We start from the raw sequence: 117,798 nt of genomic DNA, 5'->3' as shown, positions 1-117,798 counted from the left end.
TCTGGGGCAAATTTAGTCACTGATCCACCACCATGGAAAGGACAGCTTGCATAAGTGAAAGTTTTGAAATGTCACCAATGTGACCTAAAGCAGGAACGGTTAGAACTGATATGGTTGTAAAATGTGTAAAGATGACACAAAACCCCACATCATTTTAAAATATACAGAGTACTGCATCATTATTATGATACTACTACAATATTTATTTTAAAACCTGTAATGAGTAAAAAAAAAATAAAGGTAGACAACTCGTTTTATTTGTGGGCCAATTTCATTTCAAGTGGGCTTCGGTTCAGTTATATTAATGTATCACTTCACAACAGCAGTGTAACATTAGAGAGAGAACCCCAAAAATTTCACTGTTATCAGCAAGCACTTGGTGATGGTGGGGAGGACGAATGTACATTCTGAAAAGATTCACATGTAATGAACTATCTACATACATGACTGATAGCCTAATAAAAAGGAAAAAAAGATCTTAGGTCTCAAGAAAAACAAGTGTCCTTTCAAGATTTGTGACTTTGGTCCACAGCCCTGAAACAGAGATGTGTTGAACAAAGTTTCTAAGCTCACCTGTGGAGTTCCGCAAGGCTCCATCTTTGGGCCTCTTTTATGTAACACTAACCCGCATTAGAAGAAGCCAAACTGCTCTAATAGGCTATTATAAGTGATCTGAAATGTACATTTATATCAGATAACCTTTTTGGTCTCTTGTCAGTACACAGACCTGCCAGTTCAACAAAGTTAAAATGTTAAGAAATAATGTTTAATGGTTCTGCTTTCCTCCTGTCATTCTGAAGGTAGTGTACAGCAGGCTTGTTGTTGAAGGCAGCAGCTGCTGTTTATAAGTGTTGCAACACAGAAAGGAAACATAAAGCTGTAGCTCCTCAACACCAAAACAATAAACTCAAAGCTGCTATTGTACTAACAGGATTACACTAGTTTTTCCAGTTTAAACTACACTCACTTTGAAGGCATTTTTTCTAATTATAAGGGTTAACTGCACTGTTTTGCTACTGTTATTAGTTTTTGTTAGTTTTTGGAACGCTATGTACTACAGAAATACCAATACTCTTTAAGAAAAAAACAAAAAACAAAACAAGTGCTTGTACAGTATGTGTGGATGTGTGTTTATGTTATCTGCCTCCTCCTGATGTTCCTGTAGAACAACATCTCTAATAATGTCCCCGGAGAAGCAGCAGCTTTGTTGTGCTGTTTGCCTGCTGCTTTACAGCAGGAGTTCAGCTCAGCAGCACCAGGATCACCCAGCAGGCAAAAGCTGCAATCCATCCACACCCTGCCCCTCCGAGCTGAGCCTGTTTGCACACAGCAGAAACATCCAGTGGATGTGTACTTACGCAGGCTTGCAGGTGAACAGGAAGCTGCACTTTCACTCTGCGGTCAGATTACTCATGCTACAATTTGGCAATTACAATTTTATTCATTCATGCATACTGATTGCATATTGTTTTCCATGAGCGTCAGGATGTGCGATTAGTTTTGGACTTAGTGGACAAATACATGAGCGACATTAGTCTTACAGCTCTTGCAGGAATTCTTTCTTAAACTTAAAGATGTTATTAAGATTTTATTAAGTCATTTGTTGTTGCTTTGTTTTAATTTTGTCCGTAAAAGGCCAGATGTTGTCACCTTTCATGGCTCAAAGCTGAATTTAACCTTGTTTACATGAATGAGTGTTTGCTTTCATTCTGGATATGAAAGATAAAAAACTGACTGAAATTACTGAGCATTATCTTAAGAAGTCTAAAGGCGGGGTGGGGGTGTTTCCAGGAAGCAAATCAGTGCAACCAGGAACAGCTCTGTGATCTAGATATGAGGGGTTTTCAGATAACTTGGCAGAGCGGCTTCCTGGAACAGATCACGTTTTACAATTTGCACCACAATATTGTGACCGTGTGAATAAGGCAGCTGCAGAAATTGCATTTAAGCACAATTCACATTACTATTTTCTGCATTTTTCATCTATTCATTGCTAGTGCTTTAATGTGTACATGCAACATACACACTGACATTTTTTGATGTCTCTGCTATGACTGGTGCACGTGTTGCAATCTGCGTTGTAGGTGGACCCACTCCTCTGTTGTTCTTACTGAGTTTTTCCAGCATTTATGTTTTTATCTGAAATTAACTTAAACTTAAAGGTGTTAGTTTCAGTTTACATGAATTCCATGGAGAATACAGTTTATTGTAGAGAAGCACATTAATGCTGTAACCTCCACTTCTGTGTAGGCACCATTAATGCTGACTGGTTTTGGAGCGATGTACGCTGCCATCCTGAGGAGGTTGGGGTTTTTTTTATGGGAAGGCCAGTCCATGAAAATACTGCAGTTACTCAGTAGATTTCATAAAACTGGAAGGTCCTTCACGATCATTTCCCTCAATTACCAATATTATACACCATCGCCATTGTCGACAATCTGGTGATGAAAACAGGATGACAGAATGATGAAAATTAATATGTCAAAGAATTCTTTTGACATACAGGACCTTTCATATGCTTCTGGTCACGGTTTCACAAAAATGCTCCTTTTTTTCTCCTCAGAATCATCAGAAAACAGATAAGACAACAAATGTCCCAGTTCTTGTTTCTGTTATATTAACCAAGCGCAGTTTTACTGAGGCCGATGCTCAGTGTTTGTCATAGGAAAATAAATAAATACATAAATAAATATATATATATATATATATATATATATATATATATATATCTGTATACATATAGATAGATAGATAGATAGATAGATAGATAGATAGATAGATAGATAGATAGATAGATAGATAGATAGATAGATAGATAGATAGATAGATAGTCCATGTCTTCATACTGCTGCATCATCACCATCTCTGTTGCAGTGAAATGTATCTGTCCCTGCTTAACCCTGGAGAACCCATGGGGTCAGATCTGACCCCATGGGTTCTCCAGGGTTAAAAGCTGAATGATAATAGGTACTAAAGAGTCCTTGACCATCAGTAGTGATTCATACACAGTTAATGGGATACAGCAGAAACAGCTGCACCCATAATGATACAGAGATGCTGAGGATGGCTCTGCAGAAGATGCTTATTCACTGCTTACTCCACATGCACACACAAGCATCGTGATCAGATTTCGAAGATCAAATTCTGCTCACACACAAACATAGATACACACAATGTAGACATGACCCAGTCTAAAATTGGCACATTGTACTAAAACGAGACTTGCTGCTTGTTTGGAACAGTCATTCCTCTCTGCGCTTTTTCAACATTAGCTCAGTCAAAGTGATTGCTCTGGCAAAGCAGCAGAGACACATTGATTGGTAGTTATTAGGCTGAAATAGGGCCTCAGGTACAGGGAGGAATAACAGTACACGACATGCACGACATAGATTAAAAGAAGAATCACTCCAATTTGAAGCAGTGGCAGCAGAGAAAGGTGAACATAGACTATTCTAATAAATCTGTGCTTACAGTCAGTTTCTGTCATTAGCACTGTTATTTGAGCTGAATGAAAACATTTCCTGCTATTTAATAAAAACCACCATCATTAGCTAGTAAGTGTTATTCCTTGTTATGTTTGTACAAGTCCGGCCACCAGTTGATGGCTTTGTGTCTATTTTTTGTAGTTTCTGTTTCTGCAGATCCTCTTCAGTCACCACGACCATGTAAACATTTCTATACTGCAGCAATAAATTGCAGCAGCTCTGTGGGGGGACCCTCTAGTCTGTGGCTCATATTTGATGTGAGCACAAGGTTTCCAGACCTGTTGCATAATTTATGGAAACAACTTTATTTGCGCAGTACAGAAAAGTCCCTGTTGTGGGTATGTGTGTGTGTGTGTGTGTGTGTGTGTGTGTGTGTGTGTGTGTGTGTGTGTGTGTGTGTGTGTGTGTGTGTGTGTGTGTGTGTGTGTGTGTGTTTCTCAGAAGATGGTAGTGGGCATGAGAGCAGTGAAGTCAAAGCTGAATGAGGTTATGTTAATTGTCATTACAACCTTGTCATCCTGTATAACGCTACATTCTTTCTTTTATCAGCAGTGAAATTTTATTAATTTCCACTGTGTCATTTCCAGTGCTGTCGTTTTTTGGGACTTCAGCTTAGTTTGCCACTTGGTATTCTGGTCCTGCAAACCATACATCACCTTATCAGCTAGCAAGTGATAATTAGCTAGGTTAGCAAGCTTCTTGGTTAGCAAGCGCATGTGTCAGTCAGTGTAATGTTATTAGGAATGTAAAATCCCCCCTCAAAACAAAATTTTAAAACAGGAATAATCATCTGGAGCAGGTACAAACATGACAATGACTAATGCTGTCCTCCAGCCTTTCATCAACTGCTGTTATGTCATTTTGTTGAATTAATAAATGCTAAACATAAAAACTGCCAAACAAATCAGTTTTATGTAAAAAAAAAAATGCAGAAGCTTTAAATCTCTGCAAAGCGATGAAAAAACTGGCACGGTCGCTTAAGAAGAGGAAGGACTTGCGTTCCACAGATCTTCTGACCGGACATGAACTATTTTTGTCAGCGATTTCCAGTTTTCTGTCTCTCCGTGATGTGATTTCTGTTTTCTTTAATGTGTGCACCAAGTGCTGCCTGCAGGAGGTTACTCTTTACACACCCATAAGTCCACACATGTTCACAGGACCGGACAGCTAATGGGTATGGCTGTTTGTTACTGTCTGTTCTTCAACTTATAGCAAGTCTTGTTGTTGTTCAGATTTTGTCTGTCTAAATTTTTAATCATTGCACTGCTTCTTTTAACACTGGTTTCATCCTGCACTTCTCTGCTGGATCAATCATTCGAATGTTCGGAACTCATTTACTACAAGAGTTGGTGATCATACATCAAGACACACGCTTTCCCTTTACACTTTGATCCCCAATTAATCCAAGAAAAGTCAAATCAAGCCTTTACATTCAGCTGAATGACAACAGCTTTGTTGATCCCATTAAATGTGTGTGTGATGTTTCAGTGGGCCATACCTTTTTCAGTTTTATCATTGTGTTGATAAGTTTTCTCTCATGTGATGAACAGGATCACATAGCTAAACATCAGTCGTTATCCAGAGGAAGGTTCAAAGATGAACCTGGTACGATATACCATGAAGCAAGTTCAGCATAGCCAGGCTTTCTTTGCATTAATTTCCCTGACAAACCCTAAAACCCCTGAGATACTGATTTATTACTGATTTATTACTTATTATGACAGTCGTTATAAACTTTCCTAACTCATTATTTCTGCTCCAGGCTCTGTGTTCATATGCATGAAAGGTGTTATTTGACATGCCTTTTGACTCTTCTTCTACACAAAATGGATTAACTGAGTACTGCCTACTCCAGTCAGAGACTTTATTAGTAGAACAGGTGACAGAGATCCATAAAGAATACAAAAAATATAACAATAATTGCAAAACTCTTGCTGCAAATATAAGTCAATATTTCTCCAAATGATCGCTAATTTGGTAACTTCATCACCACAAGCACACAGAGCAGTAAAAAAAAAATCATATATTTATTTTACTGCTCCGCACACTCTCCATCCTTCTGTTTATATCCAAAGTGAGAACTGCGTCGAAAAGTTGTGACTTGATAGATTTAAAGCTGGTCTCCTCCCCAGCTGGACCAATAGTGACCCATGTTCTCCTTAAACTGCTGTCTTTCTGAGTGTCCAATAATGGGCTTGACAGATAAGTGGAATATTTTATGGGAAAAACCAGATGTTATAAGGACAGATGGCATCCATCTCCCTTTAAGCAGAAGATCTTAGAACATCTCACATTTCCAAAACCTGCCCACATTTATTAAAAACCACAAAGGTATCTTCAGAATCACATCTCTCCCTTTTGCAGATGATTTGATTTTGTTCGCTTCATCAGGTGGTGGCTTCCAGCACGCACTGGAGAGGTTTGCAGCTGACTGTGAAGCTGTGGGAATGAGAATTAGCACCTCAAAATCTGAGGCCATGGTCCTCATCCAGAAAAGGCTGGATCAGGGATGAGTTGCTGCCCCTACAGGAGGAGTTTAAACATCTCAGGTTCTTGTCCATGAGTAAGTGGAGAAGGGTGGGAAGATTGACAGACAGTTTGGAGTGGCATCTGCAGTGATTCGGGGACTATATTGGTCTGTCATGGTGAAAAGAGAGCTGATCACAAAAGCGAAGCTCTCGATTTTCTGGCCGCTCTACGTCCCTACCCTCACCTATGGTCACAGACTCGGGGTAGTGACCAAAAAGGGACAGAACAACTAAGCGACTGGACCCAGATAAGCAAAAGAAAATCAATGGAAGGATGGGTCTTACTTGGGTTGGCTGTAACTCAGGAGGTAGCATAGCTCATCTATTAGGTGGAAGGTTGGTGTTAAAATTCCTGGTTGTTCCGGTCTGCGTACCAAGATTTCTTGGGCAAAATATTAACTCCAAGTTGCTCTGATGCATCCATTGGATAGAAAGTACCCAAGCCCACTAATCCTGTGAAGTAATTTGTATTGGCAATATTTATTTTACAAATATAAGAGATCCGTTTTATAACTAATCCAGATTTGTGTGTTGATAACCTAAATATGTGCATTTCTCACACGTTCTGTCATCTTTTAGGGCATCTAGTTTTACTCCAGATGCCAGAAATGAACTTTCTGAGTGCAGTGTTACTATTACAAAGAGGGATAACGATGAAAACCTAAAAATGAGTCACAAGTAGTGACTGTGTCCTTCAGGAGAAATACTTTGATGGAATGAAATGATTGGATGATGGTAGAGATAGAGCCCTCACCATTGGATGTAGTGAGGAGAAGAAGGCAGCACTCCAACTGAAGCCTGCCACAGTTTTCTGCTTCTCCCCTCAGAGTAGAGGAGGAAGGTTGAAGGGGATGGGAGAGAGTGCGGGGGACAGCCATTCATCCTGAGCTGAGGGAAGCTTTCCAAATCTCCCCCCTGACATTCTTCTGGGCTCAAAGAAGCCCAGGGACAGAAGTGGGCTAAAACTGGCACAGACCGCCTTGGTGTTGCCAAGGGCAGCCACTTTGCCGAGACGTTGCTGGGGCCCAGTGCTGTTTTGTCTTCCCTTCTCACCTCACTTCCTGGTTTGGAAGTAGGCTGAGGATCATTAACCGCCAGAAGCACCACATACTATACTGTATGTCCAGACCAACACAACTTCATTCTGTTAGCTCTTTATTCTTCACTGGCAAACAGCGGTGTGGCTTTTCTTATTTCACTAGAGACAAAATCTATTCAGGTTTGTTCTCAGGTTGTAACCTGAAGCAAAGAATGTTCATAGCTGACGTAGTTACACACACCCGTCAGTTAATAAACAGGGTCACACTGTTCCATGTGTGCGCTCCATCGCTACAGTTTACAGAATACCTTTGCGATTAAAATTGTTACATTCTAACTAGTCACTGAATCAGTGGTGTGTTTTTATGAATGAAAGGTGCAAAGTGCAAAAAGTGTCACCCATCAGATTTTATATACAGTTATTGGGAGACCTGTGTAAAAAGCAAAAAATTTATTACCGTAGAATCAAAGTTTTACCGTAATCCTCGGTCTATCTCTGCATAATGCTTCCAAGATCAAGTAAACTAACACCTTTTAAGACTTTTTGACTTTTTTAGTTATCGTCAACTGTCTATACCACGAGTAGGCATTTGCAGAATGAATTATTCAATTATACTGATATTTGAAACTTTTTAAAGTACAGGGTATGAAGGATCAACAGAGCTGGAAGAAAAGAATCAGACACTATCACAGCCAACTGTCTAACATACCACTGGGATCAGTTTGTCAAAGACGATTGGCTCAAATGTGTTGCTAATTGAGTCTGATATTGAGATTATAAAGATAGTGTCTGTGTGGATGTTTAAAATGTGAGCCTAGATCTTATTCATTCATACAAAGTTTTCACAGTTGACCACCATGCACCATTCATTTTACACTTACACATTACACAAAGGCATCTTATTCATAGTATAAGTTATATATTTACACGGTTCTTACACCTTACAGTTTCAGTTGCTTTCCTGAGAACATGGATATAGCACATCTAAACACGTGCTGTGGTTTCCTGTATTGGGACTTTAGCAGAGGTGCCTTTGGGTCCTCTCTTCAGGTTCCCGTCACAGTGTAGTAAGGTTTGGTACCAAAACTACAGGGTATGGTTTAAGAAAAGTTTATCCTCCATTCTACAACATTAACCATATCTCAGTACGTGTCTTTGATTGACTGAGAGATAGATCAATAAAGTCATCTACAGCTAAACTAAGAACTACAGGAAAAATGAAAAGAAGGCAGTAACAAGCGTCAGAAAATAACAAAACTCACAGGCACAAAGATACAAAATAACACCTCAAAGAAAACTATAAAATAATACAGAACATGAATCTTAATCACTTCTCAAAACCTAAAAAGAGTTGATGAGCTAAGAGAAAACCAGAAAACCAAGGGCCCCAGACTCAGGGACCATGACAGTTGCTCTGTGTAAATCTATGCATATTTTAGGTGGAGATAATCAGTGACGGTCAACACAAGTTTCTGAAATCTGCTTTTCCCTCACAGAAACATCTGAAGCTGCTGCACCAACACAAATGAACTTTAATGCCTCATTTTGTTCTTAGACTGCACTATGGTAACACTGACAATATAAAGTACACAGTTACTACAGTTTAACAGATAATAGGCTGCATAGCACGTTCTATTAGGATACATTTATGTTTGTTTTTGTTTTTCAGATTTGTAGACATTTGTTCTGACAAATCTCTGTCTGAGCAATTTCAGGTGTTGAATAACTACTGTCACATGATTCTTTGTCAGTTTCTCTTCAAATACCAACGCAGAGTCATCGAACATGACTCAATGTGTTGGCCTACACATCTTCACTGTAATCACATAAATATGCAGTCTGCCATTCTTTAGAAAACATCTTTGGATTCACTGTTCATCATGTGAACTAAATTTAAGAATGAATCCTCTTAGCTCCAGAATCCTCTTAAGAAGTTTCCATTCTCTCTGCACTGCCTGAGCAGGCACCAGACCATTGCAGTGTCAACTCCACTATAAGCGATAAGAGTTCAGTATCAATTTCAGGAACCTTCAGGAGGTTAATAGGAAAGGAATTAAGGAATCAATTTAACAGAAAACCAAATTTACCATTAAGAAACATTTCCCAGTACCACAGTCTGAACTGTCAGTCCTACAAGAATAACTGCCTTCTGTATGGATCCAACTTGAATTGGTTTGTTTCTAGTATGAAATTATTTTTCAGATTGTTGCTGTGTTAAAATGCCTGTGATAATGCCTTCTGAAGTCTCCTATAGTTCAATTCCGTTTTATTTATATAGTGCCAAATCACAACAACAGTTGCCTCAAGGTGTTTTACATTGTAAAGTAATAATACAGAGAAAACCTTAACATTCAAACGATGCCCTGTGAGCAAGCTCTTGGTGAAGTGGAGGGATTTAAACAGGAAGAAATGTCTAAAAGTCATCAGAGCATTTTGTAAAAGGAAACAAACGAAGCCTAAGCTCTGATTTTCAACTCTCACACGGTGAATCAAAACTGAATTCTAATAGAAAATAGCTGATTTTCTACTTTTTGTTGGGCACCAAACACAAAGGTTACATGTATTTCACTAGTGTCACTTCAATGAGACACATTAGTTCAACAACTTATTGTGTCAGAAACGAAAAAATATCACTTTCTTTAATCACGAACTGGAATATTTTAATATGCCTCTCTAAAATAAAAAAGTGTCACTTGCTGCATCAGTAGAGTTTCAAAATGTAAAAACCGATGGGCTCCATCAGTCAGCCTGTGACCCTGACTGATGGAGTGATAGAATTTAAAACACAGCAATGAAGCATGACATTGAACCACTAAAGGTAAAATGTCTGTAATTTGAAATAAAATAACTGTAATTGTAAGATTCTTGGTTAACAACAATAATTAAATTTTACCATTAAAAATATAATTTTGTTTCCTTGTGTAAGGAAGCTTGTGCTTATTGATGGATTAGCCATTACAGAAACATAGCAAACTATTTTAGTAATTATCAATGCTGTGCACTAAACCTTATATTAAGCAGCGGTCGGATACATTTTTTAAGCACTCTAATGTGCCACTTTTTAAAATGCAATACTCGTCAGTGCAAAAAGCTGACTGACTTTATTAACCTCTTAGTGCAACTGCAGTGCTGAGTGATCATTCTGTGAGGTCTGATTATTGTTAAATTTAAAAAAAATTATGCAAGAAATGTGTCAGTAGTTAGACACAGCCTGTCTGTTTTAGTGTTGTATTAATTTAACAGTGTGTTAAAGAAAACGGAAATATATCCATCCATCTTCATCCGCTTTATCCGGGGCCGGGTCGCGGGGGCAGCAGCCTAAGCAAAGAGGCCCAGACCTCCCTCTCCCCAGCCACCTCCTCCAGCTCATCCGGGGGAACACCAAGGCGTTCCCAGGCCAGCCGAGAGATATAATCTCTCCAGCGTGTCCTGGGTCTGCCCCGGGGCCTCCTCCCGGTGGGACATGCCTGGAACACCTCACCCAGGAGGCGCCCAGGGGGCATCCTTACCAGATGCCCAAACCACCTCAGCTGGCTCCTTTCGATGTGGAGAAGCAGCGGCTCTACTCTGAGCCCCTCCCGGATGGCCGAACTTCTCACCCTATCTCTAAGGGGGATGCCAGCCACCCTTCGGAGGAAGCTCATTTCCGCCGCTTGTATCCGCGATCTCGTCCTTTCGGTCACTACCCACAGCTCGTGGCCATAGGTGAGGGTAGGGACGTAGATCGACCGGTAAATTGAGAGCTTCGCTTTTACACTCAGCTCCCTCTTCACCACGACGGACCGGTGCAGCGTCTGCATTACTGCAGCTGCAGCCCCAATCCGTCTGTCGATCTCCGGCTCCCTTCTCCCATCACTCGCGAACAAGACCCCGAGATACTTGAACTCCTCCACTTGGGGCAGGACCTCATCCCCGACCCGGAGTGGGCACTCCACCCTTTTCCGGCTGAGAACCATGGCCTCAGATTTGGAGGTGCTGATCCTCATTCCCGCTGCTTCACACTCGGCTGCGAACCGCTCCAGTGCGAGCTGGAGGCCCTCACCCGATGAAGCCAACAGAACCACATCATCCGCAAAAATCAGAGATGAGATCCTGAGGCCACCAAAGCGAAAGCCCTCCGCCACTTGGCTGCGCCTAGAAATCCTGTCCATAAAAATTATGAACAGAACCGGTGACAAAGGGCAGCCCTGGCGGAGCCCATCACCCACCGGGAACGAGTCCGACTTATTGCCGGCAATGCGAACCAAGCTCTTGCAACGGTTGTATAGGGATCGAATGGCCCGTAGCAATGGGCCAGACACCCCATACTCCCGCAACACCTCCCACAGGACACCCCGAGGGACACGGTCGAATGCCTTCTCCAAGTCCACAAAACACATGTAGACTGGTTGGGCAAACTCCCATGCCCCCTCAAGTATCCTCGAGAGGATGAAGAGCTGGTCCAGTGTTCCGCCACCAGGACGAAAACCGCATTGTTCCTCCTGCATCAGAGGTTCGACTAGCGGACGAACTCTCCTTTCCAGCACCCTGGCATAGACTTTCCCGGGGAGGCTGAGGAGTGTGATCCCCCTGTAGTTGGAACACACCCTCCGGTCCCCCTTCTTAAAGATGGGGACCACCACCCCGGTCTGCCAATCCACAGGTACTGCCCCTGATCTCCACGCAACATTGCAGAGGCGTGTCAGCCAGGACAGCCCTACAACGTCCAGAGCCTTCAGGAACTCGGGGCGGACCTCATCAACACCAGGGGCTCTGCCACCAAGGAGTTGTTTAACTGCCTCAGTGACCTCGCCCCCAGAAATTGGCGGGTCATTCCCCTCATCCCCAGACTCTGCTTCCTCCTTGGAAGACGCGTCAGTGGGATTAAGGAGGTCCTTGAAGTATTCCTTCCACCGCCTGACAATTTTCTCAGTCGACGTCAGCAGCACTCCGCCAGCACTATACACAGTGCAGGTAGAGCACCGCTTTCCCCTCCTGAGACGCCTGACGGTTTGCCAGAACCTCTTCGAGGCAGTCCGAAAGTCTTTTTCCATGGCCTCTCCGAACTCCTCCCACACCTGAGTTTTTGCTTCAGCCACTGCCCGAGCCGCATTCCGCTTGGCCTGTCGATACCTGTCGGCTGCCTCCGGAGTCCCACAGGCTAACCAAGCCCGATAGGACTCCTTCTTCAGCCTGGTGGCTCCCTTCACCTCTGGTGTCCACCATTTGGTTCGGGGATTACCACCACGGCAGGCACCAACCACCTTGCGGCCGCAGCTCAATGCAGCAGCTTCGGCAATGGAGGCGCTGAACATGGTCCATTCGGACTCAATGTCCCCCGCCTCCCTCGGAATGCTGTTGAAGCTCTGCCGGAGGTGTGCGTTGAAGATCTCGCGGACTGGGGCCTCTGCTAGTCGTTCCCAGCACACCCTCACTACGCGTTTAGGTGCACCAGGTCTGTCCAGCGTCCTCCCCCGCCACCTGATCCAACTCACCACCAGGTGGTGATCAGTTGACAGCTCAGCCCCTCTCTTTACCCGAGTGTCCAGAACATATGGTTGCAGTTCTGGTGATACGATTACAAAATCGATCATCGACCTACGGCCTAGAGCGTCCTGGTGCCACGTGCACTTATGGACACTCTTATGTTCGAACAAGGTGTTCGTTATGGCCAAACTGTGATTAGCACAGAAGTCCAATAACAAAGCACCGCTCGGGTTCAGATCAGGGAGGCCGTTCCTCCCAATCACGCCCCTCCAGGTCTCGCTGTCGTTACCCACGTGAGCATTGAAGTCTCCCAGCAGGACAACAGAGTCTCCAGGTGGAGCACCTTCCAGCACCCCCCCCAGGGACTCTAAGAAGGCTGGGTACTCCGAACTGCCACTCGGCGCATAAGTGCAGATGACAGTCAGGACCCGTTCCCCGACCCTAAGGCGCAGGGAACAAACCCTCTCGTCCACCGGGAAAAACCCCAACGTACCGGCAGCAAGCCGAGGGGATATTAGAATACCCACCCCAGCCCGCCGCCTCTCACCAGGGGCAACTCCAGACTGAGACAGAGTCCAGCCCCTCTCCAGGAGACTGGTTCCAGAGCCCAAGCCGTGCGTAGAGGTGAGCCCGACTATATCTAGCCGGTACCTCTCAACCTCACGCACTAACTCAGGCTCCTTCCCCACCAGAGAGGTGACATTCCATGTCCCTATTGCCAGTCTTGGCAGCCGGGGGTCAGTCCGCCAGGGCCTCCGCTCCTGGCCGCCACCCGGCACACAATGCACCCGACCCCTATGGCGCCTCCTGCGGGTGGTGGGCCTGCGGGAGGATGGGCCCATGTCTCCTCTTCGGGCTGTGCCCGGCCGGGCCCCATGGACTAAGGCCCGGCCACCAGACGCTCGCCCTCGGGCACCCTCCCCGGGCCTGGCTCCAGGGCGGGGCCCCGGTAACCCTATCCCGGGCAGGGTAAACTGTTCCCTCTGTGTTTTTTTCATAGGGGTCTTCTGAATCGCTCTTTGTCTGAAAACGGAAATATAGTTAAACTTTAAATCACTTTTTTTGTAAAACAACAAATTTTCATTGGTAGCCTGCCACCACAACATCCTGTTTGATCATTGAATAGATAGATGCTCAGCAAAAACTTGGCTTGACAGAGAGAACGTGTGTGTGTGTGTGTGTGTGTGTGTGTGTGTCCAGTCTTGAAATGGTAAATCTGGTGATTTGTATTGTTTTCACTATAAATAACGTAGTGGCCAGAATCAGATACAGATGATTCTATAGAGCGCTGCTGTTGTCTGACTATTAAAAGCACACTAGTGAGTTACACAGTTGTACAGAGTAACATGTGCATTCATTAAAAGTGTAAGTGCATTCCCAGGCCTTAGCCTGATTCCACCCACTGCAAAGTCCTGTGAAACGAGCACCAGTGTGGTGGTAGGTCATGGTAGAAGTATGGATTTCAGCTGTTTGCTCCATTTCATTGGCTAAAAAGGATGGGAACATTAAAGCAGCATTAGTTAAAAGGTTCATGTTAGGGTGTTCAAACTACCTTTTATTATGAACATATTAGAACATGTGAAACGGAAATTATCCAAGTCTATTTCTATTCTTTATAAAACAAGAGATTTTTTGAATAAGAACTGCCTTTATTTATTGTATACTTCCCTTTGTTTGCCTTATATGACCTACTGTGTAGAAATTTCGGGGAACACATACAAAACATATTTGGATTCAATATTAAAATTGCAAAAAAGAGCTATTAGAATAATAAATAAAGTTGGATATAGGGAGTCCACCAACCAGTTTTTTGTAGGATCATCGATGTTAAAATTCATGGACATTATATATTCTAAAACCTTAGAAATGATATATCGTGTGATGAAAAAGAATGATCCAATTTGTATTTTAAGTTGTTTTAACTAAGAGATGGAAAATATGATTTGAGGGGGTCTTATAAGTTTGAAATGCCTAAAGTGAGACCCAATGTTAAGTATAGATGTGTGTCAGTTTTGGGAGTGAAATTATGGAATGGACTTAATGATGAACTGAAGATGTGTTTTTCTTTGTCATTCTTTGGGAAGATTTTAAAAATTAGTATTATACAAGGTTATAGAAATTTGGTTTGTTAAAAATTTTTTGTGTTGATTTAATTTCTTGATTTATCATTGATTTATTTTCAAACTGTTATACAACTTATTTATCAATGCTATTTATTTTCTTGGTTAAGGATTTGATTATTTCTATGGGGGTAAGGGATAGGATAAGTATAAGCCATAAGGCTTCAGCCTGTTCCTTTTTCGGTTACTGTTTGAGTACTTTTATGTAAAATTATAATCTGTTGTTGTTGTTGACTGAAATAAAAAATTTCAATTCAATATTATTAAAGTATTAGATATTAAATTCATGACATAGTTCCAGTAAATCCCAAGGAGACCAGGTGAACCGATAGTAGGAAGTAGCTTAGGCTTCATGGTGTAAACTGCTGAGTAGCTGTAGCTTAGGAGGTGGAGCAAGTCATCTACTGATTGGAAGGTTGGCGATCCAGTTCCTGGGTGCTCCTGGGTCTCCATTCAAGATACTAACGCCATATTGGTCTCAGATGCATCTGTTGCGATGTGAATGTTACATAAAAAATACTCATGTAGAAAAAGTATAGAAAAAATATCTAATAATAATAGAATATAAAAGTCCTATTTACTGTTATTTTATGATATTCTATTGGAAAACCACATGTAATACCCAAATCATATGTTACAGAACAAAAACATGGTAAGGACACCCCCAGCAGGAGTGGTCTCCCCAAGCAGGACAATACTGCTCATGACAGTGTACGAAGGCAACTGCTCAAGAACATCTTGGACGCACAACAAAGAAGCTGAGGCACTATGCTGACATTCAGACTTGTAATATTCTGCTGTGACTTTGCATCTGCTGGATGATTAGGAACATGTCTGATTCGCAGAGGCCCGGCCCCAAACCTAAACAAACAAAAGGTTCCACAAAGTCATGGTGTCGAATAACACCGGATACCTATCAAATCTTTTTCCATGCCCCCATGGGTCTGAGCTGCTGACGTGTATATAAAGCAAGGGTGTAATTTAATAGTGTGGCTAAACAGTGTGTCTTTATAATGCATACCTATACTATAAGTAATATATCATTTGTTAAAGAGCTTTCTACAACATGTTTAACAGTGTAAATCAGTACAATGACTCTTTGGAACTATTAGTCTGCATCCTTAATAGTTACTCACAATCACTCAAGCTTCTCTTATGAAATCAAATTGTTTTTAACACAAATTCAACTCAACCAAATGATGTGTGAGGATTTGAAGGTAATGGCTACAATTAAAAAAAAGTGTCCTTCATGGGATAAATGCTATAAACCAACAGCTGCTTCACGAAAATGGAAATTATTATTTAGTATTCGTCATTGCTGACAGAGGGACAAACACAGGGTTGAGATTTCATTTTTCAGATTTTTTAACATCTGAAAAATGAAATCAGATCTGAGTTCTGGACTTTTGGTAGAGGGAAATTGTCCCATTTATGTTTTGATCCAGGCTACAGTTTAACACTTCTGCATCTTGTTTGTCATATTTTTCTTTTTATGAGGCTCCAAATGTTTTCAGTTGGTGAAAGACGTGAACTACAGGCAGAAGCTCGACTCTTACCTACAAAGCCATACTGTTGTAACCAGTGTTGGTCAAGTTACTTGAAAAAAGTAATCAGTAACTAATTACTGATTACTTCCCCCCAAAAGTAATCCTGTTACTTTACTGATTACTTATTTTCAAAAGTAATTAATTACTTAGTTACTTAGTAACTTTTTAAAAACACGATTTACAACCTGAATAGGTGATAAAGCGATAGATCTTTCAGCCCAATTCTACTTTTTCTGCATAATCCATCATACAAAATGTAATCAAATGGAAAAGTCTCTTTTTAAAACTTGTTTTATTAGTTTTAATCTTTTAACTTTATGCATCAAGCAAAAATTTAATTATATGCAACATTCTCTGACTGGAAGAAATTTGTTTAACATTTAAACCTATTTTCTGCACATTCCAGCACATAAAATAAATTTTTCTTGTGTGTTTACACTCAGTCTTTCAAATAGATGCAAGTAAAACACAGCAGAAAATAAATAAAGTCAAAGACTCAGCGGTCCTTTTGCTCTATTTTCACCTGTAAAGCAGGAGTAGGGTAGGCGGAGGTTTACCCTGGTGCAGGTGTGCCGCAGCGGTCAGTGGAAGAATCCGCGAGTTTCTCTGTGAGTTTCCCATTAGCGCACTCGGTGCTTGTTTAGGGGTTTTTTTCGCTGTAAAAAGAAGTTTTCTTCCCAAGCACAACGGACACTAATGTTTTTGTCACTTTTTATGGAATCAAACTCAAAGTAAGGTCAGTACTTCCACGCTTTAAACGCTGCACGCTCATACTCTCTCCCGCACTCGATATATTATCCATTGTTGATCTGCACACAGCTGTTGTCACGAACGTGGCACTCGCTTACGTCACTGTCATGAGACATTCTCGCAAAAAAATCACAGTTTTAGTAACGCAGTAACGCAGCGTTCCTACGGGAAAGTAACGGTAATCTAATTACCGTTTTTGCAATAGTAATCCCTTACTTTACTCGTTACTTGAAAAAAGTAATCGGATTACAGCGTTACTGCCCATCTCTGGCTGTAACAGATGCAGTATGCAGTTTAGGATTGTCTTGCTGGAATATACAAGGCCTTACCTGAAAAAGCATCATCTGGATGGATCATATGTTGCTGTCAATTCTATAGACATTAATGGATTCTATCAGAGATAGAAGATTTAGAACTGAGCGCTGATAACAAGCTGGATGATCTCTCTGGTCTCTATCATATTGAGAATATCTCTGCAGTCTGTTACATTTTCATATGTATGGGGAATGACCCCCCCCAAGGTCATGTCGCATGGATATTTCTCCTCCTGGGACATGACGTCCACATATGGGGACATCACATTTTGAATTGTCAAGATAACAATACTCAGTTTTGCTCTTGCAAATATCTTTCAATTGAGCCATATTGCTCAAAGGGACACAATTGTTGTTTCTCATTTTGTTTTTGTACTCAGGAAAAATGCTGCTGTGTTCAGACACCAAATAAAAAGTTTTCCACATGATTACTCCACCGAAATAGCAAAGAGAAATTAAAAATGCATGAAAGAGTTTGGGTCTTAGGAGGCTAAGACACTTGATCTCCACTTGTTCCAGTGAGTGTTTGTGTACTTTGTGCGGTACAGGGTTTGGTACAGTATGTGGTTTAGTGTGGGGTGACAGTGTGTGTGGGGAGCCTGTTTCAACAGTCTCGCAGATTCTGGAGACCCCAGCCATATAGGCAATCTGCAGCTGCCTCCACTCACCTGGCTTCCTTCACGAAGGAGCCTGCTATCGCTACAGGTAGCGCCTTGGCCTCTTTGTGGGTGTTGCGGTGCCATCTTTGGCTCTCCGTCCCAGCTCCAGCTGGACGACCAGGACTTTCTGATGAGACTGTCTGTCGACTCTGCAGTCATGTTTGGCCCAGGGACAGCCCAACTCCTGCAACAGGCTCGAGACAGCCACGGTGTTGCACAAGAGATAACAAGTGGCCTGCTCAGGTGCTCTGCAATTAGAAGGGAGCCCAGGTCTTCCACACACCAGGTGGCTTATAAGGTTCCAGCATAGGGCTCTGGGGACCTCAAAGGTGGAGACCTTTTACAGACATAGTTCCTGCATGCACCAGAAACGGGGAGGCATGTGCAGCTGAGGCTCGGCTTTCCTCTGGCTGTTCCCTCTCTGCCAGGCAGCACAGGGTGGCTTGGTCTGCTCTGGGGATGTATCTCGCGCCGTGCTCATGACTCAGGGCATCCACCTGCAGTTTCCCTCTGCTGGGAGGCCAGGCCTATCCTCCAGCGCCCCCTACCTTGCCCCTGTCCTTGGGCAGGAGACAGTAGGGTGGATATCAGGAGGAGGATGCTGACTCTGGTCTCCACTTCCCTGACATGCCTAGGGCAAAGATGGGGAAAGTGGGTGTCTCACAGGCAATGGTGGATCAGAGGGTTGGCTGTAGGACCCTATCTATCCAGTGGCCCCCCTCTGGCTCCACATACTCTGGTTCGGCGTTCTGATGCTTTTGGCCGGGACATTGTGGGAGCTCCCAGTTCGGAAGGACATATTTGTCCCAGGCGAGCGGATCTTTGTCCTATCCCTTCCCCACAGGGCTCTGGCAGCTGCCTAGCCCCTGAGAGGATGAAATTCCATACCCAGGGCTGCCAGCCCATGTGCTGAAGCTGCAGGAGCCCCGTGCAGATCCTCCAGGGCTGCCTACTCCCTTCCTCAGGAGTGTTATATTCAGGTGCGTGGTCCACAAGTGGACGAAGAGACTACAGCGGATGCCATCCTGCAGTTCCTGCAGTCCCAGCCAGAGGCGGGCCGTGGCCTCGGTTTCCCCGTGGGACGTAGGCTAGGTCCTTGACGCCCTTCAGCACCCTCCTTTGAGCTGCTGGGGGGCACTGACCTGAAGTCGCTGTCCCTGGTAACAACCTTCTGCTGGCCATACTGTCTACCAGATGGATTAGGATCGCTGCAGGTGGTTTCCAGGCACCTGGTCTCCCTGCTGTCCCCTCCCACCTGTCCCAGTCAGTGAGCTTTGCTCGGCTCCCTTCACCAGGGGATAGCTCGGTGCCAGGCTTATGTCAGGCATCATACAGTGTTTATTTAGTCACATTGTCCCCAAACTAAGATAAGAGTTTTTTGTTGCTTTTTTTGTTTCTTGTGAACAGTCAAGATATCAGGTTTACCTTTTACTTTAACCTGAGTTCTAAATCTAAAACCTAACTGTATTTGAAGACAGGCAAAACAGACTCAACCAGACTTAATCTTGTTTGTCTGTGAGTTTTTAATTAGACTGATTATTTCCTTTGTTCCCTGATTGCCAAGACTTGGGAGAAATATTGGCAATCAACCAAAATGACATCCTCTGATTGGTCGGGGATAAAGCTAGGGTCGACACCTTACACTTCATATGCTAAAGATCTTCTTCACCACGAATCACCGTATCAGACTGTCTACTTCTTGACTGCTGCTGTCATTGTTAGTCCAGTGGTGCAAAAAACTTGACCTGAGTCTCATTAAATATAGTAAACAATATAATATATAACTGTATTTCATTATTTTAGTTACATAATCACAATTACCTATTTTATTACTTTTCACACAAACACATGGAAATATTCAAAGAGGCTCAACAGTAATTGGAATCATCATACAATAATAATAATAAAAAAACGCAGCTCCACCAAAACACAATAAATTTCAAGGCATTTCAATAGGGGTTATGGATATCTGCACTGTGGCTGTGCAGCAAACATATGCACGTCCACGTTATCAACAGTGTTTCTGGTCATTTTAACTGAACAAAAGTGAACTAGATTTCTTAACAGCAATTAAATATTTTTTTTAAATGTCAAGAGGCTATTAACATGTCTCTATGAACAAATGTTCCTCCGCTTGTGATGCAGCGGTAATGTGTTGTGTAGGCTCAGAATGATGTGTCACCACTGCCATCTTGTGGGGAAAAAGGTGTAATACAAACTTTTATTTCACTGAATATAACAATATGACATGTTTACACTATGGTGCGGCATGATCGGATGACAGATCATGATCACGGTGCAGACTGAGATAACATTTTGCAAAGGCTGAACTGTCATCACAATTAATATAAAAACTCCACAGATTAATCATCTGTCACAGAACATAAACCAAAGAGATGATTTTGTTGTGAGCTACAAGAACAGACAAACAAAAGTCAACCTAGAACATAACCTGAGTGAGACGACTACAATACTACTGCACTACACAACATTATAAAACGCAGAGAAAGTGTATTGCTGCAGGAATAAAACGTCTACAATCATCCCGTAAGTCCCACAGGATTCCTTCCTTTGCTTATAACAGCAATTCAGTAACTAGTTTAACCACAAAAAACACGGTTATTTAACACAAGTCTCATTTCATGGATGCAAAGTGTTACATTTGGCCACAAATGTGCACTATTACAGCACAGAGGAGTTTTATTACAGCATTCTAAGTGTAATTACTACAACACATTACACTAGAAATAATTGAAGGCAAAGCTCCCACTCAGTGTTGACTGATTCAGTGCAAATGTTGTTACTGAATATTTTATTAACCAAACACTCAACTGTTTCTAGATCATATTAAATTAGAGATAAGGATTGCAGTTGTGTCATTTAGCTAAATTAAAATCTACCCTTGCTCAATAGTCGGCAAGCTACACGTAAATCAAATGAATGCAGATATGAAACCGCTATATATGCAATATAAATACATCTTCCACGTATCTTCTGTCCACAGGAATAGACACGATAGCTACAAAATAGTTCCTTCCTCAAGTATGCACTACAGTGTACAATGTAGAAGTGTTGCATACATAAAGGTATCAAGAATCAGCTCGGTAAAAAGAAAGAGCCAGCTCCTCCATTGTGCATCTGTGTGCTGACATGTGGGGCTCAGTGCCAGTTACGCCCAGCAGGGGGCAGTCTTATCCGATACATTACACCAACAGCCAGACTTGCACACATTTCTCAGTGTTTGTGATGGTTCTTAAATATTGCACTACAGTCACAACGGGTGTTCGGGAAGGAGGAAGTGGAATCACGGCTCATCTGCGATCATCTGGGCGTCAGTCACTACAGGCTACAGATACTCTTCTTCTTTAATGTAGAGGATCTCGTGTGCCGAGCTGGGAACCTGAAAGAAAAGACTGGCCGTCAAAGGCTGAAGAGATGTCTCCATAGAAACTAAATCCAGATATATGAAATAAATTAAAATACACATTTGGTCCCTGACTTCAATGTAATAATTTACTTTTCTTCCCATTCTTAGTAAATATGTGAAGCATTTTGATGTAATATGATCTTTTTGGATGTGTCCAATATTGTCTGTCATGTGGATGAACCATTTGCACTCTCAGGTAATTGGTAGCTAAACAGAAACAATGTTTAGCTAAGGCTCAGCTTGCACTTACAAAACTGGGAAAAGAGACATTTTATACACAAAACCTCTCCAACAGTTTTACACAGTGCTCCATTTTTCTATGTACAGGCTGACTGTCTTAAACCACTCGAATCTGTCATCAATGACTGACAGCGTCTGGAAATGTGTGAATGAATTAATCTCTAGACTGGTCCAAAATTTCAACACAGCAATAAAACCCTCAGTGTTTAGTGCTAGTAGCTAAAAACAAAACACTATTAATGAAGAACAATAAACAAAAACTAGCTAAGATATGTGCTGCTGTTTTAGTTTTAGTGAGCTGAGTCAGCCAGTCTAAGGAGTATTTATTGCTTATTTCTGTGACTGTGTATGAAGCACTTGTGCTGTTGTGTTGTTTCATTGTCAATCTCTTCAACTATTAACTGAATTGGAAGCATACATTTAAATCTAAACCTTCAGTACGTAGAAGAGGACAGGACTTTACATGGACTTTACATAAATAAAGTCTTTTTGACTTTGACTGAAGCTCCTCATCAGATTTGGTGATACGTGGACTGTTGAAACAGTTGAAAGCATATATGATGCTGGCCTGAACTTTGTGTATGTGCTGCTACTGAAGCATCGCTCGTTCTTGCCAGCAGATGGTGCAGCTTGGACTGCAGGTATGAAACTGCTGATGATGTTGCTCTGCTGTTGTCGGCCTGCCTTCACTGACATAATGTGCCCCTTTTTCCATTTAGTGATGCTATGTTTATTAAATGTACTCTTCCCAGATCCTATCTCCTCCATCCAGGATTTAATCAAATGGTCAAAACTGATCAATGTCTTTAACTACCATGCCATTCTGAGTTTAACCTTTTCCGAGCGTAACCTGGAAACTGGGCATACATAGAAATAGATACGACTGTGTTGACTATAAATTTGTTATTGACTGCTACCTGACCCTCCTCCTCCTCCCTCACCTGAAATAAACTTACTACCTTCAGCGGACATGTCCGCTCCTCCTAGCCTGCTGGTAGCACGGTCCACTTCAGTGTTGACAGGCTATCACTCGTGAACTGGAGCTGCTTTTACAGAGCAGGTTACTGCTCAGGACCACAGACTGGTGACAAAGCAAGAGATGGACTTATTTTAAAGGTAAATAGTTAGAAGTAATACTCTGGCCTTTTTCCAGATCGGACTCAGCCTTCCGATGGGGCTGGCGGGAGCGTGACTGCGCATGCATGTCAGTCATTTTGCGTCGATCAGTGAGTGTATTACTTTATTTAACAGTTCTATGTGTCTCGCTGTCTTTTATACTTGGATACATCAAGAGTACAATTAAAAAACCTGGTTATTAAAAAGACTGTGTTGGTGGTTTTTGTTCTGCTAAAACATCTTTTAGTTCTTTCTCTACGCAGGAAAAACACTGCACTGCTGTTTAATTGGAAATAATTGGAAAAATGCTGAATACGGAATCTCACAATCTGCTCCACTGACAAATGGTTCCCATTAATGTGCAGTGTACATTTGCTTATTATCAGCTAATACAGTTTTCTTACTCATATTAACAGAGGTTGAATGATTTGGAGTCTACATATATTCTCAGAGAGATTATTTAAAACTGAAATAAACACTAGTGGAGTACGTGATGTAATATAACGCCTCTAAACTAAAACTACATTTAAATGCATGCTGCGCTTAATAGATTTGTGGTGTTTGAAAACGAAACCTTTTCCTTGTTAAATACAGAGTTAGGCCCCAGTCACACAGGCCTAGAGGTGGGTCAACCTTTTCACTACCGAGGATCCCGACCCCAAATGTGGACAAATCCTCCAATACCTCTGAGATGGTGACATCAGAGAAGAGGGGGAGGGAGGATGGAGCAGTGAAACAAAAATAAATGGACGTTAATTAATAGATGCATCATTCGAAGTAGAGTGTTTGGAGGGCAGCCCAGCTCCTGAAATTCAGATAAATGATCTGCAGTGAAAAATGTTGGTTTTGCTTTGTTACTTTTACAGTGAAGTTCAACATGCTCTGTTTCCATCGTGTGTCAAACATCTTCAAGTTCCAAAACAGCTTGAAGAGTAAAAGGTGAGTCCGGTCTGCATCTTTCATGCAAACTACAAGTTAACACTGCAGTCTTATAACAACCAAAGCAATCAGATGAGGGATTGTATTTGGCTGGTCTCCAGGCCTCTAAGGCAGTGAGCTCGTTCACTATGAACCTGATATTAAATAGTATAATTCTGCTTTCACTATTTAAGCAGTGGAGTTCCTGCCAGGGGAGCTTTTGCTGCTGTTTGTGGATTTGAATTCAGAACCTGACACACAACAGAGACCTGCTTGTTTTTCTGTTCACATTACTTCAAAAAAGGCTTTTTATAAAGTGCGCTCGAAGGGAAACTCCAGAGCTTTTACACATCAAAGTCTGTTTACAGGTAACAAGGAGTACTACTGCATGTGTGGAAAAACTTTGTAAAAAGTCATTTGAGGTCCCAGAGGGAGCTGCGTGAAGTCTGACAAATGTCCTCAGGTGATGCCACTGGAGAAGGAAAAGCAAAAAAATATGGCTGCATTGTGGGTAATGTAGTCACCAAGTTTTGACAAGAAGAAGAATGCATGGATGTGCAAATAAAGATCTTTTTAACTGGATAGTTAAGTATGTTATTTTCAGCCCACTTACAGCTACTTTGTGTAAAGCAGGCTCAGATCAGCAGAGGCTCTATCTCAATGGGACAGATGTGCAGTGAGCAGGTAGTCAGACTGTTAAGGTCCTTTTCAGAACGTATTACTCCTCACTAGTCCTTCACCACAGAGTGCCGCTCGGCATGAAATCACAGCTGCTCGCTGAGGTTTAGAAACAAATAAACAGGTGAACTGTGGGTTGCTTATGAGAGACAGCATCTGTCACTATGGATACCAACAGCTGTCCTGATTGTTCAGCAGTGAGGTAATGCAACTATTCTCTGGTTTACTCTACAGACTATACATAACCCTTCCACTTATACTAAGTGTACCTGGTTGACTCCTCCCACTACCAGGAGGCGGTCTCTGATGACGATAGAAGAAGCGGAACATCTGGGGAAGTTCATCGGAGCCAACCTTTCCCACTTCTTCTTCTGAGCATGAAAGGCCTCCACAGTGTCTAGTGCTGAAGGCTCATGACCTAAAGAATGGAGAAGAACAGCTCAGCGAATAATCTCTATGCTTTATTCTAGTCCTGACATCCAGTTTACAAAGCTAAGACTAAAATGTATTTAGTCTGCAACCCACGTCCATCCCAACATGTCCTTTCATTCTGTTTCTGACTGAATGTCTTATCTGTGTCACTGATGGCTGCTCTGTACTGTGTTGTTCTTACTGCTGTCCTGGTATTTGGCCCACAAGAGAGCCATGCTAGTGTAAATTACAGTATACATTACTGCAAATGCTAATACTAATACTAATCTTCTCTTGATTGTTACAGTAAAATGTATCAAATGTTTGAACTTGCTTGTGAGGCCTTGTCATACTTGCTGGTGTGCAGGAGATTTCTCAGGGGGAAACTCATGTTTACAGAGAAGTTTCAGGATTTTGCTTAGTTAACAAAACTGCCACTGATAATTTATTCAGACTATCTAAAGCCCAGCAATCCAAAGTGTTCAGGCAGTAAAAAGTGATTACAAATCATCAAGTCCTTGTGTGTAGCTTTTTCAATCAAGCTGATCAGCAGAAATTAGTTTGCAGTTCATCTCTCTTACCAAGTCCTCCTGCAACCACCATCCGTCCACGCAGGAAGGCAGCAGCAAAGTCAGCTCTCTTTGTTTTCATCGCCACGGTCTCCTCTGACTTCAGCCAGGTGCCTGAAAAAAGGGAAAGGATAACAAGCGACAGCTGGGGTGAGCATGTTTGTGTGTGTGCACAAGCTTATAAAGTAGATGAGGTGAAGTCTGGTGGCACCGTAATCCACCTTCAGCGAGATAGGATGCTGCTGAGTTTTCAGAGGATGACCTACCCAAACGGGTCACCCACAAGGCAGCTGCAGCCAGGACAAGGATCACACACACACAGGCAAGGACAGAAAAAGGTTATAACAAATTCAAAGTACAGGAAGGGAGAAAAGGAGGGTCAAAATAATGTTGGGAGGGAGTCTAGTTGAATGTGTGTTAGGACACTGAAAAAGTCAAAAAGAAAAAACATTTATCATTTGGGCTGACGCTGCCGGAAACATTGTCTCAGATTTTGAGAATACTCCTTTAGGGAACCACATGCAGTAATTCAAAGCTCCAACATCCACTCGACAGCAACCTGTCATATCATCATATTTCACTGCAGAGTTTGTAAGGTATGTTGCCAAGCTTTCAAATTGCTGGGAGACTTTGTTCTGCTTCAGTCCTCAGTGCATCTAGGAGGCCTTATCGGGCTGTAGCTCAGGAGGTTGGTGGAGCAGGTCATCTGCTGATTGGAACATTGGTGGGTCCATCCCTAGCTCCCTGCCTGTATGCCAAATATCCTTGGGCAAGAAACTAACTCCAAGTTGCTCTCCAATGCTTCCATCGGAGTATGAATGTTAGTCGGAAAGCACTGAAAACAGTGATATGGCATGCAGTGAGTAGAAAAGCGCTATATAAGAATCAGTCCATTTACCATCTACACATATTTATAATTGTGGTTGGTATGGTCTGAATTAGGGATGGGTATCATTTAGGTTATCCGATACCGGTGCCAAACCGGTACTTTTGAAACGGTGCCGGTGCTTAAACGGTGCTCGAACCGGTGCTTAAAGAATGGAGAACACAAAATTGGTCCAAAAACCTCTCATGTTCAGCTGTTTTTTTGTAAAAAGATAACAATGTTAGCCTTTTCTGCAGCTATGGGGCATATATGGTATCACTTTTGGCTGGAAGCAGTGCTTAAACAATGGAAAAAACATAAACTTTGTCCAAAAACCTCTCATGTTTAGCTGTTTTCCACTTTTTCTTTGGTCATTTTAGTCTTTTTGTCCAGGGTTGTCACGGTTTGGCGTGGCAAACCGTGGGGGGTGTGGGGAAGGAGGACCCAGGCGCGGTGCTCTATGTACAAGCAGTGCGTTTATTTACAGTGAAAACTGTACACACAACAATACATCCCCGTGTGCTCCCGACTTCCACTCCGTGTCTTCTCCCAGTGTTTGTGCTCGTGTGTCCGCTCCCTCGTGCCAGTGCACTCTGTGTCTGCTGCCCTCTCGTCCAGCAATCCTTCCTGGGAAAATAGAGGCAGTAGTTAGTACCCTCAGTTCACGTGGTAAGCTCACACTCACAAACAGACCAACTGGAGAACTGACGGGAAGTCTCACGAAATGATCCCGCGTCGGTGGGAGCTCCAAGACTCTCTTAAGTAGCTCCCCCGACGAGGCCTGATCAGGAGCAGGTGTGTGGCTTCGGGTGTGGCCAGTCCACCAGCAGGGCCACACCCACCCGGCCTGAAGTGGAAACACACACATCCGCAAACAGGAAGAAGAGAGACAGCAACACCAAATATACATATAATACAACCAGTCCATAACTGCTCAGGGACCCTGGGTTGCTCAGACCCAGAACCCTGACAGTACCCCCCCTCTAAGGGTCGGCACCCGACGACCCCAAAACAAAAACAAAACCACAGCCCAACCAACCCAGGGCGGGTGGCGGGGGGTCCAGGACGGAGGGCCCCAAAACCTCTCCGCCAAATAGCCACCACAAAGCAACAAAAGAAAAACACAGTTCAGTCCAATCCCCCGGTCCAGTGGCAGCAAACATAGTTCTGGCGGCCGACCCGCAGGACGGCAAAACAAGCGGGACCTGCTGTGGGTTAGGCAGTGGCGGCAAAACAGTTCAGGTGGCCTACCTCTAACCCCTTGATGGAAACGCAGCAGCTCCGGCGGCCTGCCACGGGTCCGGTGGCGGCGGCGAAACGGTTCTGGTGGCCTGCCACGGATCTGGCGGCGGCGGCGCTGCAACTCCGGCGGGCGGCCACGGGTCCGGCGGTGGCGTTGCTGCTGCGGCAGGCGGATATGCGTCCGGCAGCCGCTGCGAAACGGTCCCGGCAGGCGGCCACGGGTCCGGTGACGACAGCGTGGCAGCAGCGACGGGCTTCCACGGGTCCGGTGGCAGCGGCGTGGCAGCTGCGGTGGGCGGCCACGGGTCCGGTGGCGGCGGCGTGGCAGCTGCGGTGGGCGGCCACGGGTCCGGTGGCGGCGGCGTGGCTCCGACGAGCAACCGCGAGGTGTGGCACCTGATCTACGACGTGCTGGTTGCGGTCGTGCGGGTCGCGGACGTGCTGACCCCTCCGGCTCTCCAAGGTCTTGCGTGGGCAGCACGGGTTCCTCCTGCCCGCTGAGCTCCTCAGGCTTGCTGAGCTCCAGCTCAGGCTGCGGCGCGGGTTGCTCCGGCTCGTCCCACTCCCTCCGCTCACTGAGCTCCAGCTCGGCCCCCTCCGGCTTGCCGCGCTCCTCAGCTAGCGGCGCTGGCACCACCGGCTCGCTGAGCTGCTCCTCCGGCGGCTTGCCCCGGGTCCGGTGGCGCTGCTCCGGTGAGCAACAGCGAGATGTGGTACATGGCCGGTGGCGCGCTGGTCGCTGACGTGGACGCGCTGGATGTGGACGGCGTGGAGGGCGCGCTAGACGTGGAGGTCCCTCCGGCAGCGGCGCTGGCTCCTCCCGCTCGCTGAGCTCCACCGGCTGCGGCGCGGGCTCCTCCCGCTCGCTGAGCTCCACCGGCTGCGGCGCGGGCTCCTCCCGCTCGCTGAGCTCCACCGGCTGCGGCGCGGGCTCCTCCCGCTCGCTGAGCTCCACCGGCTGCGGCGCGGGCTCCTCCCGCTCGCTGAGCTCCACCGGCTGCGGCGCGGGCTCCTCCCGCTCGCTGAGCTCCACCGGCTGCGGCGCGGGCTCCTCCCGCTCGCTGAGCTCCACCGGCTGCGGCGCGGGCTCCTCCCGCTCGCTGAGCTCCACCGGCTGCGGCGCGGGCTCCTCCCGCTCGCTGAGCTCCACCGGCTGCGGCGCGGGCTCCTCCCGCTCGCTGAGCTCCACCGGCTGCGGCGCGGGCTCCTCCCGCTCGCTGAGCTCCACCGGCTGCGGCGCGGGCTCCTCCCGCTCGCTGAGCTCCACCGGCTGCGGCGCGGGCTCCTCCCGCTCGCTGAGCTCCACCGGCTGCGGCGCGGGCTCCTCCCGCTCGCTGAGCTCCACCGGCTGCGGCGCGGGCTCCTCCCGCTCGCTGAGCTCCACCGGCTGCGGCGTCGTAGCAGGTGGCACTGTTACAGATGGTGAAGAGCTGAGTGGTGTGGAGATCGCTGAACGAGGAGACGCTAGCTGCACTGTTGGCTGGCTTACAGCAGCGTCGGCGGTGTCACCATCCACTAAAAACAAAGAAGCAAATGGGGTGAGAAATGAAAAAGTGTCCTTATTACTCACCACAGCCGGCTCTTGAGATGTCCGGGAAGTCGGCTGCGGTGAGGAACGCCGGCGGCGCGCACGTCGTTTCCGGGTAGACGTCGGGGCCGGCGTGTCAGGCTGTGCATCCACCAGCTGACCGGGCTGGCGAGCAGCCTGAGTAGGAGAGTGAAGGTGGAGAGTTGAGAGCAGGAAGTCCAGGACTACTGAATTGAGGGAGTCCACCAGCCAGGGGAATTTGAACAGCGTCTCTTGCAGCCGCCTCTCCACGGCGTGACGCAAACCTTCCGCGGGCTTCTCCCCCCACAACTCGCATAGGCGGTAAACCTTGTCCATCACCTCCCTCCTGAGCCTCTCCTCAGAGACCGCTGGGTCCATGCCTGGCGGGATCATTCTGTCACGGTTTGGCGTGGCAAACCGTGGGGGGTGTGGGGAAGGAGGACCCAGGCGCGGTGCTCTATGTACAAGCAGTGCGTTTATTTACAGTGAAAACTGTACACACAACAATACATCCCCGTGTGCTCCCGACTTCCACTCCGTGTCTTCTCCCAGTGTTTGTGCTCGTGTGTCCGCTCCCTCGTGCCAGTGCACTCTGTGTCTGCTGCCCTCTCGTCCAGCAATCCTTCCTGGGAAAATAGAGGCAGTAGTTAGTACCCTCAGTTCACGTGGTAAGCTCACACTCACAAACAGACCAACTGGAGAACTGACGGGAAGTCTCACGAAATGATCCCGCGTCGGTGGGAGCTCCAAGACTCTCTTAAGTAGCTCCCCCGACGAGGCCTGATCAGGAGCAGGTGTGTGGCTTCGGGTGTGGCCAGTCCACCAGCAGGGCCACACCCACCCGGCCTGAAGTGGAAACACACACATCCGCAAACAGGAAGAAGAGAGACAGCAACACCAAATATACATATAATACAACCAGTCCATAACTGCTCAGGGACCCTGGGTTGCTCAGACCCAGAACCCTGACAGTACCCCCCCTCTAAGGGTCGGCACCCGACGACCCCAAAACAAAAACAAAACCACAGCCCAACCAACCCAGGGCGGGTGGCGGGGGGTCCAGGACGGAGGGCCCCAAAACCTCTCCGCCAAATAGCCACCACAAAGCAACAAAAGAAAAACACAGTTCAGTCCAATCCCCCGGTCCAGTGGCAGCAAACATAGTTCTGGCGGCCGACCCGCAGGACGGCAAAACAAGCGGGACCTGCTGTGGGTTAGGCAGTGGCGGCAAAACAGTTCAGGTGGCCTACCTCTAACCCCTTGATGGAAACGCAGCAGCTCCGGCGGCCTGCCACGGGTCCGGTGGCGGCGGCGAAACGGTTCTGGTGGCCTGCCACGGATCTGGCGGCGGCGGCGCTGCAACTCCGGCGGGCGGCCACGGGTCCGGCGGTGGCGTTGCTGCTGCGGCAGGCGGATATGCGTCCGGCAGCCGCTGCGAAACGGTCCCGGCAGGCGGCCACGGGTCCGGTGACGACAGCGTGGCAGCAGCGACGGGCTTCCACGGGTCCGGTGGCAGCGGCGTGGCAGCTGCGGTGGGCGGCCACGGGTCCGGTGGCGGCGGCGTGGCAGCTGCGGTGGGCGGCCACGGGTCCGGTGGCGGCGGCGTGGCAGCTGCGGTGGGCGGCCACGGGTCCGGTGGCGGCGGCGTGGCTCCGACGAGCAACCGCGAGGTGTGGCACCTGATCTACGACGTGCTGGTTGCGGTCGTGCGGGTCGCGGACGTGCTGACCCCTCCGGCTCTCCAAGGTCTTGCGTGGGCAGCACGGGTTCCTCCTGCCCGCTGAGCTCCTCAGGCTTGCTGAGCTCCAGCTCAGGCTGCGGCGCGGGTTGCTCCGGCTCGTCCCACTCCCTCCGCTCACTGAGCTCCAGCTCGGCCCCCTCCGGCTTGCCGCGCTCCTCAGCTAGCGGCGCTGGCACCACCGGCTCGCTGAGCTGCTCCTCCGGCGGCTTGCCCCGGGTCCGGTGGCGCTGCTCCGGTGAGCAACAGCGAGATGTGGTACATGGCCGGTGGCGCGCTGGTCGCTGACGTGGACGCGCTGGATGTGGACGGCGTGGAGGGCGCGCTAGACGTGGAGGTCCCTCCGGCAGCGGCGCTGGCTCCTCCCGCTCGCTGAGCTCCACCGGCTGCGGCGCGGGCTCCTCCCGCTCGCTGAGCTCCACCGGCTGCGGCGCGGGCTCCTCCCGCTCGCTGAGCTCCACCGGCTGCGGCGCGGGCTCCTCCCGCTCGCTGAGCTCCACCGGCTGCGGCGCGGGCTCCTCCCGCTCGCTGAGCTCCACCGGCTGCGGCGCGGGCTCCTCCCGCTCGCTGAGCTCCACCGGCTGCGGCGCGGGCTCCTCCCGCTCGCTGAGCTCCACCGGCTGCGGCGCGGGCTCCTCCCGCTCGCTGAGCTCCACCGGCTGCGGCGCGGGCTCCTCCCGCTCGCTGAGCTCCACCGGCTGCGGCGCGGGCTCCTCCCGCTCGCTGAGCTCCACCGGCTGCGGCGTCGTAGCAGGTGGCACTGTTACAGATGGTGAAGAGCTGAGTGGTGTGGAGATCGCTGAACGAGGAGACGCTAGCTGCACTGTTGGCTGGCTTACAGCAGCGTCGGCGGTGTCACCATCCACTAAAAACAAAGAAGCAAATGGGGTGAGAAATGAAAAAGTGTCCTTATTACTCACCACAGCCGGCTCTTGAGATGTCCGGGAAGTCGGCTGCGGTGAGGAACGCCGGCGGCGCGCACGTCGTTTCCGGGTAGACGTCGGGGCCGGCGTGTCAGGCTGTGCATCCACCAGCTGACCGGGCTGGCGAGCAGCCTGAGTAGGAGAGTGAAGGTGGAGAGTTGAGAGCAGGAAGTCCAGGACTACTGAATTGAGGGAGTCCACCAGCCAGGGGAATTTGAACAGCGTCTCTTGCAGCCGCCTCTCCACGGCGTGACGCAAACCTTCCGCGGGCTTCTCCCCCCACAACTCGCATAGGCGGTAAACCTTGTCCATCACCTCCCTCCTGAGCCTCTCCTCAGAGACCGCTGGGTCCATGCCTGGCGGGATCATTCTGTCACGGTTTGGCGTGGCAAACCGTGGGGGGTGTGGGGAAGGAGGACCCAGGCGCGGTGCTCTATGTACAAGCAGTGCGTTTATTTACAGTGAAAACTGTACACACAACAATACATCCCCGTGTGCTCCCGACTTCCACTCCGTGTCTTCTCCCAGTGTTTGTGCTCGTGTGTCCGCTCCCTCGTGCCAGTGCACTCTGTGTCTGCTGCCCTCTCGTCCAGCAATCCTTCCTGGGAAAATAGAGGCAGTAGTTAGTACCCTCAGTTCACGTGGTAAGCTCACACTCACAAACAGACCAACTGGAGAACTGACGGGAAGTCTCACGAAATGATCCCGCGTCGGTGGGAGCTCCAAGACTCTCTTAAGTAGCTCCCCCGACGAGGCCTGATCAGGAGCAGGTGTGTGGCTTCGGGTGTGGCCAGTCCACCAGCAGGGCCACACCCACCCGGCCTGAAGTGGAAACACACACATCCGCAAACAGGAAGAAGAGAGACAGCAACACCAAATATACATATAATACAACCAGTCCATAACTGCTCAGGGACCCTGGGTTGCTCAGACCCAGAACCCTGACAAGGGTGAAGGGAGTATCTGCCATCAAACAAGAAGACAGCCGCATGTAGCTATGATGATGTTTGCTAGTTCACCTTACATGCATTAATGTAATAACGTGGTTAAACTACTCAACGTAAATTACACACGAACAACATTAAGCTACTCACGCAGAGAAGAACGGCTGCTGCTGCATCATCATCCTCATCATTTCTGCTACACTGGCAGGGCTAGGGGCCAGGACTCTCCTCTTCGGGTTTTTGGGGGATGTTGCAAACTCTGGGTCCGATAACAGGCACCACACCCGCAGTAGATGTGCTTGATGTGAGGTCTGGCAGCAAGCTATCAAATACGGTGCATTTCTCAGCTTTAAAAAAAAAACGCTATGCGTCGCCAGGTGTTTCATCGGATTCGAGGTGTTACCTCCTTTGACAGTATCACAGTATCACCTTAAAGCACTTGTTGCAGCTGCTGAGTTTGCATCTTTTGCTGTGAAGTACAGCCAGACTTTTGACCGCTTCGCCTTGGGCATTTTTAATCTGTAGCTCTGCTCTAAAAGAGCGTACGTACCTGGACCCGCCTACTATCCTCGGAAACGTAAAATGATTGGCTAGAATCTAAAGTCATCACAGCTCAGGAAAATAAAGCACCGAAATGTGCGCTGCTTTTCGGTCTGGTTACTACCGTTTATGTCAGAACCGGTGCCATCATGGCACCGGATACCGGTACCCATCCCTAGTCTGAATGTATACAAACCATTCAGACCATTTAACCAGATGCTTTTTAGATTTGACACTTATTACTTATGTAACAAAATTACATGTAATCAAATGACTTAAAGTCAGCATTCTGGACACATTTCTTTTGTGTGTCAATAACACCACTGCATTCAAAACTGAAGCCTCACTGCTGGGAATTGAACGCAGGTGCAGGGTTAATTGAGCGCTACTTCTTATCCACCATCAAACAGCTATTGGCAGCTTTAATCCTAAAATATTGGTAACAACATTAAAATCATCAGACAAGTCACAGGTGGGAAAGACTTTATAATTTAATCTCCTTAATCACCAAAACTCAAGACGGACAGTGTTTTCTTCAGTGCTGTCTGATGTGGTTGGCACGTGGAAGTGACATCTGCGGCACTCACGATGATAAAATGTGTAGTTGATAGTAACAGGAAATGGAAATTCAGCCATGAAAACAATCTTTCTCTTTCCCCAACAGATTCTGCAAAAACTTCTCATTTTACTTTCAGGCTTTGTTGCTGCCAAGCTTTGTTTATCTGAAGAAAACCCAGACAGGAGAAAACCGTGACAGAGGAAGACAGATAACTTCATTAGGGAGTGAAGGAAAGCGAGGGAGAATTAAAAAGATAAAGACAGAACAGGAGAGAAAAGGAATGTCTTACACTTTATCTTTGTCTATCTCACCTTTCTTCTCTCTCTGCTTTTTCTTTGCACTTGTTTTTTTTCCCATTCTCCTTCTTTACCTTCTCTCCCGCATTGCCTTGTTCCTACATTTTTCTTTCTCCTTTCTCTCTCTCTCCCTTTCTTCCTACTCAATCTTTTTAAGAGGTAGAGACAAGGTCGAGAGCGACAAACAGAGGTAGAGAATGAAAACGAGATAAGAAGCCAGATGGCGAGTCTTGCTGTGTGTTGCAGCAGTGTGTAATGAAGAGCCGTGCTTCTCTTTCCAACCTGGTTAAGTTAAACTAAAGGGAACAGAGCAGAGATCACAGCTGGCCGTCCACTCTGTTCTGTTTTCTCCATAGCAAAAAAATCCTGTCTTGGTGTTGAGCATCATCTGTGCAATTCAAAAAATCCCAGAAGTTATTTATAGTCAGGAATCAGGTTAGACCACCAAAACATGGCTGTAATGTTGAATAATGTGATGCATAATAAGCAGACAAGCAATGTTACTTTAGCTTCTTTATACCGCTTATTATCAAATTGCTTGTTAAAAAATGTTCACACACAATCACAGCTTTAAGGTTGTATGTGAGTCATTTCATAACACTAATGTCCAACAGACTTGGATCAGATGTTAATGGAGCTTTAGTGTTCCAGCTCTACAGTACAAAGTCAGTGCAAATTTCAATAGCCTGACTGAGCTTTCTTGCTGAAACCATTGATACTCAGGTACTAATCACGACTAAAAACAGCTACTGGATTAAATACTTATTTGCAACAGTATTGATATCAAGAGTGGCGCCTCTGCCTCCTCCAGCTGACATACAAACACATAAACAGTAGGCAGTAATTACTGACAGTCACACTAGCAATCTATTATTATTAAAGTAGTACGATTAATAGACAGTGTTCATCAAACAGGATAATACAGTTATATGTGTCTACAGTGTGATTGAGGCAGGAAAAGCTCTCCCAGCCACTAACGACAGCCTTACCAACTCTACTTGATCAGCAATGAGACATGACGAGCGCGGGACAACCTCTGACAACCTCACAATATTGTTTTTTCAATTTGTTGTTATTTTATTTTATTCTTTTGGGCTGTACTTATGTTACTGTATTTTTTGGCACTATGGCAGACAACTTAAGTACAGTCCTGTGACTGACATTCTTGTTATTGGTGGTTTGGCTGTATTCAGGAGGTCGAGCAGGTCATCCAGTGATTGGAAAGTTGGTGGTTTGATTCCTGGCTGCTCTGTGGCAGCATGCCAGAGAATCCTCAGGCAAGAATCTAACCCAAAGTTGCTCTTCGATCACTGAAGTGTGAACGTTAGATCGACAACACTTAAATAAAAAAGTGCTTGTATGATTGGGTGAACGAGGCATGGTGTAAAAAGAGTCCTCCGCGAAAGTAGAAAAATGCCATATAACATCCAGACCAGTTACTATTTTTATCTTTGTATTAAGAAAAAACATTCTTCCCCTGTGGTGTCAAAATGGCATCAAGTAGTCTAAGTGTTGGTACTGGGTTTGATATTCTAGTATTGTACCAACCCTCCCAGTGCAAAGACATCTGAAGCAGATTATTTCCTGCTGTTTGCTGCATGTGAGAAAGGACAGTTGTGGAAAATATCCTGACCTGATTCCCCAGAAGTTGTCCAAAGCAATATCTAAAAACTGCTTGATTTTTGCATTGTGAAAGATTCTGGATGTATGCTCTGAATCATCGACGTTTAAGCTGCAGCAACAGAGTCTTTTGATTAAACTAAACCTTAAGAAGATTAGTTATTTTGGTAATTGATGGTAATTTAGTCCAGTAATACTGGGTCATTTCTGTAGGATGTATTTTGAAATATTATATAACAAAAGTGCTGTATGACAGCAAAACAATCTCATGTAGTGATATGTGAATCGTCTTTACAAAACTTGGGCTAATTTCAATTAATGGCCAAAGGAAAAGAAAACGAGCCACTACAGAGCACAGTGCATTTCCTGTGTCTGCTTTTTATTTTTTAGCGGTTGAATAAAAATATCTCTCGTCACTGCACTACATCGTCTGTTAAAGACTTCATCACAAAAGGGCAGTTCTATAACCTCGTCTTTGATGTTTTCTTCTATATTTGTATTCATAAAAACAGACATCAATCTAGAAAGAATTCAGACAGTAATAGCTGATTTTCAAAGAGCGCTTACAGTGTTGCAGGCTGGGTTTTTGTCTTTAAATTACAGCTGTGTCAACACATCCTTCTACAGACTTGCGGTTCAATCCTTTGAGACTGAGCTGCAACTGCAGGCCTCGTTCCTATTTGCTTTGGAGGGATTACACAAGTCTTCACGCCAAGATTTTCTTTGTAGGATGCGGGGAAAACACCAGCATGCATTATTCTCCTCTGGTGGGAGACTGCAGAGGAGAATAAAGAGGCGAGAACGAGAGAGAAAACACAGAGAGAGGATTTCAGATAGAGAGAGAGCGAGACAATGGAACGAAGGAGATGAAGCGATTCTCTGAAGACTGGGCTTTGTAGTCTGTGTGGTGGTAATTTCGTCTGTGGCTCTCCTCTGTAATTGTCCCTCATGATTAAAACTAGAAAGGGATGGTGATTGGTTCTCACTCTTTGATAGCTTGCGTGTGTCACGTTTGAAATCTTACAGACTGCTGACCGCAGAGATGATCCTTTTGGACAGAATGTATCTCACTATGATGTTCTGTCATTTCTAATAATTACAAGCTGGTCTAAGAAGCCAGTCCACTTTTGCTCTATTCTCATTTCTGCTTCATTCCATCTGCTTTGTTATGTTTTAGTCCCTTCTGTTTTTTTAAATTATCTCAAGCGGGACATAAATCACAGTCACAACATGGGAGTTCGTTTGTTATAAGTAGGTCTCGGGGGGACTGCATCATTTGTGGTTATTGTTCATGTTGCCTGAGCTGTACGAGCTTTAGCAGAACAAAGGAAAGTGTTGCTTTGTTAGATGCAGTAAAAGCAGCAGAATTCATTATTGCAGCTGAAGGTTTGTAACAGAAAAGCAACTGAATTTGAAATTTTCAGTCGCACTGAAACACCAGCTGAGGTTTATCTGTAGCTCACAGCTCTTGTGCTTAATGAAGATTTAAACTTTTACCATTGGTGAAGACTCAAGCACAAATCTCGACTTATTATTTGGTTAATTTAGGAAGAATCAAGAGGTTTAATGTCATGTATGCCGCACAGCAGTGGTGCTTAGCAATGACATTTTTACTTTATGAGTTCCCCACACACAAATAAATGAAAATAAATAACTAAACTAAACAAAAAATAAAATAAAATTCAATACAAAATACTATAGACACAAGGCTAGAGTGTAGTCAGAATATAAACTGCAATTAGTATGCAAACTACTTTAATTCAAAGACATTCAGAATGTTTTAGCGTTGTTATATAAACTGTACTATTTAATAACATTTTATAAGTGACAGTAGAAATCAAACAAACATAGAAAAAGGTGTAGGCCACACCTACTACTACTAGAAATATTAATCTCATTTCAGTGCTCTTTTTATGTCCTCTTTTCTGTCTCCTTCCACCGTCTCTCCTCACCGTTCTAACTGACCCACGGCAGATGGCTGAGCCTCCCTGACCTTGGTTCAGTTCCTTTCAAATGAGAGTTCTTCCTCCCCACCATTGCCAAGTGAACAGGCACCTTACAAAGTTGTTGTCAACTGATGTGATATAAATAAAGCTGAAGCTGAAAAGCTGATTGGATGGTTCATATGCAAGCTGAGAAGCCCACAGATGTTGTTTTTCCACCCAAAGTAACTTTTTCCCTTCAGTGAAGATCGGTAAAGATTAGACAAATTAGTCAACTGACGTAGTGACAACTGTGTTTACTAGCAGGATTATAAAAACATAACAACCACATTAAATCTGTCTGCATCTCTTTTTCTGTTCTCCGATTTCATCACTTTGTTTTTGTTAACATCACTCTCTCTCTCTGTTCACTTTCTAGCTTGCTTAACCACCGACACTCATCTCTCTCTTTTATTTTCACTCACTCTCTTTCTCTAAAGCTAAATCTCTCGGGATTTCACCAAAGTCCTATTAAGCAAAAAAAAACAAGAAAGATGACTCGAGTCATCCAGCACAACAACACTATTGATTTACCACCGGGCAACAAATTGTTTTGAAAGCTCAGTCGCTGCGAACCATGTAGTTCTACATCGTCCAAAGTAGGGAGACATGAGATTCAGGTTGGTACTGTTAATGTTTCTTGTGTTGAACTGAAGTCATCCTTTTCCTTTGGAGAGCCACTGTTAATAGGGGACCGACGCTGGAGCTCAATGGGAATGCACAGCAGGAGAAGCACTACCACAACCTGCTGCAGTTCTAGATCGTAACGTTGGGGTCAATCTATAGTATAAAGAACGTACTGGAGAGGCATCTGCTCATCATTCTGTTAAAATGTATTGCTTATTAATAGGTTTTAAAAACATGTTAGCCTCACTGGGTTGCACAGTGGTTAAGACTGTTGCCTCACAGCAAGAGAGCCCTAAAGGCAAAATGGGGTCCAGGTTCGTATTAGCAGTGTGTAGCTGATGACAGGAGGGTGACTGGAATTCTTTGGGAAATTGTCTTGTTTCTGTAAGGTATCTGGATATTTTTTTAATTGCATCTTGGAATGGATGTTTAACCAATCATCCTCAAGAGTTAGTCTGAGAGTTTGTCACCTTTAGTTTAGCGTATCGTTGCACAAATCATTTATTTGAACAATTCTGTTTCATAGAGCTGCAGTTAAACGATCTCCGATAGCTCGCCATCATCAGCTGCACCTCACCTCAGCACATCTCTGCTGAAGTTCAAACACCAGCAGCACTGCAGCCAAGTATCGCCTCACAAGCAGGGATTGTAAGAATGCTACATAAACTTAAGTTAGAGGATATTTTTCAAGTTGAATTCCATGAAAAATTGCTCCAGTAGCTCCAGGACCCTTGCAAAATATTTAAACAGCTTTTTGTCCAGTTTCTAAGACATGAGCCTGGGCCTTTACCCTTAGCAACACTGTTAAAGTGACATGAACGGAATTTTCTTTTTGTGGTGCACAGCACTGAAATCAACTACTTTGGAAACTAAACAAAAAAACATGAAAAACCTAAACTTTGAAAAATAAACTGCCCATATCAGGAGTTACCACTTGAAGAAAGTGGGAAAAATATTTCCTGAGTAATTTGGGTGCAACATTACTCAGGCAGCATGGTTGCCTCACAGCAAGAGGGTCTTGAGTTCAACTCCACCATCAGAACGGGGTGTTTTTGTGTGCCGTTTGCATGTTTGCATGGATTCTCTCCAGGTGCTCCAGCTTCCTCCCACAGTCCAAAGACATGCAGTTAGTGGGGATAGGTTCATTGGAAACTCTAAATTGCCCATAGGTGTGAATGTGAGTGCGAATGGTCGTCTATGTGTCAGACTGGTGACCTGTCCAGGGTGTACCCTCCCTCTCGCCCCAAGACAGCTGGGATAGGCTCCAGCCACCCCCGCGACTGAAAAGGATAAGTGGAAGAGAACGCATGGGTGGAATTTGGGTGAACTGACACCTTAAATATTTTTTCTAAAACCAAAATGTGTCATTTTCAGGCAATTTTCTTGCCACAGCTTCGTTCTTTGCATTTCCTTTGTACTTGTTGCGTCTTGCCCACATTGCGACATTCGCTAACAGGCGTGTGTCTTAATACTGGCAATATGAAATGGAACAGTAATACAATATCACTGTGTGACAGCAGATTGCATGGTGTGTGTGTGTATGTGTGGAGAGATACTGCTGCAGATGGATGATAAAGCAATCTGTTTCTGGATCTTGTAATTTAAAGTGCTTCTCATCCCCAACCCTCCCTCAGCAGCTCATCTCCCATCTCATCTCCACCAAAATTAGATTGGAGAAACGGGGTATGGCTGTGTGTGTGTGTGTGTGTGTGTGTGTGTGTGTGCGTGTGTGTGTGCGTGTGTGTGCGTGCCTGTATCAGTATCAAGTGTTTGTGTGTGTTGGAAGTTATTTTATTTTCATCTTTCCTCTTCTATCTGTCACACATAAGGCAAACTTTCTCCCCATTATCATACATTAACATTATCACGCCCATGTTCTGCTTTATTCGGCTTTCATTCGACCGATCCCAAAGTGTGACCGCTTTTCCAGCTGTCTAAAATGACTTATTGATTTTTCTTCTCCCTTTTCTCCTTCCGGTCTCTTCTCAATTTGTTCACCTGTTACTCTGGGGTGCCTTTGCTGGATAGAGGGATAAGTCATGTCACTGTGTTTAGGGACATGGAGTGTGCACAGAATTAAGCAAGGAAAGAAACCAGCTATCTGCACGGTGAGGTTGATGTTAATCACTGCTTTGTAAGAGAGCAGGGTCTAATTGAAGAGGGACGCAATTGCAAAAACGAGATAATGATTTTTATTTTTGGGTAGAAGGCTTGATGAAACCTCTGAGTGCTATGAAAACAAGCGATGCTCAGTCCTCCAGTCTTCATTCTGCTCTGTAGGAATTAGCATTTCTTTTCTCTTTTGAAAAGTAAAATAAAGACAGGAAATGAGAGGAGAAGGATGGATGGAAGGTAATGTTTGAATGCATTACATTTTTCGGTAATGCAGTAATGTAACAAGTTACTGTATCGAAGTAACTGAATTACATTACAGCTACCATTATTTTAATTGTGACACAGAGGTCCTCCAGAAATTAGCTGCAATCAGCTGATTTCAGTTTGTGTGCAGGGAGGACAAACAGCATGATAACACAAAGCTAACAAAGATCCCAGAAGAATGTTAAAGCTGAGCGAATACTAAATTGAGCCTGGGAGCCGGAGCCTTCAAAGCCTGTGTGTTCTGCCTTCAACGGCTTTTAATGGTTTTCTGTAGACACTATAAAATATATGTATATCACATATAAAAATGTGTCCTCATTAGGATAGGGATTTGTGTTAGCGTTTGGGATTGTAGTGTTGGGTTTATATTATTAACTCTTCATTATATGAGAGTGCATTGCAGAGCATGTTATGGAGTAATGTGGAAATAAGTGAGTAGTGTATTGAATTACTTTAATAGACAGATACCGCCTGACTGTTAGTTGTCAGCTAGCAGTCAGCCACTGGGAGTCTGTCCTCTTATCTCCTTTCCACTTTAAATATGTCGTTTCACTCAGAGTGTCACCAAGACATGGCGCTTTCTTCTTCAAAAACATTTTTAGCTATAGATGATTTACTCAGTATAATTCTAGAATCTTTACCTAATATATATATAAAGCGCATTAAGGCCACTGTTTTGATTTGGAGCGATATAAATAAAACTGAATTGAATTTCATATTCTTTTGCTAGGTTTTGTTGTAAACCTCTTCACCAATTAAAATATAAAAACTTTGATTCAAGTTTTGAATTTTGGATAAAACTTTTCAACAATTTGGGCATCATCATTTGCAGATCATCAAAACTATTTCCAGTAAACAGTTCTTCATTCATCCATTTCAATATAATCTAATAAATAGATGCAATTTAAAAGAAAATTAAATACATAGATGTGGAGACGTGGAGGTTAATTAATTCTGAGACAGGCTTTGTGAAGGTGTTTCTTTGGACATTGGCTGCTTTGTAAAGGATTTTCAGTCCCGTCCTTGTATCTAAGGGGAATGTTTTTTTCAAGCTCTGTTTTAACCAACCATACAAATTAAAGTGTTATTGTGATAGATATGCGTAGGACAGCTTTTTGGGCAGAGTTTGATTGAGCAAATAGAAACAACCTCATGGTGCCTTTGTGAAAACGGGACATTAGAAGACTACCAAAAAACGCCATCCATACTACTATGTGAATTCTATAAATTTATGGTTTTCCTGATATTCAGTTTTTGTTGTTTCAGCTGAAACCGTCAATTTCTTTCAAGGAGGAGATTACATGCTCTCACAGTTACCACAAGATAAAAGAAAAAGAATGATATTCTTTTCAGCTGTGCGCTAAAAAGGGTTTCTCTGACTGAGGGACCTAAATAAACTAACCAGGCATGTTCTGGTTTGTCAGATCATCGCACCAAGTAAAAATTACTTCTATATATTTTTAAGTTAAACTCTGTTAGAAATTCAAAATGATGTCACAAAGTTTGCAGATGTATTACCACAGTGTTAGTACATACTCCGGACTGTATACTTTTAAAAACAATAATGTAAAAATCGAAAATCTTTTGTGATTAATTTTTATTAACGGACAAAACACATCAATGGCATTCACTAAGAAAGTTTCACAGACAGGCAGAGATGGGTTTTGCTGCTTGTCTGTAGAAGGCGATCATTAAGAGGTGCCAATAATTCCAGTGCAAATGAAGAGCGGCAGCTGAACAACAAGCAGTATAATAAGAAAAGCAACAATCCCTCATTTAAAGTTTGTATAAAAAGTTTGTGAACATACATTGAAAATTCAATTCAATTCAATTCAATTCAATTTTATTTATATAGCGCCAAATCACAACAAAAGTCGCCTCAAGGCGCTTCATAAAACGATGTAACTTTCTGTCAGTGATTCCTGGAATACCGCTTCCATGTGTTAAAATCACGGCTGGCACAGAGAGGGTTATTTGGTCTGGAGGTCGTTGTCCTTCTGTGGGGAGAGCTGTTTGAGCGATCACCTAACGCGTGACAAAGGAATCCGCTGTAACGCTAATGACGGTCTGCACTCTCTTACCTGTCTGTAAAAGTTGGTTTGGGCATTAAAATCACTGCAGTGACTTATGAGAGATGTGCAGAGCACGAAAGGAGAGTTAAGAAAAAATCCAAAGAAATTATATAGAAACTGTATATAAAAGGATCAGCTGTGGAGTTTTTCCACCTATAACTAAATAAATAAATAAATACTGCAGGTTGGATCTATTTGCTGGACATGTACTCGTTGTTGGATTTGAAGTGTCCCTTTCACAGCGCAGTATTTTTGAACCAGAGCATGCAGGCATTTAAAGGCAGCATGCATGCGTTTAAATTTCGATTTCGCATTTTATATAAGTACATTAGCAGTGCAATGAAATCATTGTTTTATGCTTTCATGTTCAAAACACAAGCCATCAATAATCATAGAATGCAAGAAATGACAGTGTGAAGATGAGAGTGCACGCAGGGTCATGTAAATGGAGACGAGTGTGGTCAAAAATATGAATTATGATACGTTCATATTTTCCAAGAGGAGATGGACCGTCCAGCTTTTCCAGCTCTGTTCAAAAGTCCAGCAGATACTCTCCTCAGGTCGCTGACATTCACAGACTGATGTTACTTTTGTGTGTGATATATATAAGTCTGGTGACAGTTTGGCAGTCAGAGTAACTGACGGAATAATTTATAGCATTGGGATAAAACAAAGCAAAAATGACTGATTGACAGAACTTTATTTCTATACTTTGTGTTTTAATAGAACAACAACAATTTGTTAAGCTAACAAAAGAAACTAATCAAAACCTAAATGGATTTGCAGATTTCATGGAGTAGTCTTGTGTGTGTGTGTGTGTGTGTGCGTGTGTGTACATATGATCTATATCCTGCATGTTATTAAAGTGCATGCAGCTGACTTTGTGTAGGTTCACCATTAAAAACAGTTGTGTTTTGTGAGCTGTCCATGGTGCTGAAATTGAATAGTTTGAAATAGTTTGAGTGCAATAAAAGTTTATGAAGGAAAAATGTGTTATTTCACGCTCCTGCCTGGACTTTTACGTGGCTTGAAATTGATGTAAGTCTGTGTGTGTGCATGCGTGTGTGTGTGTGTGTTTGGGTCTTTTTTAGAACCAGAAATTGGAATGGCACTATACTTAGGGGGCCCAACAGTCACTTGTGGGGATCAAATGCCAGTTCTAATGAATTTGAAGGCATTTTTGAGACCTAAAATATGGTTTTAGGGTTAGGTTACAAATAGGTTACGGTTAGGCATTCGTTTCTGATGGTTAGGGTTAGGCTATGGAGCTGAGGAAAGCGTTTTGTCAATTCTTTGTCCTCACTAAGACATGAAAACGAGTGTGTGTGTCATTAAATAATAGAATGATGTGAACATTTTCTATCATCAAGTGATAGAAAAGAGGAAGTTATTTCAATTACAGCATTATGTGATGATCTTGTTTATTTCTTCTTCACTTTTTTCCTGCCGGGTGTCTTTGACAGCGAAAATCTCTGCTGTATGTGGTGAGGTCAGTAAAGAGTGGAGCAGATAAAGAGGAGATACTTTAAACACACACAAAAAGACTGGACGAGTTAGTAGAACTGTGGGTGTGAGCTAAAAGGGTAAAGACCGAAAATGTGTGACTTAACACTGTTTCAACTGTTCAGCTGAGATCCATCCACTTATGCTAACTAATCACAGTTAAGCTAAATCATTCATTTTTTGTGTGTTGCTCCTTCACCTGCACACTACTGAGTCTTTTAGCCTTTGAGCCCAATTGTGTGCAGTATGGAGGGTTGATAGCACTACCCTGGTGGGCGTACATTAACCTCTGGAGCCCTGGTGGCAATTCTATCAGTCAGTCAAAATAGCAGGATGATGGACTATAGTGCAAATCGCCCATTCCTACTGTGTGTGTCTGTGTGTGTGTGTCTGTCTGAGACGCCAGATGCAGCTGACAGAACAGTAGTAAATGATGCTCTGGGATGACAACATATTGGTTTAAACATGACTATAGGAAGTAGCATGCTGGAAGTATTTCTTGGCAAACATTAGCTTGACACAGTGACTGCATGCAGGAGTCTTGCTGTCAAGCTGGAGTTAACAGATTTTTATAATGTTGTTCATTAAGAAATATTCCCCCAGTCATAGTCATTTTGATATTGGGTTCAATCAAACGTGAGATTTCACACATTAAGCTGTCAAATGTTTTTATGTTAGAATATTCTTTTATCCATTCTATGCACGCATAAGGGAAATGATAACAGAGGGAATGAAGGGACTTGAGGACAGATTGGAATTGCTATTTCAACACTGAACTTTTCATCAGGCTCTCAGAAGGAAAGCAAATATGTATAATTTGCAGAATGTTGAATTATTCTTTCACAACCTGATAAATTTTGGATACAGAGCTGCATGTAAAAGAGTATGACGCATACTTGCCTTTGAACGCCTCAGATCTGTTTCATGTTTTGCTCTCTGTTCAGCTCCTAACTGAAGTTGAGCCCTGCTTAAGTTTAGTGAAAGACTCAAACTTGAGCTGGTGTGTTCTGGATGTGCAGTGCTAATACGATTATCTGTCCTGATATGCAATGAATCCTGATATGCATATGGCAAGAATTCTTTCTGCTTTTACTACATGTGAAAAACCAAATTAAAAACTAGCATACAGGTGAAAATCATTAAGCGCTGTACCTTGGTTGGTGTCAAAAATATTGACGTTCTTGGTGAACTTGGAGCTTTGGTGTCCCCCGCCCTGCCGCAGTCCTCCTAACAGGCACAGCCTGCCAGCTGGGTCCCATATCACACCCCCATAGGAACGTTTGCATGGCATCATGGGTAGCGTAGTCCAAGATCGCGTCTCTGTGTCGTACACCTCAAAGGCCTTTAACGGTCGTTTACACTGACGGCCACCTTAAGAGTAAAAAAAAAGTTGTCTACTAGAGTGACAAATAAAGTGCAGACATAATAGCTGTGCTCGTCTGTTAGTACCTGCCACATAGAGCTTATTGCCAAGCAGATGTGTGTTAGCATCGTAGCGTGGGGTCGGCATGGAAGGAAGTAGCGCCCACACGTCTTTTCGAAGGTCATACTGCTGCAGGATACTACGGGGAAGCAGGTCTGCACACATTCCCCCTAGAGCCAGAGCACGGCCATCTAGACACATGCACAGAGACAGGACATTTCAGACATTATATCACGATGATTACAAAAGTGGAGCTACACTTCTCCACCGCATCCTAGCTGATGAAAACAACTTGTGGGCACTTCATGAAGTGCTAAAAAATCTGCTCATCCACTGGCAGACACGGATGAGAAGTTAGCTTGTGACAAGGCAAGAAAATCTGACAGACGAAGGACAGAAAGTACAGCAGTAGAATAAAAATGCAAGAGTCCACGTCTGGCACTTTGGCATGACACCCCGAGCATAAGAATCGAAAGCGAAGGCGAGTGTCGAAGCGTGAGAAAAGCAGCATTAATCGTCAAAATGAAGAGGAAAAGAGCTGCAGGGAAGCAATCTGCATTTTTATTGTGTGTTTACTTTAGTCAAGTGTTTCTTTACAAAGCCACTTGACTTCAGATTGTAACCTCAATGCATCTGCATTAGTGACAAGAGGGGAAGAAAGTTTGCAAAAACACTTTATATTCATTTGGGGAAAAGAATGTCTCATTACCACAAGTTCATTATTAAATATCCAGAAAATAACGATCCACAAACGTCAATAAAAATGGCATCATTTAGTCAATGTGGTGGCTGCCGCTCCATTCAGAAATACCAGATTTGTTTTAATTTGCTATTATTGATTATTTTGTCAGACGATCTGTCTCTTTTTCAGCTGCTCGGGATGAGCTGGGGGATGAAAGTGCGAGCAAAGGGCAGAGGATCGAAAAGTGGTCAGGGAGATAGAAGGAGCACAATGGAGCCCATACACAGCCAATAAGTCTGTGTGTATACAGCATCTATCTGCGTTCCCTCGGACACTGACAGATGCACCGGAGTCATAGAGAAGCTCCCTGAGAAGACCGCTCATACTAGCTGCAAAATGTAGGAATAAATCAGAGCCCCCAAAAATCGCTCCAATGACTTCAGACAGCAAAACAGAGTCGACTTTTTGGTAAAAATTAAAGTGCACCCGAGTGTTGATCTGAAGTTCACAGTGGAGAGCTACTCTGATTATCTTCTTCACACTTTGCACAGTTAATTATTGATGGATGCATCTTGTTTGTTTTTATTGCTCTCATTTTTAGGCACATAAAATTAGCCATAACTCTTTTATATCCTATGAAATTTAGTTTGAACTACACATGGGCACAGAAAATGTATGGTTTTAATTTTAACTAAAGTTAAATTGGGAGATTAACAAGGTGACAGATAGCTATCGTTTAACTGAGCTCAGGGTGGCAATCATACATATAGACCTGGCATATGTGCGACTCACTCAGCACCAGAAATAATACCAAGCAAGCACCACACATTGATGGAAATAGTTTTTCTGTCTTTTATTTACCCCAAATTACTCATTGAAAACTGGGTTGTTTAGTCTGAATAACGCTATAAATAACGGCCTACATTAGAGATCAGTTTAGACCATACATAACCCAAATACAGCCATAAAACTATCACCTCCAGCCAAAACCTATTCAAAGGATAACTTCACCAAACTGTGACTGATTCCCATTCATGCACTTAGCAACTTTGATATGTTTCCTTGATGAGAGGCTGATGATGACGAGTGCACATTACAAAGGCTACAATTGGGTTAAATTTGTCTTAAATGGAACGTTGAGTGGTTATTTTAGCCATTGTTTCAAAAATATAACTGTATCTTTGTTTGTTTTATTTAACATGATTAATTTTTTGCCCACATGTTAATGCATTCATATTTTCTGTGACTGTGAAACAGCTGCGATCACACAGCCAAACACTGATGATATTCATTCAGATCTGCAGTCGACTTAAAATTACCAGTTAACCTAACGTGCATATCTTTGGACATGCATGTGCGAGAGTACCCGCAGAGAACTCATGCAAACTATGAAGCCCCAGCCGGCTTTGCTGTTAAGCAAAATTTCTAATTACTGTGGTGTGCAGCCTGTGGGTAATAAAACTGTACCCACGTGCTACCGGAGTCAGATTTGAGTAGTCTGCAGAGTTTATGGAGGTGTCAATGTGAGTGTGAATGGTTATCTGTCTCTCTCTGTGTACACTCTGAAGGAACAGTCTCATGTCCCCAGGGATTAGCTGGGCTGAAACCCTCCAGCTATCACAAATGTCTTAAACAAACACAGCTGAAAGCAAAACAAATGAGCAGCCCGCTGATCAATGAGGTCCATCAGCAATTTGACCTGTTAATGTATGTTTATATACAAGCTGTTAGAAAAAGTTTTAAATGGCTCTTTGGCACACACACACTTATATACCCCAACTAAGGATGAGGAGTATGTCTATGTCTGTAACAGATCTTATTAATGTTCCCTACTTCACTGTGAATGCTCACTACTTGTTTTTTTCTTTATTTCTTTTACAGTGTAGGGATATACTAAGAAGATCAAAAGAGAATACAGAACAGTGAAAGCAGAGAGAAGAGTAAACAAACCTAAAAGCTCTTTTATATTATATTTCAGATTCTTCAAAGCAGCCAACTTTTGCTTTGAAAACATCTTTGCTCACTCTTCAGTCTCATGAGGTCATCAAGTGGAGCCTTTCCAACAGTCTCCAAGTTTTCTACATATGCTGAGCACTTACTGGTTGCTTTAAACTATTAAACTCATTCTGAAATGTGTCGTTAGGGTTTCGAACACACGCTGGTGTGAAGAAGAGGTAGACCCAGATGCAGACACGGTGGAGACAGAACTAGGTTTCCAAAAATAAAGTGAGCCTTTATTGTGGCTGATGGCATAACAAAAACACTAGAGAACACTGAAACTGGGAAAACTAAGGAGACCAAGAACACTGTTTAACCTAAAAAGACTATGACACTCTGTGAAAGACCTATGAAGAAACTATGAACACAGAGTAACTAGGCAGGCTATGAAGCAGTGACACAATAACGGAAACTATGAAAAGATGAGGTGAGGATAACAGACGATCTGACCCCGACTGAGCAGAAACACACGGATTAAGTGCACATAAGGAATGATCAGGGGAAGCGGAATCACATGGGGAAAACAGCTGACAACAATTAACATAATGACAGGACAGGGGACGTGAAGCTAAATACAATAAACAAAAAACACAAGGATCCTTCAAAATAAAACGGGAAACATAACGAGACCCAGACATGACTTGAACTAGACAAACAAAGAAAACTTGGACATGAAACATGACAGATAAACACACGAAGACTTAACACAGAAAACTTCACACAGAGATGAGACCAATGGGGAGCTTGATAAATCATGAATTAAAACTGTAACCTAGGCATGACAGAATGTAACTAGATAAACTGAAATGAAACTAGACTGAAAGGAATAACAAAAACATCAAGAAACTCAGAATACTGGGTTACATGACCCAGGACCATGACAGTTTGTGGCAGCCAGGTGAGCTAAAGCTGCTGTTCATCACTATCCTACCTGTCCAAATGGCCCTGAGAGTATTTTGGTGATGAGTTTTGGTTATTGTAATGTTAAACCACATTGCTGCCTGGAATGCTGAATAAATCACCAGATGTGTCACCAGTAAAGGACAATAACACTACCTAAGCAGAACATGAACACAGAAATGTTAAGAAGCCTAAACTTCCAGGAGTTACTGTTAGCTTATCTGTCTAATGGTAGTTCCGTAAGATAGCTTACCTGTTAACTGAAAACTATTATGTGATAACCTGATGTAACTGGTAAACATAAGGCCAGCTAGGGCTAAACTGTCATCAAAGCTAACAGTGGCCACTTTGAAAAACAGCAACTGATCAAAAATATAATGCACGTTTTTACTTTCAGTATTTGGTTTGACTCTTTGTGCAGCAAAAGTTACAACTAAATTTTTCCAAGAACGCAGTGTGGCCCGGCAGCTTGGAGGAAATTTAAATGTGTTAAATGTGTTCTGAATTCTGTGTTCAGAACACATTTAACTCCAGGATGGTGTTTGGTGGCATTCTTCACATGTCTGCTCTGCAGCTGAAATCAACAACACTTACAGATTTTCTGAGTGGGATGGTTTAGTATTGAAATGGCATCATTGTGTTATTACAGTTCTACAATATCAACAATTTCCATGGACTGTACATATTCTCACAAAGAGATATAACAGTACAATCCCGACGTATGAATCTTGATTTTAAATAGTTTGTTGTTTTTCCCTCAAAACTGCTGATTTCATTTCATTTCACAATCAGTCCTGATCAATAATACAACCTCTACTGCCAGTATGTAGTCACAACGTAGCTATGAGATGTTTACCACAGAAGAACATGTTGGGTACTACAACAAAAAATGACAAACAAGCAAAGCCAAAGACCTTTACAGAAGTCAAAATCTCTTAAAAGTATATGAAACTGAGGCCAAGTGCAAACTCTGGAGTAAAAGCTAGCATGTTGCAAGTCTACCATAACTATGAATAGTTGTTTGTAAGGGGGCAATTAAGGAGGAATATTCTAATTATTTTCAGTAACCTGTCATGGTCCTGGGTCATGTAACCCAGTATTCTGAGTTTCTTCATGTTTTTGTTATTCCTTTCAGTCTAGTTTCATTTCAGTTTATCTAGTTACATTCTGTCATGCCTAGGTTACAGTTTTAATTCATGATTTATCAAGCTCCCCATTGGTCTCATCCCTGTGTGAAGTTTTCTGTGTTAAGTCTTCGTGTGTTTATCTGTCATGTTTCATGTCCAAGTTTTCTTTGTTTGTCTAGTTCAAGTCATGTCTGGGTCTCGTTATGTTTCCCGTTTTATTTTGAAGGATAGAATAGAATAGCTTTTATTGTCATTGTACAAAGTACAACGAAATTGGAGTGCCACTCCCTTGGTGCAAAATGCAAAATAAATATAAATGTAAAATATAAAAAGTACAATAAAACAACCATAGTACTCAGACAATAATAAGTACAATATATACAGGATAGCAGCATAATATAATGATAGTATGAATAGCAGCATAATATAGTGACAATGGCAAGTATAGTTAAGCAGGTTTAATTGTTTTGTGCTTATTTACTACGGTGATAGCTCTGGGAAAGAAGCTATCCCTGAATCTGTTTGTCCTGGTTTTATGTGACCTGTACCGTCGGCCTGACGGTAATAGTTCAAACAGTTGATTACTGGGGTGAGAGTAGTCCTTAATGATATTGCCAGCTCTGCTGAGGTATCGAGAGTTTGCAATGGCCTCCAGACTGGGCAGAGAGCAGCCAGTGATCTTCTGGGCTGTGTTGATGACCCTCTGCAGTCCTTTCCTGTCTGCAACTGAGCACCCTGCATACCATGTTGTTATGCCGTACGTTAGGATGCTCTCTATGGTGGCTCTATAGAATGTCACCAGCAGCCTCTCCTCCAGGTTGTTCCTCCTGAGCACTCTCAAAAAATGGAGACGCTGCTGGGCCTTTTTTACCACCGCCGTGGTATTTGCAGTCCAGGAGAGATCATCAGAGATCTGCACGCCCAGAAACCTCATGAAGTGTACCCTCTCCACACAGTTCCCGTGAATGTAGAGTGGGGCCGGGTCTGCTCTGCCCTTCCTGAAGTCCAAAATAAGTTCTTTAGTTTTTGTGGTGTTCAGTTGGAGGTTGTTAACTGAACACCACTCAGTCAATCTGTTAACCTCATCTCTGTAGTCTGACTCATCCCCCCTTGAGATGAGTCCAACCACTGTGGTGTCATCCGCGAACTTTATGATGGTGTTTGAGAGATGGGTAGGGGAGCAGTCGGATGTGTAGAGCGTAAACAAGAGGGGACTCAGAACACATCCTTGTGGAGACCCGGTACTGAGTGTGATGGTGCTGGACAGGTGGGGGCCGAGTCTGACAGACTGTGGTCTATTTGTCAGGAAGTCCTTGATCCAGAGACAGATGGAGGTGGAGAGTCCCAGGTGAGACAGTTTCTGGACCAGGATCTCCGGGATGATGTGATTGAATGCTGAGCTGAAGTCCAGGAAGAGCATTCTCACATAGTTTCCTCGGTGCTCCAGGTGACTCAGCGCAGTGTGGAGCGCTATGGTGATGGCGTCCTCGGTGGATCGATTTGTCCTGTAGGCAAATTGGTGGGGGTCCAGAGTGGAAGGCAGACCGGCCCTGATGTGCTGACAGACCAGTCTCTCAAAGCACTTCATCACTACAGGCGTAAGTGCAACAGGCCTGTAGTCATTTGGGCTGTCCACAGCCGTCTTCTTAGCGATGGGGATGATGATTGAGGTTTTGAGGCAGGGTGGGACGGTGTTTGATGACAAGGAAAGGTTGAAGATTTTAGTGAAGACTCCGGTCAGTTCGTCAGCACATGCTCTGAGAACCTTTCCATGTATTCCATCAGGATCTGCCGCCTTCCTGGGATTCACTGACCTTAGAACACACCTCACTTGATGCTCTCCAAATGTTAGTGTGCCGGTGCTGGAGGCAGGTGGAAGTGGTGTAACACCTGAGGGCCTGGTCGTCTCAAAGCGGGCGAAGAAACGGTTTAGATCCTCAGCCAGCGAGGCATCAGTCCTAGATATCGCCTGGTTATTGCTTCTGTAGTTGGTAATGTGATTGATCCCCTGCCACATTTTTCTGGGGTCGTTGTCGACAGCAAAGTGATCTTCAATCCTCCTCCTATAGGCAGCCTTGGCTTTCTTGATGCCTCTACTCAGGTCTGCCCTGGCCACCCTATACGCAGCCCTGTCCCCTGACTTGAAGGCAGTGTTGCGGCTTTTTAGGAGGGATTGCACTTCGCTATTCATCCAGGGTTTTTGATTTGGAAACACCCTGACCCTTTTGTTGACGGTGACATTGTCAACACAGTTCCTGATGTACGAGAGTACAGTGTCCGTGTACTCCTGGAGGTTGAGGCTGGAGAATAAATCCCATACAGTTGTTGAGAAGCAGTCCTGCAGTTGAGAGAGGGCTCCTTCAGGCCAGGTTTTTATTATCTTTGTCTGGGGCTTTGTTTTTCTCAGCAGGGGGGTGTAGGTGTAGGTGAGGGACATGCAGAGGTGGTCAGATCCAGCCAGATGGGGGAGGGGTGTCGCTCTGAAGGCATGCCTGATGTTTGAATAGACATGGTCCAAAGTGTTTTCTCCTCTCGTAGCAAAGTCCACAAACTGGACAAATTTGGGAAGCACAGTCTTTAGGCACGCTTTGTTAAAGTCGCCGGCGACAATAAAAACCCCATCGGGGTGGGCAAGCTGTTGTTTATTTATGGTGTTGAGCAAGAGGCTGAGAGCCGTGCCCACGTTAGCATCCGGCGGTATATAAACAGCTATCACAATAACTACTGTAAACTCCCTCGGGATATAAAAAGGTCTGCACGAGACTGCCAGAACCTCCAAGTCAGGAGAACAGTGTGTGTGAATGATCCTGCTGTTACAACACCATTCGTTATGCACGTAAACACATAGCCCCCCTCCTCTGCTTTTACCTGAGTTGCTGTTTCTGTCATGCCGGTGTAGCGTGCGGCCTGCTAACTCAACTTCAGCGTCGGGAATCAGCGGGTGAAGCCACGACTCCGTGATAAGAATAATGCTGCAGTTACGTGCAAAGCTCGTGGTGGCTATCTGTAGCTCCAGTTCGTCCAATTTGTGGGTGATGGATCTGGCGTTCGATAGGAAGAGGCTCGGAAGTGCTGGCCGGTATGGTTGTTTACGTAGCCTAGCATCTGGGCCCGACCGGCATCCTCTCTTTTGCTTTCTCTCCCTTCGTCGCCTCCTACGCTTGCTGGGCGGGCAGACCATCCACAGTGACCCTGGCGGTCTCGCTATCTCCCCCAGGATGTTGTGTGTTCGTTGATAGTCACCAGAGACAGACAAACTATATTTGAAACCTAGGTCAATTAGGTTCTGGCGACTGTAAGAGATGGCGGCGTTGCAAACATTCAAAAATATACACAGTAAAAGTAAAAACAAGCACCAAACTGGAGAGCTAAGAGCCGCTGCACCCGAGCGCGCCGCCATCTTGCTATAACATAGGATCCTTGTGTTTTTTGTTTATTGTATTTAGCTTCACGTCCCCTGTCCTGTCATTATGTTAATTGTTGTCAGCTGTTTTCCCCATGTGATTCCGCTTCCCCTGATCATTCCTTATGTGTACTTAATCCGTGTGTTTCTGCTCAGTCGGGGTCAGATCGTCTGTTATCCTCACCTCATCTTTTCATAGTTTCCGTTATTGTGTCACTGTTTCATAGCCTGCCTAGTTACTCTGTGTTCATAGTTTCTTCATAGTTCTTTCACAGAGTGTCATAGTCTTTTTAGGTTACACAGTGTTCTTGGTCTCCTTAGTTTTCCCAGTTTCAGTGTTCTCTAGTGTTTTTGTCATGCCATCAGCCACAATAAAGGCTCGCTTTATTTTTGGAAACCTAGTTCTGTCTCCACCGTGTCTGCATCTGGGTCTACCTCTTCTTCACACCGGCGCACCCCGCCGTGACATAACCATTACAAAGTAATTTTGCTTAAAATGCATAATAATAATAATGTTTTGATCAGTCACCTATTTTTAGTCTCATTATTGTCCCCTTGCTATAGAAACAGACGCAGTATGTGGTGCATGTATAATCCATACCTTTAACTGTAATGGATACACCCATCAGTGCCTCCCGTAGAGCACTTCTCTTCCTCCACCTCCCCTCGTCTGTGTTATACACCTCCACCACCTTCAGAGGGCTCTGGTCCTCTCCCACCCCTCCCACCACCAGGATCTGCTTTCCCAAAACTGCCACAGCTGCCCCAGCACGAGGAGTGGGCATAGGGGGCAAGCTTATCCACCGGTCCCCCTGAAAATTGCGAGGAGGAAGACATGTCAGCTGTCAAAGAACTGGGTTGTATTTAACTATTTAAATTAGAGTTCTGTGTTCAGATAAAGTCCATGGCTCCTTTAGTTCAGGGTACATACACATCAAACAGATTCAATGCTTGCGTGTTTCTTATAAATTCATGTCTGTTTTATTTCTAGCTTAAAAAAGTGTATTTGTGTCTCTAACGGACTGAAAGATTTTTATGTTTATTAATTCCTGCTCAGAAAACAGTAAACTATCAGCTCCGCTGTCCACGTTGTTTACCTCTGGGGAGTAGAGCTCCAGGGATGGACATGGCCTTCCTGCAGCGTCACAGCCCCCCAGCATGTACATCTGCCCCCCCACTTCAGACAGAGTGTGATAGACACGGCCGCTGGGCAGTCGAGCCAGGCTCTGCCAGTGAAACTCTTGGGCACTGGGCACCGCCATGACATCGGCACCCCGTCGGAGACTCTCTGGGGAGCTGGGGAACAGGGAGGCGGAGGCCCAGATCCAGAGAAGAGTTAAGGGCAGGATTATTCAGGGAACGCTGAGAAGATGAAAGGTGTGTTTCCTCACCTCTGGATGGTCTTCCACCTCACACTGGGCCCTGGAGCGGAGACAGCATCAGGCAAAAATGGTTTTAGTAATGCAACATAGCATAGCATAAAGATGGGAATCAGTGGCAGTGTTTAATGGTAGTGTACATGTAGTTGAGTTACCAGAATGAATGTTTACAACAACATGTTAATTTTAGCGTCTAACATGTTAGACGCTATAAAAAATAAGTTAAGGTTTTCATGCAATCAGAGTCAGATCTGCTGTCATTGATTCAATTCAATTCAATTCAATTTTATTTATATGGCGCCAAATCACAACAAATGTCGCCTCAAGGCGCCTCATAGATACAGAGAAAAGCCCAACAATCATATGACCCCCTATGAGCAAGCACTTTGGCGACAGTGGGAAGGAAAAACTCCCTTTTAACAGGAAGATGATGAACTGTACTTATCGTGTTTTCATTTTTCTCACCCCAGTGGGGAAGTATGTAATCGATTCAGTTTGTTTGTCTCTCTGTCTCTGTTAGTGTCAGCAGTGCAGTCGTCCACAGTTTTCAAGATGAAATTTTTAAATTTTGTGAGAAAATAGATGCCAATAACAGCTTGAGTTTATTTAATTTTGCTAAAAAACGGGTCAGGTTCAAGGTCACACCAACTGTGAAAATCAATAAAACTTTATATTACCCACAGTTCATTATGGACTGTCATCAAACTTCACAGCAATACACAAGACCTTGGGGGACATGAATACCTCTGTTGGCTAAGCATCTGATCTTGTAATATATCATATGAAAGGGCATTGACAAAGATGTACAACACACTTAATATTTTTTTTAAATGACAACCGTGATGTCATATGATGTCACAACGACACCACAAAGTTTTTTTATTTGATAAAACAAAGTTTAGTGAATGGAAAAAGAAAAAGATTGTTGTTTACATTAGATTAGTGACAAGAAGTTAAAGTCAAGACACACAATTTAAGCGAATGTTATGAGTTAAATTCATTCAGGGATATTTCTTGCAATAGAATTTTGACATTTTTCATAGATTTATTCTTCCTTCTGCGCCTCGGTTTGTGTGCACTGTGTTATACTTAGGCTGCAACAAAGAACGAAGTCACACTGCCAACTGAATAAAGATTTACAAAGATTTATTAAACTTTAATTATGATGTGAGGAAAAATGGATCACTTGTGCAAAGAAGTCCATGGATAAATTGGCAAATGTATTGTATGTGACATATGTGCAAAAATCAAATTAAGATAATTAGATCAGGAAGAACAAAACAGTCGTGCTATCATGTAGAGACGGTGCAAGCACCTTCACAGGGAGGAGTAAAGTTGCAGCAGCAGAAGAGATGGGGCCACAGCCTTAAAAGGAAGAATTTAAATAGCCATGCATCACCTGCATCACACATGAAACTCTTGTAAGACTAAGCGCACACATATAGCAAACCCTGCATTGAGGTCTGAAGCCGTAATAACTGACATAGTTTAGAGCAGGGATGTCAAACTCAAGTCCTCGAGGGCCGGTGTCCTGAAACTTTTCCATGTGTCTCTGCTGCAAGACACCTGAATAAAAGTAGGTCAATTCCAAGTCTCTACAGAACTTGACTGCATGCTGAGGTGGCAACCCCTAACCCTGCTCAAGTACATTTAAATAAATGTAAGTGTTTGAAAAATGTACTTTTATTGCACCATGTTCATTCACTCATGAGCTGCTGTAACATGAATCAAATGGCTGAATCTTGCTAATGACCTAATAATTTTATTCAGCTGTGTTGCAGCAGGGACTCACTTAAAAGTTTCAGGACACCGATTCTCGAGGACTGGAGTTTGACATCTATGCACTAAACAAAGTCCGTTGATGGGAAGCAGAATTTGTGACCTGGAGTCACTTTAATGTGTCTGGCACCCGATTGTTTTTGCTTCAGTGTACTTTTTGCCTTTCAATTATCCTTTCCACTGAGATGGACCCAGCAGTAGGTGGAAGAGTTTGGTTCACCTCAGATGGATTCTAATGGATATAGGCGGTATGCCACTGCCCTGCCAGCTGGACTACATAATGTATATGTATATATGACTGGTTTCAGCAAATGTACTGTTTATAAAGTTGGGAAAACCTGCAGTCAGCTGAGACTGAAGAAGTCACTTGGACTAGTGACGAAACGTTTCTCCCACAAAACGCTACGTCCAGATGGACAGAATCAACTTTTTGGAGATACATAATGTATAGTTTTGTCAATTATGGGAATCCCTCCATTTAATGTTGTGGTCAATATTCAAATAGGAACCTTCATTTAACTTTATTTTTTTAACCTATTAATGCTTTTTAAGGTTTTGCTGTTTTCACTGACACTTCCAAGTGCTTCCAAACACGTTATGATAAATACCTAAAAAGCACACTTTGCTGATAATATGCTGATGAGAGGCTATTGTGAATAGAATTTTGAGTTGAAAAATTAATTTAATCCATTTTGCAACAAGGCTTAACATGACACAATGTGGAACAAGCTGTAAATACCTTCCATATGCACTATAACAAGGTGTTGATAATCAACTTGATTAATTAATGATGACCTCTGAGAGCCTATATAAAAGCACAAGTTTTAATAATTTGCTGATGTATTTCCTTCTTGGCACTGCGCTCACACAGGCCTGAATGCTATGGACTAACAATGAGAAGCAATTGCTGCTGCTCATTACTCTAGGAAGGGTTACAGGGCCATTACCAAACTATCTGAAGTCCATGATTGTATAGTGAAAAGGATTATCTGAGGAAAACAACATTCCAAATAGTTGCCAGTCTGCCCTGGAGCCGATGTTCCAACAAATTCATCCTAAGGTCAGACCACTGAATGCTCAGAGAAACTGTCAAAAACTGAAAGATTGTCAGGTAGTGGTCAGGTGACCACGGGGTTTGCGTTTGAAAGGGAGACTGACCCACCTGTTCTCCGCTCAGACATTGGTTCCCTCATGTCAGGAGCTCTAGAACGCTTGCCACTGTCAACCAGCGCGTGCCTCAGGTGCCATAAGTGTTATCCAGCTTTGTTCATTCTTCCATCCTGGTTCCACTGCTTCCAAAGCCATGATCAGCGCACCAGGAGTTAGCCTAACTTCCCTCTTGTCTGCCTGTGCCCAGGAATGGGCAGCGGCCCTTTACAATGCCAAGTCCCCAGCCTGCAATGATTATGCCCTGTTTGCGGAGGAGTTAAAGAAGACCTTCGATCCCCCTTGTAGTGAAGTGGAGGTGGAGTCGCAACTATATTATTTACGTCAGGGTAAGCAATCCATGTGTCACTTTTTCTCAGAGTTCCATATTCTGGCCACTACATTAAACTGGGGCAATTCTGCTCTCCTTTCAATATTTATGGAGAGTTTGACCAATGACATCTGAGATAAGATGGCAGGACATGAGGCTTCCAAGACTCTTGATGAGCTTTGAAGATAGACCAACCAGTTATGTCACGACCTCGTACTTCTCTGGAACTCTTCCAGTTCCAGAGAGGTACAGCTCAGCCGCTTCATGCCTGGTTGACCATTTCATTCTGGCCACTTCAGTAGACGGCCACCTTCTCCAGTCCTACCCTATCCAGTTCCAGACAGAGCCGATTCGCATGTCCATCAGGGACCACCAGGAGGAGTCAGATCCAGGGCTGGGGTACACAGTGTTTACAGCAAAATGGATTCCACAGAACTCCCGCTTCCGGAGTCCATTGATTTTTCTACCACAATCTCTCTGAGGTCGGGTGTAAAAAGGGACCCTCTAATCTACCCCCACATCGCTCCTACAACATGCCCATCGAGCTCCTCCCTGGAGCGGTGAATCTCCACGTCTCTCTGCTCTTCATTCTCCGTGTCACCTTCGCTCATCATCCCTTGTGTAGCCCCCTTGTGTTTTTCTCTGCGTGTCATTCTGTGAGTTTTGGTTTCAGGTTTTGTTTGTTACTAGTTTTCCCAGTTTAGGTCTATGTTTAGTTCTGTCCTCGCCACTCATACCATCAGCCTTTGCCTGCATTTTGGGTCCTCCTTCACTAACACAACACGGCTTGCCCCGCAAACCGTGACACACATTGGACCAGGAACTATTCCTACACGCCCCCATTGGTTTTCAGCACCTTTTCGCTGGCCCCTGGTGGAATCCATTTGTGCTGCGCTGTCCGCCGAACCAGCACCTCCACACACCTCTGTAGGTTGGCTTTACATTCCCTCCAAGTGTCGTCAGGAAGGCATGGTCTGGGCACACTCCTCCCTGCTTTTGGGCCATCTGGAACCCAACACGACCCTCCAACTTCTTTGATATGCCTTCTGGTGGATCTCTATGGGTTGGGCCATCCGTGAGTTCGTTTCTGCTTGTGACATCCACCCAACATTCTGCTGGTGACCTTCAGCACCTCCCTGTTCCCAGACATCCGCAGTCCCACGTTAATGATTTTGTCACTTCTATCTGACTGTTAACCATCTCAACACTATCCTTACCCTTGTGGATTGATTCTGCAAGGGGGTACATCTCGTCGCGTTATCCGCCCTCCCTTCTACGAAATGGACGGTCAAACTCTTTCTAGAACACGTCGTCTGGCTACATGGGTTCCCCGAGGACATCATCTCTGATATGGGGCCCCAATTCACCGCCAGGTTCTGGAAGGCCTCTTCCAGTCTCACATCCGGCTACCACCCTCAGAATAACAGACAGGCAGAATGGGCCAACCAACAATTGGGACGCTTTTGCGATGCTTCATCTCCACCTAATTGTCTCTTTGGCCCTGTTATATTCTTTCAGTGCTCAATATACCAAACAACATCACTGTCAACATCTCCTGGACCATTCATTTCAACCACAGGACCGGGTCTGGCTCTCCACAAGACACCTGAATAGACATACTGAATCCAAGAAGCTCAATCCAATGTTTATTGGCCCATACGAGATCGCAGCCAGAATCAGTCGGGTCATTTATCGGTTACATTTTTTATGAAGGTCCACCCTGTTTTCCACTTGTCACAGCTTAAACAACACATTACGTCCCCGCTGGCACTACGGTCTCCAGCCCCCAACCTTCCAGAATCATCAATTGGGGTTAAACTGTCCGTGGAATTCTGGACTCTTGTCGCCGGGGCCGGGTGGTTCAGTACTTGGTGGATTGGGCTGGCTATGGCCAGGAGAAATCCTTGTCAGATGCCTGAACCCTCAACTGGCTCCTTTTGATGTGAAGGAGCAGCAGCTATACTCTGAGCCTCTCCCGGATAGCTGAACTCTTCACCCTATCTAAGGGAAAAGCCAGCCTTCAGAGGAAGCCCATTTCCGCCTCTTGTATCCACGATCTCATTCTTTTGGTCACTACACACAGCTTGCGACCATAGGTGGGTAAGGATGTAAATTGAGAGCTTCACTTTTACACTCAGCTGTCTCTTCACCACAACGGACCGGTACAGCATCCACTTCACTGCAGCCACAGTGCCAATCCGTCTATCAATCTCCTGTCACTCATGACCAAGACTCCAAGATACTTAAACTCCTCCACTTGTTCCTAACCCAGAGTGCCCACTACCCTTTTCCACCCTTTTCATCTTAAGTTGTATTTATTAAAAAGAACCATCCACCTGTTCTTATCTTCTTACATAGTAAAAAATATTAATTGCTTGCTTGAGTCATCTTGTCATATAATGTACAAGCCAATGACACAAAATACCTTGCTTCCCGTGACAGACTTTTGCAGAACGGGAATAACTGACTACAAGTCGCACACCTTTCCCTGCATCACTTTGCTCGTGTGTAACTGTGAATTTAAATATCCACCTCTTACAGGTATCCTCAGATGAGCAGCAGCTGTAGTCTGGACTGTAGTGAGTCAGCATCTCTCATGTTTAACTTTCCTTCCTTGTCGTTGTGAAGCCAGGCGCTGCTGTTGTTTTTTCCTATGTCATCCCTCAGGAGCTTTCTCTTTCCTGCGTGTAACCCACTTCTCCTGCCTACACACAGTTTCCAGCGAGGAAAGGGGGAGGAAGTCTGTGACAGACGTGGGAGGAAGCTTTCCAGAATAAGCCCACGATGCACTGCAAGGCTAATTTTGACTACATCACAGAGTACATCACCTTAAATGCACTCTGTCTCACAGACCACAGATGGTTATTGCTCCCAAACTCAGGTGTTTTGAGGTCACACAAAGGCAACTGTTTAATTATCCAGCTGTGATTAAACACACTCTCTAAGCAGTTTATCCTTTAAAGCTTTACATCTCCTTTTAAAAACATGCCCCCTCACCTTGGAAAGGTACACTCTCCGCCTCTCTGTCCATTTTACTGGCAAGCTTTATCTACCTGTCACACCTTTAATCACCTCACAAACAGAGACGATAAAGGACAAAGGGTGAAAATAAAGAGGACCATCCTTCAAAATAAAATCTCCCACATTTTATTGTGCAGGGATGTGTTGCCATAGCAACAGTTAGGCTTTTCTCAAGAGGTGCTGCTTTTGTTTTTTGGGGTTTGTTTTATTAACGTCGTTCGCCTGTGATTGCTTATCGCTTGGTTTGCTGTTAATAATAGCTTATGAAAACAGATGAAAAACAAATAAAAGCAGTTGCATTCATATAGTCTGACCCCAGCGGGGGGCGGGAGGGGATTTGCTAACAAGGCTGGGTAGTTTTCATCCAGCCCAGCTCACAGAGTGCATTAATTGCAATCTGTAACTAATTTGGTTTGCCATATTGTTTTTTTGTTTTTTGTTTTTCAATTAACTGCTTGAACAGCTTGAGATCAACAGTAAGCCTACCAGCATAGTCTGAAGTCATTTACAATCAGCATGCCTCCAACTTGAAACTTTTAATTAGGTTGCCTTCCTACTATCCCTCTGCTGTCACTGTGCAGGGACTCTAATCTGAATGTAAAACTAGTGAAACCTTCATTCGTTAAATGAAACATACTGAAATGCATTTTAATGAAAAATTGTGTCTTACGAGTCATTATTGCCTTATCAACCATCCATCCAAGTTTGAATGACAATGAATATAATTTGTGGCAAACAGGTTGTCATGAAGGAGAAACATCTGAAGTCTCTCCGCTGGTCGTTCTGCTCATAGACCTCAGAAAAATGAATATGCAAATACTGAGATTGCAAAAGCTAACCTGAAGCCAAGGCATGGATCCAACTGCTAATAACATTTGATACAACAAATTAGAATACTTGAGATGACTAAACTGGATCCAACTGTGCCGCCATGCGAGTTAATCCCTTCTTAATCAAACTTGCAAGGAAGAAATCCAGCATTACTTTTCCTCAGGGACTCTGCTCACTTTACTTACACATTTATTTTCACATTATTTATTTATTTCATTTTTGCTTTAAAAGATTATGTAAATCATTGATTTAATTGATGCTCATCTGAACAACAAACTGGACTGGACTCCTAACTCAGAAGCCCTCTACAGGAAAGGGCAGAGCAGGCTGTACCTGCTGCGGAGACCCAGGTTGTTTGGAGTGGAGGGCCCACTCCTGAAGACCTTCTATGATTCTGTGGTGGCCTCAGCCATCTTCTATGGTGTGGTCTGCTGGGGCGGCAGCATCTCTGCTGGGGACAGGAAGAGACTGAACAGGCTGATCAGTCCTGGGATGCCCTCTGGACCCAGTGGAGATGGTGAGTGACAGGAGAATGGTGGCTAAGCTGTCATCCCTGTTGGACAACATCTCCCACCCCATGCATGAGACTCTGACAGCACTGAGCAGCTCCTTCAGTGGGAGACTGCGGCACCCACGGTGTGGGACGGAGAGATTTCGCAGGTCTTTCCTCCCCACTGCTGTCAGACTCCACAATAAAGACTTTTGCAGCTGATCAAACCCTCACACGTGCAATAAGACTGCTATATGTGCAATTCTTGTGCAATTCTTCTTCTGACGAAGTTGTATTTTTGTATTTTCCTACTCAGTTGTATATAGTATTTGTATTTCTATTTTATTCTATTGTATATATTATTCTATTCTATTTTATATAGTATTTTATTTTATTCTATTGTATTTCTGCTACATAACTTTGCACTTTTGCTGTAACAAAACAAATTTCCCACCTGTGGGACTAATAAAGGTCATCTTATCTTATCTTATCTTAATTATGTCCTGTCATTGAACACTGGGGCGAGCTCTTTATTCTCTTGAGGACAGCCAAGGCTATGTGGGACCCTGCCCAAACATGTTCACATGTGTTTTGTAGACTTGGAGAGAGCATTCATGTCCTGTGCGTTAAAGTTATCCTGTGAGGGGTATTCACAGGATATGGGGTATCAGGCCTGTTCATGAAGGCTATTTTTTTCACTGTAAAACTGTAGCAAGAGCTTGGTTTGTATTGCAGGCAGTAAGTTAGATTCATTCAGTATCCAGGGCTTCCTTTTTTGGCAGTTGATGTTTTAACTTTTATAGACAGCTGGTGTCCGTTTTGGAGGTCTCAGGATATTTACAGATGATGTGGTTCTGTTAGCTTCATCAAATGTTGACCTCCAGCCTGCACTGGGGTAGCCTGCAGCTGAGTTTGAAATGGCTGGAGTGAGAATCAACCTCTGATTCAACATTGGCAGCTTGGAGTTGCTGGAATACAAGTGGCAGAAATGAACTTCCTCTGAAAGGTAACACAGTATAGTATGTCTTGAAATTGCCTTGTAAATTCCCCGTGCAGAGTGTCTAGGATGGATGAGAACCTGTGGAGGTGGTCAGAAGGTTGAATGTGTGGCTTCCTTCACCTTCACCAAGCTGTACATTTCAAGCACAAAAAGGCTCCTGCACTGCAGTTTAGTTGATTCATTAGACCAGTCACATCAACAGAAAAACTAAGGTCTGACAACATGGTTAACTTTTTGCACTGACTTACACACTTTCGGAAGTATAATACAACGCAAGAATACCAGTTTCTGTTCAGGACCCATTTTATAACTATATCCTACATTTTCTTCAAAAGTTAATATTTTTCCCCATTTGGACAACCTGTGATTTCCCCCATAATTCTGAAGTCACATACAAAACGCATACAAACATAAGTAGCTGAGCAGGGTCACAGCTCAGTGACAGCTCTCATCCAAAACTAAGAAAACAAAGTTGACCACTTTGGTGCAGCTCAAGTTTCCCGCAATGTCCTCAATTCTTCTTGTTATAGTGAGGTGGGAGAGAGGAACGTTCTCACGTGAGTGACTGAATGCAGGCTGGACAGGAAGGGTCAAGGGGCCAGATGGGGCTGTAAAATGCTCAAGTCTGATGTAGAAGGTGATTTAGCAGGAGGCTATCCACTGTCAGGGGCGTGCAACACTAATGTGATCCCTTACATCTCTGAATAGCAATCTGATTTGGAAGACAACAGAGAAGATACACATATGTAATAAAGGAAGGGATGTGTAGGGCAGCGGTCTCCAACCCCCCGGCCACAGACCGGTACCGGTCCATTAATCGTTTGGCACCGCGCCGCGAGAGTTGAGGCTCGGGTGTGAAATGTATGGTTTTCAGGGTTTTCATCATTAGCTCGGTCTTTTCCCGTGTTGCAGTTGTGTGTCTTCTTTTGAAATAAATATTTACGTGTTACCGTAGCAACCAGAGAGCATTAAGGGGCAGAGAGGAGGATGTTATGCTCAACGTTGTTGGCGCATTTCCGGAGGACACTGCTAATAATGTTACACAATTACACAGTGAATTCGCCTTTATTATTATATTTACAAATAGTTTTTGTCTTGGTCGTATCATTTTATTTTGTTGGATTTATCCGCAACACCCTAAAGGCTGGTCTGTGAAAATATTGTCTGACATTAAACCGGTACGTGGCGCAAAAAAGGCTGGGGACCGCTGGTGTAGAGGGTTGCTGCGACCCATGAAGATTCTAGGAGTAAGGTGAGATGAAAACACAGCATTTGCTGTTTTCATTATTTTCAAAACTAAATAAAAAAACTAACTAAAATCTAAATTCTACCTAAAACAATTTAGTAGAAGTCAATTTAAATGTTTTATCACTTTTAATTCTAGTTTTCAGCTTGGTTTCAGTTAATTGTAATAACCTTGGGTGTTAGCCAAGTAGATATGTATGTATCTATATGTATGTATATGTATCTATATGTATCTATAGTAACAGTTGACCACTGACCCCACCAAGCACTTCCTTCCTGTCTCTCTCTCCATCGCTCTCTCTCTCTAAACTCTCACAGTTTTCAGCTATTTTAGGGCCAATACATCAGGACAGTCATTGGGAGTTTATAGAAGTGTACCTACTTACTTACTTATGTAACATTCTCATTTTAACATTTACACAGACTTTTCAGAGCTTACACTTCACAAACCATTTTTCCTTTAAAGCTTTTGATATTCACTTCTCATGAATCTCCACAGTAAAGACAGTAGTTCATGCAGAACTGATAGAGAGAGCAAAAGAACAGTGTATATGAATGAATGTCAAAAAATAAGGTTTAAATATGTTACAAGCACAACTCTTAGTGATGGAGGAGGTAGTCAGTTGTAGAAGTAGCAATAAAGCAGTCAAGTTTCAAAGATGAAAGTGTCTACTGAGCAGCAAATGTTTCCTTTTATGTTTTTGGATTGCTGTAACTACTGCATTAATATGTGTACTGCATTTGACTGCTGCAGATGTTAAAGGTTCAGTTCAATTTTTTATTCCTCTCACATATCTGTTACGTAATATTTTTAAAAACTGTCTTATCTGTCAAATTACACCTATTAGTATGACTTAGGCAGATGTGAAACATCTGGGTCTAAATCTTACAATGACACGTTTCAGGCATCAGTAAAGGTTTTTTTAGGATTTTGCATTAGACGGACTGATTTCCTCTTATTACTTATGGTGAGTAGTGTGTCAGCTTCTTTAGACTACATATTTGCAGCAGCATCTAGCAAGCAGGAAAAGTGACAGTGGAACAGCAGAAGTAACTACATAAATGTTGTATTTGTCAGGATGGAAAATAATGTTCAAAGTTCTTTTACACATTTGACACATGCTCCACATTTATATGGTGGATGAATCCTGTGCTCCATCTTAGCTGTCAGGATTCATCCACGCTGCCCTCACACACTGACGGGAAACAGGTAGGATAAAAATTTCATCTCAGTGTCTGACTGAAGTTTTTGCTCGTGTATCAGAACATATCACTTCTTTTTGGCTGCCCTCTTCGTCTGAGTGGGAAAACAAAATACCCTTAGTCTGTATGATGTTTGCCAGATTAAGCAACAAGCTCTGTCTGTGTTTGTCGATTATTCGCACTCTGCTTGTTTGCAGCCCACATATTTGTACTGTCTTGGTGGACGGTGTTGGTGATTTCTGATCTAGCTCTGTCTATGTTCATATACTGGTGACCACACACAAAGTCTTTCACACATACACATATTAGTGCTTGGTCTTTTTCTTAGGCTAAACTAACCACATGAGTTTCAAGCTTTGACGGTCTCACTTCTCATTCACTTGATTTGGTGTGACACTTGCTGCCAACCTGAAATCTGCATCTAAAAAGCTTAACCTTTCAATCACCACCACAGGCACCAGCTGATACAATCCACATCAGATCATTTAAATGCTCCAGCTTGGTCGCTTGATGAACAAAACATTCTCTAGGAGAGAGGGTTGCTTCTGTAAGCTGTCATTTGACATCAAAACAAATGACAAGTTGATCAAAAGAGTGATCAGCCTGTTTTATATGGTCAAGGACAGCTACATTAATGTTAGCCGCTAATTGAAGCTTTGTTAGCTTACCTCTGACTCTCCACATGTTGCTGCCATTGTCCGTATCTCCAGCATCTGTGGTACCATTAAAAAAACAAACAAGCGCTGCCACACTTTCAGAACTTCGTCATCAGCTTGGTACCAAAGAAGCAGTTCCCTTATCTCTTATCCGTGTTATCAAAAAATCCCGTGTCCGACCATATGTCTTTCACCCAAGAATCAAACCACACATTTTAACTGAACCTAATGGTTGTAAACACACCCATGGATACGCTGGCATCCAGAATCCAATAAGCTCAGAATAACAACTGCCTGAACACGTCTGTCACAGAGACACTCCTTCACCGTGACAAGGTGCCGCTAGGACAGACTGACAGGACACATTATCACTATAGACAGCGGCATGTTGTTTCATGCTGTGCTGGGAAATCACAGCAGTTAGCATGCACACATACTATCTAGGTTGTTACCACAGTAACCAATGGAAATAGTTGCACGATGCCTGAACAATTGAATCTGACGCGATCGCACGCTGTAATGTGGCACGGCAGCTCCTTTACGTCACCGCCACTTGATCAGACTATGTTCATGCGCAATCACATACAGTACATTCACAGCTAAATGTATGTGGGCGTGACGTGCAAATTAGATCAGAAACTGGTGTTGGGAGTTTGTGTTTACCAGGGAGAAAGGGTCTAATAAAAGAAATGCATTGAAGGAAATACAGGATGCAACAATCTGGTGTTTAAAAGTCAGGGATCTTGTGGATCCTGACGTTACATAAATGCTATGCTGAATTACTGGAGTACCATGTTAAATGTATGTGAAAAAGCCAACTGGATGCCAAAACAAATGCCAACATCAAGCAGCTCCTGTGCCTGATCTGCATCAATATGTTTGCTTCAGCTTGTTTTTACAGGATAATCTCCTGGGGAGAAATCCTGCAAATAGACTAAAACATCTATATTCATCGCCATCATGGTCCTGCAGATTACAAACGGGTTGTACATTTAGAATGAAAGAGACTGTCATCTTGGCTACTGCACCAACGACATTACAAGTGAAATGCAGCAGCAATCTTTGAATGTTCTGAAAAAGCACATCATGTGATTTCTGCTTTAATCCTCCTTTCAAGTCTGTCTTAGAGGTTGGGCTTAAATCTGGGAAAAGGCTTCAGTAACCTCCTACACCAGGTTGTTTTTCAGTGGAGTAACCTATTTTTCATTATTTAGAGGTGAGATCAAACACATGGTGTTTATTCTGCTCTACAACTGACCCCGTGTGTACCCTTCCTCTCTCTCTGTGGGTGCACATAGGCATTTAAGCAAGGCATTGTTTATTGGCCAACAGCTCTCTCCCAGCACAGTCTGAATCAATCAGGGTTTGGCTCAAACAAGCCTTATCTGGTAAAATCCTCTATTGATATGCATGTTTGAGTTCAGAGAAGAAAGGCAAAGAAAAAAAGAGACTTTCTCAGGAGAGCTAACATAACATGGAGGAAGCTAACAGCAAATAGTCAGTAGTTTATAAGTATTTCACCCGTTGCACAAACAGCTTTTTCTTCTATCCTCTCAATACTTTTTGAAAGATGCACAAACTGGACTCAAGTGAGATGATGCAGCTGAAAAGGGTGGATTCAGTCGCTGCCCTCTGGAATGCCCTCATGCTAATGTTAAGTCTAATACTTTCATTACACTTATAGTGCCTTAATTTGCTGTCAGTCAACTCAATTAATAATATTTCATTTCATCTCTCTTGTTAGCTCCGCTGAGTACGAGGACTGCACTCAGAGTGAGACTGAGAACAGGGAAATAGTGTGGCTATGCTCTGAAACCCATTCTTCTATATAACTCAGGCCACACAATAAGAGTTTAGTGCTAGGGGTGGGTTTTAATAATCGATTCATCGATTAAAATCGATTCTGGCTTGGATAACGTGATATCGATTCATTAAAATCCTGAATCGATTTTTTTTTTATATAAATGTATTTTGCCCAAAATTCCAGAATCTCAGGTGAAACGTCACAAAATTTCGACAACCACCAAACAGCTAAAACAGTAAATGAGAGCAGGAACACGGCTTCTGCACAAAGACGTAAACACAAAGCGCGGACCTGCAGATCAGAATCAGTGAGATGTCGCCTTTCTCACCCGACGGCACGGACACGGTCAGGGCTGAAAGCCGACAGCTCGCTGATTCTGATGTTTCGGCGGGTCCGCGCTTTGTGTTTATGCCCTTTTTACGCTGATTCTAAAGCTGTTAGTTTGATGTCTCTCCAAACAATATGACCGAACCAGCAGCAAAAGAAGATCTAAACTAAGCTTCACATAAACATCGTCATGAATTCACTCTGACTTTTGCTGTTTTGCTTCCACCACAATAAAATCACACTTCATGCACATCTTTCTCTCTCTCTGTACTTCAAGAACAGTTTCCCGTCTATCCCCGAAATCTGTTTTCTTCATTATTCGCTTGCTTGTTATGCACAGGTCTACCGTTATTTACAGCACTGTCGGCCGATGTTTTTTTTTCTCTTTTACTTACTTGCGAAAAGAAAACCTAATTTCTGCCGTTCAATACTGAACAAATTTAAACTTTTTAAAATTATACAAAATGCAAAACGCTCAGCTGTGTCTCTAATAAAACCGCTGTAACTTCAGAGGTAATGTTCATGTGTTGATTAATGGTTTTCTTTCGTTTGTGATGTACTGCAGAATATTTTTATAAAATCCCAGGACAGGAAAATCACCTTCATGTTTTTCTGTGTTTTATCTTCAGCTACTTTGACACAAAGGCCTCTGCTGTGATGCTCACACATTTGATAAAGTCTCACAAGTGTCAGCTTCCTTTTTATAGATACAAAAATATGTAAATGTACTGATCTGAATTATAATATTTCTGACTGTCTGAGGCAAAATTTCCCAGATTAAAATCGAATCGAATCGAATCAAATTGAATCGAATTGAATCAAATCATGGATCGAGTCGATTCAGGACCTTGTGAATCAGAATCAAATCGATTCTAGAAATCAGTGACGATACCCAGCCCTCTTTAGTGCAGCGTTGAGCGCAATGCAGTGCAAGCACGATTTTGTGGAGCACTCCTACATACTGTGAACTTAATGTCACCAGTTCACATGCTTATAGGGACAGCAGTACTGGCGAAACATTTTCCAGTAAATTGGGCGGGTTTTGTTTAAACAGAGATGTAGCTTGTTGTATCGTAGGCTAGTATGTGTAGTTTAGGTTTGTGAACTCAACTGACACTTAAATACTTCGGTTGATATTTGAAATAATATAAATGTTACAATGTTATAATAAACACACTTTTTTCAGCTATAATAATATGATTTTAACATACAACATTTTATTATTACAAAAGACACTTATTTAGAGGATGAGCATAAAAGACAATGGGAAATCTCAGGGGCAGCAACATTAAGGAGAAAGAAGGTAGAAGAAGCGTGGTGCAGAAGACAGCAAGGAGATGTAGTAGTTCTTCAAAGCCTCCCACACAGCAATGTTCTCTTGAGTGGAGTTGTTGGTTCCCACTCCACTTGCATGCTGAAGCAGTGGTTTGTCCTCAGGAGCTTCTACTGAAGAGTTGGGCAGAGCTACTGCTGCCTGAACAACAGCATCAGCGTGTTCAGGGCTGGCTCACAGCATCCCAGCATCTCTCCTGGCACTGGGTGAGGCCACGACCGGGTCTAAGCACGTTCTTTGTTGTAATGAAATGATAACAAAACTGAAAAAAACTGAAATAACACAATATAGTAAATGAAATGAAAAAGTTTTGTGACAGTGCTGTGAAAAATATTACAAAAAAATTACATATTTGCATTTTTTATGTGGTACAGGGAAAAAAAGTAGTATTCTTATTTACAGTAAAAGTTTGAGAACCAATTCTAACACTTACCTCAGAGGAAAAGTCTCATCCCGCAAAAAGACATGTCGAGAAGGCCCCAGACATTCAGCATCATTCAGTGGTTCCAAATTCCACCACCAGGAAAAGGTAGCTTGGATTCATAACAGGCAGAAGCACTATCGAGTATATTGCCTTGTAATTAAAATACTGGGAAACCTGGGTTATGTGGTGCTTGGATCACTGCATGTTTCATATCTATTGCCCCATCACAGTTGGGGAGATTACACTTCTCTCAAAGCCCCGAGCAATCTCCTTTCAATCAGGAGCTTTTGGCACAGGCAGACATTCGTCCGCCAGTGTCACAATGTTTGAAACTGACTCAGGCGCAGACGAGAAATCCTTGGAAAAAGAGAGTTTATTTACAGTGAGACACCAGGTGCAAATATATATACAGTGTGGCAGGGAAAGGGATCCGGGGCTCCAGGGTCCAGGGGAAACAGGGATTAATCTTATACAGGCTCCTCTCCTCGGCAGATTCCAAAAACACACACGCTCTCTCGGGTCCAGGGCAGATCTATACACACACAGAAAGACGTCCAGGTTAGAAACTATCTCAAACTCACAGATTCAGATTTACCAGATTGACGCTGATGGCTCAACGATCCAGCGAAGAGTGACACAGGTCCGCCATCATAAATAGTACTTCAATCAGCTGGGATTGGCTGCAGGTGCCGGTGAGCACCGCCCCGGCAGAGGAGAGAGAGAGAGAGCAAAACAAACAAACAAAACATGTTGCCTATCACAGAGTCAGCCAGCGAGGCACGGGGACCATGACAGCCAGGCTTTCCCATATCGCCTTGGTGACATCTGGCACAATGTATATCACAGTGGAGATGCCCACCACGTAACTGGAGCCAACCATGTTGAAGGAGTCACCAGACTAACAACATCATTCAAGTTCAAGTTTAAAAGCTTAGAAAATTGTTACTTTGACCTGGAGTCACCAGTATTATTACCTTAATAGTATCAATGAAACTGACTCCTACTAACCAAAGGCATTTAGTAGTGTTTAAATGGGCTATTTTATTTCGGTCTATAAAAAAAATAAAATCACAAACAAGTGTAACTGCTATTAAAACAGAGCCAGAAAGTCTTGGTAAACAATTTCAATTCATGAATAGCTTCTCAGTCGCCTAATGCTAAATACATTGCTTTATGCTAAACAGACTTAATGGGAGTGTTCGCTTTTCACGTGTTATTTTGACATAAATTACCCACCTCAGACAAATTGCTGAACGTTTCTTTGGAGAAATTGCCTCTCAGAAATTTGACCGATCCCGACAAATCCCAGTCCAACTCTCACCAGCAGAGTGTTTATTGAATTGCTCATTGCTAAGTCGAGAGTACACTCGGAACCTGTCGGAGCTCCTTCACAAACCTGAGTGGCTCATGCAGGAGCTGCAACCTGTTTCTTGTAATTCACCTTCTTCTTTATAGATGACAGGTTCATGTTGAAAGTAGTGGAGTAGGTGCAAGTCTGTGAGCAGGGGGAAAAAACACAGTCAAAGTGCTTTAGGAGGTCCTGCTGCTGAACTTAGTGGCTCGCTGGAATACCTCGCTTAATGCAACTGAGCCATTGCTCAGGTCATTAATTCTACTTGCCTCATTCTTTATGCAAACATCAGCCAAAATTGCACTTCACAAATAAAAAAAAATTTCTCTTCAATACTTCAAACTTCCACTTTATGTCCTGGTAACAGATGTTTTTTTGACTGTACTTAAATACCATCAGTTTATTGCTTTAAGCTTCAAACTGTCGTCCCTCACCGTGAGTGTCAGCATCACAGCTGCTCTCTGTTTCTTATACCTGATGTTGTCATGACTATTATTTCACATTTAGCTCAGCAGCTTGGTATGCCTGCTGATCAACATGCCAGGTATAAGTAACTATCAAACTTCCATTTTTTGTCCATCGTCTGACAACCGAAACGGTAAAATATGTTATGAGAGCAACATCACCGTGAATCGGACTCCATTGAATGATTGCGTAAATGATCACAGAGCTTTGGGACATCTTTCTCCTTCACTTTTCTGTTCTTTCTTATTTATTCTGCTGTGTATGTACAAAGAAATAGTCCCACACTAATGAGTAGAATCATTAAGATCCAAACACTTCCTCAACCATACTTTAATTTTAAGTCCTACAAAAGGGAGACAGCTGTCAAGGCCCAGGTTGTTTCCTGTAGTGCGGATTGAGTCTGCAGATATACACAGTATCCAAGATGTAAATACAGCTGAGCATTTTGCCATATCCATCTTGGTGTTTTGAAACTGGATATCAACATACAAGGTCTGACAAACCCACAGACACTGCACACTCAAATGCTAGCAAGTAGATAGAGTCACCCCAAAGCACAGCCTGCTTTAGCCTCCTTTTTGACTCTAATGGGACCATCAAAAACATTGTGCTGTATTAAATAAGCCTTGCGATTGATACCATTAACTCATCAGAAAAGGCTTCATGTACATAAGGGTTGTGCTCTCACACACTTCTTGACAAAGACTAAAAATAAATAAATACATTCAATGTTTAATTTCAATATCCAGCTAATATTCATTCACTGTTCCTTGATTATGCTAGGCTAATCCTTCACCACTCTCCCTCTCTACATGCAGTAAGAGCTGCACAGGTGGATACAGGTGGATGGTGCTACGTTAGCCTCACAGCAGTGCTGGCTACGACAACTTTTCTGGTGGGAATCCAGCTGATTACAGCTGAACAGTTTTTAAAATATTCAACTTTACAATTGAATTTTGAGTATCAGTCAAAAGCACTATTCACCACACCTAAAGAATAATCTGTGCATAAATCATTTGCTACTGTAGTTTATACATAAGATTCCTTTTTTTCTTGCATTGTACAAATGAATAGCACCTTCCTTAAAATTTCACTAAAATAGTTGTATCAGTAAGTTAAAGTCAAATATCTCATATACAAATTCTGAATAATAGAGAGTTCAACTAAAATTGTAGTTAGTCTCTGCTGCCTTTACAAAGCAAGCAGCATAAACTGTGACAAGATGGATAACTAACCTGTGATTGGGTTTGAAAAGCAAGAAGTGTACCTGATAATGGTTAACAATATGTGACATGTGATGTTTTTGTGTAATGTATGTATGGTCGGAGGGTAAGATGGCGCCGCCATTGCGTGCAATAGGTTGGCAGCCTTAACCTTCTCAAGGCAGGCGTTGCAGATTTGCAACAGTTAAAAACTAACAACCTGATTACCCCACATACATATTTTATGAGTTTTTTTTACTCAGAAGTACCACTGCAGGACTTGGTTGTGCATTAGGCAACAAAAAGTTTAATTTGAGCCTGAGAGGGTTAACATGAAATTTCCCCTTGTGGGACTAATAAAGGTATATCAACTTAAATCAAATCAAACTCTTTCTATCCATTCATAATGCAGCTGGTGACATCCTTCCTGTCTTCTTACACCTATCGTCTAACTCAAAAGCACTCTGTGCGCTCACTGGATGAAACTGAACATTTAAACGCAGCAGTAGGGCTGTGCGATATGACCAAAATCTCATATCCCGATATTAAGACATCTATCGTCCCGATAACAATATAAATCACAAAAACTTTACATTTTCTGAAAGTTCTGTGAATCTCGGGCAGCTCGACTTGCGTGAAGTGTTTCCAGCTGCGCGTTGTGTACCTGGAGTCGAGTGTTTTAACAGATGCATGAAACTATACATTTTTAGACATAAGTTGTAACGGCCGCCGTTTTCTTGAAAAAAAAAAGCCTGTTCTAGCGTTTGATTCTAATGTTTATTTTTTAGCACCTGGCGGCTCTTTTTTGCTTCTCATCCGTAAATAATCTGAATACTCTTTCACGTAATTCAGTTTATTTTGAAAAGACTCAACAGGATCTTGAGCTTTATTGTGAAAGGTTTATGTGGAAAATAAACAAGCGGACACGCGATGGTTTTACGGTCATTGTTTCTAACGACAACGCATAAAAACAAGCGCTTGTCCGTCAGTAGTGTGGTTATATAAAATATAAGAGAAAGAGAGAACTTTAAGAAATTAATATAACCACTACAGTGACCATCAAAACAATGAAAAATATTGCTGTAAACTGTTTATTTTGCGACACCACAAAACAAACGATAGATGTTTTTATATCATCATCCGATGTATATCGTTATATCGAACAGCCCTACGCAGCAACACACAGTTCTCACTGTGACATTTTAATAAAACCAGTGCTGTTCCATATTCAACTGCTAAACATGAGCAGCACACTACCTAAAAGCCTCTTTTAGCACTTCTTTAGCAGGATCTGGTTTCAGAAGCTGATAATGGGTTTTATGTTTGTGGCTCCTTGTGGGATGATTAGAAGGACTGGCTGTAAGAGCTGCCATAGCTGAACTGACACTGACAGAGAAAGCTAAAGAAGCTCAGACTTCACATGAAGAAAACGCTAACACAAAGTGTGAAACACACTGACAGGTAATGTCTGGGGAGAGCCATGCAAAACTGCTATAATGAAGAGAGGTGCACACTTTGGAAGGAGTTAGTTAAAGAAAGTTAAAGAGGAACTTCCTTTGGATAGGAGTTTCCGGACAGCAGGGCCTTTGTCTGCTTTACTTCAAGCCAGCCACAGTATACTCTACCTGACATTTACACAGCCTCTTAGCTGTAATAGCTCGAGGTGCAATAGGTCTTCTCAAGAGAACATGTGGCAAATTCCAGTCTCACTATATTCAGCCTCTCCGGCTGACAGATCCACAGTTCAGCTCCTCACAGCCGGCTGAATCACCTTGTTGTTCCCAGCCGAAACCCTGCCACTGATCAGCCTGAAGATTAGATGAGGCTCTGGCATTCCTGGCTGCCCAGCTCCATCTGATTTAGTGCTCCAGACAACAACAGGCAAATGTGCTTCTGCACAAAGCAGGGAAAAATGAACATGTCTGATGGCTTATGGGTTGCACTCTATTGTGTGAATCTGAGCTGACCTCTAGATCAATAGGCCAGGAGGAGGAGAGACTACATCCCTCAGCCTCCAGAGATGCAAAGGCTGCTCTCTTCACTAATCTCATCTCCACTGTATGCAAACAAACACACCATGAGCTATCATTATTAAAATGCTTTCAGCAGACAGAGACTCTGTGGTAGGAAATCACAATGAGGTGTAATTATCTTGCTGCTGTCACCAGAGCTTCTTTAAACTATGCTGCTGCTTGCCATCATGCTATGCTATATTAGCATTTACATATTTTACACAAGACTGAAATTACAAAATGCTCCAGCCCAGCTGTTCCTGTGTCTGTGCTCGCACCCATGAAGTCAACTGGCAACCTAAATCTGCCAGCACAGGGTCCAGGTCCTGTAATGAGCGAGCAGAGACTAAATCAGTTGTGGCTGATTGTTGGCCGAGGCTGTTGGGGAGCAGTTGGCGTCTCTCTTATCTGTATTTAAAAGGCAAACAGATCGCTGTGTTTCCCTCCCTCTGGCTGTCCTTATGGTTTTTATGTGTCATTTATTCGAGTGTGTTTGGGCGTGCCTGTGTGCTCAGCTGGCAGATGCAGTAAAAGTGAGAACACTGCTGCTTTTAAGGAGAAGAAAATAGAGCACCTATTTCTTTCTCCTGCTCTGGCTTTCACAACACTCCACCGGTCCATTAAACCCAAACACACTGACCACCTACCAAGCAGGAAAAAGCTGCCCCATTGTGATGAAGGGAGAAGTCACCTAACGTCAGGTTGCCTGCCAATTTAACCTGTTTAATTACAAAACTAATCCTTAGTGTCAAAGCTGACGTAAATCCTTATGTGTGGTCGACAACATGACAAGATGCTCTTATATCAGGATGCAGCCATTCACAGCATTTTCCAGTATAGTATAACAGCTGGTTATAGCCAGTATAGTCACAGGATTGCATGAGTTTTGTTATTTCTTCTTATTTTGTGGTCTGCTTCCTTAAGAATTTGGCTAGGTGGTGGTCACCAAAAGGTGGAGGATTTTCTGTTAAGTTGTGTTGAGCAACAGTCAGAGCTGCACACAACCATCTGGACACTGCTCTGACACAGAGCATCATGTATGACTAGCAAGTGTAGCGTCATGTAGATCTAGTATCACAGAAAAAGGACATTCCTGTGTTGGACAACAGGTTGAGCTAACTTAGCTAGCTGACTGTGTTTGCTAGCTCTTTACCAACACCAATACCATCACTTAAACTGACACATTACAGACTGGAAACCGTGCTTATTAGCATATTTTACCGTCACTTTTTGTTCAATTTAAAACAAAACGGACTGTTGGACTGACAGTGGCTGGTTCAAAACTGTGAACATAGTCTCCAGTTTCCAGTCTCATTGCTACAGGTATATAAAATTAAGCACCTAGTGATGCAACAGGTTCTCATCCCAACACGTAAAATAGCTACGATTGTGACAAATCGTCACTATTTTACACATTGGGAATGAGAGTAGGCGGGAATAGGGCTCGTTCACGGTAATATCGGCATAATGTTGCGCAATGATAAGAAAATGAAATATCGCGATAGAATATGGGTAAAACGCGCATGAGCAGTACCTTTGTTTTCATACGCACATGGCGGAAAAAGAGTGGCGGCGACAGAGAATGAGAAGGGCGAAAGCGGATCGTTGAATGAAACGGATGAACCAGAATTGGTTTGTAAAAATGCTGCAACTGCTGCTGGAACTGGTTTAGCTTTCGTCCGTCAGATACACAACAAAGCACTATTTTTGGTAGAGCGTGCTAGCGGGCCGTCGTTATTACCGTGTTTTTTGGAAAATGCGGCACACTTAAATTAAATCCTTTGATTTTTCTGAAAATCGGCAGTGCCCCTTATAATCAGGGCTGCACATAAGTGGTCTGCAGGTGCGCATTCGCTGTCAAAATAAAAAACGCGCACCAGATAAGAAGTTGCAACGTGCGTTTGTGTACATAAGATTTTCTGGAGGAGGACAGACATTTGTTTAGAACTCTTAAAGATGTCGAAGAAGCTCCTTTAAGCAATTACTTTGGTGTTCCTCCACCTCCAAAGAAATGTCAGGAGTCCGAACCGCAAAAGAAGCACGTATTCTCAGAAAAGTGGTTGCAGGAGGTGAGCTGGCTTCAAAAAAATGATGAACGCACAGAGATGTGGTGCAGAATATGCCGTGAAAATCCCACTCTGGTGGACAAAAACAGTGCCTTTTATATGTACACAAACGCGCGTTGAAACTTCTTATCTGGTGCGCGTCTTTTATTTTGACAGCGAATGCGCACGTGCTTATAATCCTGTGTGCCTTATGTATGAACTCTGGTTGTGTTTACTGACCTTGAAATGATTTTATGTACACGGCGCTCGAAAATCTGTCAAATGTTTTAGTACGACTTTGCTAAGCTATGAACCCGCACCGCTTGATGGATTGTCGGAGCATTACGGCTATCGTAGGCAGGAGCCTCGCGGAGTGATACGTACTGTGCTTCAACATAATATTACCGTATTGCGTGTATAACCTCTTTTTAAGTTTTGTGGATATTATACATGGTTATGCTGAGGATATGTCGGCCAGTTTCCACTGGAAATGCTTTTTGGTTAAACTGTCAGCGAGGAATTTGCATTTCCACTGTTAAATTTTTATATAACTTTAATGCACATAAAAACAGCTGCTTGTTTAAGTGAAAATACATTGATAGTTTTTTTTTTTTTGCACTAATAAAGTTATGGAGTTGTAAAGTATTTTGTCAAGTGTCAATTATATCGTCAGTTATATCGTTATCGCAAATTTTCAAATGTATATCGTGATAAATATTTTTGGTCATATCGACCTGCTCTAGGTGGGAATGAATCTATACATGAGAAATAAAAATAATAATAATAACAAAGCACTATCACCTTAATCTGTTCACTTTCAGATCCTGAATCAGCTTGGAATACACTTTGTAACGGCCACAACATGAAGCTATTTTACTGTTGATTTATCAGTGATACTTTCATGTGTTTGTGTTGGAATGGACGGCTTGAGCCTCTGCTATATTGGAGTATAGTGAGAACCCAGAGCACTTTATAAGGACGTGGACGGATACCTTTTGCGTTACTATGAGACGCCTCGGGTGTGACAAATCATCGGTATGTTACACGTTGGGAATGATAATGCCCTGAGTCATGCAGTCTAAAAACTGTGGAAAAAATGAAACTGCTTATGAAATGATTGAGGGTGAAAGACTACTGAATACCAGTAAGTTGCAGTGAAGTAGATATTCAGACAAGGAAAATGTCAGCCAAAGCAAAGTAGAGAGCAAATGAAAAGAATGAAGGGATAATTAAAATGTACATAAAACAAATGAAAACAAGAAAAAAACCAAATGAAAACAAACACAACCCTAGAAATCGGTACACATTTCCTGCTTTTTCCATTTTTAGGGTGTTTTTTTTTTCATTTACAGACATACAGCTACACAGTTCTTAGAAAAGAATACTTTTCATTATCTTCATAGGTCAACTAATAAAGATGTTTGTTTTTAACCGAGCTATCAAGGAACTGTTCAAAAGCCACCAATAAGGAAACAGCGGACTATGGAGTCAACAAAGAACAGGACACAGATCCCAGGGGACGTTCATCACACACAGTCGTGCCTCGATGCGCAGATGCACAAACGTCTTAATGTGTTTTCAGCTGAGAGTTGGAGTACGCTGAAGCTGTGGATCAGCTCATCTGAAGATGCAACTGCATTTTGTATGTGGCTGAGACAGGAGCCATGGAGACAAGACGGAAATAGACGCAGGCACTTAGGAAACAGCAAACATGATCAGAGCTGAGAAAATGAAGCACGATGTATGCTTGGACATGATGTGCCCGCACCGAAAAACGTGGCTGATTACATAAGGCCAATGCATATCGAATTATCTCTGTACTGTATTGTGTCGGTGAAGACGCAACCCCACCCCGAACCCCCACTCCCCGAACTCAAACACGGGTATATTCAGGGCATTGTGGTTCTGCTTCCTTTCACTGCTGTGTAGGAGTTGAATTAGACCAAGCTGATGCAGTGTGGCAGTGTTGTGAAGGCTTGAGTGAAGAAAAGAGCAGCAGGGAGAAGCACAAAAACAAGACAGGAAAGCTGAAGGAGAAGCGAGAGGGGGGAGGGGTTAGTAATGGTGAGGAGTGGGTGAAGTGGGCTAAGTTAATGGTTGGAGGATATTACATACAGCGATAATGAGAGGGAGGGACAGCTTAATTAGGGGGATGATAGACACTGGGAAGCAAAGCTAAAGGGTTATATGGAGCAAGAGCTCTATTACAGAGGGGAGTTGGGGACATCATAATCCCTGTGGCCTTATAAGTAATTACTATGTGATAGTGAGAGAGAATGGTAAAACCTATCTACTGTCAGCAGAATTGGAATTAACTCCCTAACGGTTCCTTTACTGCAGCATGGTTTAATATGTGTGTGTATGTGTGTGTCCGTGCGCGTGTGTTAGCTGCACTTCTAGCCTTTAAAGATTTAAGTGGGTGACTTTCAGAGTGAGCGCATTTGTGCATATTGAGGACATTTTTTTCCAGGCTGCACTTCTATAAAGAGTGAAACGGTTTAGGTGTAGGAGATGCGTTTAAGGGTGCAGGACTGTAACACCCCTCCTCTGGGCGTATGGATATAATATCAGCAGGAGGTAAGGTTAGTGTACTTGAAAATTTTAACCCAGCAAGCAGGCTGGCATGTTTTTTCCTCCTGTCTCATAGACAGATGCGCAGTAACACGCTGCTCACCTGCTGTGGTACAGCAACATTCACCTTGTTAGGCAGAAGAAGACTTAGACTAACATTACAGGTCCCTGAGGATCACTAGCTCCAGTGCTGCACACAGTAATTTAGCACGCTGTTTACTGTGAGTTCAAGCAGACCCTTTTTACTCACCAAAGTAAGTCTCTGACCTGACCTGAAGAAATTCAAATTTCTTCCACTTCGTGTTGCTGTGGCTGAACCAGGTCAGATGTAATTACAGACCTGCTGAGCGGCGAAAGATTCATCAGCCACCAACTAAGTGCAACACCTCCACTGAAACGCTCGGAAAAGAAGTGAGCAACACAAAAATAACGTGAGACTGTGTGTGTGTGTGACCGCTTTATCAGGTGTGTTGGGTGTGGCACCGTACAAAGTGTTGCATTTAAAGTACTATATCCTTTCTCAATGAGCTGTCACGCCGAGATTATGGGTTTCACGCCATAGGGTAAAAGACTCTGAACAAACTACACCACAAAGTACTCTAACAAGTTACCTGTGGTAAAGTAACTACCACTGCTGTGGTTGAATAAATATCAATTTTTGAAAGCAGTAACACAAGCTGAGCACACCAAGCTTACACAGAACTACTGGCATCAGCTGCAGTCCACAACTGTTGATTGCTCTGTAAGTAATCTAAATATTAGGGCTGGGCGATATGACCCAAAATTCATATCTCGATATTTTTTACCTGGACGGCGATATAAGATATATATCTCGATTTTTTTTTTTTTTAAAGCCATAAAGTAAGAACAAAAAGAGAGTTCTTAGTCAAAGCTGTGTCCCAGATGTCACACAGGCACTTTTATTAACATAGAGCATAGATGTACATAAAATTTACTCAAAAATAAATTATGAGCATTTATTAAATAATAATTCTCCATAAATAAAAGAAAACAATGTTGTTTTTGTGCGTAACAAAAAGCTCACAATTGTGCAGTCAAAATGTAAACTAACAGACGATGAGCATAATAACAAAGCAGCCGCTCTGTTCCCAACTTCTACTGCGTGACTGACAGCATTGAGTTTGAAATCCTCTTCGTAATCATGCCTCTTAACAGGTGCCATTTATGGTCCTTATACACAGTAGGGTAATATTACGTTGAAGCACAGTACGTATCACTCCGCGAGGCTCCTCGGTAGCCGTAATGCTCCAACAATCCATCAACCGGTGCAGCACCGTAGCTTAGCAAAGTCGTACTAAAACATTTTTGACAGATTGCTGAGCGCCGTGTACCACATAAAATCGGTTCGCGGCCATCAAGCACAACCAGAATTCATACATAAGGCGCGCTGTCAACTTTTGAGAAAATGAAAGGATTTTAGGCTGTGCAGCGCCTCTGGGCTGCATGGCGTTAGTGTGGTTAGCTCGTTGGCGTGGTTAGCTAGCTAACACGTTGACGGCGTCCACGGGGCGATGCGCAGTAACTCGTTAACGGAGATTTGCCGTGTCCATCTTGTCGCTGCCTGCAGGTGAAGCGATGGGGGAGGAGGGGGAGTTGTGTTCAGTGAAGGAGAAGCGAGGCCGAGTAATGTTGCGTAAAGAGAAAAGTGGACGAAAGAGAGGCAAACTTGCGGCTCCACAAGTATAATTATAACGTAACATAGACTATATCGATATAAAGGATATTGTCACATCTTATATCTCGTATAAAAATATATCAATATTTTTTAAAAACTCGATATATCACCCAGCTCTACTAAATATCTATTATTTTACTTCATAATTCATTAAATAAAGTACGCTGTGTACTTCCTGGGTTATTTCTGGCTTACTACCATGCTCAGTCACCACCAAAACACTCAGAACTTCAATCCAACAGCAATGAGTCTGTGTTGAGTAAACAGACAGAAATTTGCATCGTTCTGCTATTTGTGACTATTGCTGAATAGATTATACACAAACTGCACCTCATTAAACACAGGAAGCTGCAGTACAACTTTGGTAACGATAAAAAAAAGCATCATTGTCAGTCGAATAAACAGCTGTGAAAATGTATTTATAACTAGAAAAGTTACATTTTAGAGTTTTGAACACACTTGTGTCTTTATACTGTACATTGCTGCAGGACCTTCGTTCAGCCTCTGTCTGAAACGCTCCATTTTAAACTGTTACTCAGACAGTTCATGACCGATGTAGAAACCTAAAGAACTGTTGACTACAAATCGTCAGTACAGCCGCTAACAAGACGTTTTATCCTGATAGGACTTCACACTGTGTCTCTGAGTGAAGATTCAACATGTGAATACTGCTGAAATCACAGAATCACCAAGACTTTAAAGTGTGGCTGGAGATTTTGTCAGTGAACCTCTTTTTGTTATAAAATCAGGATTTAGCAGTGAAAAAAAGAAGCCTGGAAAACGGTGTGAAACTAGAGTCTGGTTTACATTAGTCTTCAGTTCATTTACGATGTTACGCTGGTGCTGAAACATGGAGTTTGACATGAGTGAGTGTTGCCCACCTTGTAATAAACTGCTGGGAGAAGCTGAGCGGACTATGGAGTGTTTCCTGAGTGTTTCTAATGAAGCACTCAGGTCACTATCGGTGTAAAAGTGGGACCCTGTCAAAACCAGATCACTACATCTGTGCTTGCTGATCCACCAGCTGTGGGATAAAGAAGAGCTGGCCTCTAAGAAGACCAACACACCAAGTATGTGCTGCTTGTTGAATGATGTAATTAAACACATCCACACACCGCTTGATTTTTGTTTGTTTTTTTCACTCTAAAACGTTATCACTTTGCTGCTTGTGAGTTTTCTTTGGTGCTGATTAAAATGCCTTTGGCAAGCAAAATTATTTCTCTACAAAGAAAAAACCTTGACTTCTTTTTGGGCACACATACTCCACACTCCACACTCCACGCATGGACATGCACCACAACTAAAACCACCAACAGAGCCTAACTGTGGGAAATATAGACTCAACTGTGACCCCAAGACATTATTTTAAGTGAATACAATACTGTTTCCAGCCATGTATTCAACAAACTAGACAACTACCATAGGTGGAGACACTACTTGTTTCCATATCACAGCTAACTCAGCTGCCATGCTACTCAGTATGCAGACAGTGCTGAGAGTACAGTAATCAGATATACTGACTTGTATACTGGCTGACGGGTATACAGTTCGGCCTGAAATGTACTCGGGCACAGATAATGAGGACAGCAACAATGAGCCAAAAACAGAAGCAGCGCAGGTGCATGTGAGGCTGCAGCAGAAAAACAGAGTCATGTAAGCCAGGCTACACTCTGGTTTCAGTAAACTGCATACATAACAGAGCAGAACGAGGCTACAGGCCAATATTACAAAAAGAAAAAAACAAAAACTCAAAAAAGCAACCAATTTGTGTCATCAGCAGGAAAGATCTAACCTGGGGACTTTCGTGCAAACACACACACACACACAGTTCATTACCTAGTGTTTGCTAATCCTACTCCCGATGCTTCGACTGTTTAGTTAAGATAAGAACCTTTTGTTAAAACATGTGCAGCCCTGCAGTTTTTCCCCTGCTTATTTTCTGATTTACTAAAGAGAAGTGAAAGAATCCTGCAGTTTCACTTTATATTTCAGAAAATCATTCACAAGATGAGTGAACGCGACATGAAAATGTTTCTCCCAGACACAGTTTGTGAGGCGTTCAAGGCACTACAGGACGACACTGTAAAAAAAATTGTAATATGAAAGTATTTTATTGTGTATTTTACAGTTTTGTAGTGTTTTTCTAGAATATCATTAAATTTACATAAATAGACTGTGATTTTACATTTCAAATGTAAATTAACATAAAATCATTGTAAATGTAATAAAAGATAATTTTGTTTTTTAAATATATTTGTCTGTACATATGCATATTTAGATTGTTAAAATACATTCACAAATGTATCATAATTTCACAAATATTGTCCGTTATTTGAAAGATTGAACTGTTAAATTCAAATGTAATGCTATGGAAAAATATATAAAATGATTCTTATTAACTTTTTTTACATCAAATAATGTTATTTAGGGCGATCGTGGCTCAAGAGTTGGCAGTTTGCCTTGCCGGTTTGAGCCCCGGCTCGGACACTCTCGGTCGTTGTGTCCTTGGGCAAGACACTTCACCTACCACCTACTGGTGATGGCCAGAGGGGCCGATGGCGCGATATGGCAGCCTCGCCTCTGTCAGTCTGTCCCAGGGCAGCTGTGGCTACAGCTGTAGCTGCCTCCACCAATGTGTGAATGTGAGAGTGAATGAATAGTGGCATTTAAAGCGCTTTGAGGGTCTCGAAAAGCACTATATAAATGCAATCCATTATTATTTAAACCAACTGTTAACTGTATATTTCTGTACATTTAAGTATTATTATTCATATTGCCGCATTCATTGACCTTGTTTATAGGTAATTTCATTGTTTAATCACATTAAAATGTTCCTAATTTAATGTTTAAAAGCACTTGAAAAAGGCAAAATCCCATGTAAAACAAACTGTATTGTCATTACTGAAAATAACCGTATTTTCATGGGAAAGTTATTTTCTGTTATTTTCTGGTATTATTTTGGCGCCCCAGCTGCCAGAATATTACTGGTTTTTTTAGGATTTTTTTTTTTTACAGTGTACAGTGTCCTTACTGTTACTATCAAGTTAAAGAAATGTTACCTGCAAATGAATTTTTGTTTACTTCACAGCAAAAATGACAAAAAAGACTGACTCTGTGCTGAAGTGCATAAAAACTAAACTAATGTGACTATTCACTGTTACATTGATTTTAGGCAAAATGTTATTATCTGTTGTTCATTTGGTGAGTTTCTTCATACAGCTGGTGAACAATGTAAAATAGTTCACTCTGCATAGACATACATGTTTACTGTGTCTTTTGTAACACAACCATATCACCCAAAGCATGTGCTACCAGCTGTCAAACAAAACTGTGACTTTGGAGACCTACTGCCAGATTGATATTTTTAAGTGCCATTTGCCTTGTCAGGAGATGTCTCATCATCCCAACAGCACTCACTGACTGACACACACACTGACGCACACATGTGTGCACACACAGTATTATCAGTTGTAAATTTCTTGCTAACATCAATAGGAAGGAGCTCAGTCCTTAGTTTGCCTTACGAATAATGGGTGTGCTGGTGTTACAGCGAGGCAGGCATTGATTTAACATAATGCACCACTGCGAGCTATGCACAACAATTGGCTGAAATGCGATTTATGTGTGTGTCTGAGCATGTGGGTGTGCGCACACAAGGAACCAATCAATGCATGTGTAGACAGGAAAAGATGCGAGCAGGAAGAAGAGGTGTAGTGAAAGAAAAGCAGAGGTGTTGGAGGTGAAGCCTTCCAACTAGAAGAAAACTAATGGCACTACCTTCAGGTTGGAATCCCACAGAGGAAGCTCTGGGTAATCTCTCAGCCTCACCTGTGAAGTCAAGAAGTTGGCACTTTAAAACTCTGCACCTCACTGTCTTATACATGTGTAGAATCCTCAGATTTCATGACCTGTTCAAAGATTGCACCAACTCAAACTCGTTTGTCTGTTTAGTAGGGACCATGGGGCCATTAAAATAGCATGTTAGGCAAGTGGACTGACCATTTGCAGGCCATTTGGGCATGTGATGGGCTTTCCATTGATTAAGTTCACTGGCCCCTGGCTGGCTACAATGAACACTTACAGATGAGTTGTCAAAAAAATCTATGCTCAAATGTGAATCAATGCTAAGATTCATTTGCAACAATATTGATGCTAACAGTGCCATCTTTGCCTCCTCCAGCTGACACATAACTTTACAGCACTGCTGCACACAGACAGGCACAGAGTAGTTAATATTCATAACACTGAACAACACAGTAGCATTCATTTAAAGAGGTCAATAAAGCTCCGGTTTCAACAACATTGAAGTATTAAACAGTAATCAGAAATGTTAACCTGGCTGATGCACACATTTAAGTTCGTTTTTTAACTATTAGCAATTATCCGATATCAAAATTAGCCATCAGTTATCACTAACATAGTAGCTAGTGGACTGCAGGTCACAAATGGAACATTGAGCCGTGACAGAGCAGATTAAAGACACACGAAGGACTGGTGTGGTTCTGGCTCTGTGGAGCAGCAAGGAAAACATAGCTGAGTGTGGAGAATTGATCTGAGCAAATAAAGAGTAAAATGCAGAGCAGAAAATAGATGGGTTTCAGGCCTGAAGAGCAGAGCTGAGGAAGTGAAGGGCTGCAGATTCAGGGAGAAGCATGACAGGTGGATAAAAAAGAGGCTGCAGGCAGATGATAAACCTTAAATTTTCAGTTTTACAATGCAGTAAACTTGTTTATTTTAGTATAACTAAAACTCAATTTTACTCAAGTTTTTCCATAATGTTCTTCTTCGACAGTATCTTGACGCATGCTCAATCATCCAGGTGAGTTAATCCCAAAAGGTTGATTCTGTTCATCTGGACGTTTTCAGAGGGAGAAACGTTTCGTCACTCATCCAAGTGACTTCTTCAGTCTCAGCTGACTGCAGGTTTTCCCAATCTTATAAACAGTACATTACACAATGACTAAAACCAGATCCCTGAATGAACAATGGGTTGTCATGACCACTGACTAACAAACACTGATCAAATATCACTGATCATGTCCATGGGGAAATCAGGTTTCCCCAAACTGTTTATAAGGTTGATGAAACCAGCAGTCAGCTGAGACTGAAGAAGTCACTTGAATGAGTGATGAAACGTTTCTCCCACAAAACGCTACGTCCAGATGAACAGAATCAGCCTTTTGGGGTTCTTCTACAATAATTAAATAATTAAATGTATTGTGTTGTTTGCTATACTCTTAGTTTATTAGTAGATTCTAAAATATATTTTACCTTAAGGATGTGTAATGAAACGTTCTATTTTCTTTCTTATTTTTTAAAATCTAACTTATTAAAGAAGAATTAGTTGAAAATTATGTTAATTGTGCAAGAAATGATCTCTTTACTATAGTTTCTCTTGTTACAGGATGGGGTCAAAATCTTACTGTGGGATTGAAAATGGTGTTGTAACAAAATAATAAGCTGTAGCTAAGTGAAGGGCAACTGGTTGGCAAGTGGTTGCAGGATGTTGCTGGCAGTTGATAGCTGAAATTGGTCACGAAAAGGTATAAGGTCCTGCAACAAAAACCACCTTGCAATTGCTTTGGTCATTGACTGGAGTGGTTGCGCAAACCGGAAACTGAGAATGCTTCCCTCCAAACTAAAAGTTGTAAGTTGAAATGTGCTGATTTCTTTAGTAAGGCATATTTGTACTTTGACGAGGAACAGTCTCTGTTTCAGGTTTGCAATACAATACACAATACAAGATTCACTACGCCTCTGTGGTTAGTTTTTGAGTGTTTGCAGACAAGTTGGCATCTTCTACGCAAACTATCGGCAACCACTGTAATCTGCTCGCAACCAAAGCAATTACAAGACGGTCTTTGGTGCAGCACCTTTCTTGCAACAGATTTTACCTGGCAGCAACCAGTAAACTCCAGCAACTACTTCCCAACCAGTGGAGGAACACACATTTTTCCCTAGTGTCTGAGTTGGCAGGGTTCGTCAGCTAGTCTCTGGGCCCATGTGACCTGCGTGACCAAGCCTAAACTTGCAGTCTCTTCAATGGCCACCAAGGGGTGATCACTCTTTAAATAAATTGTCTTCTACCAATTGAAATGATAGTTGTTAGACTTGAAACAGTAGTTAACACTGAGCAAAGGGACCAATGTTTCTCCTGGGATTTCTCGACATGTTTTATGTAAGTGTAAGCTGAGCTGAGAATTTCCAACTTTGGAGCAAAGAGTGAAAGCAGAAGAGTGACAATCTCCCTGGGGGAGAAGGGAAGAGAAAGAAATGTCATTCTTCCTCCTTTACATCTGTGCTGAGCCTGAACCTAGACAGACTGAAAACAGACAAGCGTGGTGAATATTGAGTAAGTGACCTTTTGAGATAAGGCCTGGAAGGTCGTTATATTCACTGTCATCACTGTCATGAGGACTGTAACAATGGATCCATCATCATCAATCATTATTTCACAGACTGTGGAAAAAGTTTTGGAAAAGAGAACTAGTGAACTTTGAAAAAACAGGTAAACAGTCCAAGTCAGTTACAACTTTATGGGAACCTAATAACAGCTCAACATTAACCATACCTTGATGGAGGTTTGAGTGTACAGCTTTAGGTTAAAACTAATTAGAGAAGTGCAAGAGAAGTGTACTACTAGTATAGTAACATTTCATCCACTAGTTATAGCCATCTATAAGTATCCCCAGTGCATACCCTCATAACCTTTAGCTTGGCAGGCCTGTGTGTGTACGGCAACTCTGTCCGAGTAGGTATTTGTCTATGGAGAGGGGTTTTCAAATGATGCAAACCTGCTCCTGTACAGTTCTTCAAAATCCCCAAATAACTCCCAGTTTTTTATCTAGCATGTTTATCTTGCACTTGATGCTACTTCATGCATTATGCATATTATTATGTGTCATATGAAAACTGTTTGTTATGTTTACATGTGTTTATTTATTTTACTGCAGCAAATAGGAGCAGAAGTTCAAATTTCATTGTATTCCTAAATACAGGGACAGTAAAGACTTTCTGATTTTTGCACTTTGCTAAACATGGATGATGCTGTGCAGCTGTCGAACGCTGACTGGTTGACAAGTGGGCCACAACAGGGAAGGGAACAGCAGAGTTCACCAGGAATGGGAGAAGCACACAATACAACACATCAAAGATTTTTAAAAAATACAGTTCGAACAGACTGTGACTGCACTGGACACTGTTCATTGTTTTTAACACTTTGTTTCTCTTCACCCCTTTGTAGGTTATAACTTTGCTCTTCTCTCCGACTGGCTGATGGGCCAACAGCAGCACAAGCAACAGTAGCCCACAGACTGCTTGTACCACATATTTTTGACACTGGTCCCATTTGACAACAAGTAAACAGGCTGTTCGTAAATGCTAAAGGAACCAAGCACCACCACCTCTGAACCACCGCTTCTTCTTTAGCCTGCATCAGTTCTACCCAAGTTTATCCAATTAATTAGCAACTTGTTTTATGAACGTGCACCTTACAGCACAGGTTTCCACTAGCCGCCCATGGCTTCACTACATTACTTTTTAAATAATATTGGACTCTCATTCTCATTCATTTACTCTGTGCTATTCTTTAGTGCTATATCACCAATATCTCCCCTTTCTTCAAATCTCTAAACAACCATTAGACAAGTGCTGTCTTTTAGCTTAAGGATGTACAAGAAACTATATTTCAATGTGTAAAGTCAGGGTTTGGAAGAAGTAATAAGTTTGGTATAAGACATAAAAGCACTTCAGTTAACACAACAGTTACTCTCAAGGGACAATGAATGTGTGAGGTTCTCTTAAAATAGTTTTTATGTTAGCCTACCGGACACTATGGAGCCGCTAGCCTACTTATACCAAGTCACAGCCACTAGCTGAAGTTAAGAGCAGGTAACTTTCTCGAGGTTTCCATCGTGTCGCCTGAATAATGGAACGAGTCCTGAAACGGCGCTAGCTAAAGTACCAGCATTACTTCCCAACTGAGCCGGGAGTCACGTCTATCAGGGAGAGCGATAACGCTTCCATTCATTTCCCCCTCCGGAGCTACTTACTTTTCCCGTTTCCGTCGCCCCTTTTCCCGGCGTGTGTCGCCTCAGTTTTTCCCTCCTCTCCTCCCTCTGGTACCGAGATGGAAAGAGGGAGAGAGGAAGAGAGGATGGAAGAGGAGAGTCAGGTCCAGGCGGAGGAAGATGAGAGACGAGGCGCGCCGCTAAAAGCTCCCACCGCACCGGGAGCTCACAGCGGAGGAGCAGGCGGTAACACGGCTCAGATCCGTTTACACAGCCTGATATATCGCCATTATGTGGGTCAGAGATGAAGCATTCATCTCCAGATTTCATCGCACAAGTTCATATTCATTCCGTGTGACGGTATAATCCGAAAGGGGGGGCATGTGTGTTAACCTATATTTGGCACAGGAGAGCCCACTGACACACTTGAAGTGTTTGAAGTGGAAGAGATAGACATTGCGTCTCTTATAGACATGAGCAGAAGATTACTGGTCTTTGAGCTGAGATGAGGAGATGGTCTGAATACTTTATGGCGCTGTTATAAATTAGGTAATGCAGTTTCCAGTTTCACTGATATCTATTTGATCTCCTTAAAGCATACTTAGATCTTATTTTCTAGAGCAGACATAGCCCTGCACACTAACATGGAACATAAGCTGATCTTTTTTCTTATGATATTTTACATCAAAGCAGGAAATGCAGAGCTGGAATCAAAGTAATGAATGATGGCTGCATTCTGTTTAGGTTATGCTTGGCTTCTGCTCAACTCAGATAGGCTTAGAAGCAACGCGCTACACTTTTGTGCTGCTTATTGATGTTATAATGTTATGTTATAAAAGAAATGCAACACAAGATTGTAGGTTAGGTCACAATATCTTATTGCGCCAAATGTATTGACATTTATCACACTAGTACTTAGCTCATACTGAGTTAGTGTGAGTACTTGAGGCGTTTTCACTAGGGCTGGGTATCGTCACTGATTTCTAGAATTGATTCGATTCCGATTCACAAGGTCCTGAATCGATTCGATCCACGATTTGATTCAATTCGATTTAAATCTGGGAAATTTTGCCTCAGACAGTCAGAAATATTATAATTCAGATCAGTACATTTACATATTTTTGTATCTATAAAAAGGAAGCTGACACTTGTGAGACTTTATCAAAGGTGTGAGCATCACAGCAGATGCCTTTGTGTCAAAGTAGCTGAAGATAAAACACAGAAAAACATGAAGGTGGTTTTCCTGGCCTGGGATTTTATAAAAATATTCTGCAGTAGATCAAAAACGAAAGAAAACCATTAATCAACACATGAACATTACCTCTGACGTTACCGCGGTTTTATTACAGACACAGCTAAGCGTTTTGCATTTTGCATAATTTTAAAAAGTTTACATTTGTTTAGTATTGAACGGCAGAAATTAGGTTTTCTTTTCGGAAGAATGTAAAACAAGACTAGACTGGTAGACTGGTGCGCAACAAGCAAGCGAATAATGCAGAAAACAGACAGACAGAGAGAGAGAGAGAGAGCTGTGCATGAAGTGTGATTTTATCCTGGTGGAAGCAAAACAGCAAAACTGAGAGTGAATTCATGACGATGTTTATGTGAAGCTTAGTTTGGATCTTCTTTTGCTGCTGGTTCGGTCAATAATGTTTGGAGAGAGATAAAACTAACTGCTTTAGAATCAGTGTAAAAAGGGCGTAAACACAAAGCGCGGACCCGCCGAAACATCAGAATCAGCGAGCTGTCGGCTTTCAGCCCCGACCGTGTCCGTGCCGTCAGGTGAGAAAGGCGACATTTCACTGATTCTGATCTGCGGGTCCGCGCTTTGTGTTTACGTCTTTGTGCAGAAGCCGTGTACCTGCTCTCATTTACTGTTTTAAATGTTTGGTGGTTGTTGAAATTTTGTGACGTTTCACCTGAGATTCTGGAATTTTGGGCAAAATACATTTATATAAAAAAAAATCGATTCAGGATTTTAATGAATCGATATCACGTTATCCAAGCCAGAATCGATTTTAATCGATGAATCGATTATTAAAACCCACCCCTAGTTTTCACACCTATAGTTCGTTTAGTCTGGTCTGATTCGGTTTTTACTGTGATTTGGTTTCTTTTCACAGCGAGAACTCCAAGCAAACCAAAATGTATCACTTAAAACTACATTAGAGGTTCAGTCTGGTTTTTGGGACAGATGTGTCTGGGGCAGGAGGAGTAAAAGTGAAAACAGGAAAAAGGTGTTATGTTCTGAACTATCAGAGAACATGGAGAGTTTAGGTTCATTTCATGGCTTTTTGCTAGCCCAACAGATCTTTTCATGTATATAGTACCTTACTGCATCCCAGAATACAAAGCATGCACAGCATACGGGAGGTTGAGGTCTGCAACTGTTTGAATCAGTTGCCAACTTCAAAGTTACCTTGCTGCATCGAGATGGCGAAAGAACAGCAATACGAATGACGCCTTTCGGTCTGCGATCAGTTTGTGATTGAATGGGGTCAAGTTGGCAGTTACATTAAATCTGTTTGTGATATTACAGCAATTAACTGATAAATATACCAAAATCACAAATCCATACACAGACATTAATAATAATAATGGATTGGATTTATATAGCGCTTTTCAAGGCACCCAAAGCGCTTTACAATGCCACTATTTATTCACTCTCGCATTCACACACTGGTGGAGGCAGCTACGGTTGTAGCCACATCTGCCCTGGGGCAGACTGACAGAAGCGAGGCTGCCATATCGCACCATCGGCCCCTCTGGCCAACACCAGTAGGCGGTAGGTAAAGTGTCTTGCCCAAGGACACAACGACCAGGACAGAGAACCCGGGGATCAAACCGGCGACCTTCCGGTTACAGATGCGTTTCCCAACCCCATCCCGACATTCACGTTAACTGCTTACATTCAGAGTCCAGCCAGAACCTCAGAGATCTGAAATATAAATTTATTTTTACAAACAGTACAGTCAAAGACCTGATGCTGGTTTCAAAAGATTTTTTTTTTCCTGTAGTCGAATAGAAAAAACGGTTTCTGTCTCTATCTCTATAAAAACACTTTGCTGATGAATTTATGGGCTCCGTAATTTGTTTTGGGTCAAGTTGAATAATAAATAAATAAATAAATGTTTAAATCTTGGTCATATTATGTTTCAAGAATCGTCTGAGATTTGTCTGTGGCATGAAACCACATGCTCTGTGGCTGATGACTTGCCAATCACAAGTCATTAGTCAATAAATATGCAGTTTCACAGTTAGACCCACTGCTCATCGACACGTCTGTGTTATCTGCTACTAAGATGGAGACAGCACATCTGGAGAATTTAATACTGTCTATGGTTGCCTCCCACCAGAGGGTTGACAGTGTTGCATGCTCAACATCTGGCCTCTGTAAATGCTTGTAATTAGTGAAAAAAATGAAAGCAGTCACCAGGCAACCACCAATTTTTCCTAGTCACAAGCAGGTTACCATTCTATTTTTACTCTAGTGTCACAGGAACTAGTGAAGCCCTGTTGAGAAGCCTTGAGCTGAGAGTTTTCACTGTTGCCTTGCATCTCGGTCAAATGGATATTACAGGTGACGTGTTTAGCTGGATGTCCAGGATGTGGTGCGGGGGTTGGTCAGCATCAGTTAGCTATCCACAGATTTCTCTTAGAGCTACAGACAAAACCTTTTCATCAGATGATGGAGGAATCTGAGAGAGTGCAAAAATGAGTTTGTAATTTCTTAAATTAAAAACGGTGACTCTCCAGTCACCATACCCGGAATTAGCCTTCTCCTTGACTATAAACAAGATCTTATATAAAAGAACATCAAATTGTGCTTAATAAGACTTAAAACTACTGACTGAAATCTGTAAGAAAAGTGTTTCTTCAGATTAACTATCCAGGGTGTCGAGGGTCATGTTCTCATGAATTTCTGTACACCCACAGGTCTTTTATAAAATGAACAAGTCATGTGTTGCTGGTGTAATCCGATTACTTTTTTCAAGTAACGAGTAAAATGAGGTATTACTATTGCAAAACAAGTAATTAGATTACTGTTACTTTCCTGTAAGCGTGCTGCGTTACTGTGTTACTAAACCATAATTTTGTTTGTGCGACGTCCGTGGTAACAGACGTGTGCAGATCAACAATGGATAATATGGAGTGCAGGAGAGAGTGCGACCATGCAGCGTTTAAAGCGTGGACGTACTGACATTACTTTGAATTTGACTCTGTAAAAAGTGACAAAAACATTAGCGTCTGCTGTTCACTCTGCGTGGGAAGAAAACTTTTTTCTACAGCAAAAAATTAAACTTCAAATCTGAGCGAGCACCGAGCACGCTGCCACGGGAATGTGACATTCACTGAGAAACCCCCGGATCCTCCCACTGACATGACCGCTGTGGCACCGGGCAAACCTCCACCCGCCCCACTCCTGCTAAACAGGTGACAATAGATTTAAGAGACAGGACTCAGTGCTGCTAAATCTTTGATTTTATTTATTTTTTGCTTTATTTTACTTGCATCTATTTGAAAGAGTGAGTGTAAACACAAAACATTATTTTAGTTTATAATCTGGAATATGCAGAAAATAAGTTTAACAATGTTCAACAATTTATTCAAGTCAGAGAATGTTGCATAAAATTAATTTTTTTACTTAATGCAATGTGCATAAAGTTAAAAGATTCAAACTAATAAAAACAATTTCATATGATGGATTATGCAGAAAAATAGAATTGGGCTGAAAGGTCTGTTGCTTTATTATGTATTCAGGTTGTGTATCATGTTTTAAAAAGTAATAAAGTAAGTAAGTAATTCTCGAAAAGTTGATTCTGTTGATCTGGACGTAGCGTTTTGTGGGAAAAACGTTTGTCACTCATCCAAGTGACTTCTTCAGTCTGAAGTTAATCAGTAATTAGTAACTAATTACTTTTTTCAAGTAACTTGACCAACACTGGTCATCACACAGAAGGAAAGTTTAAGGTTTTGTGGCTTCACTCTCTGGACCCGGATGCTACATGCATCTTTTATATACAGTCTGTTCTGTGAGAGTGTGTTTGTACAGTTGGAGCCAGCGCACACATACCTGCTGATGCTCCCAGGAAAATAAATTATTAAAGTTGTTTGTTTTTATCTGTTGTACAAATATGTACAGTAGCCCTGACCAAACCCATTTCCCTGTAGACATGAGCCAATTTTTGTGATTTTCAACAATATACCTTTTTAAGGTATGTTACAGGAAATCAAATGTTAAAATGAGATGAATTACGAATGTTTGAACTTCCTGTTTTTTCTATAGTTAATATAGTGTCTTCAAAAATTATGTTATCACTAAAAATTGCAGACATGTAACTAGAAAACATTTGTAAAAAGCAGTGAGCTGATGCTGTCCTGATGCATTATGATCAGCAGCTTCACCAAAACAATATGGAGGCTGTGTACATGTGGGCTCACTAAAAATACTTTCACGGAAGAGCGCTATCGCTAATGCTTTATTTATGCTGTGGTACAGCCTGATGTCTAATAAAAAAGCTCTGTTTCTAACTTTTCCTTCTATTTCTTGCTTTTCCTTTTAACATGCTCCTGTTTTAATTTATGTTTGTTTTATTCATATTCATGTGACATAGAAACCTGCTTAGTCCCTTTGAGTCATGCCCAGCTGCGTGAGCAAATGAACCAAGACCACAATGGATCAAAAGATAGGTGAGCAGCCAGCAGTTTCATTTATATGACAATGAGCAGTAGCCCTTAGTACAGAGTGGCCTCACGGGGCCTCACAGCATCAGCTGCACTGTCCAGTACAAGCTGCGGATTTGAAATTGGTCCACACTGTGAAAGACATTTCAAGTAGACAGGAGACTTAAAACTGATTACAAAAACCATCACTGCTTGCTGCTCCTCCACCTGGTGGCCTCTTAAAGGCAGCTGCATAGCTTTCATGGGCTGAAACTCTAAACAACAGCAAGAGCACGATCAGAATATGGAGAAAAGGTTTGAAATGTGCTGTTAGCAAGCAGTTATATCTAAAACATGATAAGTACACAGCATGCATTCACAACAGCCAGAGGAATGAAAGGTTACTGTCTACACTGCTAGAAGTCAAACTAATTATATGATGGCAGTATACCTTTTTGAAAGCTAAAAAGTGTGTATGCATTCCCAAGTGGTAAAAGGGAGATAAATGGACACATTTCTGGTAGTCCGAGTTCAAAGAAATGAGTCTGTAATGAAAAAAATAAATAGCTTTTAATGTATTTTGTCTTGTGTGAGCCACAGTGGTGCAAAGGTTAGCACTGACAGACAAAGATGGTACAAACAAAAAGGAGCCAAGGAAGGAAGGAGGGAAAAAGATAAGACAAAGACCAAAAACGTCACAGTTTATACGAAACAGCTTTTCTGTCTGATTTTAAGATAGCGCCACATCCACCACAGCATTTAAAAAGGATTCTTCTTTTCAAACAACCTCGTTTGTCCTTCAAAACATGTTGTTCTTTGTTTGACATCATGTGCTCTATGCAGTGGCTTATTCAGTGCAAAAACATAAAAAAATTTACTGCTGCTTGTTCTTTACAAACCACACTGAGCAGAAGCAGCTCTGGTTCTGGCTTTTATACATAATCTTCTCACATAGTGTTTGAATGTTTCTAGGCTATTCAATTCAATTCAATTTGATTCAATTCAATTTTATTTATACAGCGCCAAATCACAACAAGAGTCGCCTCAAGGCGCTTTATATTGTAAGGTAGACCCTACAATAATACATACAAAGAAAAAAAACCCAACAATCCTATGATCCCCTATGAGCAAGCACTTTGGCGACAGTGGGAAGGAAAAACTCCCTTTTAACAGGAAGAAACCTCCAGCAGAACCAGGCTCAGGGAGGGGCGGGGCCATCTGCTGCGACCGGTTGGGGTGAGAGAAGGAAGACAGGATAAAGACATGCTGTGGAAGAGAGACAGAGGTTAATAACAGATATGATTCAATGCAGAGAGGTCTGTTAATACATAGTGAGTGAGAAAGGTGACTGGAAAGGAAAAACTCAATGCATCATGGGAATCCCCCAGCAGCCTGCACCTATTGCAGTATAACTAAGGGAGGATTCAGGGTCACCTGGTCCAGCCCTAACTATATGCTTTAGCAAAAAGGAAAGTTTTAAGCCTAATCTTAAAAGTAGAGATAGTGTCTGTCTCCCGAATCCAAACTGGAAGCTGGTTCCACAGAAGAGGGGCCTGAAAACTGAAGGCTCTGCCTCCCATTCTACTTTTAAATACTCTAGGAACAACAAGTAGGCCTGCAGAGTGAGAGCGAAGTGCTCTAATAGGTGAGCACTAACCCTATAACACAATTAAACAGTAATCCTTTAGCCTCTGTGCCTTTAGCAGATTCCCTATATGTACTAAAACACTGGGCTGCACACACAGCACTTCACAGCCGCCATGAAGCTCCTGGTGTGCAGTTTTTCTGCTGATGTTAATCCCAGAGGACGATTGAAACTGTGCACTTACTGCATTTACAACTTATATCTGACACGATGTTATCTCATATTGCTTCCTCACCTTCCATAACCATGTTACTACAAATATGTCCAACAGTTGACAGATGTTATAAAAGCCTTTCATGTGTCCAGAGGCAGAGCTTCTGGTCTAAGTCGTCATAACATACATAGTGGTAACACTAAAAGTCACCCTATATTTTGGGAAGCACCAAAACAGATTTTAGGTTAGGGTTGGTGGTATTCACTAATCACGTATCACTAATGATTCACTAATGATGACTTAAAACTTGGATGGCTAAATAAAAACTCCCACGAGATGATGATGAGATGATGCCTCGTCTGTCTGCCCACACGTGACTACAGAAGCGTCTGTGACTGGTGACTGTTTGGTTTGTGGTTTTGTAGTTGCAGCGTGACAGGGTTGGAACTTGATGTGCATATTAGTCTGTTATTAATAGTTATTAATAAATGTAATTAAAACTTGTGTTTGCATATTTTTAGATCCATGTGTGACCACTGTTTTAAATACTGTGCTCTAAAAAGGCAACAGGCAGCATGCTTGTAGTATGTGTGGCATAATCAGCTGGGATATGATCGTTTCAGACAAACTGCCCATGCGTTGATAATTAACTTAAAAGGTACGACTCTTCCAACTCTTTTTGTGTTACAGTATTTCTTTAGTTGCAGCTCTCTGGGCAGTGAAGGCCACAGTTATCTTCATTCATCAGTCTACAATCTACATTCTGTCCGTCAGGCTGTGACAGAAAGATGGACAGTCCGGCTTTTGTTACTGTCAGTGCCTCTTGAAAATGAAGCACCCCTTATTTTATCTCCTTTGCCTTTTTTTCCTCCTCCCCACCTTTTTTTTTTTTTTAAAGCCAGACAGAAAGACCATGCCCCAGAAATTCAGCATTGAAGATGGGTACCAATTCGCTGTCAGCACTGCTGCCTGTCCTCCAGGGACCTAGCCTGAATACAGCGCCATCATTTTCTTTCTTTTAGGTCTGGACACACACACACACTATGCATACATTCACACACACACAGTTGCAGCTGTGTAGTTTGCAGCTCATTTACGATGCCTTTTCAACTGCATTATTATTATCTAAGAGCCTTGGATTTGTGTGGTCCTCTGTCAGTGCGCTGCATTTTCAGGCTCTCTGAAGCCTCAGTGAGTGAGACAGAGATGACTTTGGAGACGCTGTTGCTGATGACAGCTGGCCAGTCACATAATTGGCTTGTCGACATGTCACTCCCCATCACTGATGTTTCCATTGGAGCAGAACACTGGTCTTGGGGAAAGGAATCCGCTGCTACATCTATAATTCAACTGGGAGTCAAACTGTCTACAGCCAGCAGTTTTTACTTGGCAAAACTTGCAGCTTATAGTATTTGGCACATGTATGAGTTATACTGTTGCTGCGGGGTTTGTTTCATACCAGGTCAGCAGGAGCAGTAATTGGGGGCCTAAATTGCTTTTTTTTTTTTTTTTCAGATGGTGAAAAACAATTGTGTACTTATAAAAGAAAACTCTGTCTTGTAGCAGAATCTCTACTGCACAGTGTAGTGCTCAACTTACTGCTCAAAAGATGAAGCCTCAGTCAGCAAAATGATCCATCTGTCCATTACTGTCAGTGCCCGTCTGCATCACAATTTTCCAGTTTCATCCTATTACTGGATTAAATCTCTTCCCATGAACAAACTGATGGGTTCACCTGGAGAAAAAGAATTCAAATGATACGTTTAGAATAATTTGCTAACACGGGATCCACCAGTATACCTATGTATGCACATGCAACAACATGTACAGCTGTGGTCAGAAATGTATATGCATTCATCATGGCAATGAATATCATAATAATTTTGGGCTAAGTGATTTCTTTGAACTGTTCCTTTTTCCAGAGTGGAATGATTGTACAGCATGCATTGTTAACAAAAAAAAAAGTATACATACAAGCTCAAATATATCGAACCACTCACATAAGTTGTTTAAATAATTGCTGCTCAAAGTTCTCCAGTCTCTTTTAACTTGACAGCACAAAGGCCTGTTTCACTTGGTGACCATGATCGACTACATCTGGTATCACTCCTTAGATTGACCAATGCTCAGAATAATAGGAAAGTCCAAGGAACTCAGTGAAGATCTAAGAAGCAGGACTGTAGATGGGGGTTGATTAGAGAAGGTCAACACACACTTTGGGCAACACACTCCTCTGAACACCTTGGTGCCAGATACCACAGCACACCTTCAGGGTTGGAGTGAAGTAAGTGGTTCATTGGTTCAGGGCTGTTTTGATCTCAACAAGGGCAGGTGGTCATAATGTTATACGTGATTGGTGTATATGTCTGGAACACATTCGAGGGCCGGTGTCCTGCAGGTTTTTAGATGTGTCCTTGATCCAGCACAGCTGATTCAAATGGCTAAATTACCTCCTCAACATGTCTTGAAGTTCTCCAGAAGCCAGAAGTCAAGTGAATCATTTGATTCAGGTGTGATGACCCAGGGTGAGATCTAAAACCTGCAGGACACCGGCTCTTTAGGCCTGGAGTTCCACACCCCTGGTCTAGAACCTACCACAGCATGTTAACATGTCAAAATAATGAATTAAAGATGTAGATTATAAGCCTTTCTGTGTTATTTTATACCCAAACGTGTGTTTCTTATCATTCATATTGTTTTTGATTTGTTTTGTTTTGTTTTTTTAATTTGGTGCTTTATATATTTGCCTAGCAAGTGATGCGGAGATGCTGAACTTCATACTGATGCAACCATCAAACTACAAGAGAATATAATTTCATCACTGGTTCAAATAAACACACAATACCAACGTCACTGACCCACAGCACAGTGTTTCACTAGAAATCCCATTTGTTAATTCTCACAGTGGTTAAGCACACCCTGCTGGTAATACATTGTTATACCACCTGTTGAATCATTAAAAATTATTTTTAAAATAAATTTTTAACAAAATGAAAACATCTTAGTAATGAATTCAGAAAGAGATCATGTGCCAAAAGCTCAGGCTCAGACTGTCCAGTAAGGACCAGTGGCTTAAATATGGATTATTTGGAATTTTGAATGTAGGCTACTCTGTCAGAAAACTGAACAGAAAAAGAAACAGAGACCTGGAAGTGAGAGAAAATGTGTGCTGTGAGCTTTAGGATATGATGTAGTTAACATAACATTGCTGTGAACACTCATGAACACAACATGTTGGCATGCAGAGTGTGCAAAACCAACTGATGGAGTCTGGATAATTAGGCTGATGCTGCAACAAGAGTGCAGACCACTGGCTGCTTAGCACCAGTTTTATCATCTGTCAGGTCCACATTTCTAAAATTGACCAGATCAAACACATGAGATACAAGATGTTGATTACAGTAGCACAACTTTGAAGAGGGCAAAAGTGCTTTCTGTTTTTATACTTACAAAGTCTTATCAGTACAGACGTGAGTAATGCTTGTGAGAGTAAGTTAACAGGTGTATTTTGCAATACTAGCAACCCCCCCCCCCCCCCCCCCTCCCGTTTGAGAGATAGGGACCATACAAACTAGGGCTGGGTATCATCACTGATTTCTAGAATCAATTTGATTCCAATTCACAAGGTCCCGAATCGATTCGATCCACCATTCTATTCGATTCGATTTTAATCGGGGAAATTTTGCCTCAGACAGTCAGAGATATTATAATTCAGATCTTGCATCAGTATATTTCCATATTTTTGTAGCTATAAAAAGAAAGCTGACGCTTGTGAGACTTTATCAAAGGTGTGAGCATCACAGCAGGTGCCTGTGTGTCAAAGTAGCTGAGGATAAAACACAGAGAAACATGAAGATGATTTTCCTGGCCTGGGATTTTATAAAAATATTCTGCAGTAGATCAAAAACGAAAGAAAACCATTAATCAGCATATGAACATTACCTGATGCTGCTGACGTGAAGCAGAGCAAAGTTTTATTAGAGACGCAGCTAAGTGTTTTGCATTCTGCAAAGTTTAAATTTGTTCCATTGAACAGCAGAAATGAGGCTTTCTTTTCGGAAGTAAGTAAAAGGGAAAAAAACAGCGGCTGACTGCACTGTAAACAACGGTAGACTTGTGCGTAATAAGCAAGCGACTAATGCAGAAAACAGATTTTTAGATGGGAAACTGCTTGAAGTACAGAGAGAAAGAGAGACAGCGAGCTCTGCATGAAGTGTGATTTTATCGTGGTGGAAGCAAAACAGCGAAAGTAAGAAGGAATTCATGACGATGTTTATGTGAGGCGTAGTTTGGATCTTCTTTTGCTGCTGGTTCAGTCAATAATGTTTGGAGAGAGATAAAACTATCAGCTTTAGAATCAGTGCAAAAAGGACACTAAACACAAAGCGCGGACCCGCCGACACATCAGAATCAGCGAGCTGTCGGCTTTTCCGTGTCCGTGCCGTCGGGTGAGAAAGGCCACATCTCACTAATTGATGCGTCAGCGGGTCCGCGCTTTGTGTTTATGTCTTTGTGCAGAGTCCGTGTTCCTGCTCTTATTTACTGTTTTAGCTGTTTGATGGTTGTTGAAATTTTGTGAGGTTTAACCTGAGATTCTGGCATTTCGGGCAAAAATAAATTTATATTTAAAAATCGATTCAGGATTTTAATGAATCGATATCACGTTATCTCAGCTAGAATCAATTTTGATCGATAAATCGATCATCCAAACCCACCCCTAATACAAACATACACTACCATCATTATGTTATGCTATAATTTGTTGTATTTTACACACCATTCTAATCTGACATTGCATTCAGTGCTCAATTGAACTGCCAAATGTACAATTATATATAGATGAGGCATTTATATAAAATATTTGTGTATGCCATATAGATGTTGGCCCTTGACCATGTTTGTGCAAAGTTGATCAGATGAAGATTGGTCCACGGCGAACATACCCATATGGAAAAGAAATAGTAAAAACTTATAAAGGACTTGCATATGTGGCCTACTTCATATAGTGACTCATATAAGGCTTGTATGATTTACTCACTTTCTCATTACTTTCATATATTGTTTTAGTAAGTATCCAAAACATACAAGTTTCATTTATATATTTTTTCAAGGGGTCTTATATCTGTTTTCACTCTTGTATGCTTTTCATACAAGTTTCACACAAGACAAATACAAACTTTATAAGATTTATATATATCTTTTCCATATGGGTACATACATACATATAGTCATTATGGATGATACTCTTAATTGTCTCTTATGTCCTAATTCAAGTACTTTAGCATGCAAATTGTGGAAATGTAATGAACTGTGTGTCAGAAGGTTTGGGAAAGTCTCTCTTCTAATTCAACATGATGATACACACATATACAACACCAGGTCATATTGGTGTAAAAGAAGACGACTGGTTGGCTCAGAGACTTTGGGTTAACTCTATCCAAACCCTGTGTGAGAAACTAACACCAAAAGCAAGCCAGGCCTTATTGTACAACACCAGCACTGAATATTATGACTTTAGTCCCGACAGCCCGGATCCAAAAGGTAACAGGCTTTTTGCATGGCTTTTACAGTAATACAGCTACATCGCTTAGTTGGAGTCTAGTGGAGTGTAAGAAAGAAAAGTTTGCAAAGGTCTTGCACTGCTTTAAATAAAAGGCTAAAATGATGTAAAAAGTTACAGAAGCCTTTATCAGGCTATAAAATGCTAAAAGACATTACAGTTATATTTTATGTTTCAGATGGGATCACGGTTGAACTCTTACGACTACTACTTCCTACATTATTCATTGACATTTATTAAATTTATAGAAACATGCACCACATAAGATTAAAATGCTAATAAAAGTTTGGCTGTGCTTAAAACTCCAACTAGTAAAAGTAAGTGGAGACTCCTAAGCCCTGCATGAGCTAGACAATGCTTATTCTGCAGAGCAGACGGTACGAGGCAGAGGAGTGTTTCTCCATGCAAAGACCAGAGTGAGCCCCAGGCAGAGCTTCACTTCTGGGGCCGTCTTGCTAACCGCCTGCCTTCATCCACTTTGATCACGGAAGCGAGCTGAGGAAATTCAGGGGAGCTCGACTTCAATCATCCAGCGGAGCTCTGTCTGTGAAGAGAGTCAGTGTAGTGTAGCATCATGTGCTGGGAGACTTTTGTATGGTAATTTGTTATGGAGGTGGTTGGGGAGGAAGAGGAAGGGTGTTTTTCAAAGAAACCCTTTGAAGTTTGCCTGAAGTGTACATGGATGCAAAGCGAGATTAGAATATACAGGAGTAATTGCTCTGGCCCAGGCAGAGATGAAACAATGAATAAATTCCTCAGTTATGACCTTCAAGTTTGAGTCAAACCGCTTTTGTTCCAATCTGACTTGAAAAAGTAATTTGACAGTTGAGACTCTTTTGCCTTTCCCTGTGAGGACTGACAGACAGCAGCCTGGGATCTGACGTCCTCCATTACACAGCAGCTGCCTGATTGTAGACACTTAGTCCTGACTTTGCGTGGAAAGATTCGTTACAAAGCACCATGAGACCCTAACAGCAACTGTAGCATTACATGTAAACACGTAGTTTGTAGTGTATGTTCAAATGCTAAACGCTGCAACCAATTTTTGTGGCCACTTGCGGAAATTTTGTTAGCTCATATATACTTACTTACAGATCCAGTGGACACTGAGCCAAGCTGTCATTCATGTCAGTTGTGCTTATAAGGCTTATAGAAATCCCTGAGTGATGCATACACATCCTTAGCAGAAAAACGTTCCACTCTGCACAAACAGTTCGCTGCAAACTTTGTTGATCAAAAACCATCATGATCATGTGTTCAGAGTACATCATATCTGGGTAATAGTAAAACAAAATGGGCTACATCCTGAACTGGTCAGAACCAGTGAGCTAGAGCAAATGCAGAGACCAACATTCACTCGGTTATGACTGGCTTGGTTGTATCGTAGCACATCCAGCTCAGCAGCACACATGTATTCTCTTGGATGTAGAGCGAGCCAAACATCAAAAAGCTGAGCACTTACTTCCTCCCTTTTGCATTTCCTATTAGTAGTAGCTCTTAATCATATGGTTACACAATATATCAATCCTGTGAATCATGTGGTGACCACATGAATGTAGCGGATGACTTACAGCAGAAAGGGATGTTACAGAAGAGGGACGTACATCAGAACACAGACGACATAAAATATGAAAGGCACTGTTTGTTCTTCCACTTTTTCACAGTAAGCATTATATTTTTTGAGCCACTTGATGTAGATCTAATGGGAAAAGAAATCGTTTAGAAGCTTAAAAGCTAATAGTCACAATAACTTTGTTGGCTGTGCACCAGAACGATTTAGCATGCCATAGAGAAAACACTTGTGAGTGTGGGGAGAACACCCCAACTCCCCAGAGAAAAGCCCGGCCAGCTGCTGGATTCAAACCCAGAAGCTTCTGTGTACCACCTTATCCACTAAATATAAAACAGCAACAAAATAGCAACAGTGGAACGATCTGTTATATAATGGCTATATCGTTTATTCTGGATTGTACTATTTTTATTCCTTATCATACTGCTGTAACACATCTATCTATCTTATAGGATATGCATTTTCTAGCAAGTTATGGTATTTTATTATGTATGTATGTAACTTTACTGTAATTTGACAGTACAGTTACACAGGTTATGTAATTCACGCCAAACTATTGGGGGCTCTGGTGTTATTGTCTATTGTCATTATAAAATTCAATTCAATTTTATTTTATATTGCAGCATAACTAAGGGAGGACTTACCTGAGCCAACTATATCAAAAAGAAGAGTTAAGTTTAGCGAGAGTTTGTCTCCAAAATCCAAAGCTGGTTCCATAGAAGAGGGACCTGAAAGCTGAAGCTTCCGCCTCCCATTCTTATTTTACATACCCAGTGTTGGGAAGGTTACTTTTAAAATGTATTCCATTACAGAATACAGAATACATGCCCTAAAATGTATTCTGTAACGTATTCCGTTACGTTACTCAATGAGAGTAACGTATTCTAAATACTTTGGATTACTTAATATATTATCATGCTGTTTACAACTACATGAATGTACTATTGCTGTGATTTATTACTGTTACTGAAGGTCCGCGGCTCCGAACCGTAGTAAAGGGACCTCTGGCTAATACGGTGGGTTCTGTGTCGGGCTCGTAGCCGAAAACTAGCTTTACTTTGTTGTCTGGGTCAACTTTGCCAGCGAGAGACAGAGAGAGGCATTGAAAGGCTGCTCCAACGGAACTTATTGTTTTTGGAGGAAAACACGAACACGGTGTACAGTCGAGTCTTAATAGCTTACTTACAACTGGGCTCTTCAGGCTCTCTTCTTGGCTGCAGTGGTTATTATTATATTTACATGCTTCCAGCTCCCGTTTTTGCTCGATGACAGCTCGTACTTTTCCTTTTTCTCCCTCCCTCGCTCACAGACACATAACGGGTACAGCAGTCCATTCTCCCTGCAGCACGGACTACACTGCCTATGATGCTACATTCTTTAGAGCTATACCTGTAGCATTCTGCCTGTTAGCTTAGCACAACAACAACAGGCGCTCTCTCACCCAGGAAACACGCAGAGAGAGAGCGTCACCCTGTAACCATGGCAACCGTAACGCTGCCGCCTGGAACAACAGAACGTAGCTGTCAAACAAAACCCAAACAGTCCTGACCCGCCACAATATCAAACAGGAAAGTACCGCCGTGTAATCCATTTATTTCAACAAAGTAACTGTATTCTAAATACCACCTTTTTAAACGGTAACTGTAACGGAATACAGTTACTCATATTTTGTATTTTAAATACGTAACGGCGGTACATGTATTCCGTTACTCCCCAACACTGTACATACCCTGAGAACCAGCAGCAGTAAAGACGTAAACCAGCAGTCTGAGAGTGAAGTGCTCTATTAAAGTGACATGGTACTATGAGGTCTTTAAGATAAGATGGGGGCTGATTACTCGAGACCTTCGAGACCAAAGCCAAGTTTTTTCATATTTTCTGGGTCTTTAGACTTTGGTGGTAACATAGAGTCGTAGTCATAGTTGTGTATTTAAAAGCTGAACAGCCACACGTCTTCTTATCGATACTTGTGACCCAAGTGGCCTAAAAACAGGTGTTTTACTTATTTAAAAAAAGAAAATCTGTCCTAAATGGACAGTTGAATCCATTCAGCAGATAATACACAGCAATAATCTCACTTGGCGTGTATACCAGTGTCAATCAGAAGCATCTCTGAAAAGCTCACATATGTTCCCAGCATGCAGAAATGATCAAGGGTACCGTAAAATAACCAAGATGCTTCATCAAGCATCCTAATCAGCCCTGCAGCCATCTGTAAGTACACTCCACACTGAAATAGCTTGATGATGTGTTGTGCTGATGATTGCTTAGCATCTCTTGTTGTGTCCTGGTCTCTGTTTCCTAGAAATTGACAGTGGTAGTCAATATTCTACATTTCATGGTTTCATTTAATATGCATGGTGTAATCACATTCTCCGCTAATGCTGGGAAAGACAGGATAATCATGTAAAATATATTGGCCCGCTTCTGAAAGAGGTCCTCCAGCAGAGAAGAGCACCTCACTGCAGCTGAATGAGATGCTATAAATTCACTGTGGTTGCCCAATTCAAATTTTAGGTCCCCTATCTGCCCACAAGAAGCGATGAATCACAAGTGAATCGCAAAATAGAAAGTGAACAGTGAAGTATCAGTGAGTGCTCTGCAGACTGGACACGGTGTACAGCTTGTCAACATTTTCTAGCCTGAAAACATTTTTTAACTGACATGTTTTTGTGGAAAGAGCTCTGAAGTGAAGTATGCTGAAAGTTTGGTGCTTTGTCTCGATTCTACCAAGATCAGACCTTTTGTAACATTTCTGAAAAACTGTGAAATTAAATCAGAATAAATGATTCGTTGTATTGAATACCAACAAGAAAAACACAGTTGTCTCATAGCCTGAAGTATAATAGACCTTTTTCACATCAAATAGTTTCACATGAGGTGGCATTAAAGGCACAGCCATCATTACTGATGTCAATATTGAAGGCAGCATTCCAGTTAGATGAGCCCTTTCCAGTCTTCTGTTGTATATTGTGCATGCTCGGTGACTGACACAGATTAATGGGACACTTAATGGAAGCCAGTCATTGTTAAAGTGATCCATTACACCTGAGCCTTTCCTGCTGTGACAAGTTCTATTGAGTGGAACTTGAGTCAGGATTATGCTGTCAGGATGTATTTCTGTTGTTTCAGTACAACAGCTGTCCTGCAGCGTTCACAATTGAAACTGCTACGCTCTCCGTTCTTCCGCATATGCATTTAATAAAACTAGAGGTAGGTTGGCAGAGTATAAATCCTTCAACATGCTCTAATACTAACATGAGGATAAAGTCATTTCATGATCCACATTTATTGACAGGGTAGTGCAAGAAGCTTTGCTTCATGGCTCAGTTACTAGAACAAAAATAGGCAGTGACAGTGACCTTGCAGCAAAGAAAAAGATCACTGGTCATCAGATGTAGGCATTGTATTTTTTTGCAATTTAGCAAACAACTGCAAATAGTTAAGGTTTAACTGATTACCCAGAAGTTGGGCATGGAACAATCGTGCAAGGCGATTGCAGAAGTTGTCTAGGCTATTCAGAGGCAACCTGTCCACCACACAGTTACGGTCTGACTTGCACTGACTGTAATCCCTCTCAGACAGACTGGTGAAGGTTTGCAAGTTGGCTGCCAAGCGCCAATGTCATTTTGCAATTAAATTGCCGACATGCAGCAACTACATCACTATTGTGGAGGAATTCATAACTGTATGAAACAACATGTATCTGTTTCAGAGTCATGAGATTCTGGTTGAATTGTGAACGTAAATACTTAATATGAATTTCTGTGTAACAAACAACAGATGGCAACATGTTTGCAATTTTCACTAAGTTGTCACAGTTAATTGTTGCATTATCACTAGCAGATTGCATTTAATTGCCAACCTGACCCCATTAATCAGTCTGATAGCAGACTGAATCTGTCCTATTGCCTTTTTACCTCTGTGTAGATGCACCAAAGTTGCTTTGAACACAACTATAAAGGATCTCCAGGCAGTCCTTCATTTCTGTCATGGAGTTTTTCCTTAGTAATATTGGTAGTCCTGCTAATATTCTTTGTTACCTCTTCAGTGGCCCTTGTATATATTTAAGTTGACTGAGGGGGTAGGGACAAATAATATACTTCTGCCTTCTCCTTTTCAAACAAATAATGGAAAGATATTTTGTAATGATTGTGAAGGTACATGTTTGAAATAAAAATGAACTGAACTGAACTGAAAGTTTGCCACTTGTGCTTTGCTTTTTAGGTATCTTTTGTATTGAGTTAGTCCTTAGTTTTCTATTGGTGGAGTTGTTGCTTTAATTTAAAAGTACAGAAACTTTGTTTATTTTGTTATGATTTATTTTCTAGTTTTGTTTGTCAGATTTCCTTCTGTATTAATTTTTATCCAGTCCGTAGTTTTCTGATGACTTTGAGGTTTTATCTCATTAGTTCCCTTTGCATTTTCATTTTATTCCTTCAGTCTCGTCTCTGTGTTTATCTCTCGTCTTTGCCGACCTCTGTCCTCCCCGGGTTAAGCCAATCTTGTTTATTCCTTCGTATTTCCTGTTATATTTTGTTTGTTGGTTCTGTATCTTGACTTCCCCCTGCTCCTTATCTAGATTGTTTTTAGCTGTAGTCCTCCAACTGTTTCTTCTCTCTCATCAACTCATATGCAGATATATTGTCTCAGTCTTCTGTTCCCTAGTTCTGTTTTCCCTGTGATTCCTGGACATGTATTCCTAGTCTTCTCTTGATATTTGCATTCCCTAATATTCCTGGACATCTCAGCAATAAATGCTCGCCTTGAGTTTGACTTTGTTCTTCTGTGTCCTCTTGGGTATGCAAAATAAAAATCTCCACATTTCTCCAACTGTCTTTGAAACAACTGTTTCTAAGACAGTGACTGCATGTTGTATGAGGTTCCAGTAATTTTGGTTGTGTCATGGTCTTCAAGCTACATTTTTCCTAGCATGATTGTAACATAAATGTAAACATAAAACTGCCCTGGTCCTTTCATTTGATTACTAACATTCTTTTGAAACACCTTATCCCTGAGACACATCAAAGACTGCAAGCTAGCCTTAAAGCCTTGTTAAACAGCCAGCAAAAACCAACTGAGGCCATGAGGAAGCTAACCAAATGCGGGCCCCTCTCAGATTTAACCATGATCTTTATAATTAGGGAAAAAAAAAAAACAATTAATCTGCTTAACATGAGGAAGAAGAGACGTCTGAATGGGTTAAAGTGATCGGAACCTTCAGTTAATAAATATTTAAAACTGACTGAGTAAATCCTCCATGAGCTGCAACCTGACATCACTTCTAGCGATAGCATGGAGATACCTCATCTGAAATAAAAAAAAATTACATCCCATACCTCACTCACATGCTCAACTCATTTATTTTTGTCTTCTCATTTCTTTATCCATTCATGGTTCATGTGTTGCATTCATTGAACTTCAGCATTGAGCTAGCAATACTAAAGAGGAGCAAGCATAAACAGTGTAAAACAGAGACGTGGGCCATAAGTTCAAATGCAACTTTTCAGTCAGCTCATCAAATATCACCAAACACAAAGAGTTACTGTGGTTTGTGTCTTAGCAGCTAAATGTACAGCTGCTGTGTTTCTCAGAGACACAAAAGCTGTTAGAGTGTGATACCCTTGGAGATGGAGAAAGATGTAGAGATTACAGGAGAGGAAGATGAGATATTATTTTCAAAGGTAAGAACTTCGTGGAAAGTGAAATCTTCTGAACTGGAAATGTTTATTTTTCCTTCAAATTAGATATTGGATGCTGATTACATTCACTCACTGAGTGTTAGATTAGAAATTAGCTGAATAAGTCATGTAACATTTGTTTATATCTTGTTGAATTCAGTTGATTCGGTCCACAAATATCAGTGAATCTCAGAGCAGAGCTCTGACATAAGCCAGAGGATTATAGTTTGTTTAGAAAAGTCTGCTGGATTTATTTCTGAGTGAGTCCTTTGCCCTTTTTTTAACATTATATATGATCTTGAGATCCCCCACTTCCCAAATCCTACTTTAACTTACTTTAGCCAGGCTACATGTATCTATAAAGGCATGAGTGAAACAACTGATGACCTTGCTTGGTACTTTTTTGTATTTCTTTTTAAATCTCCTCCACTGTGGAGCTAATAAAGGATTATCTTTTCTCTTGTTAGTTTGCAATGTGAGAGTAGTTGTAATGAGGTGGACTGCTTGCCAATACATTTGTTGATCAACAAAGATACATACGGTCATGGATACAAAAAAAATACATTAAATGAAAAAACAAATGGTAAATGGCCTGTATTTGTATAGTGCTTTTACTAGTCCCGCCTAGGGACCCCAGGGCACTTTACACACCCAGTCATCCACCCATTCACACACTGGTGGAGGCAAGCTACAGTTGTAGCCACAGCTGCCCTGGGGCAGACTGACAGAAGCGAGGCTGCCATATCGCACCATCGGCCCTTCTGGCCAACACCAGTAGGCGGTGGGTGAAGTGTCTTGCCCAAGGACACAACAACCAAGACTGTCCGAGCCGGGGCTCGAATCGGCAACCTTCCGATTACAAGACGAACTCCCAACTCTTGAGCCACGATCGCCCCCAAGAAATGGCATGCCATCTATCATTCACACACATCCATAATCAGGATGAACAGATGCTTTGGAGAGCAGCTTGGGGTTACTATCATGCTGAAGGACTTTTGGCACACCAACGATTGAACCACCAACCTTCCTGTTTAGCAGATGACCTGCTCTACCTCCACAGCCGCCCCCCAGACCCAGTGACATACCTGACAAACCAATACATAATCAATGGCATGTGTTCAAAAGCAGAAGTTTACCACAACAGAATCAGCCATGTCAATGGAGTGAAAACCTTCATGAATCAATTACTGAGCAGGACAAGATTAATTCATCTAAACCTATAGTAACACCACAAAAAAGGTTGTCATGTAACTGAAAGAAATGCTGGTTAAAGTTCCAAATGAAGGTAGTTTGGCACTAAGCTATGACTGGACAATTTCTTTTTAGAGGTTTTCTTTAGGGGCATCGAGTCAGTGCATATTGGCTACCATAATGTTTTAATTATTTGTTTTGTTCTGGTGGATGTGTCTGAATACGACATTAGCCATGACCTGTAAATCAGGAGAAGAAGCTGTCAGAGGAAATCAGTATAACACCCATGCTGCCATGGCTGCTTCATTCTTTCAAACTTGATGCAAAAACAGAAGTGACTGGAGCTATAGAAGGTGGTTAGAGTTTTAATAACAGCTAACCTTGACTGTGTTTTCAAGTGCGTCTCAGATTGTCCCCTTTGAGAAATTTGAAGTCAGTCTTTCAACTCTGTGGTGTTCATGCACTGTTGAGTTAAAATTGTAAATGGATGGATGGTAGCTTTTCTACTCTGCTTAAGCATTCAGACCGCTTTGATGTGGAAGTGTGGAAACAAAAAGGATTCTACAGAGAAGATGTGTCCTAATTTATTGCTCAGAGGCTTTAAATTGTTGAGAGCAGAATGCATTAAAGATTGGCATCACCCGGGGTTTATCAACCTTTCTGGTTGTCTCTGTATACAACAATGAGTAGGTTCAACCCAATACCTTTACAACTTAAAGGCTGGCAAAATTTTATATCAGTGTTCATTTGCATCGTTAATCAACAATAAAGCAAAAAATAAATAAACTGGTATAATGTGTTCTTATGTCCGCAACATGGCACATTCAATTTAAAATCATCCATTCGCTTATCCTTTTCAGGGTCGTGGGGGTTGCTGGAGCCTATCCCAGCTGTCATAAGGCGAGAGGCAGGTTACACCCTGGACAGGTCGCCAGTCTGTCGCAGGGCTAACACACACAGCCAGACAACCATTTGCGCTCACATTCACACCTATGGGCAATTTAGATTAATCAGTTAACCTATCCCCACAAACTGCATGTCTTTGAACAGTGGGAGGAAGCCAGAGTACCCAGGGAGAACTCATGCAAACGTGGGGAGAACATGCACACTCCACACAGAAAGACCCCTGTGGCCTGATGGTGCAATTGAACTCAGGACCTTCTTGCTGTGCGGCAACAGTGCTAACCACCGTGCAACTGTGCAGCCAATTCAAAATCAATGTAAAACAAACCCTTCTAAAACATTCAAAATGTCAGATTTAGATGCATCACATTAGCCCAGTTGTGGCCTGACACAGACAATGCGGGATATCACTTTGAGTCACGTTCTCCTCAATCCACAATCAAGGCAGATGGCTGCTCCTTGAGCCTGGAGCTGCATCCTGTTAAAGAGGAGTTTTTCCTTCCCACTGTCATCAAATGCTTGCTAATAGCTGTTTGTGTCATTATAGGGATTTTCTACCTATTATTGTAGGGTCTTTAGTTTACAATATAAAGTGCCTTGAGGTAACTGTTGTTGTGGTGCTATATAAATAGAACTCGAATTGAGCTGAATTATCTTGCATAGTGGACAAAAACCAACCAATGCCTCAGCATATCGCGACAGAAAAACTCAAATGTTTGATTTTTGGAGGGAATTTTACTTCACTCCCTTCTGTGAAGTTGACCGATGTGAGGACAGGTCACTGTACTGACGGTTCGGCTTCATATAACTGAGGGAGCAAAATTAATATTAATTATATATGAAATACACACTGACTGTTTAATATCTTTTTGTCAAAATCGCTAAATTGTGCTCACCCTTGTCTTGAAAAAGCTGCAAATATGACTGATCAGAGAATTTGTCATGTCTCTAAATCATGAAAAGGCAAGACACAGTGACTATCACAACAGACAAAAGTAATGGGATGTCTAAACCCAGTAAAAATATCCAATGATTATACTGTTTTCTATCATTTTGGTACCATTTTTCACTCTTATATCTTTTTTTCATTTGATCTCTTTTGTGAAATAAATCCAACATAACCTTTGTTTACTTTCGTGCCATAATCATCTTATAAAAAGAACTTCTGTTTTCTTTCCACTGCTGGATATTTCATTTTGAAATATCCGGTGTGTATATCAGGAATGCTGTCTTACCCTGCACTGGTGGATGCTGCTGTAATCCTCAGGATGCTGAGCAGAGCCCATCACGGGATTTCACGCCTCCTTCCCTCAGCTCCTCATTTCCTCACCTTCTCCTTCACTCACCCCCTCTCTCTATTCACGACTCACCCGACCTTCCTACCCAAAGTGCTTCTTCCTCCCCATTTCCATTGGAAAGTAGCTGTGATGAGCTTTAGCTTGTTGAGGGTCAGGCTAATCACTAAAACAAGTAAACAAGTGGAAAGGTGAACAGAGAGCAGCGCAATCAATAGTGGGTCCTTGGTTGATTGGTGTGGTCATAACGAGTGCACGCATGCACAAACACACGTACACAAGGAGGTGATAGAGGTCAATGTGAACCAGACAATGAGGAGGTGGGATCAGCGTTAAATGGTGGTTGCTTGACACTAACAAACAAACCGGAATCTCTCAAAGTAGGTCTGCACCTCCTGTGACCTCAATTTTTCATTTCCCCAGCTGGCACACACATGCATGAGCGCCGACCTGAATGCACACAGATGAGCATTTGTTACTCTTGACGTTTTCCAGACACCCAACCCAACACACCTACACGCACACACAGTTATTAGCAGTTTCTCTCCATTAGGGAATACAGATGCTACTGCAGTGCATTTTGGCTACTTTACTTGATCAGTTGATGGCACTAATTTCCTAGAAAGAGTCTCCACCTGGCTTCCATGCCACTCCAACAGCGTCTGATTAAAAGCTGAGCGTCAACACCAGCGCTTTGGTGATCTGCAGCTCTCGTGTGTAAAACTCTGAATATTTGAAGAAGCATCTGAAACAGAAGGTTTGCCTCATTGCAGCAGCTTTTTAACACCAGACTCCTGGTACCCCTACCATCTACAGTTATGGTTGGGGTACAAGTAATGTGGCCCTACATCCAAATGGATGGATGGTTGGATGAAAACAAGTGAGCAACTCTGATTCATTGTTCTTGGCCATTGATCAGCAACCTGTCATGGGCTAGGTTTAGGATTTGGCCACATGCTAAGTAAATATTGAAGATATTACTTTCAAAATAAAGTGATGCTGCCACCTGCTGCCCTCCATTCAAATGGATGAATGGCTGGATGGATGGATGGCTGGATGGCTGGATGGATGGATGGATGGATGGATGGATGGATGGATGGATGGCTGGATGGATGGATGGATCACGTGTTCATTCAAAAGGAAGCATTGGGGTACAAGTGATGCTGCCACCTGCTGCCCTCCATTCAAATGGATGAATGGCTGGCTGGATGGATGGATGGATCGCTGGATGGATGAATGGCTGGATGGATGGATGGATGGATGGATGGATGGATGGATGGATGGATGGATGGATGGATGGACGGACGGACGGATGGATGGATGGATGGATGGATCACGTGTTCATTCAAAAGGAAGCATTGGGGTACAAGTGATGCTGCCACCTGCTGCCCTCCATTCAAATGGATGGAAGGCTGGATGGATGGATGGATGGATGGATGGATGGATGGATGGATGGCTGGCTGGATGGCTGGATGGATGGATGGATGGATGGATGGATGGCTGGATGGATGGATCACGTGTTCATTCAAAAGGAAGCATTGGGGTACAAGTGATGCTGCCACCTGCTGCCCTCCATTCAAATGGATGGAAGGCTGGATGGATGAATGGCTGGATGGATGGCTGGATGGATGGATGGATGGATGGATGGATGGATGGATGGATGGATGGATGGACGGACGGATGGATGGATGGATGGATGGATCACGTGTTCATTCAAAAGGAAGCATTGGGGTACAAGTGATGCTGCCACCTGCTGCCCTCCATCCAAACCGATGGGTGGATTGATGGATAGATGGCTCACCCGTTCATTCAACAGAAACCTGTCAAGTGTTAGGGATGGGTTTTGGTTTACAGTTTGTTAAATTAAAAACCATACCCCTAACCCTAGATGGGCCATTGAGAGATTCAACAAGTTCAGAGATGTAAAACGGCTGAAAGGACGACCGTGAGAGATTCTTGTCACAGAGTGTTGCAGAGATGGGTGGGGGTGGCTCAGAGCCAAAACTTCACCCTTTTTTAAATAAAGCCTCTGGTGTGTCTCACCTGCAGACGAGGCTGCTTTTTCAAGGTCACCTCGCAACAAATCGGAGCATCATCATTACTTTTGTCGGCCCTCTGTCGTTCCCATAGCAACCCTGCTGAGCTGACAGATGAGAGGCGCGGGAGTGGGCCTCCCACATAGTTGGAAAAAGACACACAAACATGCACATGAAGGCATTAAGACAAATGCACATACGCAAGCCCACATGCCTGCATAATTACGTCTGGGGAAACATACGCTGCATTGTTTAAAATAAACCAGGCATCAGAGGCGAGGTGTTGGAGTGAGATTGCCGTACACAAATAGGCCATTACGGCAAAAGTGGAACACAAGGAGTCTCCTATGAAAAACAGAGCGTTCTCTCTCAGCTCCACTCTCTCCACCGCTCTCTCTGTGGGCAGGCCGTGTGCGCCTCGATGCTCGTTATCAGAACAAACAGAGATGAGGGTGGAAGAATGGGGGACACGCCATGTACCAGAGAGGGAGGATGAAAGAGTGAAAAACGAGCCAAAGTCAACACCAGGCATGAGGGAAACGCCGGGGAGTAGTTTCTATCGGCACCCACCTACTTCCAGAGGGAGCTTTACCATTTTAACTCATGAAAGGCATCGCCACAACACGGCAAACAGTCGGCCTATGAGAAAAAAAATTAATTTAACTTGATATCAGATGTACATTACCCTGAGGGGACTAAGAAATAAAAAGGAATGAGAGACCATCTGACAGCTGCAATAGGCTTGTAATGAATAAGGCATTGCATCAGAACTGGAAAGAGGGTGAAATCTCCTTCTTGTCAGCTTGCTGCAATACAAGGGATGTATCATTACCAACTCTGTCTTTTTATGTCCTTGGAAGTGTGAATCCACAGTGTAACGAGTGGTGAAACATCCCAATAAATCTAGCAGGCACAGAGCTGAGAGAATCAGCACAATAAAATCCAAATATCAGCTTTGTCCCCGGGCTGAGGGTTTAGGGAGGTTTTGGTGTTTAGAAAAGGCAATCACGATCGGATTTCTGCACACATGTACGTGTATTCAAAAAAGAATGTGTCTTTAAAGAATCAGAGTTTGGGCTTGCAACAAAGCAGAACAATGAATGCCATTTTTAATGCAAAACTGATATTATTTTCAGTTCTGAATGTGACACCATTGCAGGAGCTTCTTAAAGATGTGTTCAGATTTAAATAGAGCCCTAAAATGCTAGTGTTTAGTAGGTTAGTTTCCTACTTCACCATTTTAGCTTAGTGTAATGAAGCTTCTGACTAAGTTCAATAAGGAGGATCTATAATAACTCCTCAGCCCCCTTTCCTGGTTGTTCAGCTGCTAGTCTGTTCCTTGCAATCACTTCCACTTTCCCACGCTGTCGACCTCAGTGCTGACATCATTGCTCTGCTCCAATCATCATCTTGCTTATCTTCTTTGAGCCAATCAGCCTCAATCCTGTGTACTTTAAATCGCACTGGTCTTCTCTCATTCTGCCTTTCAGACTCGCATTCATGCAACCCCCCTCCTCAACATCTCTGCTACACCCTGGTCACTTGGAGCTCCATCCAAGCCTCCATCTTCATCAGCACCAGCACCAGCCTCTAGACTCCCAGGGGTTCCATCCCAAATCCCGTCACTGTTGAGATTCTGTTCTGCCATGATTGGTCATCGGAGTCTACTCACCAGACGGTTGGTTATAGAGGCTTATAAAGTTCAAGTTTGGTAATTGCCCTAGATATAACAAGCAACATGAGAACAGGAGACAGGAGATCCTGACTCTGATGACACCCTGACTTTGTCTAAGCACCAGGAGTGTCGGCTAAATCGTGTTCAGTTGCTGCTAAAGTATTTTAGTCTGGATCACCAGCTGGCAATGCTGGTCCTGCTAGAAATAGATGGAATTAAGTGCAACGTTTTCCAATTAATTCTCTGCTTTATGAAGCTCATATTACTCCTCACATTCAAAACTTTGCATTATGCAAATGAGAAAAGCAATCACCAAGTCATTTTATGCTGTGCTAATTCAAGTCAATTCAGTTCAATTTTCTTTATATAGCACCAAATCACAACAGTCGCCTCAATGAGGTGGTATTCTAATAAATATCTATGTAAATATATACAGTATGTGCTATATATGTTAAGATATAACAT

General features: G+C 42.6%; 2 protein-coding genes and 1 pseudogene across 5 annotated transcripts; all 3 read right to left on the bottom strand.

The window, feature by feature from the left end:
- Nucleotides 1-19,826: 19,826 nt before the first annotated feature.
- klhdc8a (kelch domain containing 8A) lies at nucleotides 19,827-90,117 on the bottom strand. Of its 4 annotated transcripts, XR_015719071.1 has the most exons (11): nucleotides 90,002-90,117; nucleotides 85,728-85,778; nucleotides 55,031-55,061; nucleotides 54,737-54,935; nucleotides 54,241-54,451; nucleotides 45,556-45,720; nucleotides 45,259-45,477; nucleotides 25,280-25,381; nucleotides 24,557-24,705; nucleotides 22,535-22,656; nucleotides 19,827-21,308 (listed from the first exon to the last, which is right to left on the bottom strand). XR_015719071.1 is itself a non-coding variant. In XM_087841247.1 (9 exons), exons 1-9 carry the CDS (start codon nucleotides 85,831-85,833, stop codon nucleotides 21,255-21,257), a joined length of 1,236 nt encoding a protein of 411 aa, XP_087697373.1. In that variant the 3' UTR covers nucleotides 19,827-21,254. The 4 variants fall into 4 exon arrangements, 2 of the variants coding, with proteins under 2 accessions (XP_087697373.1, XP_087697374.1); XR_015719070.1 differs by lacking the exon at nucleotides 90,002-90,117 and having other exon boundaries at nucleotides 85,728-85,833; XM_087841247.1 differs by lacking the exons at nucleotides 22,535-22,656; nucleotides 90,002-90,117 and having other exon boundaries at nucleotides 85,728-85,833.
- LOC148102684 (uncharacterized) lies at nucleotides 27,261-29,325 on the bottom strand. Its single transcript, XM_087841174.1, has 3 exons — nucleotides 28,012-29,325; nucleotides 27,384-27,741; nucleotides 27,261-27,340 (listed from the first exon to the last, which is right to left on the bottom strand). The coding sequence occupies exons 1-3, from the start codon at nucleotides 29,314-29,316 to the stop codon at nucleotides 27,261-27,263; spliced, it is 1,743 nt and encodes a 580-aa protein (XP_087697300.1). The 5' UTR covers nucleotides 29,317-29,325.
- LOC148102683 (uncharacterized) lies at nucleotides 29,855-31,962 on the bottom strand (annotated as a pseudogene).
- Nucleotides 90,118-117,798: the final 27,681 nt, after the last annotated feature.

Source organism: Neolamprologus brichardi, chromosome 5 (genome assembly GCF_056152115.1).
Source record: "Neolamprologus brichardi isolate AB-2024 chromosome 5, ASM5615211v1, whole genome shotgun sequence".
Classification (NCBI taxonomy): Eukaryota; Metazoa; Chordata; class Actinopteri; order Cichliformes; family Cichlidae; genus Neolamprologus; species Neolamprologus brichardi.
Note: the sequence above shows the minus strand (reverse complement) of the source record. Positions and strands in the feature narration are given on the sequence as shown.

Coding starts and splice junctions, on each gene's coding strand:
- LOC148102684 (XM_087841174.1), bottom strand. CDS start 29,316: ATGATCCCGCCAGGCATGGACCCAGCGGTCTCTGAGGAGAGGCTCAGG. Junction 27,742..28,011: donor AGGAGCAGCTCAGCGAGCCG/GTGGTGCCAGCG, acceptor TGCTCGTCGGAG/CCACGCCGCCGCCACCGGAC. Junction 27,341..27,383: donor TTTCCATCAAGGGGTTAGAG/GTAGGCCACCTG, acceptor CCTAACCCACAG/CAGGTCCCGCTTGTTTTGCC.
- klhdc8a (XM_087841248.1), bottom strand. CDS start 85,833: ATGTATAAGACAGTGAGGTGCAGAGTTTTAAAGTGCCAACTTCTTGAC. Junction 45,478..45,555: donor CAATAAGCTCTATGTGGCAG/GTACTAACAGAC, acceptor TTTACTCTTAAG/GTGGCCGTCAGTGTAAACGA. Junction 24,706..25,279: donor GGTGGTTGCAGGAGGACTTG/GTAAGAGAGATG, acceptor TCCATTCTTTAG/GTCATGAGCCTTCAGCACTA.